Raw genomic sequence first — 144,179 nt, forward strand, 5'->3', positions numbered from 1 at the left:
TAGGTTCTGTTATACTCTTAATGGGTTATTCTAACTCTGGAAACGGGGAAACACCCAACCGAGGCATCGAAATGGCAAAAATTGAGAAAATGAAAGGCCCGGGGAACCCTGCCAAAACCGGCTAGCCGGTTTTTGTGGCACTGCAAACCGGCTAGCCGGTTTGCACCAGTATTCCCCAAACTTTTCATTTGTTGCTCAATCTTCCACCAATTGCCATGAAACCTTCCAGAGCTCCTATACAATGCATAAGCAACAAAATCCAGGCAGTATTTCGTAGAACAAACCATCCAAAATTAATTTGCCATTAATGAACAAAGCTTTGCATTTAAAACTTAAAATTGCATAAAATCATTAACACCAATCAAAACCAGCTGCTATGGGCTAAATTAAACTCAACTTAACCCTAGAATTCGAACCCTAAACATTTTAAAACCTAACAGCCACTTACTCCCAAAATCACAAGTTCAAACTAAGTAAAAAGCTCAAAAATACATAAGCAAGAGTTCTAGGGCTTACCTTAGATGAAACCACTTTGAATCCTAGCTTAAATTCAAAGAAATGGAAGGAAAAATTCTGGTTTGATCCTTGATTTGTCTCAGCCGAATAGAAAGAGAGAGAGAGTTCAAGAGGAAAAGTGTTCTTCTAATTTCTTTTCTTTTCTTTGATTTTCCAAAATGGAAAAAAAGATTGATTAATCCTTGGCTGAAAATAAGGGCCACTTGTCACCTCCCTAGGCAGCCACTACACCAATCTTTTAAAAAGACTTAAATACCCTTAAAGATATAACTTAAGTATTTTTAAAGCTAGGGGTAAAATGGTCAATTTCCATAACCCCGCTCAATCCCGATGATTTATTTTCTCTAAATTATTTCCCACTATGAAATAGAGTTCTAAACTTACCCATGTGATCAATCTAGCCATCCATCGCATTTTCCGTTGTCGCCGAGCAAAAATTACAAAATTAACATATTTCACATATAAACTAAATAATACCCCTAGAGTTTAATAAAATCTCCGGAATTGAGAAATTATAACTCTAATATTTATTTCTAAATATTGGGGTCCACATTTAAAATTAATTCACAAATAATAATAAAATAATAAAATAATAAAAATTAGTGCTAATTGCCTTTACTAATCCACATTACTAGAGCGGTCATTACAATTATCCCCCCGTTAATAGGATTTCGTCCCCGAAATCTAACCTGAATAGCTCTGGATGTTGAGTCCTCATATCTGACTCCAATTCCCAGGTGGCTTCTTCCACCTTACTGTTCCTCCAAAGCACTTTAACTAGGGCAATAGTCTTGTTGCGAAGAACTTTTTCTTTTCTATCCAAAATCTGAACAGGTTGTTCTTCATAGGATAAGTCTGGTTGTAGTTCAAGGGCTTCATAACTCAAGACATGAGTCGGGTCTGACACGTATTTCCTTAACATAGAGATGTGAAATACGTCATGAACAGCTGATAATGCTGGTGGTAAGGCTAGCCGATACGCTACCTGCCCGACCTTCTCGAGTATCTAAAATGGCCCAATGAACTTAGGGCTTAACTTACCCTTCTTCCCGAAGCGCCTAATACCCTTCATGGGTGAAACTCGCAGGAAAACATGTTCCCCTGCCTGAAATGTGACATCTCTGCGCTTCGAATCAGCATAACTTTTCTGCATGCTTTGAGAAGCAAGCATCCGAGCCTTGATCTTATCAATAGCTTCATTGGTCTTTTGTACCAACTCTGGACCTAGGTACTTCCTTTCTCCTGTCTCGTCCCAATGAATAGGAGAACGACATTTTCTACCATATAACATCTCATAGGGAGCCATCCCTATTGTACTTTGGTAGCTGTTGTTGTAGGAGAATTCAATTAAAGGCAAGTACTTACTCCATGAACCCTCAAAGTCCATGACACAGGCTCGCGATGGGTCTTCTAAAATCTGGATAGTTCTTTCCGATCGGCCATCGATCGAGGGTGAAAAGGCTGTACTAAACTTTAACTTGGTACCCATAGCCTTCTGAAGACTCACCCAAAACTTCGATGTGAACTTTGGATCCCTATCTGATACAATAGATTTAGGGGCTCCATGGAGACGAACTATCTCCTTCACATACAATTCAGCATACTGATCCACTGAATAGGTAACTTTCACTGGTAGAAAGTGAGCCGACTTTGTAAATCTATCCACAATGACCCATACAGAATCATACATCCCTGTAGTTCTAGGTAAACCAGTTACAAAGTCCATTGCGATGTCCTCCCACGTCCATTCTGGAAGGAATAAAGGTTGCAATAACCCTGCTTGGGTCTCGATGTTCGGCCTTAATCTGTGGCGGTGTTAAACACTTGGACACATAGTCCACCACATCTCTTTTCATCCCATACCACCAGAAGTAGGGTTTCAAATCCTGATACATCTTGGTGGTTCCCGGATGCAACGAATAAGGCGTGGTGTGAGCTTCATCCAGTATTTCTTTCTTAAGCTCATCCACACTAGGAACACAAACTCGAGCTTTATATAGCAACATTCCACTGCTCGAGACTGAAAAGCCTCTAGGCCGACCAGCCACTACTTCATCTCGAACTTTAACTAGCTCAGGATCTTCTAGTTGTGCCTTTCTGATTCTCTCCAACAGATCAGATTGGAGTGTTAAATTATGTAATTTCCCGACCACGAACTCAATTCCTGCACTAATCATTTCCGAGGCTAGTTGAGGGGCTATCATAACCGTAGTACACACTTGCCCGGGACCCTTTCTGCTTAAAGCATCGGCCACAACATTGGCTTTCCCGGGGTGATACAGTATTTCACAATCGTAGTCCTTAACTAACTCCAACCACCTTCTCTGCCTCAAATTCAAATCTTTCTGGGTGAAAAAGTATTTAAGACTCTTATGATCAGTATAAATCTCACACTTTTCACCGTAAAGATAATGTCGCCAAATCTTTAAAGCAAAAACCACAGCAGCGAGCTCTAAATCATGAGTTGGGTAACGCTGCTCATAATCCTTCGCCTGACGAGAGGCATAGGCTATGACTCCGTCGCCTTGCATCGTAACACATCCCGGACTCGTCTGGAGGCATCACAATAAACCACAAATTTTTCTTGATCTGATGGCAAAGCTAACACCGGAGCTGTTATCAAACGTTGCTTCAGCTCCTGAAAACTTGTTTCACACTTATCTGACCACACAAATCTCTGATTTTTCTTAGTCAATTCGGTTAGGGGCATAGAAAGTTTAGAAAATCCTTCGACGAAACGTCGATAATACCCTGCTAACCCGAGAAAACTTTGAACTTCTGTCACAGACTTGGGCCTCGGCCAATTCTTCACTGATTCCACCTTGTTTGGATCAACCATAATTCCATTCTTCCCAACAATATGTCCCAGAAAGGACACTTCAGACAACCAGAATTCGCACTTTTTAAATTTGGCATACAGCTTGTGATCCCTAAGTCGCTGTAACACCATTCGAAGATGATGCTCGTGCTCCTCTTCTGACTGAGAGTATACAAGAATGTCATCGATAAACACTATAACGCAGTTATCGAGGAAATCCTTGAACACCCTATTCATGAGATCCATAAAGGCCGCAGGAGCATTAGTCAATCCGAATGACATTACCAGAAACTCATAGTGCCCATATCTGGTTCTAAAAGCAGTTTTCGGTATGTCCTCCTCCCGAATTCTGAGTTGATGATAACCCGACCGTAAATCAATCTTCGAAAACACTGTCTTTCCCTGGAGCTGATCGAACAGATCATCGATCCTAGGCAACGGGTACTTGTTCTTAATCGTCAGCTTGTTTAGTTCCCGATAATCAATACACATTCTGAGGGAACCATCTTTCTTTTTTACAAAAAGAACCGGAGCTCCCCAGGGCGACACACTGGGTCGAATAAACCCAATATCGAGCATCCCCTGAAGTTGTAACTTAAGCTCCTTGAGTTCCGCTGGAGCCATCCTATATGGAGCTTTAGAAACAGGTTCGACTCCAGGTGCCAAATCAATTACAAAGTCAATCTCTCGCTGTGGCGGCAATCCCGGCAACTCCTCGGGAAACACATCAAGAAAATCTTTCACTACCCGGACTACCTCGAGCCCAAATGTTTCAGTGTCCGCCGGAGTCAAATACCACCGCTAGAAATCCTACACAACCATTGCATAGTAAATCCCTAGCCCTCGACAAAAATAATCGGGATCCGAGACCCCGAACCGATCCAACATAAACAAATGGATCTTCACCTTCCTTTGAAAAGTCACCATTTTACGCCTACAATCTATACTTGGCCGAATACTTGGATAGAAAATCCATTCCCGTATAATATCAAACTCGCTAATTTCAATTCTATAAGGTCAGTACTCAATTCCCTATCTTCGATCCTAATCGGCATAGACCTAATGCGCCTATTAGAGATAACCAATTCCCCGCTAGGCATTAGGGTTCCAAACCCTCTTTCTAAAATATCACAAGGCCTACCCAAAAGATCAATCACTCTTGTAGCCACATATGAACGTGTAGCTCCCGAGTCAAATAATACTGTAAATAACAAGTTGTTGACGGGAAGCTGACCTGTCACAACGTAAGGACCGGCTGCGGCATCGCCTTGGGTAATGGCAAACACACGAGCAGAACCGGTTTCACCTCGCCTTTCGGCTCCTCTTTCTTTGCACAGGGGCAATCTTTCTTGAAATGCCCCACCATGCCACACAGAAGCATGTCTTCCTACACACTCTCCCGGATGATGTTTCTTGCACCTTGGACACTCAAGATAAGAGTAACCCTGGCGTCCTCCTCTGCCTTGGTTCCCACGGAACCGCTTGCTTTGCCCCGAGCCACCAGAAGCTGGAACAACTTTTCTTTTCTGCTCAGTGGTGGAGTCACCACCATCCCTACCATAAACAGGAGTAGGAACAGTGGGGGTTCCACCAACACTCAGAGTCACCCGGGGCTCCTGAAGAAATTTCACCGCACCCTCGACTCTCAAAGCCTTTTCAACCATTTCCGCATAAGTGGTTGCCTCAGTAGTAGTAATAACCAGATCATGTCTAATTTTTGCACTCAAACCCGCGTATTTCTCTTTCTTACTGAAGTCGGTTGGGACAATTTCCGCTGCAAGCTTGGCCAAACGGTCAAACTTTGTCGTATACTCTGTAACCGACATTCCCTCAGATTGAACTAGTTCAGTGAACTCTTTCCGCTTTGCACTGCGGACTGCTTCATTGTAATACTTGGAGTTAAACAACTCCTTGAATTCTTCCCAGGTCATCAGCGTGACGTCTCGAGTGAGGGTTATTAACTCCCACCACACGAGAGCGTCTTCCTGAAACTGAAAAGTGGCACAAGTTACCCTGTCATTTCCAACCACTCCCATAAAATTGAGGATGCGTTCAATCACTGAAAGCCACTGCTCGGCCTTCATCACATCAGGGCCTCCCAGAAACAGTGGAGGTGCCTGTTTCCGGAATCTTTCACACAACGGCTCCATACGGTTACCAACAACAGGTTGTTCTGCTGGCACCGCAGGAACTGCAACAGCCTGAACCACTTGAGGAGGCACGGCAGGAGGACCCTGCTGCCTCAATCTTTGGATCTCTTCATCTTGCTGGCGGATTCTATCTTGCATCTCCGCAAATCTTTGCTCCCAATCAGGAGGAGCTTGAGGTGGATTTACTGGGCGACCACCCTGAGCTCTGCCATGGCCACGGCCGCGACCACGAGGATTTTGAGGATTCCTCTGACCGCCTTCAGTCTCAACCATGCCACCCTGACTTCTTGTATTTCGCGGGGCGTCCATTTAATAGGACTTAGCCTGCGAATCCATAAGCCAGGCAGGTTAGACAGCGATCAAAATTAACACCGCTCTTAATAACTTAAAGGCAACACACTTTCTTTTCTTTTTAAGGAAATATATTTAATTTAAATCTAATATGCTTCCTAACATGCTTTCACATCACACTTATTTAAAATACTAAACAAGTACGGGCTTACTGAACCGTGAACCGAGCTTTCTTTGATGAAGATTGTACATGTCATAGGAAGCTTCGGTAGACAAACCTGGCGGCTCTGATACCAAAATTGTAACGCCCTAATGCTAAGGCACGCTACAGTGCTTTTTCAATTATTGTGCAATCTTTGCTAATCAAAGAAATTTCTCGAAAAACGTGTCAAGTTAAAACTTTTGCTTTAGATATTAAACTTTGTAATATAATATAATATTTACAAACCCCGGGATCCCGATTTCAAACTTCGTAAAATTTACTTTTTAAACTTTACATTTCAAAATACATAATTCACAGGTCGCACAGCGACTTTCAAAATATAACACCCAGATGTCCCGAGACCGAACACTCCAGGTCGCGCTGCTTGACATGTACAATCTCACTCGAGCTCAGGTTCATTCCTGTTCAGCCTTCGCCTTTCCTTTACCTACACACGAAAGCAGAAACTGTGAGTCAACAGACTCAGTAAGAAATGCATATAACATATCATATAATATCCGACCTAATAGGCGCCCATACACCTATTTACAGAGCTTAACAGATGAGTATGAACGTTCTAACTAGGATACGACCATGTACCATATACCACATGCACTCAGTATACCTTCGTACTAGTGTAGGTAGGGTATGACCGCACCTTGAGTACTATCAAGTGTTGTACCACAAACACCTTGTACCTTCCCGTACAAGTGCTGGTAACACCATATCGTACTTCTAAACATCATACACCTTACCAATGCACTCCGTACCGCAACCGTACAAGTGTTGGTAGTGTATGAATCACAACAAATAAGCATGTATACATATTAACACATACATACATTCAGATAATCACATCATACATTATACACAGTTCTTACCTGTTTCCGAATTCAAGTGTGCTGGCCGACCTGAACGGAATTCTCGTGCTAGATGGATGCCCTAATCACATTTTGAAACCGGGTAAGTCACATGATTTAAACCCTAATCCCGGGAAACCCAAAACAAAAACCCTAGGTTCTGTTATACTCTTAATGGGTTATTCTAACTCTGGAAACGGGGAAACACCCAACCGAGGCATCGAAATGGCAAAAATTGAGAAAATGAAAGGCCCGGGGAACCCTGCCAAAACCGGCTAGCCGGTTTGCACCAGTATTCCCCAAACTTTTCATTTGTTGCTCAATCTTCCACCAATTGCCATGAAACCTTCCAGAGCTCCTATACAATGCATAAGCAACAAAATCCAGGCAGTATTTCGCAGAACAAACCATCCAAAATTAATTTGCCATTAATGAACAAAGCTTTGCATTTAAAACTTAAAATTGCATAAAATCATTAACACCAATCAAAACCAGCTGCTATGGGCTAAATTCAACTCAACCTAACCCTAGAATTCGAACCCTAAACATTTTAAAACCTAACAGCCACTTACTCCCAAAATCACAAGTTCAAACTAAGTAAAAAGCTCAAAAATACATAAGCAAGAGTTCTAGGGCTTACCTTAGATGAAACCACTTTGAATCCTAGCTTAAATTCAAAGAAATGGAAGGAAAAATTCTGGTTTGATCCTTGATTTGTCTCAGCCGAATAGAAAGAGAGAGAGAGTTCAAGAGGAAAAGTGTTCTTCTAATTTCTTTTCTTTTCTTTGATTTTCCAAAATGGAAAAAAAGATTGATTAATCCTTGGCTGAAAATAATGGCCACTTGTCACCTCCCTAGGCAGCCACTACACCAATCTTTTAAAAAGACTTAAATACCCTTAAAGATATAACTTAAGTATTTTTAAAGCTAGGGGTAAAATGGTCAATTTCCATAACCCCGCTCAATCCCGATGATTTATTTTCTCTAAATTATTTCCCACTATGAAATAGAGTTCTAAACTTACCCATGTGATCAATCTAGCCATCCATCGCATTTTCCGTTGTCGCCGAGCAAAAATTACAAAATTAACATATTTCACATATAAACTAAATAATACCCCTAGAGTTTAATAAAATCTCCGAAATTGAGAAATTATAACTGTAATATTTATTTCTAAATATTGGGGTCCACATTTAAAATTAATTCACAAATAATAATAAAATAATAAAATAATAAAAATTAGTGCTAATTGCCTTTACTAATCCACATTACTAGAGCGGTCATTACACATATATATACATATATAAACATATATATTTACATACACATTTATACACAAAAATACACATACATTCACATATACACACATACATATACATATATATTCTAACTATATATATATATATACAAAATTAAATCCAAATCTATATAAATAAAATTAAACCCAAATTTATGCACAAATAAAAGTTAGAGGTCACCTTGGAATTACGTCAAAGGCTCGGGCAAAGATGGCTGGAGGTGTAGTTGGTGGTAAGTCATTGGAATTATGTTAAGTTTCGTTTTAATTTTTTTTTTCAGAAAAAAAATTAGAGGGAGATAGAGAGATTGAGGAAAATGGGTGAGAGAGAGAGAGAGAGGGAGATCATGGTGGTGATGAAGGTGGTGAAAATGGTGGTGGTGGTGACTGATAATGGAGAAAAATGGAGAAGAAGAAGAGAAAGAGAAAAAAAATGGAGAAAGGGGTTCGGTGCTGGGTTTTATTCAGCAAAATTTTTACCCTAAATCAAATAGTGAAACGCATCGTTTCATTATTTGTAAAAAAAAATTCCAGCACACTTAAACTTGCCGGTAGAAGTTTTCACCTAATTTTCTGCGCATATTTTTACTGCGCGAGAATTAAACCGCCAAAATTTTCACTACTTTTACTGACACATTTATTCTTCGGCAAAAGTAAAATTAAACCCCCAATAATTAATTCACTTTTGTCGTTGCACTTAGTTTTATCAGTAAAAGTGGAATTGAACTGCCAAAAGTTTCTGCTTTTTGGTGGTTGATTTACCACCTTTTGCCGGCGAAACTAAGGTACTTCACCAGCAAAAGTATCTTATGCCGGCAAAATAAATTGTCGGCATAAGTATTACTTGATGGAATAAACTAGCCACCTTTTACCGACGAGGTTAATTAACTGCGCCAGTAAAAGTCTTTTTTCTTGTAGTGCGGTCTAAATGGAAATGCCCTATTTTCTGGTGCCTTTCTACTTATTGGTACCTTTGAGCCTCATGTAGCGGAGGTTATAATGACCCTATTTCATGGCGCCCTTTCTCTTTGCCTTCTGTTGGGGTTCAGGAATGTTACAACTTTCTCTGATTGTCTTTGTATGGTTTTTGTTGTCAATGGTCAAGATGTTCGCTATAATGAGTTTGGTATTGTGCTTAGTGATAATTCTAATGTTTGGAAATCTTTTCAAAGTATTTCTCTATCTCATTGTAATAGGTTTAAGAATATCATTGTTTCTCTTACAAAAAGGACATTTGGTTTTAGATAGTTCCTATGTTTGGTGGCCGGGACTTTCTTTGAATTTTGTTGTTTAATCTTCTATACAGGGGCGGACGTACATAGTTGTTTATAGTGGCCATGGCCCCCTTAGCATTTATGTAATTATGTATATGTAATTCTAAGTCTTAAACTTTAGTATATTGTAATTGGCCCCCCTAGTATATATGCAATTATGTATATGTAATTTTAAGTCTTAAATTTTAGTATATTGTAATTGAACTTTTTTAATAATTATTAAATGGTGACCCCTTAAAAAAAGTCAAAGTAAAATTTGAAGAAACTAAATTGTATATTTTGTCTATAGTAGCACTAACAAAATCATATACAATTATTACCTTCCTTTATAAAAAGAATAATAAGTGTCATTTTTCTTTTAAAGTATTTATTTATATTCTTTAATAATATTTATTTGATTGATTTGCTAGTTAGACTATTACCATTTCACAATATTTTTCAAAAAATTGATTTAAAAAAAAGTGAAAAACTTCTTGATTTTACTGTTTTAGCAACTATTTCTGATTATTTATGTCAGTAGTTAGTAAAAATTAAAAAAGTAAAAAAATTTAAATTTGTGTATAAAGTATAGTAACTCTTATTCTACACTTCCAGATTCTATAGTTACTACAGATCAATCTTTTTCCGCTATAAATATAGTGAAGACTACATTTCACAACAAAATAAAAAATATATTTTTAAGTGATTATTTGCTAGTGTATATAGAAAAAAAAAAATTAGCATAAATTCACTTATATATGATTTGCATGATATCTAAGAGAGATGTATTGTATTTCAATTTTAATTATAATATTAATAATATATTTTAAATTATTTTTCACTTAATTTATAATATAGTTTGGAACCCGTTGAATTTCGACTCTCGCTCTGCTCCTGCTTCTATACATCTTTTGTATTTGAGACCTTTTAAACTTTGTGCATGGAATATATCTGTTTTCTTTAATATTTATATATATATGTTCTAGTTTATAAATGTAAAAAAAAAATTAAGATTTCGGAGACCGGACAATAATATGAACTTTCAAAGAGTTTTTCCATGATTCATATGTATTTTTTTTTAAAAAAAATTATTGGAGAGAGAATTCTTTTGACCAAATGAATCTTCTTCAATCTTCTTCTTTAATCATCCATTTTATAAATCTTGTATATGTCACCATGAAGCACGACATATCATGAGATATATATAAAGTATTTTTTATTGGGCACTCATCGTTCATCGTGTTTAACATAATTTTTATAACTGGTTTACTAATATTTTTTAAAATTTATTTTCGTAATTTATATAAAACCCAATATACTTAATTATACAATTGAAATATGATAAAGAGAAGAGTACTAGATACTTGTATATCTTTTAACAATTCTTATATTTATATTTATATATATATAGATACTTCCTTTTCAATAATCACACAACACAACAGGTTCTTATAGTTTGGTTATATTGCATGCACATGGCCATATATGGCCTCCTCTATTAGACAGTAGCAGTAGTCAACAACACTGTATTATTAAATAAGTTGTGAATGTTTAAAATTTAATTATATGATATCTCTAGGACAGTCTTGGCCAGTAAAACGCTCGCTAAAATTAATATAATATATATCTAAGAATAGTCATTTGAAATTTGACTTAGTTAATTTGTTATAATAAATATGTATTGGGACTCTCTCATACTTCTCACGCGCAATGAGATTTTAAAGACTTGACTTTTTTTATTAAAAAAAAAAAAACAAATGGCATTCGATACGTTTTTAAAAGTTATTAATTAACACACACGTACACAACAACGTCTAATTACTCTTCTAACCTCAAACACCAAAAGTTATTAACAACACACACGTACACAACAACGTCTAATTAATATTATTTATATAATACTACAACGAGTACAAAATAAAACCCACATATAACTGAGAATTAAAGTAAAAGTCAAACCCATTCAAAAAAAACAAAAGCAAAATTCAAACAAAGTACTAGTAGTAGTAGCAGTATATAGGACCCAATAAAACGACATTATATATTATATAAAAGAAAACGTTTAACACGCCTCAGTAATAGCAGCAGCAGCAGTAGTAGTATGCTTGAAACGGTCTAAGCCAACTTTGAATCCAAGGGCCTTAACATCTTGCTGAACTTGCTTCTGAAATTCAGTATAAGTAAAAGGCTTATAGTTGATGCTTCGTATAACACTCCCTTCTTTTGGAAAAACGAAGTAACATATAGAAATTCTCTCTTTATATCTGTTCACTTTCACTCTATGCTTCACACTCTTGTACTCATCGTTACTAATCGCCTTTATATATACATATATCAACAAAGCAACAAACACAAAACCATCATCATTATCACGTACGACGTCGTTTAGTTTGAAAACAGAGTAAGAGAGAAGAGAGAAGAATGAATGAATACTCAGCACACCTAAAACTTGGGGCTGGCTGCTCTTTATATAGATTTAGGTGATTACAACAATTAGAATATACAGAGGTATAATGACCTCATTATTTACAACGGTACAAAGGAAACAAATATCCTAACAGAATGATTTGCAATCATTGAAAAGGGGGGACCAATATAACAAATCAATGACACCTGTCTAAACCAGTACACATAATGATAAGCAATGATAAATACTAATTAACACTCCTAATTCATTTCTTAACAGCCCCCCTCAAACTGAGTGGGGTCTCAACCACACCAAGTTTGTCACTTAAGAAATGAAACCGATGGCTGGTTAGACTCTTGGTTAGACAGTCCGCAACTTGATCATGAGAAGGAATGTATCTGATGTCAAGAGTCTTGTTGAGAACTTTGTCCCTCACAAAGTGAACATCAAGTTCTATGTGTTTAGTTCTTGCATGGTAGACAGGGTTTGCAGCCAGAGCACTTGCTCCCATATTATCGCACCATGTGATGGGAGTAGTGTGAAGTGGGAAGTTGATCTCCTTCAATAATGCTTGTATCCAGGAAATTTCAGCAGATACTTGGGCAAGAGCCCTATATTCTGACTCAGTACTTGAGCGAGAGACAACAGCTTGCTTTTTAGATGACCAAGAAACCAAGGTGTCTCCGAGATAAACACAATAACCCGCTACACTTCTTCGATCATCTGGGCAACATGCCCAATCAGCATCAGAAAAACCTGTAATGGTTAATCGTTCGGAGTACTTGATGTGAAGTCCATGATATATAGTCCCTTTCAAGTACCTTAGAACTCTTTTAGCTGCTGTCCAGTGTGTTGTCGTAGGAGCTTGTAGGAATTGACTCAATTTGTTTACAGCGAAAGCAAGATCCGGTCTTGTGTGAGTTAGATACTGTAGGCCTCCTATTATGCTTCTGTATTCCGTGGGATTGCTGAGAAGTTCCCCATCAGTTTTGGATAATGGTGTTCCCACGGTCATAGGTGTTGAGCAAGGTTTCAAATGAGTCATTCCTGTTCTAGCCAGCAGCTCACGGGTGTATTTACTCTGATTCAAATAAAGGCCAGTGTCATCTCGATGCACCTCAATTCCAAGGAAAAATTGCAGAGGTCCGAGATCTTTCAGAGCAAAAATGTCGTTAAGTTTGGTGGTAAACTGTCTCAATTTCTCCCGGTTGTTGCCAGTTACTATAATGTCATCCACGTAGATCAAAAGCATGATAATGGTGCTGGTGGTTTTGTAGAAAAATAAAGAGGAGTCTGCCTTGGAGTTCTTAAAACCCCAGCTGATGAGAGTGGCTTTTAACTTGTCATACCAGGCCCTAGGCGCCTGTTTTAAGCCATATAGAGACTTAGTGAGCTTGCAGACATACTCTGGATACTCCTTGTCTTCAAAACCAAGTGGTTGTTCCATGTAAACCGTCTCTTGAAGTTGTCCATTTAGGAATGCATTGTTTATGTCGAGCTGCCTTATTTCCCACGATTTTGCCACTGCAATTGAAAGAACAATCCGAACTGTGGAAGCCTTGATAACCGGGCTATAAGTTTCACTAAAATCAATCCCAGGCCTTTGATTAAAACCTTTCGCAACAAGGCGAGCCTTGTATCTTTGGTGTGTACCGTCAGCATTTCTTTTCTCCTTGTATACCCACTTATTTCCAATAATATTCATACCAGGTTTCCTAGGCACCAGAACCCACGTTTTACTTCTCTTTAAAGCTGAGTTTTCCTCATTCATGGCTGCTGTCCACCCAGGATGTTGTAAAGCTTCATCAACAGTAACCGGTTCAGCATTATTACAATTCCATGTAGCCTGACCCGTGTACACTTTCGGCTTGAAAATTCCAGCCTTAGCACGTGTAATCATAGGGTGTGTGGATACCACGGGCATTGGCTGAGTTGTGTTTCTCTCTGCATTCGAGAGAGATTCAAAGGCATGGCTGTTTGTTACTGAAGTGGGAGATGGAGATCCTGGTTGAATTATATCAGTGGTCAGATCATTATTTTGCTCATTAGGACTTAGTTGCTTGTGAGAAGATGATGCCTCTTCAAGGGAAAAGTCAGTAGGCTGATTGATGGTACCAGATTGAATAATATTTTGTGTTTCAGGTGATGGAGAGAATGCAGCAGACCATGAGGGAACATGAACATTGACAGTTTGCTCAGGTTGATGAGTGTTTAGGAAACCTGATCTAAAGGGGAAGTCATTTTCATTAAAAATGACATTCCTTGAGATATAAAGTCTTCCAGTTGTGCTAAGGCATTTATAGCCTTTGTGCGACTCACTATAACCCAAATTCACACACCTAACAGAGTGGAATTGAAACTTATGGGACTGGTATGGTCTGATACAAGGGTAACACGCAGCTCCAAACACTTTGAGGAATTTATAGTCTGGCTTTTTGGAGTACACAATCTCGAAAGGACACTTGTTCTCTAATACTGGTGTTGGGAGACGATTTATAAGGTACACGGCTGTTTGGAATGAGTCCCACCAGTATTTTAAAGGCATAAAGGCTTGGGCAAGTAAGGTTAGACCCATTTCAACAATATGTCTATGTTTTCGCTCCGCTCGACCATTTTGAGCGGATGTATGTGGGCAAGAATGTTGGAAGTTTATTCCATTTTCAATGACACAATTGGAGAATGACTGAAATTCTCCTCCCCAATCAGTCTTGAGAGCTTTGATCTTTCTCTCAAATTGATTCTCAACCAGATTTTTAAATTGCATAAATGCTGAAATGGCTTCACCTTTGTGTTTGAGAGGGTATATCCAAGTGAAGCGACTATGGTCATCTACAAAATGTATGTAGAATCTATAGTTGGTGTTTGAGAGGATTGGGGCAGGACCCCAAACATCGGTATGAATCAAGTCTAACATGTTTTTAGCACGCTCAGAATTAGTGGTAAAGGGCAAGGCATGTGACTTGCCAAATTGACAAGCCTCACAAAAGTTTGTATTGCCATTAGTAGTGGATTTTACATTGACAAGACTCAACACTTGACTCAAGACACGATTGGATGGGTGGCCTAATCTCCTATGCCACTTATCCTTGATTGAACTAAAACTTTGCTCAGCAACACGCTGGCTTTTCGACTTAGACACTAAACCAGTAAAAGGAAAACTAGAGTTGACAGATTTGGTGGATTGATCACAATGACCTTCTTTGGATTTTGGAAATTTGTATAGCCCATCTTTAACTTTCCCTTGAAGTAGCACCTTCTTTGTTTCCAAGTCCTTCACAAAACAATTTTGAGAGAAAAATTCAACAGAAACGTTATTATCAGATGTGAGCTTTGAAATGCTAACAAGGTTTTTAGTAATATTAGGAACATGCAAAACATCATTTAGCACAAGATCAGTAGACACCAGATTTCCACAACCAACATGAGCTATTTGGAGTCTATTACCATTACCAACAGTTAAAGATTCCTCACCATTGTACTCAGTCTTTTGTGTCATGTTGTTTGTCTCAGCCGTGACATGGTTGCTCGCCCCGCTATCCGCATACCAAGCCGTATCTTCAACCATTTCTGGTGTGGCAATGAAGGCAGCTGCTCCACCTTGACTTCCCTTATTTCCAGTGTTAGAGTTGTTTGGGTCTGTGCCCATGTATGCCTCATCGTACCGATTGTAGCAGTACGCAGCAGAGTGGCCATAGCGACCACAAACTTGGCATGTGGGTTTCGAATTACTTGTGTGTCTGCCACCACCACGGCCTCGAGAACGCCCAGAACCACTAGAGCTTCTGCCTCCTCTAGGCTGTCCAGAATTACCACCACGATTTCCACTTCCATAGTTATTAGGATTGTGACCTCTTCCACCTGAGAAACCACCAGGTCTTGTTGTAGCGACATTGGCATTAGGGAGAATGGGATTTGTTGGAGAGTTTTTGTTAGTACCAGACAAGGCACTCAGGCGTTCGACTTTACTGTCAAAACTCAAAAGGATGTCTTGTAATTCTTGCCAAGTTGTTGAGGATCTTGCCTCAACTTGAACCACTATGGGTAAGTACTCAATATCAAGGCCAGACAAGCTGTTGGAAACAAGCTGTTTTTCTGGGTAAGGATCACCCGCAAGGGCCAACACATCTGCCCACTGTCTCTTCAGACGAAGGTAGTCAGCCATGGACATAGACCCCTTCCTATATGTTTGAATTTTTGTGCGATACTCGTCCATCTTGACCCGAGAGTGTGCACCAAAGAGGGTCTCCAGTGCCTGCCACAGACTCGATGATGAATCGCACCCCATGACTTCCGTAGCGATGCTTTCCGTCATAGATCCATATAACCATCCAAGCAAGAGTTGATCATGAACTATCCATGCTTCAAACTCAGGATTCACGATAACAGTAGTTTCACCAGCAACTCCATCGACGGGAAGGGACTCAATCGGTTTAATCTTGGTTCCGTTGAGGTAGCCGTCTAAACGATGACCACGAACGATAGCCGAAACCATGGTCTTCCATAGTGTATAATTATTTCTATCCAGCTTTAGGGCAAATGGCTGGGTTAGGGTACTGGCCACATGAGGTCCAGGAATTACAGCAGGGGAGGCTGAGGACTGAGCAATAACGCTGGCTGCACTGCGGCCAGTTGAGTCTCCTTGTCCACCGTGAGTAGGAGTTTGTTCAGCCATGAAGCAAGATCACCACCGGTGTCGTTGCTCTGATACCAAGTTTGAAAACAGAGTAAGAGAGAAGAGAGAAGAATGAATGAATACTCAGCACACCTAAAACTTGGGGCTGGCTGCTCTTTATATAGATTTAGGTGATTACAACAATTAGAATATACAGAGGTATAATGACCTCATTATTTACAACGGTACAAAGGAAACAAATATCCTAACAGAATGATTTGCAATCATTGAAAAGGGGGGACCAATATAACAAATCAATGACACCTGTCTAAACCAGTACACATAATGATAAGCAATGATAAATACTAATTAACACTCCTAATTCATTTCTTAACACGTTTTATTAAAATTAGAATTAATATTAATTAATTAATTAATTAATTATAGTACGTACCTGCATCATGTCTCCAAGGTTGACTATTAGAGTGTTGGAGATAGGTTCGACCGTTAACCAATTGTCGTTTTTGAGGACTTGAAGTCCACCAACTTGGTCTTCACAACTCAGTATGGATAAGACTGAGCTGTCTGTGTGAGAGTCCATGCCCCATGCAGGGTGTTCCTTACTGAACTCGGAGCATATCGGGTACCGGTATGCCCGAATGAATCCGGTTAGTTCGGATAGGTCGGATTCGGATTCAGTTTTATCCAAATTCAGATTCTTTGCCATTCTTTCGAATATGGATCTTGCTAACCTTCCTAGGTGCTTTCCATATTCCTCTATCAAAACTCTTTCATGGAACAAAAAAGAATATATATTAATAATTGATGTGTCACGTGATTTCAATCTTTTTAAAAATAAATTGTAACAGTAAGTTCAATGTATATTAATATTAATAAAATGAGAGATTTCCGTTTTATTTTAATTATTACTATATATAAATATGTCCAAATTATTATTTTGACTGGTCTTAGTGCTTATTTCCAGAAATTGAAAAGAAAAAAGTTATTCATTATATATAAATTTGATTCTTTTGCTTTTAATACTTATCATAATGGTTCAATGTCACTCCAAATATTTTATTTAAAAAGAAACGAAAATATATATTGTTTGTTTCCATATAAAAAATAATGTAACTCCAAATTGTATTTCTGACAATAGAAATGGTTTCTCTCATTTATTACATTATTTTATTTGAATCCGCTTTCCCATACATTGGATAGACTTTGAATTGATGAGAACTATTACCGTCTATCAAAGTTTATTATATTTTTTAAATAAAAAAAAAAAGTTTATTATATTTTAATAATATACATACAAAAAATTATGAGTAAATACTATTTTAAAATTTGTATTTTTTTAAAACAGTATAAATTAACAAGCTGAACTTAATTTTTATTAATTTTTTTTAATATCTATATAGGCAAATTAAAATCAGTTTTTAATATAAATAAATACAAAAATATAACTAATTCATAACACAACAAAATTAATTATTATTATGCTTTACTTTAACAAAAAATTCATCACATGATATTATTTGTACTATGTTAAAAAGATAAAAAGTTAATAGGATTATTTCATAAATACACAAAAATAAAAAAAAATATATATATAAATACAGTTTCACAAAATTTTAAACATTTTTACGATTTTTTTAATTTTATTTACAGAAAATACAGTCTTTTTATGTTGTACGCTTGTTAATTTATTGTTGATTTTTTGTTATCTGTATGTTATTTTTTATTGTTGTTTTGATATTATTTTCATATTACTTTTATATAATTTTTTTGTTATTTTCGTATTGTTTCTATAAAAAATCGTAAAAATGTATAATTTTTTTTTTAAACATAAAAATATATTTTTTTTAAAATAATACTTTATATAATTATCCCAAAATTAATTAATCATTTAATAAAATATAAGACTCAAAATGTAATTTTTACAATACACCAAATATACAAATAATCTCAATACTACTTGAGAAAAAGATCATGTGGTGTACATCTTATTATTACAGAAAAAAAAAAAAATAAGTAAAAAAATTGTAACTAATTATAAATCATTATTCATATGTTATGAAAAAAAAATCTGTAATTAAAAGTAATGATCACAAAAATTAATTTATTTTGTTGTGACTAAATTTATTTTAAATCATAGTACTTATTGTATGTAAAATTAAATTAATAATAACTTAAATCTAAATACTATATTTTAGTTAAATAATATTTTATTGTGACCAAAAGTTTCATTTAATTGCAAAAAATTATAAAATCACATTTAATTACAAAAAATTATGTTATAATTAAAAAACAATTTTGGAACTTATATACAGTCTCTAAAATAGTTGTCAGCTAAGATTCCTCCCATGCAGGGAACCATAGCCGGTAACTTGGGTACACTGTCACCTGTTGCTCCCAAACAAGTCCCATTTTTAAGGCCCGAATTAAAGTCTCATCCTACGGATTCCAACACTAATAAAAAGAGGGACCCTATATGCAAAACAATCCAAACCACTACACCACCACGTGTGTTAATTTTGATATTGGTTTTCAGGATTAATCTTTTTAATATTAATATTAATATTCCCTTTTTTTTCCAAAAAAAAAAAAATATACATTGAATGAAATATTTGTGACATGATATAAATATTCTTATTTTACTACAAGACGTTTTTTTTTTCTTTTATTATATCCAGATATTATTATTTTATGAGATTACAATATTATACCCATTAATTATTAAACAAAAGTGAGATTCACATGCCGACAATTTTTATGTTCCTTCGGCATTGTCGCCAATAATAATTTATATAAGCTTCAGTAAAATAATTATAATAATTAACAATTAAAGACAGTTAAAAAAATAAAAAATTATTTAATTAGTACATAAATAATGGAGATAATTTGATAAGTATAAGGTTAGTTGATAATTACCTGAAAGAATTAAGGGTAGGGTGATGATCTTGAGGTGGAATTTTAGAGAGTTGGGAGAGAGGGATATTGATACCTTCAACCCAACTACTATTTTGATGAGAACCTTTCATGGATAAAGCTACCCCAGATGGGGATAGAACAGGAGTACCCCAGAAATAAGACAAAGGGGTAGTCATTATATCCTGTTTGGTTTCAAAAGGGAGAGAAAATATCTGTTTGGCTTGGTCATGAAGTTGGCTCAAAAGAGTAGGAGGAACCCCATGGTTGACCAAACGAAATAGACCCCAATCTCTACAAATCTCATCAACAACAAAACCACTATCATCATCATCAGTACCATAATAATTAATATCCTTGTCATAGTCAAGGACAGGTACTGAATTATACTCCCAGTCAACTACTTCTGAGTTGAGTTGCTCCGACTCGGCCGAGTCACCATCCTCTGTTTGTTGTTGGCGAAACGGTGGAGGGTATGAAGAAGAGTTACTAACCCTTATGTTATCTTCTTCAGCCATCGAATACAATGGATTAGTGTTTTTATTATTATTATTATTATTTATTTTGTGAACGAGAAAAGAAATAAAAACCAAAATAAAACAAGAACAAAGAACAAGTTCTCAATCGAAATTGAAGACACTGTTTTGTTTATAATGTGTGTGTACATATATAGGGAGTTGGGACCACGTATTTAGTGTAGAATTTTGACACGTGTAAAAAGGTCCCCTACTCACTGTTTTGGCTGGTATTTCCGAGATGACCCTACAAATCTTATTCTATTATCAATCTCATCAAATGAAATGAAAAAGTTAGAACATTTACGCTATGTTTGGTTGAATGGAAAGAAAAATAACGAAGGATAGAAAATAGAGGAAAAAAAATAAGCTTCTCTTAAGCTGTTTGGTAAGAAAGGAGGAAGGAAAAAAAAAGTACAATTACAATTTAATATAAATTATTTAGTAAAGATAAATAAGTAATTTTAATTCATTATAAAAAATCTTACTTTTAGTTGCAATAAAATTTGTGACTAAAAGTAAAAAAAATTGTGACTAATTACAAATTATTATTTCTATGTTGTGACTAAAAGGTCAGTGACAAAAAGTATAATTTGTTGGGACTAAATGTATTTTTAGTCACAATACTTGTTGTGACTAAAACTAAATTAGTGACAACTTGTATCTAAAGACCAGGGCCGGCCCAAGCATTTTGGGGACCTCGTGCAAAATTTTAAAATTGGGCTTTTTTTAGAAAAAAAAAAAACCGTGTACATTAAAACTACAATTTTATTACTAGTTTTTTTTTTTAAGATTTATTCATAAATTTTTAATTATAAATTTTTTATTTATGTGTATATAATAGAAAAAAAAAGAAAAAAATAAGCCTTTTCTTAAAATAAATAAATAAATAAATAAAAAATAAAAAATTAGGCCTTAAAAAGATGGGGGCCTTGTGCAATGGCCCAAGCTGCCCAATGCTTGGGCCGGCCCTGCTAAAGACTATATTTTAGTCACAAGTAACATTTTGTTGTGATTAAAAATCACATTTAGTCACAAAAAAATTATGTTGTGACTAAAAAGTTGTCACTAAAGGTAACAACTTTTTGTAGTGATTTTATAGCATCTCAAATGGTAGTTTTTTTTTTTTTTTTTTAAAGATGCCATATATTTCCATATCATCCAATGATATAATATATATATATTTTTTATATTATTGTTGGCACTCTTATTTAAAAAAAATACTCCAATGGTATAGTATATTTTAAAAATGCTATAATTATGATCACACATTATTATATACATATAAATCTTTTTATTTATTAAACTATTATATATATTTCACCTTTAATTTTTATTTAAAAAAAAAACATAGCATCAATATCATTGTGTGGCATCAATACAAATTTCAAGAATAACATTCTTTTATCACCAATAGTAAATCATCTCTATATTTTGCAACATAAGTTTTACTTTTCTCTCCAAAGTTTTTTTCCCTCACTTTTTTTTTTCCTACCAAACATATAGGGTTACACTATATTTGATAAGAGTGTTCATTCGATCTAATCTGTATTATTTTTGTCATATTGCATCCGATCCGCACTAAGTATAAATTTCGTATTTTAGACCTTATCTAATTCTCATAAGGGATAATTGCGGCAAAAGTCCCCACAAACTTGAGGTTGATGCCGATTAGTCCTCAACCTCAAAAATTGGCGGTGAAAATACCTAAGGTCCCAATTTTTGTTTGTCCATTGGTCCTTTTTCTAACGGATCCGTTAAATCCAAATAAAGTGCCACGTGTCAATTTTTTATTGGTCCAAATAATAATTTTAATTAAAAAAATTTAAAATAAAATAAAAAACTAAAAAATATATTTTAAAATTATAAATTTATTTTATTTTATTATACATATTATCAGGGGATCTATTTTGTGCATCTAACCCTAAATTTAAATCTAAAATGAACATTCAAATTACTATGTTACTTGTATTTCATTTTTTTCATACTACAAAATTTTGTTTTAAGAAGTAATTATGCAGCTTGGACATGAAACTACATACTTCCACCAGGCTTGTTTACAAACAGCCGAGCCTTAGCAGCAGCTACTTCTGCTATACCAGCATGCATCTAAAAATCAAAACAAAATATCATGAACAAAAGCTTTATCATAGCTGTCTTTTTCTCCAATAAATACATTATGGAAAAAATATCCATCACCATGTGAAACTCTCTCTGCCGCTCTCTCTCTGTGCCTTCAAAAAAAGAAACAACCCATCACCATGTTCATCAAAGCTTGAGCAGAGATGCGAAGGAGAGAACTTCGTGAGAGAGAGAGGAAACAACCAGATCTAGGCCCATGAACGTCAAGATCCAGGAGAGAGAAGCGGATCGAGGCTCGAGGTCCTGCCTTCAGGAGGTTTCAAAGTGTGAGGGGGTCGTTCATCGGCTTGGGCGTTCGACGACTCTCTCGACCAGATCTGAGGGAGTTTGACGTCGGAGTAGGCTCGTTTCAAGTGAACAGATACCAGATCTGAGGAGGAGAAGAAAAAAAATAAACTGATTCAGAAGTGATTGAAGAAAAAAAATTATTTTTAAGTTTATTAATTTTTATTCAATCAGTTTAATAACTAGATTGATTTTTTTTATTAATTTTAAGTGCCTCTGCAAAAACAATATGGTAGAAGAAGGAGAAGAGACGGTGAGGGAGAGAGAGAAAGATTTAGAATTTTTTGTTTTTGTTTTATTTAATGAATCAGATTTTTTATTAAAATAATTTTTTATTTTAAATAATTATATGTTTTATAATTTTTAATTATAATTATATGTGTACCAATAAACTCTCAACACGTGGTTTTTTTGTCAGCATTTAACAGTGTTGTTAAATTGGGTATGAACGGACAAACAAAAATAGGGACCTTAGGTATTTTCACCGCCAATTTTTGAGGTTGAGGACTAATCGGCATCAACCTCAAGTTTTTGGGGACTTTTGCCGCAATTATCCCTTCTCATAATAACTTAAATCCAATCCAATTTGAAAAAGTAGAGATCGAATCGGTTACTTTAGAGAAAGTAAAGATCCAATTTAATATTGAGTTATTTAATATATATTAAAAGTATTTTTTTTTTTATATAAAACTAATAAAAAAAGAACAAATGATTGTTGTTTTATGTTTCCAACAATAAATTAAAATAAAAAAAATAATAAATTCAAAAGAAGAAGAAAATAATTGTATGTATAAAGAAATATTTAATTTTATTTTAGATTGTATTTTTCTTATAAATAAGAATAAAATATATTTGATATACTAAGTTTTAAAATATATTTGTATTATATAAATTAGATTTTTAAATTAAATTATTAATTGCATATATAAATATGTGTGGATTAAATTAGATTGGTTACTTTTATATGTTAATCAATATCTAATTTGTACAAGTGCAAATTTTAAATATTTTAACCGATTCAATGTGAATATCCATACTTTGCAGATTGAATTGAATTATTTATTTTATGAAGACTCTTAATATTTAGTAAGAAAGAGAGATAGATTGATAGAGAGGGGTGGAGGGAGAGAGAATAGAATAGAGAGGTAAAATTTATTGTTTAGTAAAAGGGAGAAAGAGAAGGATAGGAGAGTTAGAGGGACTTCAATCTCTAAATCCCAAAATATCTAATCTCTCCATTTTGAAGGATTTTAGATAAAGATAAAATAAGTATACTAAAATTACCCTTTAAAATGAACAAATATTTATGCTAAAAACAATATTATGATAATTTTAATAACTAATTTTATCTCTATTCTATTAATTCAAAAAAAAAAAAAATCTCTCTATTCTTAAATTTTATTCATAATATCAAACAATAGAAAGAGAATTATTATACTTTAATCCTTTCTAAATTCTCCTTCCATTTTACTCTCTTTCTAATTTTTTTTTTCTTTTGCCTCCATCGGTATATGTTTGGTAAGAACGAGGAAAGGAGTTGATCAATTCATTCGTTTGGTAATTACTAATTACTAATGAGATTGAATGAAGAAAAATAAATTGGAGAAAATAGTAAATCTATTGTACCCTTTAAAATATTATTTAAAAATGACTGTCACATATATAATATAATTTTGTAAGTACATACTTATCTATTCTTACATCACTTTATTCTTTCTTCCTACCAACCAATATAACAAAATTTACTCTTAGGGGGTCTTATATTCCTGCTAACTTATGGTTCTTATTGTTGAAGGACCTTCATTAATAAAGACTTTATTTTTCAAAAAAAAAAATATATATATATATATATATATAACAAAATTTCCTACACTTTATCCTTATTTTATATTTTCCATCCTATGTTAATTTTTTATCTATCTTTCTCTACTTTCTATCAATACTATAAATAAATACTACTTTATTATTCATATAATTAATATAAAATCACACATTTTAATTTAATAAATAATAATAAAGATTTTAATTAATAAATAATAATAATACATTATTAATTATTTATATAAAAAAAATTACTATTTACAGTCTTAGCTAATAGCAATTTTTTTAAAAAAATTTCATTTATTATTCTTAAAAAAAACTTATTACAAAAAATACCTTCCTAATTATTTTATACAATTTTATCCTAATAATTCCTCACTTTACTCAAAAAAAACCCTTCCTATTTATTTTATGTCAAAAATTGAAAAACCCTAATCAACTTATCTCTCTCTTCCTTTCCCTTCTCATCAGTCCAAAAGAACAGCACTCCTCCTCCCCCATCTCTCTACCTCCCTCCTACAGAACGCCCAAAGCTGCCCAAAGCCACTGTCCTCCTCCTCCCCCAAAGTCGTCGCTCTCCGATCTACCTACCTCTCATCCTCCGCCCAATGACCTTGAGACAACCAAAGTTCTTCAGGCCTCTCTTGACAATTTTCTTTGCAAAGATGAATTATTTTGGAAGCAAAGATCAAGAACTGATTGGCTTAAAGTTGGGAATAAAAATACTAAATTTTTTCACCACAAGACTTTAGCTAGGAGAAAAAACAATTTCATTAGGTCCATTACCCTTGAGGATGGTACTGTGTTCAGGAGAACTTCAACTATTGTCTCTCATTTTGTTAACTTTTATAACTCTTTATTTGCCTCTCAAGGCAGTGACCATGTGGCTATCTCTAATATCCTTGCTGGAGTCAATGATCGCGCTTCCCTTCTTGAAAGCTTTTTCACTAAGGATGACATTAGAGAGGCTTTATTTCAACTTTATAGTGACAAGGCCGCAGGCCTAGATGGTCTTAATGCCTTCTTCTACCAAAAAAACTAGTCCACGCTTGGGGCTGATTTTTGTGATGATGTCTTGTCCATTCTGAATGATAACCTGAATATCTCTCTTATTAATAATATTGTTATTGTTCTTATCCCCAAGAAAAAGAATACCTCTCGAGTTAGGGACTTTATACCCATCAGTCTTTGCTCCACTATTTACAAAGTGGTTTGCTAAAAGTTTTAGCCAATAGAATAAAACTTGTCCTAAATTCTATTATCTCTAACAACCAAAGCGCTTTCCTTTCTGATAGACTCATCTTTGACAATATTTTTATTGCCAATGAAATTGTCAATGCCATTAACTGTATAAAGAAAGGTAAAGTGGATTGGGCAGCCTTAAAACTTGACATAGAGAAGGCTTTCGATAGAATTGAATGGAGCTTTATCGAAGCCATTCTCAAGAATATTGGCTTCCCCTTGAGATTTGTGTCCATTGTGCTTAATTGTATATCCTATATCTCTTTTAAAATCCTATTGAATGGTTGTCTTTTTGAAATTTTTGAGTTTCAGCCCTACTAAAGGGATTAGGTAAGGGGACCCTGTGTCCCCTTATTTGTTCCTTCTGGTGGCTGAGGGGATTTCTTCTACCATTCGAATTAAAGAGGCCACTAGAGAGTTCTCTGGTCTTGCTATTTGCAGAAATGCCTCAATTATTTCTCATCTAATGTTTGTTGATGTGAGCATCTTGTTTTGTCCAGGTAGTGTGAACTTTAACTCTGCTATCAGTAGTATCTTGAGCACCTATGTTAGTTTGTGAACTTAGCCAAATCCTTGATCTTGTTCTCCCCTAATACTAACCCAGAGGATAAAGAGACTTTTTGTGACCAACTAGGGCTATCTAATGAAGGATTTATTAGCAAATATTTAGGGGTTCCCAATGGACTGGTAGGGTTAATAACTCGGTATTCTATTACCTAGTTGAAAGTCTCTTCTAAGATGAATGTATGGAATGTTAAGTTTTTTTCCAGAGCTAGCAAAGAAACTCTTATCAAAGCTGTGATCCAAGCTGTACCTTCGTATACCATGTCTTGCTTCAAACTGCCCATGAGTATTGTAAGCAACTTCAAAGACTTATTGCAAATTTTTGGTGAGGGTCTTCTAATAACATTAAGAAATTTCATTGGAAAAAGTGGCCTAGCTTATGTGCTTTGAAATTTTATGGGGGATTGAGGTTCAGATCTATAATATACCATAACTAAGCTCTTCTTGCTAACCAAGCATGGAGAGTTTGGACTAATCCTACATCCTTTCTTTATTAGTTGTTAAAAGCTAGGTATTTCAAGTATAATGACTTTCTTAATGCTCTTAAGGGACATTTCCCCTCTATGACTTGGAGAAGTATTCCTTGGGGCAGATAACTTCTTTTGAAAGGTTTGGTTTAGACAGTAGGAAGTGGGAAATCCATCTCCTTAGTTGATACTAGGACTGAATATTTTGAGCGGCTTCGACCCGAATTCGAGCAAGCTGCCCGAACCCGAACCGGTGAACCCGCATTTTTTTTTTAAAAAAATGTTAAGGCAGGTCGGGTTCAACCTGGTACCCTTCGGACGGGTTCGCGGGTTGAGTTTTTAGGGGTACCGGGTTTCGGGTTGAACCCGCCAACCCGCAATTTAAATATATTATATATATTTTTATTTTTTATTACAGTTTATATACATATATATATATATTAAATTATTAATTAAAAAATTTTTTAAAAAAAAACCCTAAAAGATTTTTACATTTCAGCACTCATTGAACACCACAAAAACAAATAGCTATTCTTTCAATATCTTTCACTGAAAAAATGACCTCTCAATTCAATTAATGCATTATTATTATATACAAAATGTAATATAAGAGAAATTAGATGAGAAGCTAAGTAAGCATATGATGAAATCATTCAATTTGTTTGTTCATTCATTCCAATGACTTGAAAAGCCTAAACAATGTTGCTGCTTCTCTAATCCTCGAGAACTCGATACAAAATGCTTGAACTTCGATGAACAGATCCTTAACTGTAACCATACATCATAAACAAACAAAATTATTACCAATCTAATCATTTCCAATAGTATTATTATACCAAAATAAAACTCACCATTGATGATATTATTTCTGATTAGGCTCTGCAAAAAAATGCATACGAGCCTCACAAGTCTGTTTTGCATGTATTTGTCTTGATATCCACAAAAAAGCATATAACATATGATATAATAACAAAACCATGACAACATTACTACATGCATGAGTACCTACAAATATTTTGGATTCTTCCTCACATCTTAGCATTCAAACATTACGAAAACAAACACAAGGGCATGAGTGAAGTACCTTGATGTTCTCACAGACACAGAATGATATACATTTAGTTATGTACATCCAAATAAACTCAGAAGGATGATATACAGTTAGTTATGTACATTAATATCGACTTTGGATTTTATGAACTTTATGGACTATGGATATGGATGTATTTTAAAATATTTTAATTTTCACTTTTATCATGATTCATGAACATGAAGATGAAGTTTGATTTGATGAACAAGTTATTTGTTTGTTGGTTGGATTGATTAATGCTTCTTTTCTTCAATAATAGATTTGATGAACAAATTGTTATATTATATATGTTTAATTTAATAAATAAATAAGATAAAAGAAATAATTATTTGAATAAAAAATTAATTTTTTTTAAAGAGTTGACCGGGTTAACCCGCCAACCCAGTCAACCTGGCCAACCGAAACCCGCCAACCCGTGACCCTCCAACCCACCAACCTGCCAACCCGTGCCCTATTCGGGTCCGGGTTCGATTTTATTTTTTTGAACCCGAAACCCGCGAACCCGAAACTCGGTAAACCCACCCGATGTTCAGCCCTAGTTGATACTGGGTAGATTCTAGGTTTAAACTCTCTTTCTTTACCTTATGATTCTCCTATCATTAATAATGTCTCCTTTTTTATTGATGAGGAAGGAAGTTAGAACCGTAGTAAACTTAATCATTACCTTTCTTCCTATAAAGTAGATGGTGTACTCTCGATTCACATTGATCCTTTGAGGGAGGACTGCCTCATTTGGGGGTATCACCCCTTTGGTAATTTTACTGTCAACTCAATTTATCACCTTGCTAACTGGGTCTCTGTTTTGGGCTCTCCTTCCTCTCCTGTGCATGACTATTTAAAGCCTTAGTCGAAGCCAGTTTGGACCAATAAAATCCCTCCTAAAATAAAGCACTTCATCTGGAAGGCTTTTAATCATGTCATGCCATTTGCTCTCAATTTGTTTAGGAGGGGAGTTCTTGACAATCCTAATTGTTCCTTCTCCAGAAGAAAAGATGAGATTGTGTCTCATGCCCTATTAGGCTATTCCAGAGATAAATCTGTGTGGAAAAAAACTTCCTTTTACTAATTTTACACTACAAATAAACATTGTGACATTAAAGAATATCTTCTCAGGAGCTTTGAGTCTTTTAGTGGGGATGAATTTATTTTGTTCCTTGGCATTAACTGGATGATATGGTCTCAAAGGAATGCCTTCCTTTTAGTAAGAAAACTAACCCTTGTGCAAATGTAGAAGATCTTGTTAAAACTTTTTTGCAGGAATACAAGGATGCTCAATCTGTTCAATTCAATAGCACACTCAAAACAAGGATTGCAACTGTATAAACTAATAGGAATACTTTAGCTAGAAATTCTCCAGCTCCTCCTCAACTTCATCTTGGTGCCTTAAAATTGAATATTGATGTTGCTCTTAATGTTTGCAGCCACTGTACAGGTCTTGGTGCTGGTGTTAAGAATTGGGAAAACCACATTATAGGAGGTTTCTCTGCTCCTAAGGTTGGAAGCTCCTCTCCTCTGTTTGCTGAAGCACTCTCCTTCATGCGCTTCAATGGTGCTCATCTATTAGATTGCCCCTCACTCATATAAAGACAAACTGTCTTCAATTAGTCTTGAAGATCAATCATAAATGGAAGAATCGTTTCGCTGTCTCTCGTTTCATTACAAAGATTATTAACTCTTTATCAACTTTTCTTAATGTATTTCTGTACATGTTTCTAGAAATGACAACTGTCCAATCTATAATCTAGCTAGAGATGCGTTACGACTAGATAAAGAGTTGGTTTGGGGAGCTTAGCTCTCATTCTCTCGTTGTAATTGTAACCTTTATATTTCTCTTTCAATTTCCTCTAGTTGCAATTACATTTAAAAAAACTTATAGAATTAATTAATAAATTTTGGCACAGAAAATTCATCAGGCAAGAATTTTCTCTCGTAAACATTTCAGTCACTATTGCGACGATAAGTCGTCGCTATAGAGGAAGATATTTTAGAGGCATAGGTTTATCGTCGAACTCTACTGTAATGAGCTAGCATCTATTGCAATGACTAATCATCACAATAACAGGGTTTCAAAAATTGGAAAAAAAGAATACTAAGTGCTCGGAATAAATTTCATATCAATAACTTGTATTTGAGATCATCACTTTGTCGTAACAATTGGTGTCTTCGCAATAAATGTCTTTTCTTGTAGTGGCAAATTCCCACTATTACATTGATAAGATCTACAAAATAAAAAGAAAGAAATTAGTAGGGTATATATAGATCTTTCAAGTTCGTACGAACTCTTTTTAAAGGTGATATAATAGAATAAATATGAGTAGCAGTATTTGGAGACTAATACTATATATTTATAGGGACCGGATTTCGTCCCGTTACTGTACGGACACGGATTTCAATCCGTGATGTACTGTAACCGTTTGATGGGTAGTTAATTTGATCCAACGGTTGGGGTTCATGTAGGGGTTCATGTAGGGGTAATTAGGTATGAAAAAATGGCTACCGGTTACTTTTTTTGAAATTTAAATTTATTAAAAATGGAAAAGTGAAAAGTGACATCCATCCATCAATCAAGTCTAATCAACCGTCGTACTCCTCCACTCCTCCACTTCTTCACTTTCATTTTCTTTTATTGTTCTATTTGTCATTCGTTTTTCCATTTTCATCTCTGCTAGGGCAAAGTTCTTCCTCTTCCATTTTCTTTTCATTTTCCATTTTGTTTTTCCATTTTCTATTTTCGTTTGAGGTAGTAAAACCCATATTGTACATTGTGGTGACTGTGGTGTACATTACTCGAAGTGCCATTGTTGGAGTTGTTAGAGGGGGGTGTCGACGGTGAGTTATACATTACTCCGTTCTACTTTACATACATTTTCTTATTGACAGAAAAAAAATATATTTTTGAAGGGAATGTGGTGTTTTTCCATTTTCGTGTACTTAATAGTTTCATTTTGTCTCAGGTGTGGAGGGTGAGGTGGTGAAGGGAGTTTGCATATCTTTGTCGAGGTATTTCTTTGTCTCTCTCTCTCTCTCTTTGTCTCTGGTTCTGTGTTTAAGGGAGTTTGCATTTCTTTCTCTGTCTCCCCCCGTGCATGTGTTGTGGTTCTTAGTGTGGAATGTACTGTGTGTTATGAGTTTTTTGTTTTAGTTATTTATGAATATGTGATTTGGTATTTTGATTAAGTTTGTTGCAATAAAGAGTTGCATTGTTTAAATTGAATTAGTTGCATTGTACTATAATTTAGGGGTTTTGATTTGGGTATTTTGATGTATGTATTTTTGGAATGTGTTAGTTGATTTGGTTGGATTTTAAATATTTGGGGATTGGATAAATGGAGATTTTTTGAGCAATATGACAAAACTCATTTCAATTTAAAAATCTGAACCCAATAAAATAAAAATAGTTGTATTGTTATTATTATTATGGCCTTATGTATAGGTATTAGAGAAAAAGATGTTATCTTTTTCAGTTATGTGTACGGTGAAGACTAAAGATATAAATGTATCATATGTTTTTGAGCAACACCCCAAAAATATAATTCACAAGTTCTATAATATTAGGTTGGATATTGTTTTAGTGATCTTATCATTATGTAACTGATTTTGCTTTCTTTCTTATTTTTGGGATAAAATATGAAACATCAAGTATTTGTAAGTATGGTACCAATTTTAGAGGCACTAAACTTATTGGTAATGAGCATAATGTCATACAATTTAAATATCCTAATAGAAATAGGAGATATTATCAAACCAAACAAGTTGTGTATTGAATTAAAAACTTAACACAGATAAATTAGGAGTACTATTAAAAATTCGGATAAGAATAATTTTAAAAAATATATGTTTTAAATTTTGTATAGATATTTGTACTACAGAAAATAAAATTTTCGTACATTTTTGAGACCTTATGAAATTAAAACCCTTTCGAAATTTTTTCACTCATGCAGATAGAATTCATCTTATAAAATAGTATCAAAAGAAAGCTATTTTGTAAAGTAATATAGAAGTGGACAAGGTTTAGAAGTCCCATTTTGCAACCCGATCAAAGCTTAATGTTCATACTTGAGGAAGTGTAATAAGACATTAGTAAGTACTCTAGTTAGCAAGTAAAACATTAGTTGCATTCTCCTTTGAAGAATTATGGAGTTTTTGACTATGTTAGGTATAGGGAAAAAATGTGGAAGGGATAGAAAATAAGTTTAAAAAATTGTTGTAGATCCTTATTATTTATTCTTCTCAGTGTATATTTTCATGTTCCTTCTGCATCTACACTGAGATGCCTATTTACCCTTGAACCTTTATACTACAATAAAATCTTAATATAATTGTTTCTATATTTTATATTACATATGTTGGCATCATTGTATGTTAAAAGTGAATACTGTATAACTGACTTTGCTGGGATGGTATTGTAATAGTAAATTATCTTAGGAAAATATGATAACTTGGAAGCAAAGGGAGACTATTTTGCAACAAGATGAGTGATTTTTATTGTTATTATTACTTGTTTATTTTATTAATTGTTTGTGAACTGCTGTACTTTGCGGTTTTTTTGTTCCAATCAGTAACTGGAGTTGTTGGTTTGGTACAACCCACTCGATTTTGGGAAATTGACATTGCTTTTAATTGAATTTTAATCTTATTTCAATTTTCCTTTTGGGAAATTAGAATTATAACAAAACTAACAATTTACAGAATCCATTATTTAGGCATATTGGTACATTGTACTTAACAGTTTCCATGTAATACATATTATGAAATTATGTTATATGGGAAGAGATGCTTACCTGTTATTGTACACATATAGAAAATTAAGTGTCGGGATGTCATGAATACACTGAAATGTTAGACAATTGCATGAATTATTCAAAGTCTTTGTCTTCCAATATTTTAGTGTTTTGAATGTTTGTTAATTTAAGTTATTTTGTCTTGTGTAATAGGTTTATAAAATGGTATATAAACGGAAGAGGGGGGCTGCTGCAGACAAAAAGGATGCAGCAGAGATAAAGAAGAAGGATCCGAAGGAAGCTTGGGCGAAGTACTAGTGAGTTATTTGTGGCAGTTATTTTAGTGGTAATATTTTTTGGTTTTGAAAATAATATTTATAATTCCATTCCTTTATTTAATTGATGCAGCCAAGCCAATTTCTATGCTTATGCTGATGCACACAAAGAAAAACTTAAAGCAGATGTGAGTGACTTGGACTGTGTTATGGATCTTTTATTTTTTATCTTTGATTTAGCGTACTTTTGTTAATAATCGAGTCTTAATATTGCAGGTGCTTCGTAGTTTTAAGGAGCAATTCAAGCTTCTTAGCGATGAAGAGATTGACAATTGGGCTTCATACGAAGTCGAGGCTTCCCCCTCCAAGGTTGGTGGTAGAGGGAAAGGGAAGAAGGTGAAGGAGACATTATCTGCTGAGCCAGGGATTGACAACAACGAAGGTGTGGGGGACGTTCAAGTTTCTGGCCGTTGCTCATTCGAGCGTTTGGGGAGAATAGTCCCACTGCTCAACGAGGCTCAAAAAGAAATGGTGAGAAATGCCGGTTTCTCAACATTTTTAAGGGAGGATGCCCCGTACATAGACGCTAAGATAGTTAGTTGGCTGATCGATCACGTGGATCCAACCACTTCTCGGCTGGAGATATTTGGAAGAACGATCCAACTATCCTCCAAGCTGTTTGAGGATGTCATGGGAATCCGGGATGGCGGAGAACCCGTGGCAACCGAAAGTGAGCGTGACCTGGTTGAGTTTGACCTCCTCTTTAAGGTCAAGGACTGTAGGTATTCCCTGACTTTGCTGGAGAATGAGCTCAAGGAAACCAGCGACAGTGACTACCTGTTTCTCATTAAGTTTCTCCTTGTCTGTATTGGAACTGTGTTGCTGCCGAAGAATGGTACCGAGGTCAGCACTAGCTACATGCATTCTTTAGTTGACACAAGGTCAATTAAGAAGAAGAATTGGGCGACTGCCGGATTTCGATATCTAATGAGCTCTCTACACCGGTACAAGACGAAGAACACCAAAAATGTCTCCGGTTGCACGATATTTTTACAGGTAAGTTTTCGAATTATTGTGATGGTAGTAATTTTTTTCTGCTGTGGTAATATATGTATGCACTTTTGTTTGGTGGCAGCTTGTATATTTGACGCACGTAGACTGGACTGCTACTCACGTGGACCGGACTGTGGCTCCAATTGACTTTTGGACCACAAAACACTGCAAGTCAGTGTACAAGTGGATTCGAGACCACGGTGGTCACACAAGTGGAAAGGTACATTTAGTACTTCAATTTTCTGATGCGTTAGAATTTTATTTGAGAGATATGCTAACTAGTTTTTTTGGTGTACTGAGCAGGTGAAATTGACTAACACGTATGTGTTATTGCCAAGTTTTGAATCCGCTGCAGTTGGGCAACCCACAAATGACGCAATATACAAAGCTGTGTGTGAGTTGAAAGATGAGGTCTTCCGGCTTGATTTGAAGGTGAGCAGCGCAAAGAGTCATTGCGAAGGTACTCTCCACTTACCTTGGGAAGGGGACTATGAAAGAAGTGTTGGAGATACCTGAGACGAGCAAAGTTCAGCGCTCGCTTTCGTTCAACGGGGAGACCGAGAAGAAGGATGACGTGGGTGTCGAGGAAAAGGATGGTGAAGGGACGAAGGATCAATTGGAAGAGGATGTTGATGATGTAGAGAGTGTCCCTTCACTTAATCTATCAGAAGAGAAGGTCGTTGTTCCAACTAAGGTGGTTGTTTCTGATGATTCGTTTGAGGTTATGAACTTTTGGGGAGAAGATCTCCCCGCTATTGTAAAAGAGGAAGTTGAGCAGACCGTGAAGGATGATTTTGATGATGCTGCGTTCGAAAGATTCAAAGAATCTGGAGGGAAGGTGATTGGTCCGTTCACTGTGAAGAAGGGTTACTCAAATCAACAGTACGAGTTGTTCCGTTACATTTTCTCTAGCGCCAATGATCCGAGGTAATCTCATGTGTCATGATTACTGTGTACGTAGTTGATATTAGTACATTCGTTTCGTTGTTGATTATTTGTTTTGTATTTCAGTGAAGTGTTAGCCCATTTTGGGAAGGTTGAGGTCGAGCGGAGGTTTTTCAAATGCATGAAACCGGAGACCGATATATCAAACAGTGTACGTAGAAGTTGGCATTTGGGTGCTTTGAAATTTGTAGTTCATTATTTTAGTTAATGCCATTTACAAATCGTATGAATGACAACATAACGGATATTGTTTGTGTAAATGTCAGGTCATTGATTGCTTTGCTCAAATCATGAATTTTCGAGAGAAGAAGCGCAACGGCATTGGAAGAAAGAGAACTTGGTTTATGCCCACCAGAATTTCGGTATGAAATTTGATATTTAAAAGTGGACATGAATCTTTTGTATTTGTGCTGTAAACTTTGTTAAATCTATGTTTTTATTTAAAATGTAATCTATCATGTGTGCTTATTGTGCAGAGCGAGTTACTTGGAAGAACGATGACTGTGGAGAGGATGGCGAAGGAGCAAGAGTGGTCCACTCTTTATTACGATGCAGATTTGAGTTTATGTCACACTGTAATTTGCATTTTCTTGAAACTTTTGTGTTGAATCAAATGTGTGTAGTTTAATTTTCCAATGACGTTGTTTGTTTTACTTTGTCGCAGATGGTGGTACCGCTACTGGATACCGAGAGTGCTCCGCACTGGTTTGCGGCGAATGTGAGCATGGTTAATACAACAGTGGAAATTAGGGACTCGTTGTCTTCTGCAATGCATAAGAGGTCACGTCGGAGCACCTGCGTAGAGATGGTATGCACGTGTGTACACGGTTTGCCGTTTTATTAGTGTAATTGCACTAATCTCAACTGTGATTGTTTTAATTTTTTTGCAGCTCCAGACTTTGGACCAATTGTTTGCCCCTGTCAAGCCAGGAGACCTGAATTTCAGCGAGTTTGTAATTATTTCTTCAAGCAAGGACTACCCACAACAACAAAATGGCCACGATTGTGGAATGTTTGTAATGAAGTACATGGAATCACTATTCGAGGAAAATGAAATATTGGAAGAGGTAATGTAATGTTGATTTCTTTAGTTTAAGTTTTCATCCAGTTAACTAACTGTTTATATTGTGAAAATTGAGTTGTCAATCTATTTTTTGATGGATTTGTTTCTATGGATTTGGTTGTCATGTGTATTACTGAATTGGTTTCCTAATGTACAATGCAGTTTGATCCTATTGAAGCCAGACTGGATTGTGTTGGGAAAATTATCACCCACGAGAGTAACAAGGCTAAACATGCTGTGATGGAGGGAGTTAAGAAGCAATTTGGATTGAGCAAAACCAAAGTTCTTCCATCAACATCTACAACTATACCATTACGTAGTCCATCAAGGTCTCCTCGAGACCCCCGATTCAGCACAGCGAAGGCCAGGTCCGAAAACATGTGGACTGGCAAGAGCAAGTCCCCGAAAACCCGTCATTCTAAAAGGCTGGCCATAAGTAACAAGTAGTATATTACAATGGTTACAAAAGTTACGTTATTTATATATTTACTATGTTCAGTACAATGGTTACAAAAGTTAGGTTTTAGGTCGTAAATTATATTTAGTGAGTCATGTTATATACTTGCATCATACTACTGTTAGGTGATTTGGAATTGCACTAATGTTGGTGATTTTATAATTTACTATAGGGTAAGAGTTGTGGTAGTTTTTAGAATTTGGTGGAACAGATTATTATTACTGTATGGTCATTATTACTATTATTGTGAATATTATTTCGGTTGTTATATTTTGCCATTACTATTAGGTTTTGGATTTTTTTTTACCATAACAATATGTGAAGTACATTATTCTGAAAATGAAATTAACCAATTTTACATTCTTTTTCGCACTATCTGTTTTAGTCCAATGATGTCCATAGCCAAAATAATAAAAATACTTATACTTATGTACTTTCCCATTATTATTGTGAATATTATTACTGTTGTTATATTTTGCCAGTACTGTTAGGTTTTGGATAGTGAAGTACATTATTTTGAAAATAAAATTGACCAATTTTACTCCAATTATGTCCAAAATAATAAAAATACCTACACTTATGTACATTCCCATTACAGAGATGAAGGCATTAATTCTGGCCTTGGACATAAATTTGGATCAAAAAGAGTAAGTACAGTACAATAATGAGAAATAATAACTCTGTCACACAATTTCCTTTGTAACAATTTTACCACTTCTAAATAATGTAATTAAAGGCTATAAAAAAAAAAAACTGTTTTTCAAAAATGCAGTGTATTGAACATCAAGCTTTACAACAATTATTTGGATACCTCCAACATATTAAAAATTATAAACAATGGTACCAATCTATTCAACATTAAACACATAGTTAAAGTACAGTACAGTAATGAGACATAATAACTCTGGCGTTCACACAATTTCACCATTTCTAAATAATGCAATTAAAAGCTATCAAAATAAATAAAGGTTACTGTTTTTCAAAAATGCAATGTATTGAACATCAACGTTTGAAAATGGTAGCAATCTATTAAACATTAAACTCATAGGTAAGTAAATCATGTAATTTAAAACTTTGAAAAAAAAGTTGAAGTATTTTTAAAATGCAATATAGTGAAACACAACAATATTGACTAAGTTATTATGACACTTTTTGGATTATATTGTGAAAATTACCGATATTTATCTTTAAATCCTAGTATTTCACACTAGATTAATTACTGTACTACGCACATATTGACATTCACAATCAATGACCAAATAGTAATTAAGAAATTTTTAATAGAACCAACTTAAATGCCTACCTTTCCTTTGACAACGTACTTAAAAAACATAAAATAAACATCATACCACATACAATATCTCTAACGAAATAAAAGTTGGCAAATGATGAAAAGGCAAATAAATATAATGAAATATAATTTTTTAATAATGTTTTCATGGTGCATCTTCTCTTTCTCCAAACTCCTTACTTGGTTTCGCAAACCGAGAGTAGTGTCTGCAGGTTTTTTAGGATGAGCTTGATCGATCCAACAAAAGTAATCACATCCTCGACTTTCGTTGTTCTCCTGAATTTAAAATAAGTACATCACCATATTTACAAAGCCTAGTTTAAAATATTATTAAGACGTTCGAAGTCTTACATAGTGCAGACATCCAAAGAAGCGACGACCCGGATTTGCTCTACTGCTAGAAGTCCAAACATAAGCTAGATCACCACAGTAGCAATTGGGGTGTCCCCCAAGTGAATTTTTCCATGAAGGGAAATCCCTCTCGAACCCGTAGGGGTCCTCTCCAGAACCAGCCACCATGTTTTTTTTTAACAAACCAAATTAGGGTGTTAGTGAGGCTTGAAAAGGAGTGTTTCCCTCGACCTTATGGTGGAAATAGGCTTGTGAAAATAAATTTAGGGGGGAAACCGAATTTCTTTGAAAACGTTAGAAAGTATATTAAAATTGGGGAGCATATTTCGTGCTGCCTCTCAAATTTTTGCTTCAAAGTCTTTGGTCCACTATACTTATATACAAAAAAGTAGTGTCAATCACAAGCAGTCCAATCAAATTAAAATAATATTTTATGTCAACTCTATGAACAGTTAAAAGTACAACACATAAATATTTCTCCCCACATGAATAAACCACATATACAGCCGGTTTAGTTTGGTTTAATGGAATTGTATGAACTTTCTTATATTTTATGTTATGTCCAAATACACATGTTGGCCAAAATTAATAAACAGACTATGCAATACTTTTTCTGTATTAATTGAGTTTGCAATTTGTATGTTTATTTCTTTTAATCATATGACAACATGTATGTTAATTATTATAAATGTTGACCATACCGGAGTCCATACTCTCCAAACAAACTCACTGAACCCAGTTCGACCTAGTGTTGGGCCCCGTCAACACATTGGAAAGTAAACATGACTATGTGAATAAAGTTTCCTACATTTATCAGACATAGGGTTTTACTGATATGATAATCTACAACAAGAGTTTACTTGCATTTGGAAAAATGCTATGTTCTTTCCAGAGCATTGGTTAAAGTAAAGCTCAGGTTGGATGCATGGAGTATGCATCGGAAGGGACCGATATTGAACTTTGACTTAGATTTATTAAACTTACCGTAATATCTATTCAAGTTAATATCGCCTAGTTGATCGTAGATCAAATGATCTTAATCCTGATATGATTAGGCTCGATCTCGAGAGGCTATTCGTGTTCTTTGATTTGTTAGTTAAGCCTAGTTTTAGGTGAGGGTGATACGTACATTTTGGGAACACGGTAGTGCAATTGAGTGGGAGCGCTATCATAAACATGGAATCTATAGCTTCTATCTGGCGAATAGTAAGCAAAGGATGATCTCCTTCGAGCTTGACCAAACGAACATAAATGGTGGAGTACTCATTTCACACAAGCTGAAATATCATTTATACGGGGTCAAGTGTTTTAAGGAATACATACATTGTAGGGTGTAACGGTAATTTAATCCCTTTACAGTGTAGATCATTCATATAGAGGATCATTGATCAAATTAGGATTATAACAATGGATAACTAATGATGTGTCTATATGGTGGAACATATAGAGCATTCTATATAACTGAGAGTGCAATTCTAAGTTCTATGCGTGGATTCAACAAAGAATTAATAAGTGAGGCCCAAATCCACTAAGCATGGCCAGCCACTTTTATAGGCAACTTAAACTGATATTTTCATTATTTTAATGCCAAATAATTCAAACCAGTCCCTAGTGGAATGCTATAAATAGATAGTGAAGGCTTCAGGAAATTTACACTTACAATTTTCTACTTTTTCATTCAGAAAAAACTGAGCCTTCTCTCTCCCTATCTTTGGCCGAAAACAGTATGTAGTCAAGTTAGCTTTGGGATACCGGAGTCACTACTCTCCCAACGAACTCACCGAATCCAGTTCGACCTTGGGTTGTACTGAGTGACACTCAACCATTCGTACGACTCACACTGTGACTTGCGGTGTTTACGGGCCCGGTCACACACAGTATGTAGTCAAGTTAGCTTTGGGATACCGGAGTCACTACTCTCCAAACGAACTCACCGAATCCAGTTCGACCTAGGGTTGTACGGAGTGACACTCAATCATTCGTACAACTCACACTGTGACTTGCGGTGTTTACGGGCCCGTTGTGACACAGTATGTAGTCAAGTTAGCTTTGGGGTACCGGAGTCACTACTCTCCCAACGAACTCACCGAATCCAGTTCGACCTTGGGTTGTACTGAGTGACACTCAACCATTCGTACGACTCACAATGTCACTTGCGGTGTTTAAGGGCCCGGTCACACACAGTATGTAGTCAAGTTAGCTTTGGGATACCGGAGTCACTACTCTCCTAACGAACTCACCGAATCCAGTTCGACCTAGGGTTGTACGGAGTGACACTCAATCATTCGTACGACTCACACTGTGACTTGCGGTGTTTACGGGCCCGTTGTGACACAGTATGTAGTCAAGTTAGCTTTGGGGTACCGGAGTCACTACTCTCCCAACGAACTCACCGAATCCAGTTCGACCTTGGGTTGTACTGAGTGACACTCAACCATTCGTACGACTCACACTGTGACTTGCGGTGTTTACGGGCCCGGTCACACACAGTATGTAGTCAAGTTAGCTTTGGGATACCGGAGTCACTACTCTCCTAACGAACTCACCGAATCCAGTTCGACCTAGGGTTGTACGGAGTGACACTCAATCATTCGTACGACTCACACTGTGACTTGCGGTGTTTACGGGCCCGTTGTGACACAGTATGTAGTCAAGTTAGCTTTGGGATACCGGAGTCACTACTCTCCTAACGAACTCACCGAATCCAGTTCGACCTAGGGTTGTACGGAGTGACACTCAATCATTCGTACGACTCACACTGTGACTTGCGGTGTTTACGGGCCCGTTGTGACACAGTATGTAGTCAAGTTAGCTTTGGGATACCGGAGTCACTACTCTCCTAACGAACTCACCGAATCCAGTTCGACCTAGGGTTGTACGGAGTGACACTCAATCATTCGTACGACTCACATTGTGACTTGCGGTGTTTACGGGCCCGTTCACACACAGTATGTAGTCAAGTTAGCTTTGGGATACCGGAGTTACTACTCTCCTAACGAACTCACCGAATCCAGTTCGACCTAGGGTTGTACGGAGTGACACTCAATCATTCGTACGACTCACACTGTGACTTGCGGTGTTTACGGGCCCGTTGTGACACAGTATGTAGTCAAGTTAGCTTTGGGGTACCGGACTCACTACTCTCCCAACGAACTCACCGAATCCAGTTCGACCTAGGGTTGTACGGAGTGACACTCAATCATTCGTACGACTCACACTGTGACTTGCGGTGTTTACGGGCCCGGTGACACACAGTATGTAGTCAAGTTAGCTTTGGGATACCGGAGTCACTACTCTCCCAACGAACTCACCGAATCCAGTTCGACCTTGGGTTGTACTGAGTGACACTCAACCATTCGTACGACTCACAATGTCACTTGCGGTGTTTAAGGGCCCGGTCACACACAGTATGTAGTCAAGTTAGCTTTGGGATACCGGAGTCACTACTCTCCTAACGAACTCACCGAATCCAGTTCGACCTAGGGTTGTACGGAGTGACACTCAATCATTCGTACGACTCACACTGTGACTTGCGGTGTTTACGGGCCCGTTGTGACACAGTATGTAGTCAAGTTAGCTTTGGGGTACCGGAGTCACTACTCTCCCAACGAACTCACCGAATCCAGTTCGACCTTGGGTTGTACTGAGTGACACTCAACCATTCGTACGACTCACACTGTGACTTGCGGTGTTTACGGGCCCGGTCACACACAGTATGTAGTCAAGTTAGCTTTGGGATACCGGAGTCACTACTCTCCTAACGAACTCACCGAATCCAGTTCGACCTAGGGTTGTACGGAGTGACACTCAATCATTCGTACGACTCACACTGTGACTTGCGGTGTTTACGGGCCCGTTGTGACACAGTATGTAGTCAAGTTAGCTTTGGGATACCGGAGTCACTACTCTCCTAACGAACTCACCGAATCCAGTTCGACCTAGGGTTGTACGGAGTGACACTCAATCATTCGTACGACTCACACTGTGACTTGCGGTGTTTACGGGCCCGTTGTGACACAGTATGTAGTCAAGTTAGCTTTGGGATACCGGAGTCACTACTCTCCTAACGAACTCACCGAATCCAGTTCGACCTAGGGTTGTACGGAGTGACACTCAATCATTCGTACGACTCACATTGTGACTTGCGCTGTTTACGGGCCCGTTCACACACAGTATGTAGTCAAGTTAGCTTTGGGATACCGGAGTTACTACTCTCCTAACGAACTCATCGAATCTAGTTCGACCTAGGGTTGTACGGAGTGACACTCAATCATTCGTACGACTCACACTGTGACTTGCGGTGTTTACGGGCCCGTTGTGACACAGTATGTAGTCAAGTTAGCTTTGGGGTACCGGAGTCACTACTCTCCCAACGAACTCACCGAATCCAGTTCGACCTTGAGTTGTACTGAGTGACACTCAACCATTTGTACTACTCACACTGTGACTTCCAGTGTTTACGGGCCCGGTCACACACAATATGTAGTCAAGTTGGCTTTGGGATACCGGAGTCACTACTCTCCTAACGAACTCACCGAATCCAGTTCGACCTAGGGTTGTACGGAGTGACACTCAATCATTCGTACGACTCACACTGTGACTTGCGGTGTTTATGGGCCCGTTGTGACACAGTATGTAGTCAAGTTAGCTTTGGGGTACCGGAGTCACTACTCTCCCAACGAACTCACCGAATCCAGTTCGACCTTGGGTTGTACTGAGTGACACTCAACCATTCGTACGACTCACAATGTCACTTGCGGTGTTTACGGGCCCGGTCACACACAGTATGTAGTCAAGTTAGCTTTGGGGTACCGGACTCACTACTCTCCTAACGAACTTACCGAATCATGTTCGACCTAGGGTTGTACGGAGTGACACCGATGCACTATGGCGGAAGTCGCATTATGAATTTAGGTTGTTTGGGCTGAGTATGTACTCAGTTCATCATGAAGCGTACCAGAGTCACTATTCTCCAGACTTTATTACTACAATCACTTTTTGTCTCAAACTACTATTGTATTCATAACAATAAACTGTTTTTTTTTATTAAATATCTATATTTGTATAGTATTCAAAAAATTATTACAATCTTGATTACGACGATTAATACGTTAATGTAATCTTACAAAAATTATTGCAATATTTATTCCAACGAATAATATTTTAATGAAATATTTAAATCGTTTTAAAAAAAAAATATTGAGTTCTCATTATTAGTAAACATCCTAATTTAATTTCTTATTCATTTCGCCACACATTTTTATTTCGACATAATATTAGGATATTTGTTGCTACATGTGAAAATTTTATGTGGCCATTGTTGTTCATAACGTATGGGAACAATGGGAACAATGGGAACAACATTTACCTTATTTAAATAAATAATTTTTCTAACCACAGTCAACCAAACCAGAACAAAATCGATAATTTCGTTGGTTCGAATTACGTCTTCCAAGGAAAAGTTAATAGGGGGTTGGGTTTGTTCAAATTACGTTTTTCAAGGGATTGACTTTATCAAATTTATCTTGGGGTTATACCACCCCTTTTTTAGCCGTACCTAGGGTTATATTAATTATTATTTTGTAATTTTTGACAAGACTACACTCAACAATCACATCCACAAGTACTATATATACCCCTCTACCTCTCCTTACTCCTTCACGTCTCAATTTAGTATTGTTTTCTTTCCTAGAGAACTCACTCCCTATCTGTAGACGTATGTATAGGGATAATATAAAAAAAAAAGTAAATAATGTATTGTTGTTGCACCGAAGTGAAGATGTGTAAACAAAAGGATTGGTATGCACTGCAACCGTGTGTTGTAGGTGCATCAAGGGAATTTCAGCAATTCAATCAATCATCTCATTACAAATTTCGGTAATAACTCAAGTATTTATGTCTATTTATTTTAAAATTATATTATTACGAATTGTTTCTTAAAAATTTTATGTATGTGGTATATGTATATTCAGGAAATGTTGACGAAGGTTTCGGATGGGTGGAGTAGGGTGGACGGAACTACTTCCAATACGGCCACCCAAATATGTCATCCTACCGAACCTAAACCTCCCGAGTCGACAAGGCCACCGAGGAATGAGTGTTATCATATTTGACACAACGGTGCGCCAGACTCTCGAACAAAATGATACGCGGGAGGCAAATGTCAACGTTTTTACATTCTTAGGTCAAATTATTATTTTATTATAAAACCGTACTTGGGTGAGTTTTAAATATATATGTCACATCATATGTACTGTAGGAGTTTTTATTAACAAAAGACAAAAATTAATCCATTTTGTTGGGTTAATCCAAATGCCTTTTTCCAATGCATTCACAAAGTCATCTTCATTGATAGGTTGTACAGTCTAGTCAAATCAGGTTTTAAATGTAAATATTTAATATTAATTTCACCAAGACGGATTCATAACATCTTCATTGTAATGGTAGTTGGTTGTTCACTTTTATTATTTGAAAATTGTAATGTTGAATACTTTATTGTAATCAAGAAGTGAGAAATTGTAATGTGGTTCCTACAAATTAATTAGCATATATAAAAGATTTCTTTATTCTAATAACGTATTTCTACGTATGTCTTTCCAACCCTAAAATCAATTTTCAACAGTCACAGAAATAAATTATATGAAAATATATTTGGAACGTATTTCAATGTACGTCAGAAGCTGGATCTCCCATATCTCAATAAATTCAAGTTTGAAAATAACGTACATCAATATACGTGCAGAGTACCTTACATCGTAAATACAGTACGGTGCAATTATGTTTACTCAATATTTGAATTTAATGAGATAATAAGATTTTTTTTCAAATGTAAACTATAATTTCGAACATATTTATTCGTACAATACTTATTTTAATACAGTTTAAACCATTTCCTATTTAGGACCACATTTTTAAGTTGTTGGGAATTATTTAAAAATTGTCCAAATATTAAAATCTTCTTAACCAAGTATGGACTATTTCCTCTTTAATTTGAAGATACTAACTAAAAAAATCAATTGTTGTCTTATCAATATTTAATTTTCTGTGTACGTCCCACAGTGTACTCACTGACGTTAAATGGAGTATTTCCTATACTTTAAATAATGTACGTCAACGATTTCACAGTGTAACATCAAATCAAACTGACTACATTCTGACATGCAGATCTCATGGGATTCCCTGATTTGAGTTAATTAAGATACTATTTGAAAACACGAAACCTACCAGTAATTACTTAAGGAGATTTAATATTTGTTGGGCTCTAATATACTAATATGACATTTTTCTTATTAAAATTTGGACAAATCAATTAGGTCAGATTTAATAAATTATGATAGTAGTACCAACAACGATTATGATGTCAAATTTTAATAAATTATTCACTACTGAAATGAGTGGATGTCACATCACATTTTTAATTTCACCATTTAAACCATGTACTTATTATTTAAAGATGGTGATGTGACATTTTTATACGGCTGTAATAAATCAATTCACTTCATTCATTATGTCTTCCATGTGTACTAATACTTTAAAGCATTTTATTTTTACTTTAATTCTGGAAATTATTATTTAAATCATAAAACCGTACGTATATTTGTTTTTAATATAAACATGTCACATCACTTAGTACTTTCCCGATATTGCTTAGATTTTGTTTGTGGGATTTGATTCACCTTCTCCTTCTATTAAAATTGGTTAACTAATAAATGGGTAAATATTACCATTGTGAAAATTTATTAACTATTAAATGGTTAAATTCGGAAAAAGAAAACCAATATTATTACATGAACCCAATCACGTCTACATCAACCCACCAACCCACTATATAAGTAAAGGTTAGGTTATCCAAACTAAGCATTTTTTTCAAACCCCGTTATACTGTTACCTACATCAAATGGACCCTTACCAAAACTTCAACCCTTTTGAAACAAGTCCTCAAAAATCCCCACCGCATCATTTTTCTTCCACAAGACCCATAGGTACACCGTCACGGAGTCCAAGACTCCGTTCAGCGTCCATGTCAGGATGTCCTAACTGTGCAAGGCTCGAGTCTGTTCTCCACGAATACGAAAAACTTATAAGGAAGGCTCATTTACGAGCCACGGAGGCCAAGCAAGAGTCATACAAACTGGCGGAACATCTGTACCATTCAGCCCACGCCATGCAAGAAGCCAACACTTCAAGAGAAAAATTAGAGGGTATCGTGGATGACATTCTCGACTACACCGAGGTGTCCATACCCCACTACCCACTTCATGTGAAACAAGAATCACCAAACACTACTCCAAGTGTAACGCCCTAATGCTAAGGCACGCTACAGTGCTTTTTCAATAATTATGCAATCTTTGCTAATCAAAGAAAAATCTGGAAAAACGTGTCAAATTAAAACTTTTGCATTAAATACTAAACTTTGTAATTTAATAAAATATTTACAAGTGCCGGGATCCCGATTTTTAAAACTTTACAAACTTTACTTTTCAAGCATACAATCCAAAATATACAGATTTACAGGTCGCACAGCGACTTTCAAAATACAACTCCCAGATGTCCCGAGACCGAACACTCCAGGTCGCGCTGCTTGACATGTACAATCTCACCCGAGCTCAGGTTCACTCCTGTTCAGCCTTCGCCTTTCCTTTACCTACACATGGAAGCAGAAATTGTGAGTCAACAGACTCAGTAAGAAATGCATATAACATATCATATAATTTCCGACCTGTAAATAGGCGCCCATACACCTATTTACAGAGCTTAACAGATGAGTATGAACGTTCAATACCAGGGTACAACCACTATACCACATACACATCGTACCTCGCTGTACGAGTGTTGGTAGGGTTTATCTCGATCACTGAGTAACACTGAGTGATGTACCACACACCTTAGCATTTTCCTATGCTTGTGTTGGTATCACTGTATCGTACTCAAATCAACAACAATCACTGTACCAATACACTCTATAACTTAATCATACAAGTGTTGGTAGTGTTTAACATAATTCAAGCATGCATATATAAACACATATACACACATTCAGATAATCACATCATACATTATACACAGTTCTTACCTGTTTTCCGAATTCAAGTGTGCTGGCCGACCTGAACGGAATTCACGTGCTAGATGGATGCCCTAATCACAATAACGGTAATACAGATGAGTGACTCGCTAAATCACTTTCCGGGACTTAAAACTTGAAACTAAAAGTTTCCCTATCGATAAACCTCATGGCAATACCCTAAATATCTCAAAATTGGCCAAAACTAGGGTTCTGGAGAATCCCCCAACAGGTCAACCGGTTCCCAACCGGCATCCCGGTTCTGGGTCACCAACCGGTCGACCGGTTGGTACAGACCACCCAGAACCGGAATTCCGGTTCATCTGCTGGGAACCAAAAAAATTATCCCCCTTAATTCAATTCAATCCCAAACTTTACCAAACTCTCCAGTATACCTATACAATGCATACACAATGATTTCCAGGCAGTAATTCACAGAATAAACCATTACAACTCAAGTTGCCATTAATGAGTAAAGCTTTGAACTTTAAACCTAAAATTGCATAAAAATCATCTACACCATTAAAACCAGCAGCTAGAACTTAGAATCAACTCAACTAAACCCTAAAATTCGAACCTTAAACACCTTGAAACCTAACAGCCACTTACTCCCAAAATCACATGCTCAAACTAAGTAAAAAGCTCAAAATTAACATAAGCAAGAGTTCTAGGGCTTACCTTAGATAGAACCACTTTGAATCCTAGCTTAGATTCAAGGAAATGGAAGAAAAAAATTCAGGTTTGATCCTTGGTTTGCCTCAGCCGAATAGAAAGAGAGAGAGAGTTCAAGAGGAAAATGCTTTCTTCTAATTTCTTTTCTTTGATTTTCCAAATTGGGAAAAGGATTAACTAACCCTTGGCTGAAAGTATTCTTGCTAGGTGTCAATCAACCAAAAAGCCACCTATCTCTTATCCCTTTCAAATGACAAAAATGCCCTTAGACTTAAACTAAGGTATTTCTTTGAAACTAGGGGTAAAATGGTCAATTTCCATAACCCCGCTCAATCCCGATAATTTATTTCCTCTAAAATATTCCCCACTATGAAATAGGGTTCTAAACTTACTCATGTGATTATCTAGCCATCCATCGCATTTTCCGTTGTCGCCGAGCAAAAATTACAAAATTAACATATTTCACATATAAGCTAAATAATACCCCTAGAGTTTAATAAAATCTCCGGAATTGAGAAATTATAACTCTAACATTTATTTCTAAATATTGGGGTCCACAAATAAATTAATTCACAAATAATAATAAAATAATAAAAATTAGTGCTAATTGCCTTTTCTAATCCACATTACTAGAGCGGTCATTACACCAAGAGAAAGCCCTTCACGACCAAAGTCCCCGTTCAGAGACAATAGCCCTCCGTCTCAAAGGAAGTTCCCTCAAGTTATAGAACTTGATTGAACATCCGTTCAGTTTCAATCGTGGTATTTTTTATATATATATATACTGTACTTTTGTTACAACTCATCTCATATGGCCGTTGAATCAACTTTTTGTTAGGCCATTTAATGAGATTGAAGCACTTCTATTATATATGTAGTTGTTTGTAACTCTACTATATTATTTTAAGTTTCTTTTGCTTTCTGTTTGCAGTTGTGATTTCACAATGATTCACTTCACTTTTAATTCCACAATTAATTAATGAGGAAAGTGACATTAATACTCCAAAATAAACCAAAGTACATATTTCATAACAAATACTGATCGTACAACATTATAGCTTAAAATATAAAATAACATAACTTGGACACTAACACAGTGCATCATTTACTGTTTTTGGGAGAAGTACCCACTCCTCCTTTGTCCCCAACTTCTATATCATCTCCATTTCGGCCCTCACCTTTCTCAGTCGAATCTTTCACATTGTCCTGTTCGGGTGATTTATTTGCACCAGAACATTCACCCTCATCAAACAGTGAGCAAACAGAATTAAGGATAGCCTCTTCATCATTATCATCATTAGAATCCCACATGCAGGGAAACTCATTAACACAGCAAAGTTCTCTAACTTGCTGCCCAGTGAAGCATTGTCCCGTCTCTCCATGTAGACATAAAGCAGAAAAAGCTTCTATGAAAGATTCATAACGAATTATTTTTATGGACGCATCAGAAGTAGTGTTTTTGCTTACAGCATCTTCGTACGTACTATAGATACCTTCATTTGGTCCATTGAAAATAACCCAGTGTGGACCTGAACTCATACTTGATATATTGTAATGCTAATAACTAAATTACAAGTTCATTTCTCTCTAAACTTGATGCTGGATTGGAAAACGTCTCAAGTGTCTTATATAAGTCGTGGAGAATAACCCTATAGTACGTTTTTTAGTTAGCTGTACTCCATTGGGATGTACTCCATTGGGCACATGTGATGTGTCAAAAGAGGGGTGCTTAAATCTCTCAATTACACAATTAAATACACGTGTAGGCGTACGTAGTATGGTCAAATGTCAACTTATTCATCAATCCCGTTTTTCCAAAAAACCTAATGTCCTACGGTACTGTTCTAACGTACGACGATGGTTTAACTTATAAGAAGATGTAGGTGAAGGGCCCATTAATATCAGCCCAACATAAATAAATGCCCAACATATATAAATCAGTAAAACTACCCATTCTACTAAAAAAAGTCATCACTTTAATACACGTGTACACGCAGGGGGTTTTCATAATAGTACTGCGTTATCTTTGTAAAGTACAGGAATGGTTGAATTCATTAAAAGATGTTGGTATAGGCCCATTAATATAAGCCCAATGGATTTAAATGTGAACAACTAACCATTTATTAAAATTTTCTTCTTTTCTTAACATATTTTTTTACAAAAACAAAAAAAGTACAATGTTTTATTTTGGACGTACGAATATGGTTCAACTCATTGAAAAACTTAGGTGAAGGCCCATTAACATAACCCCAATCTATTTAAATCCCACCACCAAACCTTTCAACTCAATAACATCAACCCTTTAAATTTTTCGTCAAATAACTTTATTTTACAATTACATGTGGAATGAAATTAAAACAATTTGTACTATTATACTGTTCTGACGTACGAGAGGAGTTGAGTTCAGATTGTAATATTGTAGAGGCCCATTAATATCAGCCCAACAGCTTTAAATGTGATCACCAACTCCACACAACCCTATTATCGCAGCCTTTTAAACTCACAAAATCTAATTTCAATCCCCTCAGCACCCTCTACACCTTACTCCTCATCTACAATTCTTACAAATCAATAACAAGCCAACTTGAATGACGAACACACTTATGAATGGGAAACCATCACAGCAGAGCTAAACATCATAAAACCAGTGAATGAGATTGAAATACAGGACGTGCTAGGCAAGAGTCTCGGCAAACTGGAAAAATGGGAAGCATTCTACGAAATGTATGCGAAACGGATGGGTTTCGGCACAAGGAAAGACGATGTACGACGTTCTCATGGGGTCATTGTAATGCGGAGGTGGGTTTGTTGTTCCGAGGGTTCGAAAAAAATCGCATCACCGGACACACCAAGAAAAAAAAGACCTCATGATGTCACTAGAACCGGATGTCAGGCAGCATTGCGTATTTTACTCACACAACCGTGTAACACTTGGAAATGCAAAGAGTTCAGCACAATGCACAATCACGAGCTGGCTTCATCAAGTGAGGTACAATTTTTGAGATCATATAGAGTTGTCTCCAATGGGTTGCTTGCCCAAGTTAGGTCGATGAACTCCGTAGGAATTAAAACTGCCAACATAATGTCTCATGTTACTTTGTAAAGTGGAGGTTACGAGAAAATGCCATGTCAACTTCGAGATGTGTACAACAGGGTTGCTGGTGCGAAGCGAGAAGAGAAGATAGAGACGGACTCAGAAGGGGCTCTGGGATTTCTTGATTGTCTCGCAAAGAAGGATCCTAATTTCTTCGTTGTCTATCAGGTTGACGACGAGAATCGCTTGGCTAACTTATTCTAAGCAGATGGAAACTCACGCGTGGACTATGTAGCTTTTGGGGATGTACTAGGATTTGACACAACCTACATGACAAATGAGTACAATAAGCCCCTCACTGTTCTCATTGGCGTCAACCACCATTTCAACACATGCATCTTCGGATTTGCTCTCCTCCTCCACGAGAAGCTTCCATCATATTCTTGGCTACTTCAAAAATTTCTAGAATGCCATGGAGATAAGAAGCCAAATGTTGTAGTTACTGACCAAGATGCGGCCATGAAACAGGCTATCGTTGAACACATGCCCGATGTTACGCACCGTCTCTGCACTTGGCATCTCAATACAAATGCTTCAAAAAAGGTTAAAGATCCGATCTTCTTAAAAACATTTAAGGATCTCATGTACAACTACTACGAGGAGGAAGAATTTGAAGCAAGATGGTTAGACGTCATCCAAACCCAACAACTAACAGATAATGAATGGTGTCAAACAACATTCGAGTCAAGACAACAATGGGCAGAAACTTATTTAAGGGGTTCATTCGTTGCAGGAATGAGAACCACACAACGTTGCGAATCCATCAACTCCGCTCTAAAAAATTTTTTAGAGAAGAATTATTGCTTGCGTGAATTTGTAACAACCATAGATATGACAGTCTCAAAGCTCAGACACAACGAGACTGCAAATGACTTCAAAAGCAGATGCACTCGACCTCACCCACCTAATCCTACATGCTTGACCACTTACTACAACCAATGTGCTGAATTCTACACAAGAACTATGTACCACAAGGTTGCTGAGCAGCTTGATTTAGAGAATAACTATTTTGTCATAGCTCAAGAGCAAGAAGGAGAGTGGCAGATATTCACCATTGGAAAGTTCCAGCATCCGGACGTCCAATACCGAGTTCATTACTGTGAAGGCCGACGAGCACTACACTGTAGTTGCTTGCTCTATGAAAGTCAAGGGTACCCTTGTAGACATTTATGGGCTACAATGAAAAGATTAAACATGAGAAGAATACCTAATTCTCTTCTCATGAAGCGATGGAGCAAATCCGCAAAGATAAATCTCCACCTACATTTTAACTCGCCAAAGACAACCACAACAACACATTTACGAGATGGCTAGGTTTGGATCTCTCAGTTCACTGACTTATAACTTCACTTTCTATGCAGCAAAATCAGAGGACTCGTACAACCGTGCAAAGGAAGAGCTTGAACGGCTAACTCTAATGTTCAAGGAAGAATTTGACTTGAATTCCAATCCGGAAGGAGAGACGCCACAACCTGGAAGATATCGTAGCAACCCCAACATTATTAAAGACCCCGAAGTTGTGAGAACAAAGGGTACGGGAAATACAAGGGAAGGACCAAACGGGGAGCAGATCCCAAGAAACTCAAGACATTGTCGCATTTGTCGCTCATCAGACCATGATTATCGACGGTGCCCAAATCGTCAACATAACACTGGATCTCAAGGGCAACAACCTCCAAACAATCAACCAGCATCTGACTCATTCAATGACCACTCCAACGCGTATTTCCCGGAACCGCCTTCCTCCACACAAAAGTCTTACTATGGTCATTCTTATAACTAGCTACTTTTAGCCATTGTTGTTTTAACGTTTATGACTCTACTTATTGCTTCAAAAATTCTACATTTATATACTTCTTGTTATGTTTTGTGTGTTTAAGGTAATTCTCTCATCTTCACCAAATCTCAAAATTATTATTGACGAACAACTAAATTATGCCTAGGAAAAAAAACTGAATCTTATAAGGTGAAAAAATATATTTTTCTGGTAATTTTTAATATACGAAATATTTACAATTAAAAAATTACACCAACTAAAAACTCAATGTATAACAACAAACAAATTCATCACTAAAAAAAAAAATTCTAAACAATATACTACGAAACGTAAATGAACGTACTCGGTACGTGAAATTTTGTACTCGGTACGTGATATTATGTACACTAATTTTACTAAACATCACGCAGAAACAAGTAATGTACACGGTACTCTATATAATGTACTTAATTACCATCCCACAAATACATATGATCTTATGAATGAAGGAAAATACCAAAATAGCCTTAATCCGACAACATGGACCCACTGCCTACAGTGTTTTCGTACCATCAACTGCCAGGAACAGTGAAGACTGATGTACCTTTTTGTACTCTAACTAACACAAACAGTACCATTTTCTACTTTTTTCGTACCTAATTATTTTTTAATTAAAAAAATAAACTCCCAACCGGTAACCACACCTACAACAACCGGTTACCACCAAAATTTCAAAAATTAAAAAACATTTAAAAGTACGGTGGGACCCCCCTGCCGTACAACGGATTCCAATCCGTGTTTTGCACATATGGGCACAAAATCGGCTGCCTATATTTATATAGTAACAAATTAAAAGTTGATCATCAATTAAAATATCTAGTCAGTTAATCAAATATTTACTTATATTAAATCAAGTAAAACCAAAAAATATATAATTAATTTGATTATATACTATAAAAAATATTCCAACAAATCAATCTTGAGAAAGGATCATTCCAATCCCACCTTAATTAGAAGATACCATACAATACATCATACATAAATCATAAACCAAATTTGTGTAGATGTACACTATACTTATACTAAATATTTCGACTGTTTTTGAAAAATTCTAAATAATTTAAAATATCGAAAATAAAATTAAAACAATAAGTAGGGATAAAAATTGTACTCATGGGTATGGGTCCTGCAGGTACCCACTCTTAATGGGGAAGGGATTCTCTACCTAAATGCAGAATGGGGTGAGGATGGGGACAACTTTCTATCCTCGAATGTTAAACGAGACAGGGATAGGGATAACACCCCACGCCCTAACAAGGACCCATTTAATTTTTATTTATTAATTTTGTAATATTATTTTAAATTAGACTTATTAGGATTTTTGTCCTCTGGACTTTAACATTTATCAAATCATGACTTTTGAACTTTTAAGGTCGTTAAAATTTTCACTTGTACTATTGAGATTGTTGAATTTAAGAACTTGTTCTAATTTTAGTAAGAAAAATTTAACATGAATGAAAGTTCAAGAGGCTTAATTTGGTACATGTCAAAGTTCGGGGGGCATTGGTAAATATCAAAGTCTAAAGAGCATGATTTAGTACATGGACAATTACAAAATTAATAAAATTGAATGAAACTGGACAAATGTCCATAAATCCAAAATTTCAATAGTTGGGGAGAAATTTTTAATGGCTAAAAAAATTCAGGGACATAATTTAAAACATGCCAAAGTTTAGTGGACAAAAATCCTAATTAGCCTTTAAATTATTACACATTATCTTCATGTACTTTTAGTTTATTGTTAGTAAATTTTTATATATTTATTTTTTATTTATAATTTTTTATTAAAATAAATAAGTTTCTTGTGGGTATTACCCGCCCTAGTAGAGATTCACCGTCCCATCTCTAATAGGAAATACATGAAAATGGAGGTAAAAATAAATATTAAAATAGAGATTCACCGTTCATTGCCGGCTCAATTTTCATTTCTAGTTGCACGCAAGTTTTATTCCGCTATGGTGCAATAGATTATTTTGAATAAATTTATTCATGATTTTCTTAAAAAGCGAACAAAATATCTATTACTAAGGTCATATAAAAAATTAAAATATAATCTAGTATTGGAAATAGAAAATACTATTGCGGTAAAGTAATACCCCTACCTAATACCTAAGATCTCTTACCTACCAAGAAACAATGAAACCAAGGGCCAAATCAACTTAGAGGGCACCAAAATTACAACTGTGGTCTGATTTTGATCTCATATACTTGATTACATTTCATCACAACTTAGACAAAAATGAATCTTTCAGCCAAAACTACAGTACAAACGAAAAAAGATATTTAATCAACTCTAAACATCATGATCTTACCTTTTCAACCTATTCATATATACAAACCTAGGCCCAAAAAAACAGAGACCCACAAGTTTACAAACTGAAAATCCCAAAAGAAACAACCACAACAAAGTCAAAAAAGGTTATTATATAAAATATAGATTGGCATATCAAAAGAGAAAAGAGGAATCTGCCATGGCCATGTGACCATATATAGTCCTTGTCCTAGACAACAATAATTTTATAAGGAAAAAACTACCCTTTAATCTTACTACTTTTCCATTTTTTATTTCAAAAAAGATTATAATATTTTGATACTAAATTCAAGTTAAGAAGATTGTTTTAATTATTTGACAAAATGCAATAACTAAGAAAGATTCAAAAATATATATATAATATATATGTTTTTTTATAACATAGAGTCTATCATATAGTATATTCTATGTAGTCATTAAAAAGTAGAGTTTTATAAAAACGAAATTATAAAAATATGACTTTAGCATGTTATTAGCTATAAAACATTAAGTTTCAAATTTACTACTTATTTAACTTATACAAGGAATTTAAAAATAAGTAATTTGCGGCATAAATACTTAAGTTTAACTCCCGCTGTAAATAAATATCTTAGTTTAATTTTTAGCAGTAATAATACTTAAGTTATATTTTTAGAACTCTGTGAGTACCTAACCGTTAAATATTAAGTCATTATCTACGTGTTATTTTCTTATTGGTATATTTAAATTAATTTTTATAAAAAAATAAAAAATTTAATGACTTTGACTAATCAGAAATTGTCACGTGACAATTTACTTAACATTTAAGAGTCAGATACCTACAAAAGTTCTAGAATTATAATTGAAGTATTATTAGCACCAAAAATTACATTTAAGTATTTATTTGTAACTGGGAGTTAAATTTAGGTATTTATACCGCAAATTATACTTTAAAAATCATACATTTTCTTCTAACTATTATTTGGAAATAACCTTTTTATACATATGTCCCTAAATTTTTTGCAAAAAATTTTAACAAAATATAGTGTGCCTAAAAATGCTATGTTGCAAAAAGTTTTTGAAAAAACATTGTACAAATTTGCATTTTTTTTTCTTACAAAATACTCTTCAATACTCTAGATGGTTGGTTGAAAATTTTCAGATAGCTAGTCGAAATTTTCAAACAGCTTAGACAATCGGTCATTTAGACAGATTATATTTTGCAAACAATTATTAAAAAAAAATAATTTTAAAATAGAAATCATTTGACTAATTGACTACTAAATTTCAGACAGGACCGGCTCTAGGTTAGGCCTACACTTTTTGGGAGTTCAAAATAAAAAAATAAAAAAATTTATTAAGTTTTTATTTAAATAAAATTTAAATGTATTATAAATTTTAAATATTTATATTTTATGATATATTATTCAAAATCATTAAAGGCCGGCCATTTCAGACTGCATACTACAACTCACTTATTTTTTATAAATACAACTTACAAAGGTATTGTATTGTGTGGTATTGAGATAATTTTGAGGAAACTCGTACCATATATTTATTTATTGGGTCAGTAATAAATTGAGAGTTCCCATACTATTATTAATAATGGCACCGCTATAATATAATAATGTCCCAAAAGATAAGTATAATCTATCCCAAGAAAAACTGTAGTAAATAAAATAAGAAAGAATGGTAGGCGAAGCATATTAAAAATAAAATGTTGAGTTATGGGCATAGAGAGAAGAGAAGTTTGGTTATTCTTGGAAACTTGGAACCACGTAGTTTTTCCATTGGTTTGACACGTGTGCAATGAGTCCCCTCCGAGTGAGTAAAAGACAAGGTTTTGTAACTTTTGGTTCCATTTGTTGGAGGGAGGGAGGGACCAACACCAACTTGTTTGTTGTTACTCTTTCTAATGATGCAGCTTTTTGTCTAAATAATAAACAAATGCTAACTAGTCTAATCACCCATGTTACAGTATTGTCCTAAAATATTTAGGGTTGTTTGTATTATACTTGTATTATATAATGTTATATTGAATTGTATTTTATATAATATTTTTATATAAAATTACATGTGGTATTAATTTTTATTTACACCTAAATATATAATATTTTACTATATAATAAAATTTAATATTATATTATATAAAAATATGATATATAATCCAACTCAATATAATATAATATAATACAATACAACCTAATACGACGTTACAAACCAACCTATTGTTATCGTATTATATATAGGGAAATTTGATTTTCTATACTTACATATACTTAATATTTTATCCCTAAACTAATACAGATCACCATTGAAAATATATGACCACTTTATCTAAAATTTAAAAATACCCCTCTCAAATTTCTCATACTTTTTTTAGTGCAAAAACATAAAAAAAAAAAAATAAAATAAATTAGTAGTTCGATAGGGTCCGATGGTCACTTGATGTTACTTTTGTATGTACATAAACATAAAAAAAAAATTGGTAGCAGATCTGGTCCGATGGTCACCTGGTGCTATTTTTTTTATGTATTAAAACATAAAAAAAAAAAAAAATAGTAGCAGATATGGTCCGATGGGTCCTAGTGGTCTAATGGGTGGTCCGATAGGTGGTCCGATGGGTCCGATATGGGATCCGATGTGTGGTCCGATGGGGGGTCCGATTGTGTAAATGGGGTGATATAAATGGGGGGTATTTTAGGGATATCATAAAAGTTATCATATCTTACAAATATTAGTTATTATTTGTTTAAGAAATTTTTTTTACCCAAATGTAAGCATAAAAAATCAAATTTCTCTATATATATATATATAGGGAAATTACTAAGTGTTACATTTAGTACAAATTTTATGAACTACTTGTTATCCTATTTTTACCTATTGTTCAATAATATATATTTTTACAAGAATTTTCAAAAGGTTAAATATCTACTTGTTGCTTAAATTCTTATGCATAGAAATAATGATAAGAACCTCTTGAATATATTTTTATATACTAGGTGAGTTTACACGTGCAATTGCACGTGTTAAACTGTTCATTTGATTTTTTTTTATTTTCATTTTTATTGTATAATTAATTGTGATAAAATATAAAATATGAAATTAAGATTTAATATTTTAAAATGAAGTAGAAAATGTAAATATATATTATATTATACAATAATAATTACAAACTAATTAAAGCTAAGCATTTTAACTACATATAATAGTATCCTATATCAGATGCTTATTATTTAAATATATTTTACATTGTATTTATAATATTTGTACATATATATATATTTATATTATTTTGTAGATACTTCAAGTATCATTAGTAGTATTTGAAATGCTCGACTCAGCATCACTTTCGAGCAGTGAGATAATGTTGTATTTGGTTTGACTTCCGCCACTATATGCATCCGCTCTTGCTTTTAAGTAAATAAAAAATTTACTCGTTGTAAAAAGCCTTGCAACCGATAATATGTTTTGATCTTTTTATTAACAACATCATTGAGAAAGATAGTAATATTAATATATGCTAATGAAGTGAATGAGTTTAAGTAGTAGAATTTACATTTGAGATGTGAATAAGTTCTTGTGCGGTACAATTTACAAACTTTTCTGCATTTTTGCCGAAGAATGTTGCTATTAGTGAGCCTGTGTGGTCTGTTAGTTGAGCTTGAAAGCGCCATCTAGTATATTCAAATACAAATTAATTTATTTTAGCAACAAATTATGATAATAAGATTTGTGCTAAATTGAGTTAATATAAACCTTAGAATTGTCTCAACAGATAATTCGTTGCATCCACAGTTGTCAAGATCTGCTTTTTGACGGCATTTTGTGCAAGCCATGTACCAGAAGAGTTGTCTTAAATTTTTGATAGAGATTGATGCATTGATCCAAAAAGTAGTTTGCTAATAAAGCATAATATAGTTATTGAAATAAAGTATATAATATTATGTAAAGACAAAAATAATTATAAACATTGAGAAAAGAAACTAATTAGTTAATTAAAAATTAAATAAACATATTTTACATACCTCTTGTGGAAGATTTTGAATGCCATTAATAGTAATGATATTATTATATTGAAGAGTTCTTAAAGCAGTTTAGGTTGGGAAGAGTCTTTTCTCACTGATAATGGAGATAGGTATTCTTCATTGTTAATGCTCCTATTAATTTATAGGATAAAAGTATTAGATATATAAGAATTATTTATGGACAGGTGTAATGAGAAATAATTTATAAAAATTAAGTATAAATTAGTTTACCATTGGCGAATCTCATTTATTTGTGGAATGTTCGTAAGGTTGATGGTAAATGAACTTTGTTGCTTGGATGATAAAGATATACCTATTGAATTATTAAAAAAATATATTATAAGATGACTTTTAATAATACTAAATAATTAGTTGAAATAAATCTAACCATTGTGTGAAACAATTTTCAGGTGTGTTCCTATTATAATAGGATTTTGTGGAAGAATTTCACATATTGCTTTTCCAATGGTCTCAATTAGTTCGTCCCACATAGTTAAAATTTTTGGTTGCAAGCTGCACAAATATATTTTGTTAAATATTAACATAACATATGCAGTAATTTTTGAAAATATAAAACATATTAGTTTTAGACCTTTGATCAACAAGGAGGAATTCTTGAATATTTGCAGGTCCAGGCCTTGTGTGGATCAGCACTTAATACAACTGCAACAATATCTGTAATTAACATTGAAAGAAATATCATTAGTAATTTGACAATAATTATGATCATAAAAATTAAAATTATATAAATATTACCAACAGAAGTTTTTGTATCAATGTAGGCATCTAGTTGATCAAGATAATACAAGTTGTAGAGATCTTCAAAGTTCCATTAGTTTTCTTCAGTTATTTCCTCAATTGATGTAGAAGTGTTGATGCTCCATTCAAATTGATTGTCAACAATTCTAAACTCTTCTTGTACTGGCTTTATATAAGCATTGGAAATTAAATAGACTTGTGAAACATTTAAGGTGTATCTCTGAAATGATTGATTGCATTGCCATACAAAGTAGCTTGTATACGATTTTTCAATTTATAATGAATCAAAAATACACAAAGTGATTTAAGAAAATATCTTTTGTAAAGATTTTATAGATAATTAATTAATAATCTTATATTTTGTAGCTGAAACAAAATTTAAATTTAATTTATATAGTTTATATAGATTTATGAGTTGTAATAAATATACCTCAATATCAGTAAGAATTACACGTTGGTACAATACTCCATTGCGAGAGAGACGTGGAATAAGTTTTTCAATAACAGTAACTTTTGTTATCCATCCTCTAGTAGGTGTAATTTCTCGTAGTAATTTATACTCTCTTACGTGTCAATCACTATTAATATAATTATGTAGTAAGTCTCATATAATTTAATATAATAACTTTTAAAGAGAATTAATACTAACTAATATAAAGTGACACGTCTAAAAAGTGCTAAATACTACTAATATATACTCAATAATTATGCTCTATCAGTAATTATTTACAAGATGTTACTTATAAATAATGTTACTACGGATACTTAATTAGTAATGTTTGAGATAATAATAATAAGATTTAATAGTTAGATCATTTTATTGGGTGTTGTCTCTTATAATAATTACATCAACAATGATAAATTATCTAATGATCTCAACTATATTCATTGATAGATCGTTTTATTCATTTGTAGCTTTTATAACATGACTGAAACATATAAACAGAGACATAATGGATAAGAACAATAGAAATCTTTGCATTGACCGACTTTATTTTAATTGGTATCCCTCTTATAATAATGACTAAATTAGAGTATACAGATCTTTATCCCCTTCCAATTCCACTTTACAATTGCATGTCCAGCTCATCTTTTATCTTTTATGTGTCAGGATATAGGCAAGAAATAGACTTGAACTTGTGAGCAATATTGGTAATAGTAGGATTTTAAAATGGATAAATTGGTCATCAACTATCACACCAATTAACCATATTTATAATAGTAAGATAAGATATATATATATATATGAAAGAGATTTCAATAGTTATATTTTTTTTGTAACCATCATGGTTACATTTTTTTAAGCCATTAAATTCCTATTAAATGGTTATGATTAATTTAGAAATTAAATAAAAATAAATAATAAATAACTTGTAACCTGAAAATAACCTAATCATTTATTTCCTTATAAAACTTTAATTAAGATTAATTATATTTTAAAATTAAATTAATTATAATTATTAATTAATTTTTTGCAATTTATTACTATATAAGGATCTTTTAGCAATTTATTTTTTATACTTAAATTATTTAAAATTTTATAGCAAAACTTCTTATAATTTAAAATTATACATATATAATTTCATAATTTAAATTTTATAATACTTGTAATCTTAATTTTAAATTATTACACTTAATTATTTAATTTTTTTATTTAAATATTTAAAAAGTAAAAAATAAAATAAGTTGAAGGATTTTAGAAGAAAAATGGCTACACTTGTTATCGATTGATTAGCTTGAGGCCTCATACTTAGTTCATATAATTGTAACAAAATAATTAAATATTATTTAAAAATAATTAATTATTTGAAAATTTATTATAAGAAGAGAATTTTAATTTGTGTCAAAAGAAGTTTAATTTTTATAAAAAAAATAAATTTTATTGTAAATATTATAATTAAATGGCTTAATTATTAAAATAATTCAAGTAAGGATTTAAATATAAATATTAATTGCTAAAAGAGGTCTTGTTAAATATTTAATTAATTATTTTAAGAAAATAGTTAATTATAATTAATTAATTTTAAAAAAGGAATGTCTACTATTTAATTAATTATTTTAAGAAAATAGTTAATTATAATTAATTAATTTTAAAAAAGAAAGTCTACCTATTAGTAACCTGCTATTACATGTCAAAGAAAAATGTAACCATATGGTTACAATAAAAATGTAACCATTGAATAGTCACCCATATATATATATATATATAAAATATTAAAAAAAGGGAATGTGTATTCCAAGAGAATGTGATGTTTCATTAATTCTCTACCATTAAAAATATTTTGGTTTTATATATTCTCTTGGTAATAAAAAGAAAAAATAGTTCTTATAACAATTTTCACATGATATTGGCACTTCAATTCAATAATCATATTTTATATACTGCACTGGTACTCAGCTTTGGTATTGCATCTCTTATTTTTTTTTTTTTTGAAACAAGTAACATTTAATTTTTGATATTAAAAATATTAAATTTTAAAATAAAATAAATAAATGTATTGCCTCTCGACCCTCCACGTGTCCATATTTATGAGTTAACAGAAGTGGTAGTAATAGTGTAAGAGAATTGTAAGATTGAATATTTTTGCCTCCAAAAATAAAAATAAAGTATTTAAATGTATAAAATCTTAAATATTAAATATTTATGCCGCAATTTACCTTAATTTATAATGTATTATGTATTGGTTTAAAGTTGTTTTTGTTTATTGTGTCTTAATTTGCTAAATTTTTAATGTTTTATTTATTTATTAATTTATTTTTATAAAATCACACTAAACATACTATTTATTTAATTATCAAATCACTATTATAGAGTTAAGACTTGGTAATTACTAAGTGTAATATAAACATCACAAATTAGTGACACAAGAGTAATGTGGGACAAATACTGTAAAGACCGCTTAGTTTAATTTGGAAATTAGCAGTTCATTACGTTTAATTATGAAATTATTTATAGCTATTTAAATAATTATTTATACTGTTATTATTGAATTCAGAGATGCATTTTTATGTCATGTAGTAGTTTTCATAATTTTGCATTCCGGTGCCCGGTATTTTGGAACTCGGTGTTTGGCTCAGTAAAAATCACAACTTAGTATGTTAGTAGTTTGGGGCGGTTTATTGACATTGGGAATGTCGGGAATGGCCGGGAATTTAGAATTTCCCAAAAATACCCCTTTAGTGTTATTTATGTAGTTTTAGTGTGGAGGGGCAAAATGGTCTTTTTTCCCCATTAGTATTTTGTCTTCTAGTGATTTTATTAAATGAAAAATAAATGTTTATTTATGCTTTATTTGGCTGAAATGAATTGATATATGTTAAGTAGCTTTTAATTCATTTTACAAAAAAATCAACACTTAGAAAAAATAGAAAAAAATTTGGAAAAGCTCTCTCTTTCTTTCCTCTCACTTTCGGCCCTCTTGGAGCAGCAAGGAGCTGGCCTTTTTCTTGAAATTTTGCTTGTGATTTCATCTCCCTTTAAGGTTCAATTCAAGCTAGGTTAGCCCTTCTTCTTTTCTTTTTAAAAATTGTTGAATTTTGATGAAAATAGTTTAATGCATGCATGATTTTTGGATGTTTGTTGCTGCTGTGTTTTGTTGATAATTTCAGAGATGTAAGCATGATAATTTGAAGTTATTTAAGCTGTTAATAATGTATGTTATTTGCTTTGTTTCAAGCTTGGAATTTTTAGCTCAAAAATATGATTTTTGAAAGAAATGTCTTGAATCTGTTGCTGTGATGTTGTTGATGTTTGTAGTTGTTTTCAGAGGTTTAATTATGCATGATTAAGTAGATTTGAGCTAGTTTGGATGCATGTTATTTAGGTTTGCTCAAGTTTGAGTTTGGAACTCAAAGCTTGAGCTTTAATGGTGATTTTTGTTTATGTGCTTTCTGGGAGAGTTTAATGCCTTAGAAATGTTATTTGGGTTATATGGAATAGGTCTGGAAGGTTTGAGGTGATTTGGGTTAGATTTGGTCGAGTTATGAATTTTTGATGTTGCTGCCTGCGAGGAACCGGAATTCCGGTTGTACATCCGAAATTCCGAATGGGGTTCTGAAATTTTCCAGAATCGGAATTCCGGTTGGGCAACCGGTCTACCGGTTGGGGAAAATTCAGGAACCCTAGTTTTCCTCGTTTTTATGTTTTGGGGGTATTGCCATGCTTTTTATCGATAGGGAAACTTTTAGTTCCTAGTTTAAGTCCCCGGGAGGTGATTTAGCGTATCACTTATAGTGTTGTGATTTTTATGGTTTAGGAGCCTGTAATCCGCCGCGCAGATAAGTTCCAGTCAGGTTGACCGGCACACCTGAATTCGGAATCCAGGTAAGATTAGTATAACAATATGCATATGTAGATTATATGTTTAGTGTGCATGTAGGAAGCCTGTTAGATTACATTAGTTATTTATGTTGGCTTCGAACCATCCAACCCTGTCACGTCGGTACAGGCTGGAGTATGACCAAGAATGAGTATGACCAAGAATGAGTATGACCGGCTCGACCGATCAGCCGACACTTAGGTTGGTGGTTCCGTACTATTGACGTATCACGTCGGTACGAGCTAGAGTATGACCAAGATCGGAGTATGACCGGCTCGACCGATCAGCCGATACCGTAACACGTCTGACAGCCGAGTATGACCAAGAACGGAGTATGACCGGTTCGACCGATCAGGCTGTTACTTGTCAATAGTACCGTCCCTATGAACGTTCAGAACTCAGTACCGTGTTGGACACGGCAGTTAGGGGGACTCAGTATCGTGTTGGACACGGCAGTTAGGGTTATGATCAGGGGTATGGGCGTCTGATCATGACCGGGTTTTATGTATGAATATTATTATGCTTTTCCTACCGAGTTTGTCGACTCACAGAGCTACGTTTATGTGTAGGTAAAGGCAAGGCTAGAGCTGATGGACCGTGAGCGAGCCGGTGAAGATTGTACATGTCGGGGCGGTTAGGCCTGGAGCGTACGATCCTCGGGACAGCAAGGCTATTTTTGTAACTAGTCGCTAGGCGACAATTATTTTGTATGAACAGAAAATTTTTGTAAATGATTTTGTAATCGGGATCCCGAGTCTTTTGTAATAATATTTTACAAGTTTAATTAAAAAGCAAAATTTTAATTAATCACGTTTTCCATAAACCTCGTTGATTAGCAACGAGCTGCACAGTATGTTTAAAAATCACGTAATACGCCTATGTTAGTTAGGGTGTTACAATTTGGTATCAGAGCCTTGACCCAGCCGGAAGTGTGGTCGACGAGGACGTCGGACCCCGTAAGGGGGGATGATTGTGACAGTCAGTAGTCCCGTGATCCGTAAGGGGAAATACCGGGTAAGCTGTGCAATCCCATACCGCCTGGGGAAGGTCAAGTGGGATGATTCTGAGACTATGTAGGTATGGGACTACACAGTTGAAGAGGGCTTAAATGGATTGATTGGTACTACCTATATCAACAAGGTGCATCTTGTTTTTCGGTAGCCCATCTCGAAAGAACTCCACAGTTAAGCATGCTTGGCCTGGAGCAATTTCAGGATGGGTGACCTCCTGGGAAGTTTTCCCAGGAAGTGTGCGAGTGAGGACAAAGCACGTTGGAAACACTCGTGTTGGTCTGTAGGGTTAGTCATCAATCCAGGAAGCAGCCAGAGTGTCGTACTCGTGTACAAGAGCCATTCATTCCGTGGGTGTAAGGACCCAATGGAGGCTTGAAGCGGGGACGTTACAAATACACACACAAGTTTCTCTTTTTTTTTTCCACATAAAATCACACCAAACATAGTATTTATTCAATTACTAAAATCATATCATGAGATTAAGGATTAGTAGCAAGTAAGTGTAATATAAACACCACAAATTAGTCACACATGAGCATTGTGGGACAAACACGTACACACACAAACGCACAAGTGGGGATGCATATTTTCCCATGGAATGGGGCCCGCGGGGACCCCCTAATGGGACAAAAATTTCCCATCTAAATGGGGAACGGGGTGGGGATGGGGATCAATTTTTGTTCCCGAATATTAAATGGGGTGGGGACGGGGATGAAACTCTCCGCCCCGATGATGACCCGTTTAATATATTTTTCTAGTATGTCAGTATCATTTTTATAAATTTTTAAGTTGTGTTTTGGATGATAATTAATATATTGAATAATAAATAACATGTAATATTTAATTTTCATGCAGTTTAATATTTTTAATATAAATTTTATTTTTATGTTAGGAGATGTGCTCGCCCCATCCTCGATGGAAAATATGCGGGAATGGGGCGGGGATGAAGATTAAAATCCTTAACAGGGATGGAGACAGGGGAGCACTCCCCACTAATTCTCCGTCCCGTGTGCATTCTTACTTTTTTTTTTTTAAAAAAAACCACACACTACAAGAAAATCAACTTTTTCCGGTGCAGTTCATGAACTGCGCTAGCAAAAGTTGACTTTTACCAGTACAAGTTTGATGTTTCACCGACAAAGATTTGTAATTTTTTTCCCCAAATTCAGCTCGAGGAACAGCTTTACTGGCGAGGTCATTCGCTGACAAAAGTGCTAGAAACCAAGCATCGAAAGGTGTGAAACTTTGGCAATTTATTTTACTTTTGTTGGCGAATAAATGCGCCGGCAAAAGTCCTGAAAATTTTTGCGGTTGAATTCCCACATAGTAAAAACATGGTAAAAAAATTAGATAGAAAAAGTTTTGCCAACGCACTTTAGCTCGCCAGCAAAACTTTTTACCATAAATGAAACGATGCATTTCATTTAATTTTTTTAGAAAAAAACCTTTGCTTGCGAGCTTAACTTCGCTGACAAAAGTCTTGCTGAATATAACCACGAAGACACCCCATTTTCCCCATTTTCTTTCTTCTTCTTTCTTCTATCTTCTTCTCCACCCATCTCCGCCCATCTCTACTCATTTTCTCCCATATTTCTTATTCCAAAAATATCTATTCACCAGCACCACTCTCATCTCTCCCTCTCCATTTTTTTCTTAAAAAAAAATTCAGCCCCTCGTCGGAGTGCCGCTGGAATCACCTTCTACACCTAGGTAATTTTAATTGGAAAATTTGACTTAACATGCATATATTAGGTGAAAAATAAAAATTTAAACCAAAGTTAACCCATATTGGTAGAATAGGTATACTTTATGTTTCTCCTCCCAAAATACTCTTCCATACACTCAAACCTATTCCTCCTCTTTCCTTTCTCCTTTTCTCTTGACTAACTTCACAAATCACATTTTCTATCATTCCCCCTAACCAAGTTACATTAAAATATTGCATAAAGTAAGGATTTTAATTACTCCAACCTACTCCAAGCTCACATCTAAGGTGCATTGGTGGTGGGATTTTTTTTAGAGGAAGCAGGAGCACCATTACAGATTTTTCTTGATTATTATTGTTGTTGATTGTTATATTTATTTTATAATATTGTTTTGATGTCCAATACGTTGGTTTTTTCCATTTTATGCTATTTTTTGTGTGAAAATGGTTATTCTTCAAGTTTTCTGCATTTTTTTTTGTTTTTAATTTTTTTCGTTTAATCTAATGGTGCCCAATAGAGATTCGATGGTGGTCCGATGGTTAGTTCAGATTCGAGGTTAGGGATGATATCTATATAGGTCTAATGGTGTGTCTGATATGGGCATGATGGTTTAGATGGTCCGATATATGACCGATGGTCGGTCTGATGTCTAATTAGAATGTGGTTTTAGTGGTCGGTATGGTGTTGTGTCTGATGGGGTCCGATGGTGTGGTCCAATTATTATTTGTTGTAATTGATTAGATGTGGTCTGATATTGGTCCGATATGGGCCCGATGGTGTCCAATGTTTGACTGATTTATGGTTTTTTTTTACGACTTTTTTTTATCACTTTTCTGTTAGACTTTTGTTCTAAATTTTTAATGTGTATGGACGACATTTTCAACTATTTTGGCGTTCGTTATGTAATGGTGTTTAGGAGCTTGAGGGTAGAGATTGGATTTATAATCGAGCTAAAATTTTGACATTCGAGATTGATATGAACGTAACTTTCTCGGGTTTGGTTGATCTTTTGTACGAAGAACTTGATATTGACAAAGTACAGTATGACTTGAAATTGGAAGTGAATTACAAGTACATGAAAGGCTTAATGTATCACCCTGAAGTCATTGTAAATGATAAGCGTCTAAGGTTATTTTTATCTATGCTTGCGAAGAAGCCAGATGAATTTACTCCCTTGTTTTTGACTTTGGTGAAGAAGAATGTCTGTATCGATCCTAGTCCCACACCTAGTACTAATAAGGATACTCGTAGCGAGGTTGGGAGTTTTAGTCTAGAAACAAATCCAGAGGTGGTGGCCGATGTGTTACTTAAATTAAACACTATGATGCTGATGGCTGACATTGTAGCACAAATGCCATTTCATGATGATTTTAGTGATGGTCCAGATTATGAATGGTATGTTGAAGGAAATGATGATGATACAATGTAATGAAAAGTAAATGGGGGACTCAAGAGGCTTTCCGGTCACTGCTTCTATAGAATTCTTGAGGTTCAAAGTCCAACAGTGGTTTGCTACGTGAAAAGAAAAGGCTGACAAGTGGACGAAGACCCTAGCACCAAAAATGGAGGAGGACTTGGCATTGCAGTTTGAGAAATCTAGGTATTTGAACATTGACATATGTGGACCTTACATGTTGAATGTCCACCCTGGAGGATCAGTTGAGACTGGTGCCGTAGTGGACTTGTAGGAACAAACTTGCACTTGCGGCTTGTTCCAAATCATGAAGTTTCCTTGTCCTCATACATGTGCTGCAGCTCAACAATAAAGTATTAACATGTACTCACTATACTCGCCATATTACACCACCGAATATTGGAGAAGCACATATGAATGCACAATTATGCTAATTTGTGACAAGAATGATTGGGAATTGGTTGATGACATATAGAGCATGACAGTTGGAGTGCCTGTTGAGAAGCAACTAGTAGGGTGACCTTATTAGTTTTCATGGTACTAAATCAGATACACAGCGGAAGGGTTTCACATTGATGATTATCATTGTACCATAGCCTAATGGATCTCTATATGTGTGTACATTAAATCAAAGCATAAAATGATAATTTTAGAATATATACCTCTTGAAAACGATCAGGGTATCCTCAAAACTTCCAATATGTTGTATCCTTAATCCAGATGGTGAGGATAATGCAACTGGAGTCACACTAGTGTCTTTAAAATCGATACACCACACACAAAGAATAGTGTGGGCTATTAGGATAAAGTGTATAATATTGTTCTTGTTAAGTTCTCAACACATGAGCAAGAACAACTGAGAGAAAAATAATTTCTTTCTTTTACTCTCTCTATTTCAAAAATAGGTGTCAGATGATTGTGTCTGATTTTTCAAATCAGGCTTCTATTTAGAGTAGTTGAAAACTCTTTAATTAAACTATATTTAATTATTTAAACAAGTAAATATCTATAACCGAATTCAATTATTGATATTTATGAGAGAATCTCTCCACTACTTGAGAGAATATCTCAACAACTTTGAAATATTTTTAACCATTTTTCAAATTCAAATATTTATTTGATTAAATTAATTAATTAATTAACTCAAAAAGACAAACCATATAGGATTAGGTGCCTACCCTTGTCTTGTTTAGGATAAGGATGATATCTTTTGTCCTGACAACTTTTTTTTCAATAAATATTGTCTTGACAAATCTTATCTTAAATTTTTTTGTCGTTTCCCCATTTAATAAATTTGAAAATTGTTTATTTTTTATAAAAATAAATAATTATTATTTTGCCAACTCAAAATAGATTTTCTGAACGATATTATACAACTCTTTATCCCTACCCTTGATAGTGTTTCAAGGTGGCGACTCAGGAACCAATGACCTATAATTTTAAGCTCCAATAAACTACATTTTTTATTGAGTCTCATCAACCAAATAATTTGTTTATTAATTCCATGATTACTCCACCAAAAATATGCAATTGAACTCTTAGTAATTATAGAATTATATTTACTGAGTTTTACTGTACTGTCCATTGATATAATTAATTCTAGTGATTAGTCCTCCATGTGTTGGTTCAAAATTAGTTTTAGTTAAATTATCATTTTACCCTTCTAATTACTTCTTTACCCTTTAGTACCATTAATTCACAAGTGGAAGTATAATTTAGATCCCATCTAAATTTGTGCATAACTTTTCAGTTCTAGAATTAACACTTAATGGTAACCAGCATTCGATCTGTTAGGAAAGTCAGGATTCTATAATTATAGATCATGTTTCCAGCCATCCACATTATTAGCTTCCCAAAACAGAATTTGTAAGGAGTATCTTCTTTGAGAAACTTTAACGAGTGAATCAAAGAAACTAATAACATGAATAGGAGTTCATGATTACTCAGGATTTAGGTCGATCTACTATTAATCATCGTTATGATATGAATTAGGTCTTTATAGTAAACGACATGTTAGATAAAGATAGTTTCATTGATATCGGTCCTTGTCATACATAACCTCTATTATATACAGTACCTTCACTTTGGTGTCATACTACACCCATAATTCGAATTGAGATGATTTGCACCAAAGAACGGGCATCAGTGAATCGTACTAGCAAAGGTGGATTAAGACACTTGTAGATTTTTTACTTTATTTGAAACTTCCTCTGTTTATAATATGTAGAAACATGGTGAGCGACAGAAGCTGGATGATTGTAAACCGACAGTCACTAAAGTTTCGTAGGAGTGTGGACGAGTTTATTGGAGTTGCTAGAATACAAATATATTCTACTGGAGTTACTCGATGTCGTGGGCATCCTGATCATCAAAATTTAAAGGATTTCATTGTTCATAGTGATGATGAAGACACTAGTGATAGTGATGATGAAAATAATGTAACCCTTAATGATGATTATGATGACTTGTAGATTTTAAAATAGTGTAATATTTTAACCCATCATTAATTATATCAAATACATATTCATTTTATTAATAAATTGATTATGATTGTAATTACTTATTTTACTATTAATAAAAATAGCTTGCATGTGTAGAATGTATGGTGTAGGTGCAAGCAACAGTAAGAAAAATAGAGTTAGAGGACAGTACAAGGGGAAAATGTGGAAGAAGAACTGGCTAAGCAGCCTGCAAGGTAGAAATTAAAATTTCAATGGCATCCATAGAATGGGGCCCTCATAGACAGCTATGGGACACAAGTTTAACAACATGGTCAAACTCTTTATTTGTAACATATTCCCATGAATAAGTTCACTTGGGAGAGCGTTGAAAAAGTAGACATTCAGACTATCTGGGACAAACTAGTAGTAACATTCAATTTTTATTGTAATACTTCAAACAAAATTATTATACAAAAAAATATATATGACTTTAATGCTTATCTTTTTTGTAGACCAAATTTGAGTTCCCACTTGAAAATCTTAAATTCGTAGACCACAGTTTGTTAGCAATGTTAAAATGGCTACGTGATTAGAGATCAGACTCGAAAAAGGTATGGAAGAAGAATATTGCTGGACTGGGAGAGGCAGAGGTGAATATGAGACGTCCAAAATGGGCGACACAGGAGATGTGGGAAGAGGTTATCGCCTACTGGAAAGACCCAAAACATCAGGTAGAAATTAAAAAATTTAAAATTGAATTTCCATCAACTAATAATTTTTTGTGGTTTTAGTTGAAAAAAAATTTATTTTGAATTACAGTCAAGAATCGAACAAAATGCAAAAAATCGAAACTAGTTGAAGATTCAAGGTGGATGGAGGTCCTAGACCATTATCGGCCACATCGTCAGCAGGGTATATAATTATAGATCTTATTGCCCAAAAATTAATAAGTTTTGAATAATATATTACTAATTTCTTTTTTTATAAAACAGTAGACTAATCCTGAGACGGGAGAATTTCCTAGTGTCGTGGCTACTTTTGAGAAGTTCTACCAGAAGAACAACAATTGATGTAATGAATTCACACAACAAAGACATGTAAGTAATTTTATATCCTTAGTCATATCGTTCTATATTTAATTTCTATTCAATTTTACCAATTTATTAATATTTTTTGTAGGCCTAAATAATTGAGATATGCAAAACTCAACTAGCGCCAAGAAATGCCCCTCATCAGTACGATGTAGATCTCACCCAGTTTCCTGCAGACCTGACTGTTAAGACATAGGTTCTTGGTGAGTGATCACGCCACCTAAGGCATTGACCCTTTGCCTAGACTTAGTGTATGGGCTAAAAGAACAACTCCCAGGGCAGGTCCCTCCAAGTAACCTACTGTCAGCGTCGAGGAATATGAGGTGTTGAAGCGAAGGGTGAAAGAGCAGGAAGCACGTAATACTTATTAGCAACAAATGATGCAAACTCATAATCAATACCTGAATATGTTTCAAGAACAATTCAGGTATTTGTTTGGTATCGTTCCTAGCTTCAACATGCTCGAGATATCTCCGATTTCATCGATATGTTCTCTTGGCACTGGACCTTCATCAGAAGCCTCCTCTCCCAGTGAAAACGACGATGACAATGATGATGCTATTGATTTATAGTGTGACTTTTATTTTTACTATTTTTTATAAACTATGACAACGACTTTTTGATTAGTTTTATAATGTTTACTTGAATTTAGTATAATTATAATGTGCAGTTGAAATTATATTATTTTATTATTATTTATGAAATTTTAGTTTTAGTTTTAATTTAAATTTAAATTATATTTATATTTTATAATATTAAAGAAATTACTTTTTTTAAAAAAAAAATTGCCGATGCACTTACATGCGATGGCAAAACCTATTAAAAGAAATTTAAAATGCAGAAATATTTTTTTCCGGCGATATTTCACGCGCTAGAAAAACTTTCTTGCAACCTCAAAAATTATTTGGAAATGTTTTTGCCGACGAGGTTACATGCGTCGACAAAACTTTTCCACGATCTAGAAAATTCCCAAGAAACGTTTTGTCGGTGACTTAGCTTGCCAGGAAAACTTTGCCAAAATTATTCAGCCGTCGCATCAATGTCGACGACGACTTTTGCGCCGGTGACTTCACACGCCGGCACAAGTGACGTTTACTGGCGAAATAATGTTATTTGCTAACGTAAACCCCTTTTCGATCGTTTATTTCCATCAACTATTGTCGGTGGAGTACCTCGCTGGTAAAACTTTCTCAGCGTTTCTAGTTAACTTTTGTCGGGGCAAAATCTCGCCGACAAAAACCAATTTTCTTGTAGTGAAAGCTCTCCAACCTGCCCAAAAAAAGGGCAAACCATGTTTAGTTAAATAGACTTTTGCTAATAAGGCCCATGGAAGTCATTGTCTATAAATAGAGCAACACCCTTATTGTAAAAAAATCTCAAATTTCAATTCTTAAGAAAAAGGGCTGTCTGTGAGAAAATTGTTACTGTTATACTCATACAACACCTTCATAATATTGAACCCTAAATTAAAATTTTTTAACATCCAAATCACATAAAAAATTATGGGCTCATCATTATGTATGATTTTTTTTTTTTAATTTAAGTGTGCCATAATCATTGCTATAAAAATATTTTATCTAGCATTTTCATGATTGTGAAACATTTTAGGATATCAGTTACTGCATTTTTGTAACATTAGTAACTTAAAACAGTTACGAAGCTTTTCTAATTACAAGTGTGTAACTTGTTAGGTAAGAATTTCACATCGGCAGCCAAAGATCTGATTTAATTACAACTTTATTTTAGTCCTTTTTAGCCATCTGGTTATACACTTGTATTCTTAGCTTTAGCAAATACTAGGCTGAACTTTGTGACACGATACAATACAACGTCACAATTCAAAAACAATAAAAACAAATTAAATAAATTTGGGTAACACATTTAATTTTTATCTCAAACTCAGGTTGATGGACACATTCAACTTGAAAAATGACACGATTATAATACACATAAGAAAGTATAAGTATTTTTAATTTGTTGTATTATGTGAAGTAAAAGAATAACTTCTAAAAAAAACCCTACAAAACACTTTTCTTTACCAAAAAAAAAATAATAATAATAATAAATTAAAAGGATTTTTTTATTTTTACATTTCAAAATAGTTTTTTTTTTTTTTTTTTTAACATTTTTACGAAATTCTACACAAAAACTCATATAGCAACTAACGGAGTAACCTAAATCGCAACTAAAATTTGTATAACTACCCACCTAGAAACCACTAGAGCAACCCAAACCGTAAATTTGAAAAAAATAATAAAAAAAAAACATATGGGGTAATTTCCTAAATTAAAACTATAAATTTTATGAGTAATAATTGTGTTTATATATATAATTGTATTAATCGTGCTAATTTTGAATTTGTGTCATGACAAGTTTATTAAATGTGTTATCGTGTCATATCATATAATTTATTAGAAAATTGTATCGTGTTCACTAATGTATCGATGCGAAAAGACACAATAACATGAATTGTCAACCCTAGCAAATAACAAAGTATTACATTTAGGACAAATTTTATGAACTACTTGTTATGGTATTTTTACATATTGTTCAATAATATATATTTTTACAAGAATTTTCAGAAAGTTAAATATCTACTTGTTGCTTAAATTATTATGCATAGAAACAATGATAAGAAGCTCTTGAATATAATATAAATATTTAAAAAAAAAAAGAATGTGTACTCCAAGAGAATGTGATGTTTCATTAATTCTCTACTATTGAAAATATTTTGGTTATATATTCTCTTCCTAACAAAAAAACATAACTTCAAAATCTTATTTTTACAAAGAAAAATGATGACATGTCAAGGGTATAAATCTTAATAAATAGAAAGTCCTCACAAGATAAATAAAAATCTGCATCACATATAACAGTAAGATAAAAACGAGAGAGAAGTATGCATAATCGTAACGTGTATTATATATACGCGATGGGCAAGTGTTTTCTCCTTCGCACCACCTATGAAGGTCGCACCTTCACTTTGATTATATAGTCCAAAGACTATAATACGCGGCAACCCATATGAGCCTTCAAATTCTAAGTTGTCAGTATATGAATGGTTGATATGCGACTAAGGAAGTCGCAAATGTTCCATACTTAATTGTAAGCAATCAAACTGTTCTCAATCATTTATTTTTTGAATGTTAGTTATTTAATTTAATACATTTAATGTAAAACGATCACTTAATGATTGATTATGTAACTAATAACATTTGTTTTCTTATAAAGGGATGATCCACTTCATAATAAACCTAAACACAAACTTTCTCCTCAAAAATAGACTAGGCAAACCGAACTCTTGCTAAACTACTATATTTTTATGTATCTTTTACTTATTCTTTGCATGCTCGTTGTTTACATTCTGTTTTATTATATTTTATTTGAGTAACAGCTAATTTAAGTGAATACTCTTTGTTATTATTGTGGGTGTTCTTGTTTCACTTGAATACTCACATGTTTTGGTATTGTCTATTTTCCTTCAAACTAATTACATGCTCATATAATATGATATATGGAAGAAACAGTTTAGGAAATAAAACATAATCTCAAATTTAATATACTTGTGGAGACATACTTTTTATGGGTGGGATTGGATCTCATTGGTAATGGAAGATCAATGAAACAAGTCAAAGAAAATGGTTAAAATCTTAGCAAAACTTGTGATCCAAAGCCCACAACTTCCCTTTGGTCAAACCTTAATTAGATGAAGCACCCATAATTAATCAACTTGCATCACAACTCTATACATCACAGAAAAAGAACTGATATAAATATAGAAGACATGAACCGGTGCTTCCCAATCAGTTTCAGCTCGTATCGAATAGCATTTTACCCTCCATCTCCCAAATTTTGGCTACTTGATCATAGTTTTCGAATGCATCAAAATGTGATGGTATACATTGGTTGGAAATGCCATCAATTCACTTTGGCTCTATTCATGATCATGAACCTTCTTCTACTACTGCCATCAACTTGCTCGCCTAGTTTCTCCAAGTGGGACATCCTTCTTTTCCATGACTCAGCCGGACCTAACTGAATCGGCTTTGGTCCCATGTCAGTTTTGTTACTGTGAGAGGACTCAAGAATTGAAGGATTACCACCATCCTCTGAAACTAGCATAATCTGCTTCAATGTCTCCACCACTTGGCTCATCTTCGGCCGTTCTTTTGCGCTCTTCAATAGACAACTATCAGCTAACTTGGCAATTCTTCTAGCCGCACTTGAAGAATATTGGCTTTCAAGTCTAGGATCCATTATCTGTCCAAATTTTTTGCTTTCTGGAGGAAACTGCTTCACCCATTCCAAAAGTCTCTGTTCTATTCTGGGACGGTTTCTCTCCACTGACCGCCTGCCAGAAAGAATCTCGTACAGCACCACACCGAAACTCCACACATCACTCTTTGCTGTGAGATGGCCTGTTTCAATGTAATCTGGTGCAGCATATCCATATGTTCCCATTACCTGATCAAATATAAAAATCATAACTAATCAGAGTGATTTCTTTGCATTTGTTACATAAGCTCATAAATCAAGGCTGCCTTAAATCACAAAATTTGGAGAAAGTTATAATGTTTTTAGAGCATGATCTTAAAATATGCAATGAATCAAGAACAACTTTAGGAAATAGTACTTACTGCAGTTGAGACATGAGTATGGCCAGCCGTCGGCCCTTCCCGAGCTAGTCCAAAATCAGACAACTTTGCATTGAAATTATCATCCAATAACACATTTGAGGCTTTCAAATCTCGAAATATCACCTTCACCATTACCAAAAAGAAAAAAAAAACTAGTGATTAATGAGCATACACTGAAGCCAGATCATATGAAAAAAGCTTTGCTTACATTGTAAATTTTCTGGTACAAATGAATAATCCAGGAAAAGGCCTTAATTTGAGGGTTGGTAATAACAACAATACCAAAGGTGGTTTTCTAACAAGATCAGAATACTCCATCAAACCAAAAGGGCAGTGATAATCGGTAAGTCATTTTGTATTGGGGGTTTCTTAAGGCATGAACAGATGGGACAACATCTTAGATCTAAAGAATGTATACAAAATTTTCAATAATGGACCTTTATAAATGCCGAAATGTTTTGAAAAACGATATAATAACATTATATTTTAGACCCTCCCACCCCCCAAATGAGCTGCATTCATTCATTGAGAAATGACAGACTTAACACTAACAGATACCAACCTGAACTTCCAATCCTTCATGCAAGTATGCCAATCCTTGAGCCGCTCCAAACACGATATCCAATCGTTTTTTCCACGGAAGAGTTGGATAAGCCTTATTGAAAAGATGATCCTCTAAACTTCTATTTTGCATATATTCATAAACAAGTAGCCTTTGGATCCCTCTTTCTCCATCCACAGCACAATATCCTATAAGTTTGACAAGATTCGGGTGATCTACAACACCCAGAAATTGAACCTCTGCCAGCCATTGCTTATGACCCTATATGAGATTAAAAAAGGAAGTTTAGAGATCAAAATTAGTTAAAAAAAAAAAATGGATCTCAATAGTGGAATATAAAATCAAACTGAACAGATCATAGTCAACCAAGTGAAACTAAACAACGGTATAATTCTAAATTCTAATGAGAAGTCAAGCATTTTAAATTAAATATTCATGAAGAATACTCAACAAACTAGGCCTATAATAATAAAGTAATACATAATACCAAGAATGAACAGATCATAACATTGTCCAAAGAGAAGTTCAAGCATTTTATAACTTAAAAGATCCATGAAGAAAAAAATGGAATATATTCTTTAGAAACTATTATTATACCTGTGAGCCATCTTTGTTGAGCTTCTTTATGGCAACATCGATTTGGTCTCCATTCCCATCAGCAGGCTTGATTGAGCCCTTAAAAACACTCCCAAAACCACCTTCACCTATCTTAAAAAGCCTGCTGAAATCATGTGTAGCAATTCTGAGCTCAGAGAAGGTAAACACTCTCAAGTTATGTGCTTTTTCTTCATATAGTTCCGGTATCCCACGTGGCGAATTGGCAGAGCAAGAAGACTTGATAATCCTACTATCACCTCCTGAATACTCAGATTTGGTCTCCACTTTCAGCTCTGGAGCTGACCTTTGTAGCTTGCTCTTGGCCTTGTCCTTGAGGTAGTAAAAACAATTCATTTCTGGGAGTTTCAAATGCTATATGTGTGTATTATGAGGATCCTTTTACTTTCCATTGATTGAACTACCCTTCAAATAGGCTGCAATGAAACTTTAACAGACAATTATGTAAACCAAAATGTTAGAAGTCCTTAAAAAATTTACAAACCAACCAAAGAACAAAAAAAAGTCAGAGAAAGTAGTTGTTTAAAATGAAGGGCAAAGGGTAAGAGAGAAAAGGTAAAAATAGTTGACCATTCATTAAATAAAGAAAACAAAAAAATTATGAAAGATTTTCTTGGCTAAGACATGAAAGCTAAAAAAAAATGACAAAAACCAGTTGAGACAAAAGAAATGAAACCTGGCCCAGATTGGTAGATCCTTCAAGAAGAATAGATAAACAAAGAAACTTGAAGATCAAGCAAAACCCAGATAAGAAAACACAAAAGACAGAGCAATCAAACTATAAAGAAGTAATTTTTCATTTTTTGTTGTTACCTTTTCTACTATCCTGTAATTGTCAGAGTAGTTGGGAAGAGGGTTTCAAAGGGTGTTTCTATCTGTTTTTGGTTGTTTGAAACAAATGGAATAAATGAAGAGTGGTTAGGCGCGTATTAACTCACTCAAAAAAGCGATTCCGTGTAGTATCAGATTTTGGGTAATTGTAAATTGAGAAATTCAACGAGTGAAGAGAACTGTTCAAATCAATCTTCATCATCCGTTGTTTTTAGTTGACAGAGAGAGAAAGAGACATGAATGTTGTTCCATTCCAGAAGTACTTCTCTCTTTACCTTCTTCTTCCCTCGTATAGACGACATTTTTAAGTAGTTTGTTTCTTGAACAACGACTTGAGTTACAATTTTGTCAAAACTCATATTTATAAAATGTTCTTATGTTATGGGTCCCTTCGCCTGAACGTTGACTGCCTTACTAAATAATCAAATGGAGCATTACAGGTTTCACTTTATTAGCAATATTCCATAAAAATTAAAAACTACTAATAAATATAGGACTCCATCCTTAATAGTATCAATATTATTAGGCATTATTATGCTTTTTAACATTTCTCAATCAAATTTGTTACTAAATTTTATGAATATTCAAAAATTCAAATTTATTAACAAAAATTGATTAAGAGCATTCCTATTTATCATCTTAACATGTTCAACAATATATTGATATTATATACTCTAAATTGATTAGTGATTTATTTTTATTTTATTTATTAAATTAAAATATACCAAATCTAATATTAAAATGCATTAATAAAAATATGTCACTTTTTATGGTAAAATAAGGATGTGCATAAATCAATCCAATCCAATGACAACCGATCGTCAAATATTGGATATCCAATTGTGATCCGATCAGATGTTATTTTTGAATATCCAATTGGATCGGATCAGATATTATTTTTGAATATCCAATTGGATCAGATCGGATGTTGGATGGGGCGTCTAAAAATCCAATTTATACAACATCCAATCGAACTAATTAGTATTTTCATTTAGTTTGGATGAGAAATTAGATTTTATATTATTATACGTAAAATATATACTTATATATTAAAATTTTACTCTTTTTTCTTAGATTGGATGGATCCAATCCAATCCAATACATAGTGGATCTAAAATATTGGATGGATTCAATCTGATCCAAAAAATACTAGGTTTAAAATATTGAATAAACCTAAATTAAACTAATAAATATATATGAAATACATCCAACAGATAGAACTGATTCAATCCAACATCCAATGAATGTTGGATCGATTGGATGATTGAAATTAATTGGATCGGATCGGATCGGATGGTAAAATTTAACATCCAATATATAGTTGGATCGAATCTGGATAGGCCTAAAAATATTGAATGTGGTCCAATAAATACCCCAGAATGTCTCTTTGCAATTGTAAGATTATTAGGGTGCTTGACTCATTAAGGCACCTTTTGTTAATAAATTTTGTTTACGCAATAAATTTGTATAATTTTAAATAAAATAAAATATAAAGTATCATATTTGTATTTTTAATAAAATATAAAATTTTAAATAAATATTTAATTAATATATTATCAACATTGTTATGAAGTACTTTTTTCGAAGAGGTAGAACATTAAAAGGCATTTTTTAATTAACCAAAAAAGTAATATATTACAAAAATAATTTTAGCTGACCAAATAAATAAATATGCAGTCCAATTAAAAAAAAAATCAAAAATACCACTTACACACACCTTCAACCCAGGATCTATGCTTCTTGGGCAACCATCGCGCAACAGCAACCCAACGCAACCGAATAAAAATTCAACCAGAAAGAGAACAACCATTAATTTCGGCGACTTCATCTAAGAAGACGACCAGAATCAATCAAAATAGGGGTTGTTTCGAATTTATAAAAAAAGTGTAGAAAAACTACTACAAAACTAAAATTCAACCGGAAATCCAGTTTAATTTGCATAAACTAATGTCTTGACTTTAATTTTCAGATCTATGAAATGAAGATCTCAAAAAATTAAACTAGAGTTCCCAAACAATCCAACTCAAGTATAATCCAAAAAAAATTACATCAATACTATAGTAAAATATTTATACTGGTGTATTTTTATTGTTTTTTAAATTTCTAATGGTGAATTTGTTCATATTAAATCATGAAGATAAATGTAGATAGAGTTACGTATGTAGAAACACTATTCTGATTTTTAATGTTTCATAACAGTTGCATAAATATTTTGCTAAAAATTATTTTGTCTGATTGAAACCTTCATCTGTTCTAACCTTCGGCCAACCACCCAGCAACCTTCGTCTGATTGAAACCTTCGTCTGATGTAACCTTCGTCCAACCACCCAGCAACTTTCGTCTAATTGAAACCTTCGTCTGATACAACCTTCGGCTAACCACCTAACAACCATCGTCTAATTGTGTAAGTGATAGTGTAAGAGGTATTTTGGTAATTAAAAGCACATAAGAGATATAAATGTTGTCCACACCTTATAAAAGTATTTTTATAAATAAAGTGTCAATTTATATTTTCTATATAATAATTCTAACATTAAATACTCAAAAAGTTATAATATATATTTAATATTCTTAACTATATATGCAATATTTCTTACGTACAATGTTATAAAATACTTGTATTAGATACTCATCCATTCATGGCATTTAATACAATCTACTCTAGGTACTTTTTAGCTTAACATCGAACATGAATTAAAAATGCCTCAAAAAAATCTGTTAAGCTATGTTTGAAAGTTAGATTTTAGTTTAAATGAGCTGGACTCCTTGACCTTCACCTCAGTGCAGATGGCTGCCCCCCTCCTCTTGGTACATTCATGGTGAACATTGATGTGACTCTTTGTTCTGGTGTTGCTGGTTGCGACATTGGTGTGATTTATTGGACAATATTGTTCCACATAGATCAAATGTAAAAGTATTGAGCCATATATAAGAATATCGGCTACTCCACTCATTACCAATTGGTTTTGAGATAGAATCCCATGGTTCTCAACATGGTATCAGAGTCATATCCCTAGCGGGCTTTCGATCCACACCTATCAAAGAGTTAGCCAGCCACAAGCAAGCAAAATGGTACTCCCAGCCGCAAACAAGAATAAGCGAGCAAATCGAACACCCAGCCGCAAAACAAACAAAAATAAGTGAGCAAATGACACTATTTATGATAAGGTGATTCAAGATTGGTGAACAAAAATAGCCACCATCTTGAGGGAGAATATTAGACAATATTGTCCCACATAGATCAAATGTAAAAGTATTGAGCCATATATAAGAACATGGGCTACTCCACTCATTACCAATTGGTTTTAAGATGGAACCCCATGATTCTCAACATTAAAAATTCTAAGAGTAGCTTGATTGTGGCTGACACCAAATATATGCAGAGGTGCTTCTCGATTCCTTTGGTTGAAGTTATATCCATTGGACTACGGTTAGAGGTGGCGAAAAAATGGAACCTGCAGAACGTCCAAGTTGCGTCTGACTGGCCCACTTTGTTCAAAAGGTTGCAGCTGAGTGAGAATGTCCAAGACAATTAGGGGTCTTATTTTAGCTGATCATTGTCTGCATTATTTGAATTTTGGTTGTATAGATTTTGTTTCTCTTCTAGAGGGTGTAATAAGGTAGCTTATTGTCTTGCTATGTGGGCTATGATGAATAAATCTACTGATTGTTGTTAGAAAATTTATATGTATAGATGAAAATATAAATGTGTATATAAAATGAGGAATAAACGAATATATACACGACATAATTTAAGGATCGAAATACCTCTAGTTATTGATTCTTTGAGATTTAAACCCACACAAGCTTTGATCTGCAAAAAAAAAAAAAAAACTGATTAGTGTGGGTAATCGTGCTTCCAAGCGCTCTCTACTCTTTTTAGATAGATTTATTGTGTTTCACAGAATGAGTAGTGAGCTCGGGAACCGAGATCCTATATTTATATAGGTGAGACCTTCCATCAGAGTCTCTGCCACAATTAATTGTCAGAATATTTTGACAATTAATTCTAAAAATTAGATCGGGTAACTGAAATATTTGGTAATTAAATATGACCTTAGAATATTTTAATTAATTAGTAAATAATTAATTATATTTTATAAATCAAATCAAATAAAAAATTTAATTTGTTACCATATAAAAATTATTCTAATATTCTCCACTTGATCAGTATTTAAATTAATTTACCACTTAAAATCCAACGTTCTTCATTACATAATAAACATATGAATCATATAGCGTAGGTCCTCATTATATGTCGAGTATTATCTCTCATGTATTACGATATATTCATTATATAACAATATACTTAATGTGGCAATGTACTTAAGCGAATAAACCCTAAATCTTATGTTTATTATGGTCCTCTTATGATAATTTTTTCAGATGAAATTAAGGTACATAAACATGAGAAAATATCAAAATTAGAGTTTCATTAAATAATTTTAGTGGTACAAACAAAAACTATATATGGGGTAACTGAATACCATATTTACTTTATGATCCTTGAATTTGTGTTGCAGCATGCCTTTAGTCAAGGATATGCAATCACCCAATTCAATTTGCGTGCTTAATGACCACTTATTATGCCTCTTTATGACTAAATACTTAATGTCGATATGCTAGCTCCGACCAGTACTCTTATAGTTTTTAGCCATAAATATTGTAGATGAATTTGTTGCAAATTTTTTTAATGGCCTGAAATATTATTTTGAATTCTAGGCTTACTATGAAACTCTATAACACCATACGAGATGTATCATTAAAACAATAAATAAATTTGACTTCTATAGTAGAAATAACAATTAAGGCTCTTCACAATACAACTTATTGGCAATCTTAAAGACGTAATCAAATATTGGTTTACGTGAATCAATATAACTAATGAAGTACTTTAATCTAATTGGTTAACTATATTTCCAGAATGTCAATTTATTTCAATGAATATAATATTTAATGTATCTCAAAGACACCTCATCACTTTGTATGAAAAATAAAGTGATCTTAACTTTAGTTATTCTGATACTACTTAACGATCCTGAAACAAATGCAATACAAAGTCTTATTCAGACTCTTAGGCATACATTAAGCTTCTAAAATAGAAGCAAATGAATGTTCTTAATTTATTCTCATTCTAAATTATTTTACAGATGCTGATTTTAGTTGAATTTATCACACTTAAAGATAAAAGTAACATGAGATTTATTTAATTAGAGATGATGTGGCTACTCTCTAATTAATTAAAATTATATATGTTATTTATATTCTTGATCTCAAAATAATAATTTGAGATATGCATTATTTCACCTTATATATGAAACTTTTATCATCACTTGCAAGTATCATATTGTTTATATATGAAATAAATATTACTCACACTGACCTTCTGGTATATAATTATTTCCATAATGCTCTTTTCAAACCTAAAGAAAAAGATAACATAATGAAAATACCAAATTGTGAGATGTTTGTTTTAATTTATAGGTAGACTTTTAAAGCTTGCATATCTTCACCACTAGAGGAAAATTTTTAGTTATACATTTTTCTCTAGTTTACTATTTTGAAATTGATGAATAATTTGAAACGAGCACCAAATATCAAAGTTACTATACTAGAATCTTTTATAAAGACAAGTGAGAATGTAAATCTCCTTTGTTATTGATTTTTAGTTCAAAATGAACTTGTTTTATATCTTTATGTCTCCATGTTGCCTAATAAGTATTTATTAGTGAAAGACCTATGCTAAATTAATGTTCTCTACCCTATTAGACAACTTTACTAAAGATAAACTTCATTGCTCTTTAAGAATTTATTTATTCATTCATAGCATATTGTACTACAATTTTAATTCTTTGCATTTCACAGTTTTTATCTGTATCACAAATTAATATTGTAGTTGAACTTTTATTGTACATAATCTATTCATTAGAAACCACTAATCCTTTTGTTCTAATAAATTATCTTAAGGATGAACCAACAAACTCTCTTAAAGAGCGAATAGTTCAACATGTATTTTGTTTAGCAACTGTAAGCAATTACTAAATAACATAACTTATTAGAATTTTATTAATGACTTGTGGATTATTAATGATTAGTCGTGGATTATTAATGATTAGTCATAGATTCTCAATAACTATTAACCTTAAGGGTTGTTGTGAATCATAATTAATCTAATACTTGGGGTGGAAGTTTGATAAAACAAATGATCTTTTTTAGAAACTAGATTCCTACATCGATCGCTCCCACTGATCAAGTCAATTCTTAATTCCACAATTCTAGTATTGTGAGATGGATAATAAAGTATGTTTCCGTTATACCTTATAACATTTCTGATGAAATGATGATTTATGGTATTTGGGCCCAGATCTTTCCTTTGACAATTGTACTCTAACTGTATACGAGTATTTCTAAAATGTGTGCATATCATAAAGTCAGGTTCCAGCCTTATCACAATTCAAAATACGTTTAAGAAACAACTTTGGTTAGAACACGATTCGATATGTACACTCCCATTGAAGAATATCAATCGACAAAGATTTAAAAAAGTTTAGAGTTTGCTATGTAGGCTCCACCCCATGTCCAACAATGCTTAATTTCTTAAATTTGTCAGACACTATTATTTGGGTATACCAGGCATATGTATCAAGCAATGAACCCATACTTTTAAAGAAACTTTGCAAATAGACTGGGAGTTTATCCATACTCACGAATTTTAATGTAGTATTCTCCATTTTATATTTGATCTCGCTATCTTAATATAAAAAATGCATTATTTCTCTACTTAAGATTTAAATGTATTTGAAACATATAATTCTTTACTTTTGTAGAAATATAATTTATGTGAGTAATCATTAAAAATGTGATGCAAAATTTTGTAAAATACGAGTCCATATGTATAAGTGTTAATTGACTTGTATGACTTCTAATATGACAAAATTCTAAAGTGCACCATTTTAGCTTGTTGGTATACTTTTTCTTAATGCAATCCACACAAGCTTTAAATAAAGTTAGTAAAATCAAGTGTAATGAATATCCCCACTATTTACTAATATTTATTCTTTTTATGGAGATATATTCTATAATTTTTGGTGTCATAATTTAGAAATTTTTTTATTAATAACACATTTCTTATTGTAAGATTGAACATGCATATCTTTATGAGTGACATCATTTTATAAATTAATGTAGTAAAGACCTTTAAATATGTGTATAAATTAAATTTCTAAAGAAACTTGGAGCATAAGGGTCTTTGATAATTTTAAAACCAAGTCACCACTATATGCTTCTTCCTTTAAATTGCTAAATGTGAGAACTTATATTGTCTGTGGATAGGATTTTCTCACAGTTACTGACTTCCTTAGGTTTATTTTTAAACCTTGCAAGAAATTATGAATGAGGATTAATCTAAAATAATTCATCATGTGTTAATAATTATATTAACTATATTAGAATGAATTCATATAGAATATATTAAAAATTTATTGGTGATAATGAAGTGTGATTTATTTTTCTTAATTGTACACTAAAAAATTGTACATTCTAAATGAAGTTATCAGAAATTTTTTGAAAATTTCTACTAGTATTGTAGAAATTAGTGATGTAATAAAATTACATAATCATTATTGTATAATTTTGAAGTTTAAATGAATCATGTTATACTAATGTACGAATATGCTTAAATATGAAATCTTATTAAATAAAAATTGTCTGTAGGCTAAATTTTTAATTTAATAAGATTAGATTTAGATATAGGTTATGATAGATTTAAACAATTTATGAAAAAATTTAAAGTTTAATATTTATGAAAAAACTTAAAGTTTAATATTTTATAAATGTTTCAAAATTTTATACTTTATGATAAAACTATTAAATTAAATCTACATAATTTTCTATGGAATAAATTAAGAGAATTTAACATATTGTCCTAATTATTTATATAAACATAATAAAATTTCTATGGGATAAGATTATTATATCCACATAATTAATTATAATTCATGTCTATTATGTGATCTTGATCCACTTAATATATTTAATTTTATATAATTAAAGATATTGTGGCTACTCCGTAATTATTTAAAACTATGGGGTTCATTAAACACCAAAGTATAAACTGAAGATGAAAATTTTGCTAAATTTAAAATTTTCTGTGGGCTAAATTTTAAATTTAATAAAAAATTAGATGAACCTTACGATAGATTTAATTAAACAATTAGTTTAGAAAAAATGAAAGTTTATTATCTATCTTAATTCAATTTGTGATAACACTATTAAATTAAATCTCCATAACTCCCTGTAGGGTGAATTAAGAGAATTTAATTTAACATATTATCCTAATACAAATATAATAAAATTCATATGGGATAAAGTTATTACACATATATAATTAATTACAAGTTATGTTCATTAAGGTGATTAATATATAATTTTATACAATTAAGGATGTTGTGGCTACTCCCTAATTATATAAAATTATATTTTTACTTTAACATTAGGTATTTGGTTTAAGGTTTAGAGTTTAAGATTTTAGGGTTTAAGGTTTATATGGTAAGAAAAAAAAAACAAAAACAAATACTAGAAACATGTATGAGTTTTTAAACACAAAATATAAGAATAAAAAATTTAGAATGAAAAAATAAGAAAAAACAACTAATATAACACATATATAATGCAAAACATATAAGAGAGAGAAACATCAGCTTTAATCATCATTTTCAATTATTAAAAAAAAATGTCACAAACGTGACATTATCTATCACCTCAATAAGTTTTATACATTTTTATTGAACAATAATTCCTCTTAAAAGACGATAACAATAAAATTAACAAAATAATTTTTTTAAACGATCTGCAAATAAGTTGGCTCATTATTTGATAAGAGACTCTTGTTTCTCTACAGGTTGTGTGCTTCAGTTGGAGGATTGTTCATCTGAAATTTGTTTTATTATTTTGCATGAGTTTATTCATTAATAAATTTCCTGATTTATTAAAAAAAAAAACAAAATAATTTTTTTAAAAAAAAAATTAGTACACAGTATTAGAAAATACACTAAAATTATAAATTATTCTGTGGTACATTAAAAACATAATAAAATTGAAAAAATAAAAAATGATTATACAATCTAAATTTCAAATAAAAAATAAATAATAATAATAATAAAGGTTATGAAAACTAGAATGTACTCTCTATTTTTTTTTTTTCCTTCTCTAAATGTATCTATTGTCACCCGTGAGCTTTGTAAAGCTGACATATCTCTTTTTTTTTTTTTTTTGATTCAAGCATTTATATATTACATCATGTTTTACCTAGGACTCGAACCCAGGACCTCCAACACTCACACACCCACCTATGGCCACTTGAGCTAGCCCCAAGTGGTTAAAGCTGACATATCTCGATTATGGTATTAGTAGCATTAGTATTATTTATATTTTATAATTTAAAGTCAAGTCATGTGAAAGTAGGTGCCTAATTTTACTTTATATTTCTTTAAACTGTGCCTATTCAACTGCAAATAGATATTTTTTTTATTAACTAGTTTAAATGTCTAGTAATATAGTTATCTCATCAGAACATTAATAAATGTACCATGTATATGTCAAAGTCCATTTTATTAGAAAAGAATATATAAATATAAAATATATCTACGAAATTGAAAGTATTACAATCTTTTTTGAATAATGAAAGTATTGCAATCTTGGCAAAAATATATATGTATATTTTTTTTTGAAAGAATATATATATAAAAGGTTAAAAATAGCACCTACTTTATTAATTTCTTCTAATATCCTTTTGGATATCATAATTCATAACTCAAAAAAAAAAAAAAATTGTTTTGGTCCAACACTACTTATGGAAATTTCCCAGTCTTTTCTAGCCCCTTCAAAGAATATTCTCTTCATACTTAAATATATGAAATTGTCTATAATTTAATTATATATATATATTTTAAAAAAATGTGTTATAATAACATATATGGATGTTTATTTATTTTTAGGGTTTAACTTGAAACGTCGTATTATGTCGTATTATATTATATTGTATTATACTGAATTGGATTATATATCATATTTTTATATAATACTATATTAAACTTTAATTTATACTAAAATATTATAGATTTAGGTATCTATAAAAGTTAATACTACATATAATTTTATATAAAAATATTGTATAAAATACAATTCAATATAATACTATACAACACAATACGGTGTAATACGTCGTACCAAACGAACTCTTAAAGTATTTATTAAAGTTGTGTGAGACCCCCTTCGAAAAAGAAAAAAAAAAAGCTGTGTGAGACAGATAATCCAAAATTTACCTCATTATTAATATATATGTATTTATTTTATAATTTTCATTTGAAATCAAAGATGTTATTAAATATATATTGTTTAAAATTCATGAATCACAAGTACTTAGGACAGCGAAAAAATAGGTATATATAATTATTTATAACCACGCAATCCTACAGATCATAATCATATATTATATAATAATATAATTAAAATAATTTAGATTAAAATATTGACAAATGAAGATGGATATCACTCTAGTCTATTCTTTATTTCTTTCCTTGTATAAATGCATATAATATTTGAATATAATACACACAATAAAAATATATTGACCATTTTTTTTGCAAGAAGAATAAAAATATATTGATTGATCAAACAAATCTATATATAATGCCTAATGGCAAGGTGACTTAGATAACAATTAAATTATTGCATGTGACATATATTAAAGATAATATTTTACATCTATCTTCAAAATTATGTAAAAAGATTATATTTATATATTTTTTGAAATATTATAAATGAAATTGCTGAATTATTTCTTATATTTTTATATGTGAATTAACAAGTTTTTAAGAAATGCATAATAATATTTTACTTGTTCAATGTCATTTTCTGAAGTGAATACAATAATTTTAAATAATCAATGACATTATTTACTACTTAAATATTTTTAGAAGAAATTAGAGATAACAAGAAGATGAAATACCACACACAATCAAAGTGCATAAAATCTATATATCATTTGTAGAATTGAATAATAATGACCACGTACTTGTAGAATGAACACACTTATAATCAATGTAAAATTATATTTGACTATTGAATAGAATGTGAATTGTACACATATTATAATATATCGTAAATTTATTGTACATTTAAAATATTTAAATATCATTCCTTAAAGAGAATGAATAAACATGAAATTATATTTTAAAAATATAGATTTTACATTTATTAGTAATGTCAGAAGTAAATTAATATATTTATATTTTTTTTATTTTTTGAAATCAATAGTTTCAAATTATTATTGGTACAAGATATGTATAACACTTACTACTTAATTCAGTTTGTATATTTCTAGAAGTAAATATATAATTTACTAATCTTACAGTAAAATTTATTAGTGATCCAATATAATTTAATATAGTTATATTCCTCAAAGTGATAAAGAATTACAGAATGATTATTTAAAAAACTTCCTGAAGAAGTCTTAAATACAATTACTACTTGAAGTAGTTAAATATATTTGTATGTAACTAGATGTATAATTTTTATCAAGTCATGAAAGTTACAAGTAATGACTTATTATATGTACTGATTGTACATTTAAATACATAATATATCAAGTCATGATAATTAGACTGTTGAATAGTCTATTAATAAATTAGACAACTTGTTGGAAAGATAAGAGAAAAAATAAATGCTATACTATGGTTATATCTATTTGATCATTACAACAACATGGAGTTATTTTGTACCTTTAAAATGTACACATCATTGAATTGATGATGAAAAAAAATATAAAGTTTGATAAACATAATAGTGACTCTTGAAGAGAGTATATATTTTAGAAAATAATATAATTATTTTATTCATGTATATAAAAGTGAAACTTGTAATGGTCATTTATGTTGTAGTGATTTTAGAAATTATCCTACAAAAGTTTTATTGAAATACAAATTATCGTGAACCTGAAGTTCATGAATAGAGTTATTTTGACATGATCAATCATACACAATAAATTGTAAAATGATTTGACTAAATTTTATTAAAGAACGAGAAGATTCTTCTCATTGTTAATTTATAATGTTCAAAAGAATAATGTGCATATATTTTGCATATAGAAAAAGTGAAAGTATATTTTAATATTTTCTTTTAAGTTTAAAAGTGATATATCTATAATTTCATCTAGTTTTTCTTTTATATTTATTTATAAGATAAAATTATATTTTTATTGATAATTATTTTGCTAATATAATTCATTAGAATATATATGATTTTATTTATTTATCTGGAAAATAAATATATATTAAATTATTTTTGAAGAAAATATTTTAATCATATATATTTAGAAATGTTGAGTTATTATTAGATTTTTATTGCATAACTTCTTATCGATGTGATAATATGATCATTCGATTTACAAGATTTATAAATTTATGAAGTAGAAATTGCTAGGTTGATTCAAGATATTTTTTTAGGAAAGTTTCTTGTGAGTTATGGTCTTGTTCAGATCATGTATGAGCTGCCTATAATGTGTATATTGACTATAAATACACGTTATAACATCTAGATTTAGGATCTCTTTCAAATCTTTGTATTGCACTCATATTGTGAAGAAAGAAAGTCTTTATTGTGTAGATGAGAGAGTGTTCGTCTCTTCCTTTGTGTTTATGTATTTTGTATTGTCTTGAGTCTATAAGAAGAACAACAGTGCTACCTTTAAGAGAATGTTCTACTAGCTTTCGGGAGATAGCTTTTCAAGTCTTGCCTTAGGAGGAATAAAACACTCTTCAAGTAGATTGAAGGGAGTTCGAACACTTAAGTTTCAGCAGGATTTATTTTATAAGGTGGGATACATCAAGCTTGCGACACATAATAAAAGAGGGTCTATTTATGCATACGTCAATTACTTTTTATTTTTGATATCTATCATCTCTGGGTGTGGCCTCGTGGACTAGTAACAATCTGCAAAGATTGTTAATACCACGTATAAAAACCTTGTGTGTTTTTATTTTTTTTACACTATTTATTTTCTGGTTTTATTCTGTAGTTACAAAGTTGCATTCTGTAACTATTGAAGAACTATTTCAATACTATATTTATTATTCTACGTTTAGTTAATTGATTAATTAAATAATAAATTAGTAATATTAAAATAAAAAATTTCAAGATAGAATCATCTATTACAATAGACAATAACTCAGTAAGAGCATTACTCAAGCTAAAAGAACAATTTGCAAAATAACAAGATACCCTAACAAGACAATGGGTAGCTTTGTTAGCAAAATACTTTACAAAATGTAAATAAGGAATATTTAGATTAGCCAAACGGCTCTTACAATCCTGAACCAGAAATCCAAACTCAGATGGCATAAAAATTTTGCTCTGCACTGCCTGCACAACCATGAGACAATCAGTTTCCACCATAACACGAACAACACTGTTATTCATTAACCAACTCAGAGCCTCCTTAACACTTAACACTTCTGCAATCTCTGGTTTCACACTCCACTCATGACAACAAGAGTAAGCTTCACTTAAGGATCCTGAGCTATCCCGAATCACACATGTGAAACCAAGTTTACCTTCTTTTGAAAATAATACACCATTTACATTAATCATGATCAAGTTCAAAAAAAGCTTTCTCCAATGCTCATGACCACCATTAGAATTAACATGATCTAACAGCAATGAAAACTTACATTTTTTAGCATATTTCTATTGATCAAAAACCACTCCTGTCGAGGTCACAACAGTCGCAGTAGCTGTAACTTTGTCATTCCATATCAAATTTTCTTGTTACATTTCAAATGGCCCAGGACACCATACAAGCCTCTTCAATATGCTCCACACTTAATCTTTTCATCAATTGAAACCACCAATTTGAAAGCTCACCTCAAAACAGCTTCTAATGACCAGTGTAGATCTATTTCAGCATGATCTAGCCAAAGAACAACCCACCAATAGGTGAAAAATTGATTATGGTAGCTACTCACACATAGGACAAGTGGTGAAAATATTAACATGTTTGGATTTTAGCTATACACATGAAGGAAAACAATGAGTAATAGCACACTTTTTGATGGGATTTTTAATTGCCAAAACTTTCTCCACAAATCAGAGTTTACATTCGAAGTCCTTAACCCATTCAACTGCTGCAGAAGCCTCTAAGTACTTTTGACCGTATATAAACCTGAAGTTTCCTCTTTCCAATATCAATCATCACATACAATAGAGTCACTCAATTGAATGGTGATAATCAAGTCTTTTTCTCTAGCAGAAAAGAGATCCGAAATTAACTCCATATCCCAATCTCTTATATCTATTTTAAACAAACTTTTTACAAAATTATTTTGAAGGGATGGGTGAGAAGAAGTGACAAAGGGATGCACTTGATTAGGGAGCCATGGTCAACCAATATATTTACTTGTTCCCCTGTACCAATTGACCGCCTCATACATGCCTCAACTAAGAATTGAGCTTCCCACGAACTCCTCTATATGAAACTTTGATTTGATCCCAAAGAGGTTGTTTGAAAATCTATAAGAATAGTATCTAGCTTTGAATACCTTACCAACGGGAAAGTTCTCATTAGCTAAGGTGGCATTTGGTAATACTTTATTTTTAAATTTTTTTAATCACAAAAATAAAAGAATTTTTTTTAAAAAAATTTATTTCTGAAAAACAGAAATGTGTTCTATAACCACTTTTATTTTTTAATTTTAAAAATAAAAAAAATGTGTTCTGTAAATAAGAATAACAAGTATTTTCATGCTTCTGCTAGGGCTTGTAAATGTCGCAACACAATCCATAAGTTAAAGGATGACCATGGGGTTTTGCTTGATTGGGACTCAGGATTGTCGGACCATATGGTTCGATTCTATACTGAGTTATTTACTGCTTCTGGAGTTCTTAGGCATGATATTACTGATAATATTATCCCCTCTATTTCTCAAGACATGAATTTTGATCTATTGGCTCCTATTTCTACTGAGGAAGTGAGAAATGCTCTTTTCCAGATGCATCCACATAAATCTCCTAGTCCAAATGGTATGACTCTAGGATTTTTCTAAAGATGTTGGTCCATTGTGGGGTCTGATGTCGTGAGCTTAGTAAGGAATTTTTTTAGTTCTACTACTCTTTCAGATGAGCTAAACAACACTAACTTAGTGCTTGTTCCTAAGAAAAAGAACCCTGAATATATGGGTGATCTACGCCCAATAGTCTTATGTAATGTTGCTTATAAGGTTACTTCAAAGGTGATGGCTAATAAGCTAAATGGTTTGTTGGATGGAATTATTTCTGAGTCTCAGCGCTTTTATTCTAGGAAGGCTTATTACAGATAACATTATGGTGTTTTTTGAGATTATGCACTATCTCAAAAGAAAAAATAGAGGAAATTTTAGTCAAATGGCATTGAAGCTTGACATGAGCAAGGCTTACGACCGTGTTGAATGGTCCTTCTTGGAAGCTCTTTTACTTAAAATGGGTTTTGATACTAGATGGGTGAAACTGGTTATGGCCTTAGTGGAGTCCGTTCGGTACTAGATTACTTTAGGTGAGCACTTATTGGGCCCTATAACTCCATCTCGTGGAATTCGTCAAGGCGATCCTTTGTCCCCTTACCTATTTATCCTGTGTGCAGTAGGTCTTTCAACCCTCATTCGAAGATATGGAAATAAAGGTTGGATTAAATGGTGTCAAGTTACTTGTGGTGCTCCTCTAGTATCTCATATGTTCTTTGCGGATGATAGCTATCTGTATTGTCGGGCCCTGGAGGTGGAAGCTGAGAGAATTTTGGCCCTTTTTTGAGTTTCGAGCGGGCCTCTGGTCAAAAAGTTAATCTTCAAAAGTCTTCCATATTTTTTAGCAAAATACTTCTATAGATGTTTGGGGTAGAATTTGCTCTATTTTGGGTATGGTGGAGGCTGGAGACGATGGCTTTTATTTAGGTCTTCCCAATATCATGAAGCACAATAAAAATGTGGTGTTGGGTTTTCTTAAAGAGAAGATGAGGAAAAGAGTCGAGAGTTGGGATGGAAAATTTTTATCTCGAGCGGGGAAAGAAGTTCTTCTTAAATCAGTTGCCCAGTCTCTTCCAAATTATGCTATGAGCATCTTCTTAATCCCAAAGGGTATTTGTGATGAGCTTGAGAAGATGATGTGCAAATTTTGGTGGAAGTCTTCTTCAAAAGGTGGTACTGGCATACATTGGATGAATTGGGATCGTATGTGTGCTCCAAAAGAGTAAGGTGGTATGGGCTTTCGACATTTGCATGATTTTGATATCTCTCTTCTTGGTAAACAAGCATGGAGACTTCACACTCTCAAAGATTCTCTGGTTGGTAAATTGTTCCAAGCTAGGTACTATCCTCAAGGCTCTTTTATTGAATCTGAGTTGGGAAGCAATCCAAGTTATATTTGGAGGAGCATTTTCTAAGCTAAAGATGGCCGGTTGTTAGTGGGATCTGGTGAAAATATTTCTATTACTAGAGACCCTTGGCTCCCTGACATCTGACAATCCTTATATTACATCCTCTCACCCAAGTTTATCTGAGCAAAAGGTGAACTATCTTATGGTTGTGGATGACAAAAATTGGGATCTTGAGGTAATATCTGATTTGTTTAACAATCGTGACAGAGACTTGATCTTAAACATTCCTATCTCCTCTTCAAATTTGTGTGATAACTGGTATTGGGGCAAGGAATCTTTAGGCAGGTACTCAGTTAAATCTTCCTATAATCTAATTCAAGATTTGGAGACCTCTAATGTTTTGCCTAGCAATTCTAGTTTTTGGAGAGAGTTACGAAATTTGAAGATCCCACCAAAGGTAAAGGAAATGCTATGGAGAGCCTTATCTAACTGTCTACCAACTCGTGTTCAACTTATACAGAGACATGTTAAGGTACTTCCTTTTGCCCCAGATGTAATCGAGAGGCTGGATCAATTGTACATTGCAGGTCTGTATTGGGGGGGTGGGAAATTGGAGGTTCTTCCTTTGGTAACTGGTTTCGAAGGAAATTTCATAGATGGAACAAGGAGGATAAACAATTAGGTTCTATGCTTTGTTGGGCAATTTGGCAAGATAGGAACAATAAAATATGGAATGGGGTTAATAAATTTGTTAAAAATGTTGTCTCATTTGCTAAAGGTGATCTTGAACAATGGTTGTTTGCTCAAGAAAATACTTTTTCACCATCCCCATTCTCAGTTTAGTTAGGGGAAGGAGATGAGCAATGGTGTGCTCCAATAGTAGATTTTTATAAGATCAATGTGGATGTGGCAACGTTTGCAGATAAAAATAGACTTGGGTATGGTTGGGTGCTTCGTGATGCAAGAGGTCAAGTCCTTCAAGCTCGAACCAGTTCATGGACCGACTGTGTTGATCCAGGGCTTGCCGAGGCACTAGGAGTGAAGGAGGTTCTCAGTTGGATAAAGAGTTCGAATATCTTGAATGTTGTTGTTGAAACGGACATCATCATCATTGTTCAAGCTATTCGAAGCTCGGTGGTTATGAACTCTCTGTTTGGCAGCTGCATACAAGAATGCAGGAGGCTTTTTTTTTTGTTTGAACAATATTAGTTTATGTTTTGTTAAACGATCTGCTAATTGTGTAGCTCATGGCTTAGCCCGAGTCTCATGGTTATATACTGATTGTAGTTACTCGGATACCTCTATTCCGAGTAATATTTCTGATGTAATTGCTCAAGAATTGATTTAATAAAGTCACATCTTTCATTTAAAAAAAATATTGATTAATTATAGAGGAATTACTCTATATATCATTTTTTAACATTTTTTTATTACGGTTTGGGTTGCCTGGTAATTTTTATGTGAGTTGTTATGTGGTTTTTAGTTGTGATTTAAATTACCCATTGATTGTTACGTGGGTTGCTATATGAATTTCCGTAAAAATATAAAAAAAAAAAAAATATATCCTTTGAAGTGTTAAAATGGAAAAATCCTTTAATTATATTTTAATATATCATTACCATATAAAAACAAGTATGATCAAAATTTTAGTCTAATAATGATATCATATTCTTTCTTTTAATTATCAAAAGAGTATTATTATTAAGCATGAGTGATGTCTAGTACTTTCTATAGGTAGTATCTTACGATTAGTTAGCAATATTTCGTACAAGTAATTTTTTTAAATTATATAGGATTTAATACTTAATTACACCAATAATAATATGACATTTAAAAAAATATTAATACATTTTAACAATCCTCTTATTAAAAATATGAATGTATAAATATAATTAATAAAATATATTTCTTTAAGCGCATTGTAGACGACACATATTCACATGCAAATTGGAGTTGTGTGTGAGTTTAGTGAAATAAAAATTGAAAATCTATCAAGTTGGTTGACTTTGACATAGAAAAGATAGAGCTAGCTGCTAGAAGGTCCCATTAAGAATTTCATTCTACAAATATTATTGAATTATTATTTTCTTAGCTTTATTGGTCACCCGAAAGCATAATTAATAATGACACAATATTGATCAATTGTCAGATCATTTTGACTGTGATTCTTCAGCATATATATATATAGGTAAATAGCGGTATAAGTACCCAAAGTTTTATATTTGTAAGCGGCATAAATCCAATATTTATTTTTAGTGGCATAAGTACCCAATGTTTGTAAAACTGTAATTTTCTTCCAATTTTGTCAGTACAAACTCTGTTTTGAATTTATTAAAAGAAAATTTGAAAGTAACTGATATTATATATTTCTATCTAGACCCGATGATAAAAAATTTAGGCCTTATATGTGCCCTGTTTATTAAGACAATATCAGAGTCGGTACTGACAAAATTAGAGAAAAATTACAGTTTTACAAACATTGAGTACTTATGCTGCTAAAAATAAACATTGAGTTTATACCGCTTACAAACATAAAATTTTGGATACTTATACCACTATTTACCCTATATATATTGACTGTGCTTTTATTCTTCAATTTTGTATAGCTATTTTTGCTATTAGAGAGAATCGTGAATGTTCTACATGATCGATAATAGAAATATCTTAGAAAAATATATTATATTATTTTGTGAAAAAAAAAAAAAAACTCAATTTCTTTCTAACTAACTAATAAAGTCATGTCGTGGAAGCTAGCTTATTGGAAAATTCTGGTTGACGAATCTAGCTTATGGAGACATGTGGTGGAAGCTAAATATTTGAAAAACCAAAATTTTTTGACTTGGAAATCAAAGCTTCGGATTCTATTTGGAAGGCAATCCTTCACGCCAGGTCCTATATCCACAAAGGACTATGCCGTAAAATTGGTTGGAGATCTCTAGGTACCATGGGACATTCTCCAATCGCATCCTCGTCTCGATGCCTTGGAAGGGATCAGTTTGGTTAGCAACTTTATTCACAATAACAGGTGGAGTGAGGACTTAGTCAGGCAATAGTTTCAACATGAAGATGCCAAAAGAATTCTCAATATCACCATGCCTAATCATCCTTCGGAGGATTTTTGGCTTTAGTTTCCGAAACCCAATGGCAAATTCAGTATAAGATTAGCCGATAGAATTATTAAAAACCTGGAAGTTAATGGAAACAACAACGAAAAATGGAGAATTATTTAGGGAGCCAAAATTCATGATAGGTTGAAGATGTTATGGTGGAAAATTCTATCCAACAGTCTTCTCACAAGAGATAAACTTTTCTTGTTTTGTAGTTTACAAGACCCAATGTGTCCGTTCTGTTCTATGGTAGTGGAAAGCTCTTTCCATCATTTTTGGGAATGCCATTTTGCTAGAATTATATGGTTCGGATGTATTTGGTAAACTAGAACTAGTGTTCCTAGTATTTCGAATTGGGAAAATTGGCTATGGTGGTTCAAACGGGAGGAACATAGGCCGAAAGATGCTAATTTTCATACATTCCTAGGGGTGCTGCCATAATTTTCGAAAAGATTTGGTGGGCAAGAAAAAACATTGTCCACAATGGAAATTCTACACCGATTAAGGTTCTAATGCATCAGGTCAATGGCAGACTCATGAAACTACTTGAGGTTCATCCCTCCTCAACTGTTGTGATGACTAATTGGCTCTCTCCACCGGCTGGTTGGATTATGTGCAACACGGATGTAGCCAGGGCCGGCCCAAGCATTTTAGGGGCCTTGTGCGAAATTTTAAAATTAGGCCTTTTAGAAAGAAAAAAAAAACCATGTACATTAAAACTACAATTCTATTAGTACCTTTTTTTTTTTTGTTGAAGATTGCTTCATAAATTTTTAAATTAATTTTTTTTTTATGTATATATAATAGGGAAAAAAAATAGGCATTTTTTTTAAAAAATAAAAATAAAATTGAGCCTTAAAAAAATGAAAGCCTTGGGCAATGGCCCAAGCTGCCCAATACTTGGGCCGGCCCTGGATGTAGCTATAGGAGATCAGCAATCTGTTGGTGCTGCAATTTTCAAGAACGATGATGGGGTCGTCACGAGCATACACACTACTCACTTGTATTATAATGACCCCTTGGCTGGTGAAATTTCAACTCTTTGCTGGGGAGCCGAAACTGCAACCACCCGTGATCTCAAAAACATCATTTTTTAAAAGCGATTCAGCTGGTGCGATGTTTGCGGTTTTAAGTAAAAGTCATGAAATACCAGCCTTGAATCACAATATTCAGGAATTAGTTGCCGAATTCCATGGTTTAGTTAGCAAGCTTAACATCTGGGAGGCTAATTGGATACCAAGAAAGTACAATTGTGTGGCCCATGGTGGCTAAATGGGCGATCCGATCATGCCAATTCGGGAATATCAATTTTTCCAATTTTGACAGCTCCTTACTTGGTTGCAAGGCGGATGGTTGATGCGGCTTTTCCCTTTTCTATTGGTTTTTATGTTTTTTCAGTCACATTGTCTTTGTTTGCTTTCTTTTCTTTGACTGTGTGTGTTATAGTGAGATTTCTCTCACCTAGAAACTCGAGACCAGACTCTTATTTAGAGGACACGTGTACTCAGATTTCCAATGAAAGCTGAGACGTCCGTGAGAGACTCCTCGAAGTTTAAACCTCGCCCAAGATAGAGTCAGCGAGATACTGCGAGTACGACCAAAGTCTGATCGCATAACTATAACTCGTATTATGCGGGATGAGAGAATGGATCTAACTCGCATGTATCAGGATATGTGCGAGTATCCTCTCTATATTCCTGCATAAGCATAGAGTCGACTCTCTATAATGCGAGTTGGTCCCGATGACCCAACAGCCTTGATAAACTGATATAGACTCGCATGTCTAGGTTCTATCAACTCGCCATACGATGTCCAAAGAGGCGACTATATAAGAACGCAGACATCCTAAACTTAATTAAGTGTTGGGCCCGCGAGCTTAACATTAAAATATGAACAGTCAACTCACATGTTAGAAGACGCATACGTTGCTGCATTTAGTGAATAGAAACTGCTATTCATTTATTGATGTTTACGTTAATTAGTTTAGTTATTGTAATTCAATGTGTAAACAGATTGACAATAAATGTAATCTTTGTATAACTAATTGGACACTTGCTTTGTATATAAAGGAGTGATCCACCGTGAAATGAGACCTACGAAACTCTTGCTACAGTGGACTAAGCAGACCGTGATCTGACTGAACTACTATAATCCTCTGTCTTCTTGTTGTTTCCAGTTTCCTGTTAAGCATTCACATTACCAGCTCGAGTACTCGCCATTATAGGTTGAATACTCGCAGTTGTTCTTCAAACAATTTCTTCTTGTCATTAATATTATTACATATATTTGGTGTTGCGAATTTTGCTCGACAACAGTGTGTAGTCATTGCTGCTTAGGTTAGCTTTGTTTCTTTTTCCTAGTTTAATCTATTGTTAGTTCTCCTGATTGCTCAGTTGAGGCATCATTCATCAAAAAAAAAACTAATAAAGTACTCCTATTACCTTCTTTATTTTATTTTTTAAAATATCTTATTAAAATTTTATTTTTTTTTTTATTTTACTTCAATTATTTATATTACATCATATATCAACTTCTTCATATATATTTTATTATTTAAATATTATCTACTCATAATAGTATAACAATAATATATTACTTACAAAGTATTTGAAAACAACATTAAAAACAATAAAATATTAATTAAAAACATATGAAGAAACTACTATTGCATTTTTAGATGTAGAGATGCAATAAAGAATACTGTTCATTCTTTTTTTTGACGTAGTTATTAGAATCACTCATAAATTTATGATGCAGATATTCACAAATTGTGCAGGAACCTCTTCGAACCAAGATAGCTCATTGTCTAACCGAAGAGCATGCTTGTCAAACCATGAACTGCTAAAGTAAGCGAGCAACATGAGACAAACTGCCCCCGAAAATTTAGACAATAAAGCTATAATGTCCTCAAATAGCACACCGAAATGGCTAGAGCTTCAACTTGTAACATTGAAAACTACACGCCAACTCGTTAACATATCAAACTGCTCCACAAAATATCTACAAAACAAAAAGATAAAAAAAAAAAAAAATGGATTAACTCCTGACGATGATATTAAAAACTAATAAAAGAAAATCTCAATAGTAAAAAGATGACAACTCTCAAATAAATTATATTTAAAAACTTATCAGCAAAGTCTCTGTAACAGTAGGCCCTCCACAAAATCGACCTATAAACTAACAATAAAACTCTATTACCACACAATTTAATGAAAAATATGTAATGTGAATAAAGATTGTAAAACAATTTATATAATAATATCAAGACTTGAAATACTTATCTGTCAAATCTCAAAAGTCGTTTGTAGAAGCCACGAATACCAAATATGAAACATTTCTCTTACCCATTGACCATACTACAAATCTACCCTAAACAATTAGAGACAAGCCATAAAGATGACACGAAAGCCATAGAAGGCATCCAAACCATAAAAAAAATGGTGCAAAAATAATACTAATAAAGTACTAATAAAAGTATAAACAAAATAAATATTTGAAGTAAATATAAATAATCTTAAAAATTTGAATTGTAAAAACAATACTAATAATCTCTAAATATAACTATCATTTAAAAACAATAAATTAGAAAATAAGGATATTACACAAACTAACCTAAATAATTTGACTTTTATCACATAAAAGACTAAATAAATACATAATAATATTAATAGTCTTGTAATTAAAACCGCACAACTAATTGTATATATGCTATAAATAAGAAAAATATCTAATATTATATATACTATAATTACAATTAAATATTATATAAATATACTAAATAATAGAACAAGCCTTAAAAGCTCAAAATAACTAATATCATGAAAAAATCTAATGCTAGTAAAATATTAAATCAAAATAAAGATATTATTAAAAGTTATAATCTGTCATTAAAAAAATAAAAAGAAAATTAATATTAAAAAAAGAATCTAAATATTTCAAAATTATGAATAATAAATATAAATAAAAGTAAATATAAAACTACAAATAATAAAAATAGTGAGTATTATAATTTAATGTAATAAAGGATCAATAATAATAAATATATGATAATATAACAATGATAATATTATGGTAAAGTATATAATTATTAATTAAAGAAATTAAAATTAAACTATAACTCTTAAATCTAATAACATTAACTAAACAATGAATATGCATTTTAAAGAATATGACAAAAGTCACTTATAATTTTTTTTACGAGATAAATTGAGGAATACCTCTTTTTTATATCTATTAATCAAAAATACTTTTATATTATATTTTAATAAAATGTACTCATTTTTGTGAATGAGTTATTCAATATACCCTCATTCTCCACTTGAGTCTAGCATATAATTTACATTAACTTAAGAGATATAATAGGCACATTATCTATAAAAGTGGATATATCTTAAAAAATATAGAAATAAAAATAAAAATTAAAACAAATAAAATAAAGTGAGTATACAATGTAATTAGCTATTCTTTTGAAGACAGCTATTTTAAAGATACTAGTATAAGTGCACTTAAAATACCATCAAGCAAAAAAAAAAAAAAACTAATAGAATATCAGTGATACACAATTAATTAAAATTATAAATTTATTTATTATTTGATTTAATATCAAAGTTACTATTTACTTATTAACAAAAATTTTAGGGTAAGGTGGCTCATGCCGTTGCCTAAGGCCCCTCAGCTCAAGAGGCCACCCAATTTCTTTTTGTTTTATGAATTTTGCTTAACATTAAACCTTAAGACCAAAAAAAAAAATTGTTGCTAGAAAAATTGTTTAAAAACTTATTTAAATTTTATTTGATTTCTTAAATAAAAGACTTATTTTTTAAATTTGTCATAGATCCCATAAAAGCTAAAGACAACCCTACTTACTACTCATATTTATTCTTTTAGAAACACCATAAAAAAAAAAAGGGCAGGGCTTAGAAAATCTATACATCACTAATTTGTTTTCTCTTTTATTTTGCAGATTTAAAGATCTATATGTTAGTGAGGATTTGCATGCATCAATGACTAAAAAAAATGATTATTTTGCATCTAATTTATTTTAATCTAACCACTGCCTATTTTTGCGTCGGTCAACGTTATTATTAATGTCGTTGACTAACACTATCGATTATGGTTCAACGTTTGTGTCACTAAAAAATTGACGCACACTACTAGAAAATTAGGATTTCCCGACTGTTTTTAACAAATGGGTATAGTATTAAAGATCGATGCTTATTCAACCGTCGCATAACTTGGTAGAATAGGACTCGGTAGGAAAATGTCGGTAAAAGATTTTTTCAACACTGAAAAACCGTTGGCAATACTAAGCAGAATTATCAACGGCTTTCCACCGTCGGCTATACTATTATTGTCGATAGTTTTTTTTTCGACATTACATTACAGAATAGAGAAAAGATGCAAATTTTTACCATTTTTTCCCTACATTGCTTATACATTTCAGATAAATTAACGATGATTTGTGATTTCAATGACTATGAGATGCAACCTTGAATAATATGGGAATGATTTTCATCCATGTTATCTACCTGCCAATTTAAAAAATAAATTTTAAATTATTTACAGTATATGGAGAATTATCAAGAAATATATATATAAAAAAAGTACACAACAAAATCTTTAGTTGCCTCTCTTTGCTGAGGCACACCAAAAAGAAATATAAAAAAGGTTCAAATGTTAAAATCATGATTATATACACAAAGAACATTTAAAAGATATATATATAAATATAGATATATATGTATATATATAAGGACCTGATAAAAATCATTGTTGAACTCGTCTTCTCGTTGTGGTGGACCATCGTCGACGATGGAAGGGACGTACGAGAAAGAGCAAACGAGATATATATATATATATATATATATATATAGAGAGAGAGAGAGAGAGAGAGAGAGAGAGAGAGAGAGATGAGTGACGGTGGTGGTGGCTCGTCGTTTCTGGATGAGAGAGAGCAAATGAGAGGGAAGGTGGTGGTGGCTCGTGGTCGCGCGGTGGTGGCTCGCTGTTTCTGAACAAGTGAGAGCGGACAAGAAAGATGGTGGTGGTGGCTCGTGGTCACCTGATGTGGATCGCCTTATAAGAGAGCGAGAGAATAAATGAGATCTAATTTTTTGGATTGGGGGTTTTATAAATGTGCATGGGAATCCACAGCAATTTTAAATCATCAAGTATAGTATAGTATAGTAGTACTATACTATACTATACTATACTATACCTATCGGGTATAGTATACCTAGCATTTTAAAATTGTCGATGATTCCTTTTAAAACACCTCATTTCAATTTTGGTCTCATAGTTGTTTTAAACTGTCAGGAGTACTAAATGATTGTTTAAAACTGTCGGAAATACTCAACTATAGCCAATAGTTTTAAACAATCACTTACTTTTATTAATGACGGTCCTCGAAAAAAACTAATTTAAGGACCGATAGGAATACTGTTTTTTGTAGTAGTGGCAATTGGTCTATCAATTGTGTCGGTTTTCCACCAACACATAAGGGCCATTTGAATAAAGTATTTAAAAACACACTTTAAAGAAAACCCTAGCTTGCACCTTTCTTTTCTTTCTCTTTTAGTGTCTCTTCCAGTGTCGCATACCTGGCCAACCCTTCTCTCTCTCTCTCTCTCTCTCTCTCTCTCTCTCTCTCTCTCTCTCTCATCCACGAATTTGGTTTTCATTTTCTCTCGTGTCTCTCTTTTTGTGTAATCAGCATCGCATGTTACCACCATCACGTTGTGTCAGTCTTCCTCCTCATCGCCGCACTCGCCCTCCACTCCTCCTCCTTCGTCAGTCTCTTCAACCTTCCCGTGGGTAATATTATATATTATATAAAAATCAGCTTATTTTATTTTTATTTTCAGGTATTGGCAAGATCTAAGGATTGTCGAGATCTATAACTATCGTCGATGGTGATGGTGGTTGTTGAGATTTATTAATTTTTTGTTATTTCTGGGTTTGTTATCTAAGATTTGGGCTCGGGGTGGTTCATGACCAGATTTGGAATTTTTTTCTTCAATTGCGTGAATAATTGATGAAAAAAGTGTAAAAAAATCAAATTTTACATATTTGCATCTATTTTCCCATTTTTTCGTCGGTAGATATACATCAGTTCTTGCAACTGATGTAGTGTCGGTTGAAAACTGATGCTAGCTTTTTGTTGTAGTGAGTAACTAATTTAATTAGATTTAGTAGCCAATTGCTTTTATTCTTAAACTTTTGAAATGCAAAACTTAGCTAAAATCTCTAGCCAATAAGGTGATGCTCGATGGCCCGAGCAAAAACCCTAAAAATTATTGATAATTATTTTTTATTTTAAAAAAAACTAATTAATATTTAGGGATAATTGTGTAAAATTTTCTATGAATTTTATTTTGAGTAATTTGTGGCATAAATACCTAAGTTTAACTCCCGGTTGCAGATAAATACTTAAGTTTAATTTTTGACAATAATCATGCCTAACTTATATTTCTGAAACTTCCATAGGTACATGGTCGTTAAGTGTCAAGTCAATAGCCACATGGCAATTCCTGATTGATCTAGGTCATTAAATTTTTATTTTTTATTTAAATTTTTTAAATATATACCAATAAAAAAAATAACACGTGAATAATGACTTGACACTTAACAATCAGGTACTTATAGAAATTCTACAAATATAACTTAGGTATTTTACCGTCAAAAAATAAACTTAAGTATTTTTTTGCAAACGAAAATTAAGCTTAAATATGTATGCCGCAAATTATTTATTTTACTTATTACAGTTAACTACCTATGTAGAAAAATTAGTGGCAAAAATACTTTGATTTAGTGATTTGACTAATTAGTAATTTTTTCCCCCAAACTTTGACATATACCAAATAATGCCCCCTAAACTTTTTTGGCCGTTAAAAATTCCCCCTGAACTATTGAAATTGTTAAATTTAAGGACTTTTGTCTAATTTTATTCAATTTTACTGTTTTAAGTACTAAATCATGCTCCTTAGACTTTGATATCTACTAAATCATGCCCCTCAAACTTTTATGTGTATTAAATCATGCCCTCTGAACTTTCATCTATGTTAGAATTATTTTACTAAAATTAGATAAAAGTCCTTAAATTTAACAATCTTAATAGTTCAAGGGGAATTTTTAACGGCAAAAAAAGTTCAGGGGGCATGCTTTAGTACATGTCAAAGTTCGGGGGGAAAAATTGCTAAGTGGCCTTCTATTTATGTAAAAAAAATGATAGCAAAGATACCTAATAAGTACATTTAAACCAAAAAAAGAAAAGGGTAATTTATTTCATTTTTAAAACAAAATTTCTCAAAAATTATTTTGGGAGAAACTAAATGCTATCTTTTCCTAAAAGATTTTTAAATTAAAAATAACTTTTTATTTTTTTATTTAAAAAAAATATATAGAAACTAATTAAACTAAACACTGCATAAAAGTTTCTACAAATCTGAATCTTATGAACTTTAAATATTAAAGACACAAGTTCATATAATAATAAACCATGTTGATATAACACAAAGCCAATATCAATTAATCAATATAATTTGGAAAATAGAACTTTATCAATGATCGTGATCACCATTAATGCATGCATGAGTTTGACTTTATAAATTGATCTTATAATTTGAAGAAAAAGACTTTAATTTATTTACATTTGCCTTCCACTTAGACAAATGCAGTTTTCTCCAACTTGATTTTTCTTTTATTTTTTATTTTTTTTTTATAAATTTTAAAAGGGGTTTAATTTCTTTCTTTTATATCTTAAAAGATGAACCAGATTTAGTTCTTTTCATCAAAAGAATCTAATTAAATTACATGAATATTGAATAAAGAAAACACATTCCTTCTGATTAGCTGAATCTGTTGTCTCTATATTAATTAACATATTATTATTCATTGGAGTAATCAAAACAAAGTACAACACTTTTTAAGGTATCATTTTAAATGTTCTAAGTTTCATTAAACTAAGTACCAATAGAATCATCATTTATTGGAGTGTGCTCACATTTCCTAGTATTGCCCAATTTTCTTGGTATGTTGAACTTTGATTTGGTTTTTGTATCATAGGAAAATGGAATCTGTAGTCCCATGAAGACCATTAAATATAAAATATTCCACCTTATTGTATACTTATTTTTTAATTAATTTTGTTTGCAGATCTCTGCCAATGCTGATATGTATTTTAAGTGTAAATTCCAAGATTGATAGTGTATCTATAAGATTAAGATTGTCTTAATTAAATACAATATTGGTGACTATGCCAATTTTTTTCTTCTTAATTTTATTATATGATTATATCATGCATCTCTTGACTTTAAATAATTAAAAAAAAAAGGTAAGTAAGTAACCATTTATTATTGAACATCAACAACGTCATAATTTACTAACTGTGAAATAAATTTAGGTGGCGTTTGGTTGGAGGTAATAAAATGGAATAAAAATGAAAGGAAACAATCTCTATTCTATTCTTTTGTTTGGTTGCATATTAAAGTGTTAGAATGTCATTCCAATAGAATGGATGAAAATTCAATTTTAAAAGTGAAGGAAAGACCATTCCAATGCAAGATGAGAAAAAAAATTAATAATTTTCTTATCAATTTTTTTATGCATTTTAAATTTTATTCTATTCATATTCTCATTCCCATTCTTATTTCTATGTTTTCATTTCTCCCAATCAAACGTCACCTAAATTATTATTAATGAGCCTCGAATTACAAGACAACTGGGTATTTTTATGGGGACTAGTAACCCATAGAAACAAGTTACTTTAATACAATTAACTACCTAATAAAATAATTTAAATAAATTAATTCATATCCTTATTATATAGAGAAATGCAAAAAGATACTAATGGTGTCTAGTATTTTTTTTATGTGTTAATATCGCTATTGGTTTAATTAAGTATCAGATCCTGTATATTTTAATATAATAATTTTTAGGAAGCATCGCTAGCCAATCACAAGACGACATATCTAAAAGTGATAGACACTACTAGTACCCAATAACAATGTTCTATTATATATCCTCCCTCGTACTCAGTATGTGAGTAGTAATTGAACTCAAGAGTCTTTTTTTGTTTTTTTAAAGGAAATTTTGAAGTGGCATTTGATTAGAAGGAATTAAAATATAAAAATAGGTAGGAGGATGAAAATAAAAAATGAATAGAATAAAATAGAATTAAATTTAAAATGTGTAAAAAAAATTATAAAAAAATTATTAATTTTTTATAATATTGTAATGGTAATTGTTTTTATTTTAAAATAGAATAGTCATTTTACTAAAATAATAAGAAAGTCATTTCATGAAATGACATTTTAATATTTTAAAATATAATTAAATAAAATATAAAATAAAATTTATTTTTTCTCTATTTTATTTTATTTTATTATCACCAACCAAACGACACTTTAATTTTTTCATCTTTACGTACTCGAAGAATCTAGTAGTAGTAATACTAAATGTGGTTAATAAAAAAAAATAGTAATACTAAATGTGCACTTGGTTTTTATCAAGTGTACGTATATATAGTTACATATATGCCCTTGGTTAGCAAATTAACCACTTGGTCTAAGGCCGTTAGATGCTTAACTTGGAGTGTTGCAAATTTCTCGAACAAAGTAGAAGTAGATCAAGTCGAACTCGAAATGCTTATGCTAAATTAAGATAGCATAACAATGCTCTAATACTGTTATATTATTTTTCAAATAATATAATATATATTAAAATGTAATAAATAAATATAATATAATATATAGTTTGATAATTATTTTATTATATAGTTGATTGTGGCCAATAATATAACATAAAAAGAGAGTTAAGATCTATAACAATTTTGTAACTCTTTGATTACAATTTAATAATGTGTAATTAAGTGAATTATTACACAAATCAAGAAAATCAAAATTATGAACATATAGCTATTCGTGATGGTTATTACAATGATTTAAGTCATTAAAATGACTAGAAAAACATTGGGAATTATAAGAGGAGTCGAAAATTCCAAAATAGAGTGTGCTGAAACCATACTAGACGACATGTGTCAGGGCTGACCTTGAATTGAAATGGGTTATAGATAAAAAAAAAAAAATTAGACCTTTACTATAAAGATATTTTTTTTATTTGAGCCCCAAAAATAAGTGGACCCTAGGCACGGACCTAGTCCACCTATGCTTAAGGCCAGTCCTGCGTGCTGTCCAGCACCGAGCGACATGATGCTTGGAAGTACTTTAGTTTCAAGAAAATGATCCAAACGTAATAGGATCATGTGCCCTACCTTGTCTTCATTCTCCAATATTTACAACCCCATTTACACTCATTTAACTGCCATTAACAGCTATGGGATGTTGATAGTTTGAATTTTGAAATTTTGGTTACCTAAACACTAAATAGAAACTTATAGGTTTACTTGTGGACTATTAGTTTCTATTAAGAGAGTAATTTGTTAGAAATACTAGAAATTCATAAAGCTATTACTATTCTTTTTTCTAAGTACTTGTAGTAGGGAAAATATACTTTTGAACAAATGTTTAAAACCTTGTTTAAATTTAGTGATTGCCTTACTATACACTTAAGGTGTATGTAGTGTTGAGATTGCTCTTACATCTCTTTTTTCTTTATTATTATTGTGTTCATCTTTATTTGTATCTTTTAGTTTTGTATTGTACTTCTTCTTCTTTTCATGTAATTTTTATTTTATGCATATCTTTTATTTTGAGTTGTAATCTCTTATTTTATTGTTGTATTATTTTGGCTTAGAGTTATCAATTTGTTTGTTTTATTATTCCATTGAGTATTATTGTGCTACCATGTTAGAGTAGAAAGTAGAATGAAATTGGTTTAAAGTATAATGTAGAACAATAGAAATATTGAATTCCATCTCAAAATGACTCATGTTTTTAATATTTAGAGAGTAGAGTAAATAGTGACATAAGTATCCAATATTAATAAAATTGTAACTTTCATTCAGTCTCGTCAATACAGACTTCGTTTTATATTTATCAAAATAAAATTTAAAAGTAATTGATACTACATGTTTTCGTCCGAAACCAATAATTTAGAATATGAGTCTTACATGTATCCTATTTTAAGATACTAACGAAGTCTGTAGTAACAAAACTGAACAGAAGTTACAGTTTTATTAACATTAGATATTTATACTGCTAAAAATATTATTTAGTTTTTGCCACTTACAAACTAAAATTTAAAATATTTATGCGGATATTTAAAGAATAATGTTCCCACATATTTTTCACATGGAGTACTAATATTTTCCTTTACTATTAATTTCAGCCTAATATTTAGTTCAATTAAGAGAATCTTCATTGGAGTACTAAAATAGTGTAGTGCTATATTTTAGTATTTAAAAAAAAAAATAGCTCTCCAATGGTATGTTAAATCTTGTACAAAATTCAGTTGATGCTAAAAGTTGTACCAAGTTTTGTACAAGATATAACATTGGGCTAAATTTGAAACACAATAAATGTATATTTTTTTAATTACAACTTTGTCATTGATCATTAATGATAAGCTTTAATATATATTTTTTAATTACAATATTATCATTAATTATTTTTTAAAATATTTAATTTATTGATAATCATTAATGATATTTTACTTTTTGTTATGATTTTATTGTTTATTGGAGCACAATAGCAAATATTGTAACAAATATAGCATTTGTTAGATCATCTCTAAGAGAAGATATATAATTTGAGCTAAATTTGACTAAAAAATAAAATAATATTATATTTAGTACAAATTTTACAATAGTCCTCCAATACATTACGAGCAAAAATAATCTTTTTTTGATTGAAAAATGTAAAAACTTAACAAAAATATTAAATTTTTATTGAAAGTATATAAAAATCTTATTAAATAAAAAAAAATGTAAAAGGTTATTAATTATATTAATAAGTGATCAAAAAGTAATTAAAAAAGTATTATTTATTGTGCTATAAATTTTAGCTCATGTTATATTTTGTACCAAATTGGACACAATTTTTAGTATGTGCTATTTGGACTATCTTATACACTACTATTAGAGTTTACTTTTATGAAAATAAGCTAAAATATATATATATATAAAGATATATATATATATATATCATACTTTTTATACTCCATCAGTGATGCTCTTAGTGTTTTGTTCTAAATTAAGCACAATATTTATACATTGCATTAGAAATGGTCTAATAAATTCAAATTGAATCGAATATGCTTGCTAGAGCTTTTTGGGCTCTAATCTTAAAATAGAACACAATTTTTTGAAAGAAGTTGAAGTGAAATAATATTTCTTTGTTTTGGCTTCTGAGTTAAAAGAGAAAGTGTGGAGGGAGTGTATTTATGACGTGTTTACTAAACTGTAACTAGAATCAGAATAATTAATGGGAAAAATAAATTAGTTTAAAAAAAAATAATTGGAAATAATATTTTATTATGCTCTTCACTAAAATGTTTGGAAAGAAAAGTAGAATTATATTATTTTGTTTATATAACTAGAAAATGTAATCGAAATGCTTTAATTTGACAAAATTACCATTATTAAAACATATAATTATTTTCTGTTTATAGATTTTTAAATGACATATTTGTCTTTTTATTTTTAATTAATAAAATTAAAATTAAAATAAATTAAGTTAGAAAAAGGAAATGTATTCCTTATAAAAATGGGGGAGAATATTTCTCTTTGCTTTCTCTTTAATTTGTGTGGGCCCCACTATTTTTTCTCTTTCTAAAATTTAGTAAACAATTGTATGGGAATGAATATCATACCATTAATTCTCATTCCCTTTAAGTAAACATGGGGCATCTCAAATCTACAAAAGGTTTAGCTTTCCTCCTTAAATTCATGTGGGACTTATTAAAAATTAAAACTTTTCCACCTTTAAATTTGAACAAAACAATGAATTGTTTACATATTATCCCACAATCATACTATACTCACCATAGCAAATACTTAGAGCTCGTTTGGTACGTTGTATTAGGTCGTATTGTATTGTATTATATTGAATTAGATTATATATCATATTTTTATATGATACTACATTAAATTTTAATTTATACTAAAATATTATATATTTAGGTGCCCATAAAAGTCAATACCACATATAGTCTTACATAAAAATATTACATAAAATACAATTTAATATAATATTATACAATACAATACGATGTAATACGGCGTACCAAACGAGCTATTGCCCCCTAGTGTACTTTGAATTACATGATAGTTAATGTATTTTTCGTACAAGTTTGTAAAAACTATGATTTTTTCAAAAAAAAAAAAAAAAGTTATTTTATGGGAAAAGATTTTTTTTTTTTTTTGGAATTTTTTCCACAAAATAATTTTTTTTCCCTATATCTATAATCTATAACCTATATAAAAGCCACAATATTTTGGGCTTTTTCTTATTAAATTACATATATACCCTTTTCAAAGATACATATAATAATACAAACAAATTACAAAATATGTTGGTTTTTTTTTTTTTCAATGAATTACAAAATATAGATGCTAGCTTAATTATATCTCAATGTTTTTTTCTATCATATTTAAATATTAATATATAGTATATTTACAAGGTATTATTTAGTATAATTCAAAATTAATGATTGAAATCAAATGGAGATTAAAAACTAAGTAAATTCGAATGAATTTATAATTTTAATATTTGAAAAATATTATTATAACAATATATATAGTAGCCAGAAAAATATACAACATTATAAATTTACTAATATTATATATTTAAATATTTGAAACAAGTTATATTATATTAAATAAATAATCTTACATATCAAATCCTATTACTAAAAAGTTATATACTAATTAATATAAGTGGAGCTATATGTTGGAAATTATTTTACCAGGATCTTAGATCTACTCACAAGTATGTTTATTAACATCCTAAATAAGAACTTTCTAAAACGATAAAATAAACACATATAAAGTTAAGAAAACCTTACATTGATGCAGCGGAATTAATGTCTCCTTCCACTCAGATCTCTAGCCCTTGAATCCTTTCTGTAGCAGAGTATAATCAAGATCTGAGCCCGAATGTCCTTCTTCTTCAAGTTTTGATCCTTCACAGTTTTCCAATCTATGATTGAGTTACTGCTTGCTGTGTGTGGGCACTTACTCTTTCACTAGGGTCACGAAAAAGATGAAGGGAAAAGAGAGAGAGAGAGATTTCGGCCAAGGTAGAGAGTGAGGAAGGCTCAGTTTTCTGAAGAGAGAAATTTCTGTCAGAAAGCTAATGAAAACTTTTGTTGTGAATGAGCCATCACTTTCTATTTATAGGCAACTACTAGGTTTAGGTTTAGAATTATTTGGCATTAAAATAATGAAAATAATAATTTGAAAAATCATCATTAAGTGGCCGGCCATATGGTGTTATTGGGCCTTACTTAATTTTGCAATTTTATCAAATTTTATCTCTATTTTCTCAAAAATGCCAATTTTCCAATTCTAACCTTTTAAATGCCAAAACTAATTATTTAATAACTAAAGTAGATTATTAAATAATATTGTCATTTAATTTAATTATTAATTAGACATATAAAGTCTATTAATAAATAAATAAACCTAGAATCTCTTTTCTTTACAATTTCACCCCTGCTTAGTGAAAATTCATAAAATTAGACATAGTCTAACTTTAGAATTATAATTGATCAATCACGAATCAATTAATGAGTCTTACAAGCAGAATGTTCTCAACTAGAATGGGGACCATGGATCTATATGCTGAGCTTCCAATAAGTGAACCAAATTTACCAAGTAAATTCCTACTTATTAATTCTTCGTTGAATCCACTCTTAGAACTTAGAATTGCACTCTCAGACTTATATAGAGCATATTGTATGTTTCACGATACCAATATACTATCTCATTTAACCATTGTTATAATCTTATTGTGATTTAAAGATCCTCTATATAGATGATTTACATCGAGATGGGATTTCTTTACCGTTCTTACCCCTCAATGTATTTTGCCCCTTAAAACACTTAGCTACCTGTAAATGGTGTTTAGTGATCTAATGATTAGTCAGTTAAACAAGAGCTCATCCATTTATTTCTATTTGCTAAGCTTGAAGGGAATCATCACTTAACTTCTATACACCAGTAGAAGCTATAGATTCCATATTTGTGTTCAGCACTCCCACTCAATCATACTATCATGTTCCCAAAATATACGTATCACCCTGACCCAAAAGTAGGCTTAACTAATAAATCAAAGAACATGAATAGCACTCCTGAGTTGAGCCCAAGCATATCAGGATTTAGATTCTTTTAATCTTAAGATCAACTACTGATATTGACTTGGAAAGATATGTATAACGGTAAGTTTGTAATATCTTAACTTAGTTGCAATATCGGTCCAGTCCAATGTATACTCCATACATTCGAAACTAGTATACTTTACTAATGTCCTGGAAAGAACATAACACTTACTCCAAGTGTAAGTATACATCATCGTTGATTATCACATTAGTGTAAATCCAATAACACTGATGAAACAGGGACCAAAACTTTTGATTCATATGATCACAATCACATTCCACTGTGTTGACGATACTGTAATTGTGAATAAACATATGATCTGGATTTAACTGATTTTGTGTGTATGAATGTAATAAACATATTAAACATATTAAACCATTAGCATGTAGAATTCATGCAAACATCAATCACTTCAAATTTCTTATGTTGATTACTAATCAGATTGTAAAGAGTTTTATTTAGGGCATAAAACCTAACAAACTCCCACTTGCACTAATATAAAACAAACTGTGCAAATAGGTCAATCTGATATCTTGATCTTCAGATCAAGTGTAGTATATTTGAATCCACCCAAACTTCTGGAAACTAGTTCATAAATACTCTTATGAAACCTCCTTTACTATATGCTTTACTCATCAAGGGATACTGAAATCTTTACTGTTTTAAATGTACATCTGAATTAACAGAAGACATATCTCTCATATTTTAAAATATGTAATTGAGATAATACAGTGTAGACTTATCTTCAGTGATATAACTTTCTTGGATTTCGAATACACAAAGTTATAATTCTTCTCTGGTAGAGCTTGAATTATTATACAATAATTCCTCCACCCCCAAAGTAAGCACCATCTCATAGAATTTCGAAATTAGATGGTGAGATACAGGGATAACTGATACACAGTTCCTTAATATCTGACATATAGATCACTTTCATAAATCTTTCTTGAATATCTTCTAATATTCCCTATTTGATTACATCTCAGATAGCTCCCACTCAATAGCAGATGTCTGGTTAAATAATACTTTTAACCTCTGATTGTTTAGAGAGTTACCTAGTTGTGACTTTTGTGTTAGTCTGAAACTTTAAGTTAAGACTAAGTCATCAACATAGCAGACTAGTATTTGAAGTGAAAAATACATGCCAGAGATAAAGTAATCAAAATTAAGATACCATAAAATTTTATGAGGATTAAGAATTCTTGGTTCAAGTCATTCGAATGGACTGAACTAGAGTTCTTTATCTTATTCTCATAATTCTGATAAGCTATAGCTATCCATGTGAATGGTTAGATTTGCTTTTCAGTATTATTCTTAAGTACCTATCACAATTATCAACCTAATGAAGATGGGTATAGAACTTTAAAATTCTGCCACTCAATTAAGGTATTGTGAAACTTTAACAAAGAACTTTCAAAGGTATCAAACTTTTACTTACAACAGTAAAATCGAAATGGAACATACAATCAAGATCAAGAATTTATATTGACAATAGCTGACTCATTATATTACTTCTATGTTTAAACAAGATATGTGTTTCATAGGGAATTGTGGAATAGATTCCACCCCTAAGAATATACATATAGGGTACTATGGATAACCTCCACCCCTAAGTATATAGAGATTATGATCCACCCCTAAAGGTTGTAAAGATCATGATTCTCTTAGTGTGATAGAGTTTATGTGGAGTTGAATACTATCCAGAGTTCATTAGATATAAAAGATCGTTGAACTGCATAGTTTTCTTAACTTTTCTCCACCCCTATCAGATCATAAGATCCTTTTATTAAACAAATTCTTAATAATTGTATGAGAATTAACAATTATTGATAAACATAGAAATAATTTCTAGTGTTTATATAATATAACTCTATGAAGAGTTGTAAATATTATAGAATTTGCATCAATAATAAAAACACTTACACATACAAATATAATGTGGTAATAATTGATGAAGATAAAATAAATGAAGCTCAATCTCATAAATTGCAATAGAGAATTTCGAAAATAAAACTTTATTAATAATAAAAAAAAATATTGCAACAATATGAGAGAAACAGGGATAAATATCCCTAACTAAAATTTGAAATCCAAATTGTCTTTAAACTAAAACAATTAATTCAAAAAAAATTGAAGAGCTTCATCTTCATCTGGACGATTTCACCCTTGGTCCAGCTTGCTGATCCAACTCAATTGAGTTCAAGTAGCTTGGCCTATAAGAAGAAGAAAACAAATAAACAAAGTTAGTCCAGAATCATAAATCCAATTGGATAATAATTCACTAAAACTCTTAAAGTTTATAAAAGGAAATACCTTGTTTCTTTGCAAGAAGTTTAGGACACTGGGGTTTCCAATGACCTTTTTCATTGCAGTGGAAACACTTTCCTTTAAGTGTAGCATCACCAGAAGGAGCAGCCTTTTTCATGGCTTTGGCTCGCTTCTTGGTGTTCTTCCACTTCTTCTTCGATTTGGGCTTTGAAGCAGAGGCAACATTTGCTTCAGGTTTCATCGTCCCATTACCATTACCAGGATTATGAGGTTTACTCCCTTTCTTCTTGGGTCCTCCAATCAAATTTTCATAAGTTTGAAGGTCATTGACTAATTCATGAAAGTCAATTTCCTTCTTATTCATGACATAATTTGATGTATATGGTAGAAATGCTAGAGTCAGGCTATTCAAGATAAGACTAACTTGAGTAGCACTGTCCATTTCAGCACCATGATCCTGGGCTTCTTGGAAATAACTGGACATGAGGAGAACATGATCACGCACGTTTTGATGAGGTTCCATCCGTGCATTAATGTACTTCTTAGTCGCGTCAAAGCGTGACTGAAGCGATGCCTTACCGAATAGCTCATTTAACTTCGTCATAACTTCAGCAGCCTTCTCAGTTTTAGAAAACCGAGTTTTGAGGGTGTCAACCATGCTAGAAAGCATAAAGTATAGAGCTTTGTCATTTGCTTTCTGCCAACGCTCATACTTTTCTTTCACAGCTTTGGATGCATTATCCCCAGGCACTTCAGGTGACGGCTCAGTTAAAACAAACAAGGCACTTTCTCCTATGAGAGCAATATTAATGTTCTCATTCCATTTATTAAAGTTAGATCCATTCAGCTTATTTTCAGTCAACAGTGATAACATGGGATTCATTTTGACAAAACAGGATACTACAAAATAATAGAAATCAACAAATAGAAATTAAATAATTGTTTAACACAAAATCTATTCAGAAATTATAAGCACATAGCAAGTAGGAATGATATGAGAAAATACTTAAAAAATTCAATCCTAAATAATTTCCAAGGTTTTCAACAAACTGATATCAGTGTCCCGTTTAGGCGAGAGTCAAAGCTACCATCCATTGAATAGAGTTGTTGTAACACCCTAACTAACATAGGCGTATTACATGATTTTTAAACATGCTGTGCAGCTCGTTGCTAATCAACGAGGTTTATGAAAAAACGTGATTAATTAAATTTTTTTTCTTTTTAATTAAACTCATAAAATAATATTACAAAAGATTCGGGATCCCGATTATAAAATCATTTACAAAAAGATTTAACTGATTAACTGATACATAAAATAAAGGTCGTCTAACGACCAGTTACAAAAATCAGCCTCGCTGTCCCGATGATCGTACGCTCCAGGCCTAACCGCCCCGACATGTACAATCTTCACAAGCTCGCTCACGGTCCATCAGCTTTAGCCTTGCCTTTACCTACACATAAACGTAGAACTGTGAGTCGACAGACTCAGTAAGAAAAGCATAATAATACTCATACATAATTCTAACTGCCGTGTCCAACACGATGCGAGTCCCGCTCTCGCCGTGTCCAACACGGCATGCGAGCCACTACCGCCATGTCCAACATGGTACCGAGTTCGAACGTTCACGGGGACGAGACTATTGACAAGTACCCTCTGATCGGTCGAACCGGTCATACTCCATTCTTGGTCATACTCCGGCTGTCTGGACGGGATAGGTCAATAGTACGGAACCACCAACCAAATGTCAGCCTGATCGGTCAAACCGGTCATACTCCGGCTGCTGGTCATACTCCAGCCTGTACCGACGTGACAGGGTTGGATGGTTCGAAGCCAACATACATAACTAATGTAATCTAACAGGCTTCCTACATGCACGCTAAACATGTAATCTACGTATGCATACTGTTATACTAATCTTACCTGGATTCCGAATTCAGGTGTGCCGGTCAACCTGACTGGAACTTTAGCTGAGCTTACGACATGTGCTCCTAAACCATAAAAATCACAACACTATAAGTGACACGCTAAATCACTTCCCGGGGACCAAAACTAGGAACTAAAAGTTTCCCTATCGATAAAAAGCATGGCAATACCCCTTAAAACATAAAAACGAGGAAAAACACGGGTTCTGAAAATTCCCCAACCGGTAGACCGATTGCCCAACCGGAATTCCGGTTCTGGGAAATTCAGGACCCCCATCCGGAATTCCAGATGCACAACCGGAATTCCGGTTCCTCGCAGGCAGCAACAATCAAATTTTCATAACTTGCTCAAATCAACCCCAAATTGATTCAAACCTTCCAGACCTATTCCATATATCCCAAATAACATTCCTAAAGCATCAAACCTACCCAGAAACCACAGAAATGAAAAACACCATGGGAGCTCCAAGCTTTGAGTTTAAACTCAAACTTGGCTAAAGCTCACTCACAAGCCTCAAAGCTAGCTTAGAATCACATAATCAAGCATAGAAACACTGCAGAAAACAAAACCTAGTTCATGCAATAACTACAGCCACCAAATTCTCAATTTTTACTTTGAAAACCTTAGCTTCTTAACAAGAAAATTAACCAACTCAAGCAAGAACAACTAGCATGCATTTCAACCTAACTAAACATAATTAATTCAACATTTTAGACATAGAAACAACAACAATAACAAGCAGCAGCAACATCATCAAAATCCTCCATGCATTACTCATCTTTTACATCAAAATTTAAAGAAAACAAAGAGAGAAAGCTAGACAAGAATTACCTCAATTAAGAACACTCTAACTTGCTGAAAATCACTTGAAAATGAAGAGGAGAAACCACTCTTCTTGCTGCCTCAAATGGCCGAAAAAGAGAGGAAAATAGAGAGAGTTTTTTGAGAAATTCTATTTTTTTCTAAGTGTAATTTTTTTTAATGAAAATGAAATACCATCACATAACATATATTAAATCCATTTCAGCCAAATAACAATTAAATAAATATTTAATTTTCAAATAATAAACTCACATAAGACAAAACACTAATGGGACAAAAAGACCATTTTGCCCCTCCACCATAAAACCACATAAATCATACTAAAGGGGTATTTTTGGAAAATTCTAAATTCCCGGCCATTCCCGACATTCCCAATGTCTAATAAACCGTCCCAAACTAATAACATGCTAAGTTGTGATTTCTACTGAGCCAAACGCCGAGTTCCAAAATACCGGGCACCGGAAATGCAAAATATGAAAACTACTGAATAACATAACCATGCATTTCTGAATTCCATAAATAACAGTATAAATTATTTAAATAGCTATAAATAATTTTTCATAAATAATCATAATTAACTAGTAATTTCCAAATTAAACTAAGCGGGCTTTACAGTTGTCAGCTCATCTAAAATGTTAAACATTCTAGCAACCTTTTATTCGATCAAGATCAGAATCCAGCGTTGTCCCGTTTAGGCGAGAGTCAAGGCTATTCTATCTCATGAGCTTCTACCATTGTTTCGCAATTTGCAAGTCAAATATGGTCGCCACTATTAGGGTGATCTATACCATATAAAACACTTACAAACCACTTATCATGCGAGATTAAACGGTGCGAAATTGCTAATGAACGTTCCTCCATTAGGGAGGATTACTCACTAAAACAAACGCGGTGTAAAACCCACAATGGAGATCGAATATCTTAATAATAATAAAGCTCATTGTTTAGAGTGTATTTTCTTTATTATTCTAATAAATAAATCTCATTAAATTCTATTTAAGAATTAAAATTCAAAATAAGAATTTAATATAATATTTATAAAATTATACTTAGATGGTGATTGAAATAAAATTAATTATTTCCATCTTAGTAATAATCTTAAATATAAATATTAAGGAAATTAATTTAAGTTGAAATAAATAAATAATTAGCAACTTAAAAATTTCCTTTGAGAATATATTTATTGGGTTCGAAAATTTAAAGTATATAAAAATACAATTTTCGAAAATAATAAAAATAGAAAAGAAATACTTCAAGCAAAAATATCACCTATCTAGATTTTCTTTTGACTAGTTAATTCAATTTCTAATAATATATATATATATATTTTAAATTCATTTATTTTAAATTAATCAATTAAATGAAAAAATCATTGATTGTAGTTGGCCCAAGAATTAATTAAAATAAATAATTAATTTACAACTCAATCTATTTTTCAAAATAAAAAAATTCGAAAATATTGCATAAATAAAATGCAAATTTCGAAATTGATTAATAAAATAAAGAAAAATATATATATTGAAAATTATTTAAATTTAAGTTGAAAAATTAAATTTCAACCTAAAAATAATTTTCTATTTAATTAAGTGTCATGAAAAATCAGTAAATATTTAAGTATCATGATGAAAATCAACTTAGATATTTAGATTCTTCAAGTTAATTAAATGTATTAAATTCAAGAAATAATAATTAAGTGTAGAGAAGGCTTAATTATTAATTTCTATTTAATACTAGGAAAAATATACTTAATAAAATTGTACCAAAATTAATTATTTAAATAATTAATTTCACAAAGTATAATTTTTCTATTTAAATATTAGAAATAATAAGTAGTCTAGAAATTACTATCTAGAAAATATCTTATTTGACTAAGTATCTTTTCAAAATTTGAAAAATATCTAATTTAAGTTATATAGAAAAAATCTAAAACTTAAATAATTTCAAATCTAGATTTAATTAAATATCACAAATTAAGTTGTAACCACTTAATTTGAAGATATCTTTTTGAAGTTAATATTTGAAAAGATATTAACCAAAAAAAATATCTAAGATATTCCATTTCAAGTTAATATTTGAAAAGATATTAACTTAAAAAATATCTTAAGAATCTTTAATAACTAATGCCTAAGATTCCTCAACTTGATTTAAAATTTAAATCAAATATTCAAATTTAAGTTAGTTAAGAAAAAATCAGTTGATACAACTAATTTATAACTTAAATAGGAATATTTAATTAAATAAGCTCCAGAAAGAATCTTAGTTAGTTAAAATTCTATATTTAATTAAATACAAGAAAAATACAAATAGTTTGTCTAGAAATAATATCTAAAACTAAAAGTGTTTTTCTTAAAATTAACTTTAAAATATTAAAAAGAAAAATAATTTTTCATATATTTTAAAAGTTAATTATGTTGCTAATTCAATTTTATTAGGTCAAACTAATATAATTAACCTAGTACAGTTATTCAAATCAGGCAAATGGGCCTTCACAATTGGGATAGTTAATGTGAGGGGGTGCTGGGTTCAGTATGTCGTACCCACTTCTATGGCTCCCAACTCTCACACAAGGCCCAAAAGAGAGGAATTTAACCTTAAAATGAATAACTGTTATTAATTGAATAGGTCCAATAACTAAATGGACCTAAATAAAATCTATCATGGTGTGACATTTTATTTAGCAACAACCTATATGTATCTATATTAAAACAAAATAAACATATAGGCTCACACAGGCACACTTTGGATGGATCCTATCATGTTGCTAGGTCATACACAGATGAAAGAAGATTGTAAAATTTACCTGTTACAAATTATTAAGTTGACCAAGGGAGCCATCAGATCATTAGATCTGGCAAAAAGTAACCATGACTATTTGCAATCAAGTAATAATAGGTTTTGAAAAACTTACACACAAGTTTAAACCATATACTCCTGCAACAAGGTTAGCTGGATAGTTGAAAGTAGGATTTATTTAATTTTAAATAAATAAATTTCGAAATTAATAATTAAATAAAAAATTTAATTAAAAAAAATATTTTAATTATTTTCGAAAAAAAAAATTTTAAAAAAATTAATTAATTAATTTCGAAAATAAAATAAAAAATAAATTTAAAATTTCGAAATTATTTAAAAAAATATTTAAAATTAAACCTACTATTTTGAAAAATTAGGTTTCAACCAACCTAAATATCATTTCAAAAATTTACTAACTACTTTTAAATATTAAAGGTTATTTTAAAAATAAAAACTAAATAAAAAAATTAGAAAAGATAAAAGAAATATCTTTTCAGATTTTAAATTTAATTTGAATAAATAAAATAACAAAATTTAAAAGTTAGTAAAATATCTTATATCTATTTAAAATTACATGATTATAAATATCTTATTTAAATTTAAATAAGGTCAAAATATCTAAAAAGATTTGATTTTAAAAAAAAAATCTTAAAAGATAAGATATTATTAAAAAATATCTTAAAAGATAAGATATTTTAAAATATCTTAAAAGATATTATAAATATCTTATAAAATCTGACCTTAAATTTAAAAAAAAATATAATCAAATTTAAAATAAGATAGATTTTTAAGCAAGAAGATAGATAGTAATTCTATTCAAATTCAAATTACACTAATATCTTGAATTAAATTAAAAAAAAATATTAAATTAATTCAAAATGATAATTAGAATTGAATTAGGAATAGTAATAGTATATATACAAAACCATACAAAAAATTGGAAGTTAATTACATGAAAAAGCATGAAAAATCGAAGAAAAATGAAAAAATTCGAAATTGTACGGACAGATTTGCGATCGCAGGAAAATATCAGCACAACCCCGATTTTTCCAAATCTTCAAAAAATCATAACTAATTCAAATAAAATCCAAATTAAGTTCTGTAAAAGGCTAACTTGCTTAATTTTTTCCATACTATCCAATAAAAATAATTCCAGAAACGAAATCACAATTATTTTTCACGAAAATTTCACAAACATCAATCAATCATCAAATAACACTCAATACAACATGATACCATCCAAAGAACATACAAACAATCGTTTTAAAGTCCAAATTTCATGTAAGTAAATCAATTACCATGGCTCTGAGGCCAGGTTTTGGAAATTATTTTACCAGGATCTTAGATCTACTCAAAAGTATGTTTATTAACATCCTAAATAAGAACTTTCTAAAACGATAAAATAAACACATATAAAGTTAAGAAAACCTTACATTGATGCAGCGGAATTAATGTCTCCTTCCACTCAGATCTCTAACCCTTGAATCCTTTCTGTAGCAGAGTATAATCAAGATCTGAGCCCGAATGTCCTTCTTCTTCAAGTTTTGATCCTTCACAGTCTTCCAATCTATGATTGAGTTACGCTTCTTTGTGTGTGGGCACTTACTCTTTCACTAGGGTCACGAAAAAGATGAAGGGAAAAGAGAGAGAGAGAGATTTCGGCCAAGGTAGAGAGTGAGGAAGGCTCAGTTTTCTGAAGAGAGAAATTTCTGTCAGAAAGCTAATGAAAACTTTTGTTGTGAATGAGCCATCACTTTCTATTTATAGGCAACTACTAGGTTTAGGTTTAGAATTATTTGGCATTAAAATAATGAAAATAATAATTTGAAAAATCATCATTAAGTGGCCGGCCATATGGTGTTATTGGGCCTTACTTAATTTTGCAATTTTATCAAATTTTATCTGTATTTTCTCAAAAATGCCAATTTTCCAATTCTAACCTTTTAAATGCCAAAACTAATTATTTAATAACTAAAATAGATTATTAAATAATATTGTCATTTAATTTAATTATTAATTAGACATATAAAGTCTATTAATAAATAAATAAACCTAGAATCTCTTTTCTTTACAATTTCACCCCTGCTTAGTGAAAATTCATAAAATTAGACATAGTCTAACTTTAGAATTATAATTGATCAATCACGAATCAATTAATGAGTCTTACAAGCAGAATGTTCTCAACTAGAATGGGGACCATGGATCTATATGCTGAGCTTCCAATAAGTGAACCAAATTTACCAAGTAAATTCCTACTTATTAATTCTTCGTTGAATCCACTCTTAGAACTTAAAATTGCACTCTCAGACTTATATAGAGCATATTGTATGTTTCACGATACCAATATACTATCTCATTTAACCATTGTTATAATCTTATTGTGATTTAAAGATCCTCTATATAGATGATTTACATCGAGATGGGATTTCTTTACCGTTCTCACCCCTCAATGTAAATGCCCCTTAAAACACTTAGCTACCTGTAAATGGTGTTTAGTGATCTAATGATTAGTCAGTTAAACAAGAGCTCATCCATTTACTTCTATTTGCTAAGCTCGAAGGGAATCATCACTTAACTTCTATACACCAGTAGAAGCTATAGATTCCATATTTATGTTCAGCACTCCCACTCAATCATACTATCATGTTCCCAAAATATACGTATCACCCTGACCCAAAAGTAGGCTTAACTAATAAATCAAAGAACATGAATAGCACTCCTGAGTTGAGCCCAAGCATATCAAGATTTAGATTCTTTTAATCTTAAGATCAACTACTGATATTGACTTGGAAAGATATGTATAACGGTAAGTTTGTAATATCTTAACTTAGTTGCAATATCGGTCCAGTCCAATGTATACTCCATACATTCGAAACTAGTATACTTTACTAATGTCCTGGAAAGAACATAACACTTACTCCAAGTGTAAGTACACATCATCGCTGATTATCACATTAGTGTAAATCCAATAACACTGATGAAACAGGGACCAAAACTTTTGATTCATATGATCACAATCACATTCCACTGTGTTGACGATACTGTAATTGTGAATAAACATATGATCTGGATTTAACTGATTTTGTGTGTATGAATGTAATAAACATATTAAACATATTAAACCATTAGCATGTAGAATTCATGCAAACATCAATCACTTCAAATTTCTTATGTTGATTACTAATCAGATTATAAAGAGTTTTATTTAGGGCATAAAACCTAACACTATATGAGATATTATGTCAAAAATCAGCATGATATAATTATATGATTTTTTTAAGGAATAATATAGATTTTTAACTTATGCAAGAAAAATAAATGACTAAGTAATAAACTAAGTTTAAACGAGAATTATGTTTATTGTCCAAAGATCTTCTTTTAAAATTACTAATATATTTAATAGTAAATTTAATTTAGAGAAATGCTAAAGGGCACCAGTGGTGCCTAGCACCTTCCTATGTATCACTATCGCTATTGGTCCAACTAAGTATCGGGTCCCATATAATATAATGTAATAGCTTTTAGGGAGTATCGCTAACCAATCGCAACGCGACATGTCACAAAGGTGCTAGGCACCATTGGTACCTAATAGCAATGCTCTTTAATTTAATATACATATAATTATATAATTTATATATTACTTGTGCTACACGTAAAACTTCACTAGTCTATACATAAAAGTGTCAATAATTTTTAGGCTTTTACATGTTAAATTACTTATTTAACCTTTATTTTATTTTCCTATTAAAATATTTTGTAGTTCAATATAAATCACATTATTTTCATGATGTGATCTTTTTAATTTTAAATCACTTCATATTGATAATTATATAGTATTTAATAAACATGCAACCAATTAATCAATAATTACAATAAAAGTGTCAATAATTTTAGTCTTTCCATATTAATTTACAAAAATATGCTTTGACAATATTAATTATTAACTTATTAGTTTTAATATTTGCATATATATAAATTTAATTTTACTTTAACAACCTTGTGTAATAATTATTTTATGAATAATTTTATATTTTATGCATTAATTATTTCTATAATTCTATATTTTAAATAAAATTTTATTTAGTTTTTTTTGAAAAAGATAACAAAATTCAAGATTTTAGTAATAATAGTATAATAATTTAGGGTTTATACTTTACTTCTTTCATTACTTCTAATTTAGTTTATTGTGTTTATACTAATTTGCTAGTATTTTATATTGATCCAGAGTATTTTTGTCTATTCATATTCACTCTTTCAAGTAGAACATGCTAATGTGTAATGTTTAAGGGCAACGTTTCATTTATTTAGAATAAATAAAGGCATTTTACAATTTTGTATACATTATATTAATTAATTACAAACTATGTGCAAAAAAATATATTATCATTTTCCCATACATTTTTATATAATTAAAAAAAAAATTCAATTTTTTATAATATATATGATAATAATTATTGATTATTATATATATGGTAATATTGGTTATGTTTATTTTTATGTTTACAATTATAATAAACATACCAATAATATAAAATATCTTATATATGTGTTTATTTTATTTTCTATTAATTAAACATACTGATTTAATAAACAAAGTAATAATATTCACATAGGTTTATTATATTACTCTATGTGTGTTATGTTTATTTTTTAGTAATTTTTTAGAAAATAAATAATATATATATAAAAAATTATTTATCTTCATCTTTTTCTTTGTTTATTGTGTCATGTTTATTTTTTCTAATTAAATAATTTTTAGAGTTTATAAAGTTATGTTTGTTTATTTATTTTTTGATATAAGAATTATACTTCAATAGAAAATTCGTTCACTAACTCTTTAGAAAATAATCAACATATAGAACAATAGAAAGAAAATATACTTATTTTAGTATAGGATAAATTAGTTATGTCTATTTTTATGTTTACAATTATAATAAACATACTAATAATATAAATACTTTGTATATATATGTTTATTTTGTTTTCTATTTATTAAACATACTAATTTAATAAACAAATAATAATATTCACATATGTCTATTATATCACTCTATGTGTCATGTTTATTTTTAGTAATTTGAAGTATTGATTTATATTTATATACATTAATGTTTATAATTTTGATATTGTATTTTATTAAAAAAAAATCTTATCAAATAATAATAATTCATACTAAAATAGATAATAAACATTTATATTTTAATAAAAAAAATATTTAACTTGTTTATTTTTATAAAACTGTTTAATTAATTTTACGACATTGTTTATTTTGAGTTTTAATAAACATATTTTATTATTTAATGATTAAAATGTATGGTTTCATGTAATAAGTTTTCAAAATGTATAAGTTTTTAAAATAATTTTTTTTTGCACATTTTTTGTAATTATGTTTTTGTTGTACATTTATGAAAAAAGCCCATAAATAAAAGTACAACAAAAGAGTTTTTCTTAAAGAAAGCTTAGCTAATAATGGTCCATGGTTGAATCTAAAATAAATTCTTTACTTGTATTCATTGTTTGTTACTTTGAAATAGTATTGCTATTAGACATCAGTGTTGTCTAGCACTTATATAAAGTGACGCTTTAAGTATGAATAGCAGTATTCTATAAGAATTATTATATTAAATTGTGTGAAACTCGATACTTAATTTTATCGATAGTTATATGACACTTCAAATGGTGCTAGGCATTAGTATTTACTTATAAATTTCTAACAGATTATGAATTTGCTATTGATTAAACTATTATTTAACTCTTAAAAAAAAATTGAAGACCAAGACACAAAATTAACATGTTGTAAATTTTTAAAAATTTATTTAACTATGGGCTCATGTGTGAAGCACATTAAACCCCAACTAGTTAAAAAAAAAGGGTAAATTGCGGCATAAATACCTAATGTTTCAGATTTTTTACATTTAAATACCTAATGTTTATTTTTGGAGGCAAAAATACATAATGTTACAATTCTCTTACACTTTTACTACCACTTCCGTTAATTCATAAATATAGACACGTGGAGAGTTCAGATACATTACATTTATTTTTTATTTTATTTTTAAAACTTATTATTTTTAATATCAGAATGTTCTCATAACAATTTTCACATGATATTGACACTTCAATTCGATAATCATGTTCTATATACTACACTGATTCACTCAGCTATGGTAATTTAGTATTGCATTTCTCTTATTTATTTTTTTTTTTTAAAAAAAATAAGTAGTATTTAGTTTTTGATTTTAAGAATATTAAATTTTAAAATAAAATAAATAAATGTAATGCATTTTGGCCCTCCACGTGTCCATATTTATGAGTTAATAACGGAAGTGGTAGTAACGGTGTAAGAGAATTATAACATTAGGTATTTTTGCCTCCACAAATAAACATTAAGTATTTAAGTGTATAAAATCTAAAACATTAAGTATTTATGCCGCAATTTACTTAAAAAAAAAAAAAAAAAAAACCTACTTTAACGCAAATTGTATAAAAGCACATAAAACTGACAATTTCCAGATATATATAGGGTTTAGTAACCAATGGTAACAAAGGATAACCAATTGAAACCGATAAACATAATTACCTCTATCTCACAATATTCTATATTCGTTGATCAGGAAAAAAAAGAACAATATTTTATAATTCTTACCCTGTAACTTTAAAAATACATGTATAAGAAATTTAATTAAAAATTATTTCTACATAATATTTAGTAATAATAAAAATGGCCGAGGGAAACAATTATGAAATATATGCTGTTGTTGCTTGTTGGTATAACCAAATTAGTTGAAGATGAATACTAACCTATGAGTCCAGAACTTTAACTTTTGAGGGTTCAGTCTTCAGGCCCATTAATGTTTATGGGCCATATATAGATCCAAACATTATATGATAGGGTCATTTATGGGAAAATGACATGTTTTTATATAGGGGTTGTTTTACAAATACACACAAATAACAAAAATATTGCAAAAATAAAATTTCATGAAATTTTAAATATTTTTTACTATTTTTTTTATTTTATTTACAGAAAATACGATTATATTGTACTCTTGTTAATTTGTTGTTGATTTTTTGTTATCTGTATGTTTTTTTTATTGTTTTGATGTTATTTTGATGTTATTTGTATGTTACTTTTATGTAGTTATCTTGTTGTTTTTGTGTTGTTTCTATGAAAAACCGTAAAAATGTAAAAAAAAAAAAAAATTAAACATAAAAATATAATTTATAATGCTTTATAGTGTAAATAAAATTTCATAATTAATCCAAAAAGTAATTGAAAGTATGGAATAATTTATTATTTGTAAGAAACATTACATGTAAAACGTTATAAAAAAGTATTCAGTTTATTTTTTAAACTTATAAACAAAATTTGCAATTAAAATACATAACCAAAATTCAAATTCTGTGATGTTTTTCTCCCTCCCTCCTTTCATTACTCTTTCCAATACATGATTCCTCTATTTCTTTTAACACACTTATGTGGCGTTGTCTTCTCTTTGATTGCAAATGAATTGTATTAGGTAGGTCCCTCTTTACTCAATTTCCTCTCATCCTGTTTTCCGTTAGCAAGTCCTTTTCTCTAGAATGATGCTCTGAATTGGCTCCGTGTAGAGTCTAGCTTCGTTTTCTAAGCTTAGGGTCTTTGGTTATTTACCCTGACATCTTTTTTTGTGGGCTGCTTAGTGGAGGGTTTTGCAATCTCGCTTTCTTTTTCTCTCGTGGAAAACTCTTCCCTATTGAACGACGTGTTTCCTGTTGTGTAGTATCATTGTTAACCTGATTTCAAAGGATGTTCATGTAGAAACTGTGAATGAGGAGTTGAATAGCACTATGGTGAGGGATAGTGCAATAGAAATGGAGCTGCTGGAGCTTTTTGAAGACATTACCCTGGAAGAGGTAGTGGCCAACAAAGCTTGTGCGGGCAAGGTTGTGGGGTGCAAAGACATGCCGGCGTCCGTGGTTAAGAAAATTCTGACTGGTGTGTGGCGGAGACTAGGGCCGTGGAGGATGAAGAAGTGTGAGGAGGGTGTACTCGGCTTTTTCTTCGATAATGAGGAGGACTGTTCGTTCGTGCTGCAGAAAAGACCATGGCTGGTAAATGGAGTGTTACTTAACATTAAACCCTGGCCTTTGGAGGGAGAAGTCGAGCGGGGGAGTTTTCCGTTGTTCATTTTTGGGTTCAAGATTGGCGAGCTTGCTGAAACGGACGGATGCAGTAAGTCGGAAGTGGTTCGGAGAGGGTTTCTGAGATTATGGATCGATGTTTGGGTAGCTCACCCAATCCCGGCGGGTTTTTTCTTGAAAGTAGATGGGATGCCGGAGTCTTGGGTGCAGTTCAAGTACGAAAAACTCCCCATGCTCTGTTTTAATTGTGGTAGGCTGGCACATTGGGATAAAGTTTGTCATGCTCCGATGACGATGGTAACACCACGAACAGGGGAGGCTGTGCCGTTGTATGGGCTGTGGATTAAAAGTGATACGGGAAATACCAACTGTTTTAATTCAAAGGGTAAGGGAGTTCTCAAAATGGAGTTCGTCCCTGAGGAAACCCCGGAGTGGGATTTGAATGCGAAGAATCGTCGAGGTTTTTGGACTCGAAGGGAGTCGTGGAGGTTGACGGAGAGACCTCTTTCATCGGAGAAGGGGGTGGCTGGAGGAAGAGGCCCGACGACATCCATGCACCAGTCTCTGGCCAGGGGTATCGATGGAAAGGAAGGACGGTCGTACGTTGGTGGTACAAGTAGTGGGAGGGTGGCAATTGATACCAGTACGATGAGTCATGCTACAGCACCACACGTGGCAGATGAAGGGGACCAGGAGGAATTGGCGGCTCCTACTAATTATTTGAATTTACCCAATCCGGACTTTGCCAACAATCATAATAGAGAGGATTTGATCCCTGATTTGGGCCCTACCCTGGCCCAATGCATTGAGGTTCCACATGAATGGTTATGTCTCTCCCAGAAACCTCACTCTTTTCCTGAAGCTACACCTATAACTTGGCCCAATAATGATGTAGAAGCCCAAAAACTTTTCTTGCAGTTATATGAGCCAGATTATTTGAATTTATACAAAGCCCAACAATCTCTTTTATCCATTCCCCCCAATTTTTCTGAGATGATAAACCACCTTTTGGGTAATAGCAGAAAGAGGAAGGCCCATACCTGGCTTCATCCCATCCCAGCCATCTCGGAGTTTAGCCCTCCCTCGACTCCTTCTAATCTGGTCATCTCTAACAATGAAGAAGCTGCACCAAAGGAGACTTTTTGTATCGGAGTGAGTGAAGAAGGGTCTTGCTCTAAATATAATGCTCGAGGAAGGAAAACTAGAGGAAGAAACAAGTCATACTCGGTTCGAAGATCGTCCGGAGTCAAGACTCGGAGTGGAAGGAAAAAGTGCAATGTGGTGGAAGGTCAAGATATGGTTACAACCGGAAATTTGGAGGAAATTTTGAATAATTGTATAGAAGTGGCAATCACCTTCGAACGGAATTTTGGAAGAGGCGAGGAGGCGGCCGAAAGCATGCCCCCACCGTCTCAATGAGGTGTTTATCGTGGAATTGCCGCGGACTTCGTAGACCCGCGGCGGAAAGAACCCTTCGGGGGTTAATCAGGGATAGTAATGCTGACATGGTTTTTCTTTCGGAGACAAAGGTGGATCCTTATTAAATGGTGGAAGTGTTGAATAGGCTTGGCTTGGATAATTCTTGTTGTATCCCAGCAGTCGGGCTAGCTTGTGGTTTTTGTGTGGCTTGGAGAACGGGTGTTGGCTGTGTGATTAATGAAGTTTTTGATACGGGTTTCTGCGTAGGAATTCAACCGCCTGAGAGTTCTACTCCTTGGTCTCTTTTTTTGTGTTTACGGCACACCATACTTACCTTTGAAAGGTGCTTACTAGGCGTGGCTAACTTCAAAAGTTTTGGATTGCAAGTCAAGTTGGGTTGTGATTGGCGATCTTAATGTGATCATGAATGCTTCTGAAAAGGAAGGGGGTAAACGGTTCAATGACAAAGAAGGGGAGCTCCTTCATGACTTTCTTTTTGATACAGGGGGAGTTGATCTGGGTTGTGAGGGTGGTCTTGCGACTTGGTAGAATTCAAGGAACTCTCATGGGCGTATTCGGAAGCGGTTGGACAGGGCAATCGCAGATGCAGATTGGTGTATTGACTTTCCAAAAGCGAAGGTGGTTAAATTCCATATTTTGGGTTCGGACCATGCTCCAATCTGTCTTCATACTACGGGGGTGTAATGACCGCTCTAGTAATTTGGATTAGTAAAGGCAATTAGCACTAATTTTTATTATTTTATTATTATTTGCGAATTAATTTAATTGTGGACCCCAATATTTAGAAATAAATATTAGAGTTATAATTTCTCGATTCCGGAGATTTTATTAAACTCTAGGGGTATTATTTAGCTTATATGTGAAATATGTTATTTTTGTAATTTTTGCTCGGCGACAACGGAAAATGCGATGGATGGCTAGATTGATCACATGGGTAAGTTTAGAACCTTATTTCATAGTGGGAAATATTTTAGAGAAAATAAATTATCGGGATTGAGCGGGGTTATGGAAATTGACCATTTTACCCCTAGCTTTAGAAATACCTAAGTTATACCTAAAAGGGCATTTTTGTCATTTGAAAGAAATAAGAGATAGGTGGCTTTTTGGTTGGTTGACACCTAGCAAAGCTATTTTCAGCAAGGGAAAATGGATTTTCCTTAAGCTTTTTCCCATTTAGAGAAAATAGAAGAAAATAGAAAATCAACATAAACCTTTCCTCTCTCTTTCTTGCTTTCGACTGGGGCAAATCAAAGGCAAAACCAGATTTCTTCCTTTCATTTCCTTGGATTTTCAGCAAGGATTTAAGCTATTGGAAGTGAGGTAAAGCCCTAGACTATTGGTTATTTATTTTTAAGCCTTTAAGTTAGGTTGAAATGGTGTTTTGGTTTGATAGGGGCTGTTAGGTTTGTTTATGCTTAGGGTTCGAATTTTATAGGTTATTTGAGTTAAATTAAGTTCCTAGCAGCTGATATTGTTGATTGGGTTGAGCTTTGTGCAACCTTGAGCTTTGAATTCAAAGCTTTGGTCTTTAATGGCAAGTTGAGTATTGTTGGTTTGTTCTGTGAATTGTTGGTTGGAAATGGTTGTTTATGCATTGTATAGGTGTACTGGAGAGTTTGATAAAGTTTGGTTGAGATTTGAGGTCATGGGGGGAAAATTTTGGGTTCCCAGCACAGAACCAGAATTCCGGTTCTGGGGGACCTGTACCAACCGGTCGACCGGATGGTGACCCAGAACCGGATTTCCGGTTGGGAACCGGTCTGCCTGTTAGGGGAATTTCCAGAACCCTAGTTTTAGCCAATTTTGAGATATTTAGGGTATTGCCATGTGGTTTATCGATAGGGAAACTTTTAGTTTCAAGTTTAAGTCCCGAAAAGTGATTTAGTGAGTCACTCATCTGTGTTGCAATTATTGTGATTAGGGCATCCATCTAGCACGAGATTTCCATTCAGGTCGGCAAGCACACTTGAATTCGGAAAACAGGTAAGAACTGTGTATAATGTGTGATATGAATATTCGAATGTATGTATGTGTTAATATATATACATGCTTATTTGTTGTGATTCATACACTACCAACACTTGTACGGTTGCGGTACAGAGTGCATTGGTAAGGTGTATGATGTTTGGAAGTACATCATGGTGTTACCAGCACTTGTACGGAAAAGTACGAGGTGTCTGTGGTACAACACTTAACGGTACTCAAGGTGCGGTCCATACCCTACCTACACTAGTACGATGGTATACTGAGTGCATGTGGTACATGGTACATGGTCGTATCCTAGTTAGAACGTTCATACTCATCTGTTAAGCTCTGTAAATAGGTGTATGGGCGCCTATTTACAGGTCGGAAATTATATGATGTGTTATATGCATTTCTTACTGAGTCTGTTGACTCACAGTTTCTACTTCCATGTGTAGGTAAAGGAAAGGCTATAACTGAATAGGAGTGAACCCGAGCTCAGATGGGATTGTACATGTCAAGCAGCGGGACCTGGAGTGTTCGGTCTCGGGACATCTGGGAGTTGTATTTTGAAAGTCGCTGTGCGACCTAGAAATTGTGTATTTTGAAATGCATAGTTTGAAAAGTAAATTTTACAAAGTTTGAAAAACGGGATCCCGGAATTTGTAAATACTATATTATATTATAAAGTTTAGTATTTAAAGCAAAAGTTTTAATTTGACACGTTTTTACAGAAATTTCTTTGATTAGCAAAGATTGCACAATAATTGAAAAAGCACTGTAGCGTGCCTTAGCATTAGGGCGTTACAAATTTTGGTATCAGAGCTGCCAGGTTTGTTTACCGAAGCTTGCTATGACATGTACAATCTTCATCAGAGAAAGCTCGGTTCACGGTTCAGTAAGCCTGTACTTGTTTAGTATTTTAAATAATTGTGAATGTGAGAGCATGTTAGGAAGCATATTAGATTTTAATTAATTATTTTAAAGTGCGTTGCCTTAGAATCCATAAGTGCGGTAGAAAGTTTGTAATGGGGTCGTTGCCTGACCGGACTGACTTACTAATTGGCAGGTTTGTCCTATAGTATGGACACCTGGTGCAATATGGGGAGTCGGGATAGTGTGGTCAGGGCTAGTAACGGTTGGAGAGAATGGAGTTTGAGTTCTCCCCGCAACCAAGGTGAAAGCCTTTGGATGGCTTCTGATGGGAGTGATGGTCGTTCGTCACAGGCTCCGTGGGAGTTGGAGCAAAGATTCGCAGAAATGGAAGCTATGATTTAACGACACGATGAGGAGATTCAGAGGTTGAAACAACAAAGGTTTCCTGTACTACCTTTACCTCGTATGCCAGGCATTCTCAATTCGGTATTGCCAGCAGAGCATAGTATGGCTGATAACCAAGTGGGATCATTGCATGAGAAAATTTGGATAAATGAACCTACAGTCCTTCAGGGAGATTCAGATATGAAGAATGCTCTCTGGACTGGAAGCCCTAAAGAATGTATTTTAGGACCTCAAGAGGTAATGCCACGAAATCGGGATACCGCTTGCCATATTTCTAGTTATGGCAGAGGTGGTAGGGGCTCCATGGTTGAGCAGAAGAGTAAACCTACGTCGTCAATGGTGGGTTTAAAACGGAACAAGCGGTTCCGAGGAAATCAAGGCAAGGGTGTACGCAAGGATTATTCTTACCCTGAGTGCCCGCGATGCAAGAAACATCATCTCGGAGAGTGCAACCGAAAAGCATGCTTCCTGTGTGGCATGGTTGGGCACTTTAAGAGAAATTGCCCTCAGGCAAAGAAAGATAAGCAGAAGCTGGAAGTAAAGCCTGTACTTGCTCAGACATTTGTTATCACTCAGGCTGATGTTGCATCCAGTCCATCTATGGTGAAAGGTTAGCTTCTTATCAACAACTCCCATTTTAATGTATTATTTGACTTTGGGACTATATACTCGTATGTGGTATCGAGAGTATTTAATCTTTTGGATAGACTTTATGATTTTCTTGTAAGAGGGTTTGGAACCCTAATGCCTACTGGGGAATTGGTTATCTCTAATAGACGTATTAAGTCTATGCCGGTTAGGATCGAAGATAGGGAGTTGAGCGCTAACCTTATAGAACTGGAATTGATTGAGTTTGATATTATACTGGGAATGGATTATCTGTCCAAGTATTCGGCCAGTATAAATTGTAAGTGGAAATTGGTGATTTTTCAGCCAGAAGGTGAAGATCCATTCGTTTATGTTGGATCAGTTCAGGGGTCTCGAATCCCGATTATTTCGATATCAAGGGCTAGGGATTTACTATGCAGTGGTTGTGTAGGATTTCTAGCGGTGGTTTTTGACTCCAGCAGACCTGAAACATTTAGGCCTGAGGTAGTCAGGGTGGTGAAAGATTTTCTCAACGTGTTTCTCGAGGAGTTGCCGGGATTGTCGCCACAGAGAGAGATTGATTTTGTAATTGATCTGGCACCTGGATTCGAACCTGTTTCTATAGCTCCATATAGGATGGCTCCAGCAGAACTCAAGGAGCTTAAGTTGCAACTTCAGGGAATGTTTGACATTGGGTTTATCCGACCCAGTGTATCGCCCTAGGGAGCTCCGGTTCTATTTGTGAAAAAGAAGGATGGTTCCCTCAGAATGTGTATCGATTATCGGGAACTAAACAAGCTGACGATTAAGAACAAGTACCCGTTGCCCAGAATCGACGATCTGTTCGATCAGCTTCAGGGAAAGACAGTGTTTTCAAAGATTGATTTACGGTCTGGTTATCATCAACTTAGAATTCAAGAGGAGGACATACCGAAGACTGCTTTTAGAACCAGATATGGGCACTATGAGTTTCTGGTAATGTCATTCGGATTGACTAATGCTCCTGCAGCCTTTATGGATCTCATGAATAGGGTATTCAAGGATTTCCTCAATAACTGCGTTATAGTGTTTATCGATGACATTCTTGTATACTCTCAGTCAGAAAAGGAGCACGAGCATCATCTCCGAATGGTATTGCATCGACTTAGGGATCACAAGTTGTATGCCAAGTTCAAAAAGTGCGAGTTCTGGTTATCTGAGGTGTCCTTTCTGGGTCATATTGTTGGAAAGAATGAAATTATGGTTGATCCAAACAAGGTAGAATCAGTGAAGAATTGGCCGAGGCCCAAGTCTGTGACGGAAGTTCGAAGTTTTCTCGAGTTAGCAGGGTATTATCGACGTTTCGTCAAAGGATTTTCTAAACTTTCTATGCCCCTAACCGAATTGACCAAGAAAAATCAGAGATTTAGGTGGTCAGATAAGTGTGAGACAAGCTTTCAGGAGTTGAAACAAACGTTTGATAACAGCTCTGGTGTTAGCTTTGCCATCAAATCAAGAGAAATTTGTGGTTTTCTGTGATGCATCCAGACAGGGTCTGGGATGTGTTCTGATGCAAGCTGACAGAGTCATAGCCTATGCCTCTCGTCAACTGAAAGATTATGAGCAGCGTTATCCAACTCATGATTTAGAGCTCGCGGCTGTGGTTTCTAATTTAAAGATATGGCGACATTATTTTCATGATAAGAAATGCAAGATTTATATTGATTATAGGAGTCTCAAATACTTTTTCACCCTGAAAGATTTGAATATGAGGCAGAGAAGGTGGTTAGAATTGATTAAGTACTACGATGGTGAAATTTTATATCACCCCGGATAAGCCAATGTTGTGGCCGATGCTTTAAGCAGAAAAGGTCCCGGGCAAGTTTGTACTACGGTTATGATAGCTCCTCAACTAGCCTCGGAAATGGTTAGTGCAGGAATTGAGTTCGTGGCCGGGAAATTACATAATTTAACACTTCAATCTGATCTGTTAGAGAGAATCAGAAAGGCACAGCTAGAAGATCCTGAGCTAGATAAGGCTCGAGACGAAGTAATGGCTGGTCGGCCTAGAGGCTTTTCAGCCTCGAATAGTGGAATGTTGTTATACAAAGCTCGAGTTTGTGTTCCTAGTGTTGATGAGCTTAAGAAAGAAATATTGGATGAAGCTTATACCACACCTTATTCGTTGCATCCGGGAACCACCAAAATGTATCAAGATTTGAAACCCTACTTCTGGTGGTATGGGATGAAAAGAGATGCGGTGGACTACGTGTCCAAGTGTTTAACCTGCCAGCAGATTAAAGCTGAACATCAGAGGCCGGCAGGGTTACTGCAACCTTCAGTCCTTCCAGAGTGGAAGTGGGAGGACATTGCAATGGACTTTGTAACTGGTTTACCTAGAAGTACGGAGATGTATGATTCAGTATGGGTTATTGTGGACAGATTCACAAAGTCGGCTCACTTTCTACCAGTGAAAGTTACATATTCAGTGGATCAGTACGCTGAATTGTATGTGAAGGAGATAGTTCGTCTCCATGGAGCTCCTAAATCTATTGTGTCAGATAGGGATCCAAAGTTCACATCGAAGTTTTGGGTGAGTCTTCAGAAGGCTATGGGTACCAAGTTAAAGTTTAGCACAACCTTTCACCCTTAGACTGATGGTCAATCAGAAAGAACTATTCAGATTTTGGAAGACTTACTGCGAGCCTGTGTCATGGACTTTGAGGGTTCATGGAGTAAGTACTTGCCTTTAATTGAATTTTCCTACAACAATAGCTACCAGAGTATAATAGGGATGGCTCCCTATGAGATGTTATATGGTAGAAAATGTCGTTCTCTTATTCATTGGGACGAGACGAGAGAAAGGAAGTATTTGGGTCCAGAGTTAATGCAGAGGACCAATGAAGCTATTGATAAGATCAAGGCTCAGATGCTTGCTTCTCAAAGCAGGCAGAAAAGTTATGCTGATCCGAAGCGCAGAGATATTACATTTCAGGCAGGGGAACATGTTTTCCTGCGGGTTTCACCAATGAAGGGTATTAGACGCTTCGGAAAGAAGGGTAAGTTAAGCCTTAGGTTCATTGGGCCATTTCAGATACTTGAGAAGGTTGGGCAGGTAGCGTATCGGCTAGCCTTACCACCAGCATTATCGGCTGTTCATAACGTATTTCACATTTCCATGTTAAGGAAATACGTGTCAGACCCGACTCATGTCTTGAGTTATGAAGCCCTTGAACTACAGTCAGACTTAACCTATGAAGAACAACCTGTACAGATTTTGGATAGAAAGGAAAAAGTTCTTCGGAACAAGACTATTGCACTAGTTAAGGTGCTCTGGAGGAACAGTAAGGTGGAAGAAGCCACCTGGGAATTGGAGTCAGATATGAGGACTCAACATCCAGAGCTATTCAGGTTAGATTTCGAGGACGAAATCCTATTAACGGGGGGATAATTGTAATGACCGCTCTAGTAATTTGGATTAGTAAAGGAAATTAGCACTAATTTTTATTATTTTATTATTATTTGCGAATTAATTTAATTGTGGACCCCAATATTTAGAAATAAATATTAGAGTTATAACTTCTCGATTCCGTAGATTTTATTAAACTCTAGGGGTATTATTTAGCTTATATGTGAAATATGTTATTTTTGTAATTTTTGCTCGGCGACAACGGAAAATGTGATGGATGGCTAGATTGATCACATGGGTAAGTTTAGAACCTTATTTCATAGTGGGAAATATTTTAGAGAAAATAAATTATCGGGATTGAGCGGGGTTATGGAAATTGACCATTTTACCCCTAGCTTTAGAAATACCTAAGTTATACCTAAAAGGGCATTTTTGTCATTTGAAAGAAATAAGAGATAGGTGGCTTTTTGGTTGGTTGACACCTAGCAAAGCTATTTTCAGCAAGGGAAAATGGATTTTCCTTAAGCTTTTTCCCATTTAGAGAAAATAGAAGAAAATAGAAAATCAACATAAACCTTTCCTCTCTCTTTCTTGCTTTCGACTGGGGCAAATCAAAGGCAAAACCAGATTTCTTCCTTTCATTTCCTTGGATTTTCAGCAAGGATTTAAGCTATTGGAAGTGAGGTAAAGCCCTAGACTATTGGTTATTTATTTTTAAGCCTTTAAGTTAGGTTGAAATGGTGTTTTGGTTTGATAGGGGCTGTTAGGTTTGTTTATGCTTAGGGTTCGAATTTTATAGGTTATTTGAGTTAAATTAAGTTCCTAGCAGCTGATATTGTTGATTGGGTTGAGCTTTGTGCAACCTTGAGCTTTGAATTCAAAGCTTTGGTCTTTAATGGCAAGTTGAGTATTGTTGGTTTGTTCTGTGAATTGTTGGTTGGAAATGGTTGTTTATGCATTGTATAGGTGTACTGGAGAGTTTGATAAAGTTTGGTTGAGATTTGAGGTCATGGGGGAAATTTTTGGGTTCCCAAGACAACCGAATTCCGGTTCGGGGGACTCCGTACCAACCTGGCCGACGGATGGTGACCTGGAACCGGATTTCCGGTTGGGAACCGGTCTGCCTGTTGGGGGAATTTCCAGAACCCTAGTTTTAGCCAATTTTGAGATATTTAGGGTATTGCCATGTGGTTTATCGATAGGGAAACTTTTAGTTTCAAGTTTAAGTCCCGAAAAGTGATTTAGTGAGTCACTCATCTGTGTTGCAATTATTGTGATTAGGGCATCCATCTAGCACGAGATTTCCGTTCAGGTCGGCAAGCACACTTGAATTCGGAAAACAGGTAAGAACTGTGTATAATGTGTGATATGAATATTCGAATGTATGTATGTGTTAATATATATACATGCTTATTTGTTGTGATTCATACACTACCAACACTTGTACGGTTGCGGTACAGAGTGCATTGGTAAGGTGTATGATGTTTGGAAGTACATCATGGTGTTACCAGCACTTGTACGGAAAAGTACGAGGTGTCTGTGGTACAACACTTAACGGTACTCAAGGTGCGGTCGATACCCTACCTACACTAGTACGATGGTATACTGAGTGCATGTGGTACATGGTACATGGTCGTATCCTAGTTAGAACGTTCATACTCATCTGTTAAGCTCTGTAAATAGGTGTATGGGCGCCTATTTACAGGTCAGAAATTATATGATGTGTTATATGCATTTCTTACTGAGTCTGTTGACTCACAGTTTCTACTTCCATGTGTAGGTAAAGGAAAGGCTATAACTGAACAGGAGTGAACCCGAGCTCAGATGGGATTGTACATGTCAAGCAGCGCGACCTGGAGTGTTCGGTCTCGGGACATCTGGGAGTTGTATTTTGAAAGTCGCTGTGCGACCTAGAAATTGTGTATTTTGAAATGGATAGTTTGAAAAGTAAATTTTACAAAGTTTGAAAAACGGGATCCCGGAATTTGTAAATACTATATTATATTACAAAGTTTAGTATTTAAAGCAAAAGTTTTAATTTGACACGTTTTTACAGAAATTTCTTTGATTAGCAAAGATTGCACAATAATTGAAAAAGCACTGTAGCATGCCTTAGCATTAGGGCGTTACAGGGGGAGATGCCAAAACTTCGATATCCATTCTGCTTCTTGGAAGTGTGGACATCTAGCCCGGAGTGTGAGAATGTAATCAATGATGCGTGGAGCAGAGGTGAGTACTTACTGGGTAAACTCACAAGGACCAAATGCGAGTTGAAAAGATGGAACCAAGAGGTTTTTGGATTCTGTGATAGAAGATTGGTGGAATTGAGACGTCAATTGACAGAGATTAAAAATGCTGGTATCTCACATAGCAGTATCCAGAGGGAGGCTGATGTGCAATTGGAAATTGTGGAAATGGAGGGAAGAATGGACCGGATTTGGAGACAGTAATCCCGTGAAAATTGGATTCGTTTTGGTGATGCAAATTCTAAGTTCTTTCATTCTTCAACCATCATCAAGCGTCGTCGGAATTCAATCAACTGTATTGAGGACGCTACTGGGATTTGGTTGAGTGAGAGAGGTGAAATTGGAAACTATTTCAACCAATAGTTCAAAATTTTATTTGAATCATCGGGCTGTAGCATTGATGATAAGTTTTCCTCTCTTTTTGGAGATAGAGTTTCGGAAGCTGAAAACGAAGCTATAGGCAGAATTCCTGAAGTCGAAGAAATTAAGGATGTGGTGTTTAAAATTCATCCGCTCAAGGCGCCTGGTCTGAATGGTTTCCCGGGAATCTTTTATCGTAAATACTGGCATATTGTTGGCCCTCAGCTCTGCGAGATGGTCAAAGGCTTTTTTGAAACTGGGGTCTTGAACAAAAAGATCAACCATTCGTTCATATGTCTCATTCCAAAGACTTCGCAGGCTACCAGGTTCGATCATTTTCGCCCCATTAGTTTGTGCAACTTCAGTTACAAGGTTATTTTTGGTATTTTAACAGACCGTCTGAAGAGAGTGTTAGATCGGTTGATATCGCCTTACCAATCAGCCTTTATGCCGAGGCGTTGGATTGCTGAAGCTTCAATCCTTGCCCAAGAAGTGATGCATTCGATTAGATCGAAGAAAGGGAAGGTTGGGGCGATGGCGATCAAGACAGACATGAGTAAAGCCTACGATCGCTTGGAATGGGATTTCATTCGTCATGTCCTCGAAGCAAATGGGTTTAACGATAAAGTGTGTAATCTGGTAATGCAGTGTATCACTACGGTCAACTTTTCCGTGTTACTTAATGGGGCTCCTCTAGCTCCCTTCAATCCTAAAAGGGGTGTTCGACAAGGCGATCCGCTCTCCCCATTTATTTTCATTTTGTGCACTGAGGTGCTATCCAAACTCATTATCAGAGCCGAGAGCAATGGTCAAATTTTTGGGGTGCGTATTGCTAGATATTCGATCCCAATTTCTCACCTACTGTATGCAGATGACTCTATATTTTTTTGTAATGCCACTGTTGCCAATTCGGATAACTTGATGAAATGTATCAGTATTTATGAGGGCTAATCTGGTCAGATGGTAAACAAACAGAAAAGTGGTTTGGTTTTTTCTCCTAATACTGCTAGATCTTGCCGCGAGGAGATTAAACAAAGATTGGGCATCAATTGTTTGAATTCAAGTGAGAAATATCTGGGAAATCCGTTCTTTTTCTCTGCTAGTAAACGACGTGATAATAGTTTTCTGAAGGAAATTTTTTTGAACAAGTTGGAAGGATGGAAAGCGAGACACTTGGCTCAAGCGGGGAGGTCTGTTTTGGTTAGTTCTGTATTACAATCTATCCCAAATTACTTTATGTCAACCTCTCTTTTGCCAAAAACTTTCTATGGTGAGCTTGACAAGATCCTTGCTAGATTTTGGTGGAAAGGTAACTTTGAGAAGTCAAGATACTGTGCTTTAAAGAACTGGAATGAGCTTTTTCAGCCTAAGAAGTGTGGGGGATTGGGTTTTAGAAGAATGGCGGATGTGAATGTTGCTGTTCTTGCCAAGTTGTTTTGGATGGTTCTAAAAGGGGAGGATAAACTGTGGGTCCGGGTTCTTACTGATAAATATTGCAGGCTGCTATCTCCCTGGTCAGTGGAAAAGAAAGAGGTTGATTCGCGGGGTTGGAAGAGTATACTGGCTGCGCGCCAAATCTGTCTAGAAGGTGTTGGTTTGATTGTTGCGGATGGAAGTAACGAGATTTGGGATAGGCCGTGGGTGCCCCATAGGAGGATGGAGGAGTTGAAATCGGGGTTTAATTTGAGTCGTAACCAAGCCTGCTAGCAAATCAAGGATTTATTTGTTAGAGGAAGGCGTGTTTGGAATGAACATTTGATCAAAGAGTGCTTTAATCCTACTAGTGCTGAAGAGATCCTTCGGATTAAACCCCTTCCTGAAGGGGCTGCTGTTTTGTTTTGGAAAGCCTCGAAGTCGGGCATTTTCTCGGTGAAAAGCGCCTATTGGTTAAGTCAGAGTCATAGGTTCAATGAAACAAGTGATTTGTGGGGAAAATTCTGGAAATCAAAAATTCATCCTCGGCTTCAGCTTTTATGCTGGAAGATTTTCTCGGATTGTATTCCTACATAGGGCAGAATTGGTTTATGTAATGGAGATCAATTGAAGTGTAGGTTTTGTTTGGCCTGTGATGAGACTTCCCTTCATCTTTTTTTCAAGTGTCATGTGGTTCGCGGCATCTGGTTCAGAAGCTTCTGGGGTTTGAGGAGTGATGGTCTGAAGTGGGATTCTCTCAAGGATTGTGGTGAGTGGTGGTGCGGCCTTAAAGATGATAATCTGGCCTTATTCACTGCTTGTGTTTGGGATACGATCTGGAGATGGCGCAATGAAATGGTGCACAATGACAGAAGTGGCAGTTTAGAGGATATATATGCCGATTGTATGCGTAGATATAGTGAGTTCCAATCGACTCACTATTCAAGTTTAGCTGATATTAATCCTGGGTTGGGCGGGGAAAAACCTCACCAACACCTGCCTCTTGATGTATGTTGTATTCGTGTGGATGCTTCAGTTTTCCAGGAGCAAGCGGGCTTTGCTGCAGTGATTTTTTCGGGGAGTAACTTAGAGAATCAAGCCGTCGTAGCTCCTATGGAAAATATGCTCACTGCTGTGAACTTTGGAAAAGTTTATAGTGTGTTGGAAGGAGAGTTGCAGGGTATTATGTTGGCCTTACACTTGGCTTTGGAGGCTGGAATTCAGGAAGTGCGTATAGAGTCGGACTCCATGGCTGCTGTCAATGCTTTCCAGGCGGGTTTTTTGCCTTTTTGTTGGGACACTTATCCTCTGTTTTGTAACTGTCTTCGTTTGTGTAAGAAGTTTGTCATGGTAAATGTGTCTTATATTCCTAGGGAGCTGAATGTTGTTGCTGATAAATTGGCAAAGTGGGCTAGAATTAACTCTGTGAATCGTTCAGGTCGTATTGGGGATGTGGCCCCTTTTGTAATCCCTTGTTTGTTGTAGTTTCGTTTTTTTTGTGTTTCAATAAAATTCCTTTACTTATCAAAAAAAAAAAAAAACACTCAGGTGGCGTTTGGTTGGAGGTAATGAAATAGAATGGAATGGAAAAGAAACAATTTTTATTCAATTCTTTTGTTTGGTTACATTTTAAAGTATTGAAATGGCATTCTCTTTCTACCATTTTGGTAGAATGACTATTCTATTTTAAAAAAGAAGGAAAGACCATTTCAATGTAACAAGAAAAAAATTTAGTGATTTTTTTTCAATTTTTTATGCATTTTTAAATGTTATTTCATTCATTTTCCTTTCCTATTCACATTCTCATTCCTATTTTTATATTTTTATTCCTCCCAACCAAA

General features: G+C 33.0%; 8 protein-coding genes and 3 long non-coding RNA genes across 16 annotated transcripts; 6 read left to right on the top strand and 5 right to left on the bottom strand.

The window, feature by feature from the left end:
• Positions 1-11,251: 11,251 nt before the first annotated feature.
• LOC115710658 (gibberellin 2-beta-dioxygenase 8) lies at positions 11,252-19,983 on the bottom strand. The gene is made up of 3 exons (XM_030639016.2): positions 19,341-19,983; positions 16,861-17,194; positions 11,252-11,704 (listed from the first exon to the last, which is right to left on the bottom strand). Exons 1-3 carry the CDS (start codon positions 19,853-19,855, stop codon positions 11,450-11,452), a joined length of 1,104 nt encoding a protein of 367 aa, XP_030494876.1. The 5' UTR covers positions 19,856-19,983; the 3' UTR covers positions 11,252-11,449.
• Positions 19,984-21,796: 1,813 nt separating this feature from the next.
• Positions 21,797-22,656, bottom strand: LOC133032521 (uncharacterized). The gene is made up of 2 exons (XR_009685149.1): positions 22,052-22,656; positions 21,797-21,961 (listed from the first exon to the last, which is right to left on the bottom strand). It is a non-coding gene; the product is annotated as an uncharacterized LOC133032521 (long non-coding RNA).
• Positions 22,657-31,692: 9,036 nt separating this feature from the next.
• LOC133032484 (uncharacterized) lies at positions 31,693-33,947 on the top strand. The gene is made up of 3 exons (XM_061106450.1): positions 31,693-32,501; positions 32,736-33,515; positions 33,595-33,947. The coding sequence occupies exons 2-3, from the start codon at positions 32,988-32,990 to the stop codon at positions 33,817-33,819; spliced, it is 753 nt and encodes a 250-aa protein (XP_060962433.1). The 5' UTR covers positions 31,693-32,501; positions 32,736-32,987; the 3' UTR covers positions 33,820-33,947.
• A 31-nt stretch (positions 33,948-33,978) lies between these two features.
• Positions 33,979-34,890, top strand: LOC133032485 (uncharacterized). Its single transcript, XM_061106451.1, has 3 exons — positions 33,979-34,439; positions 34,524-34,608; positions 34,724-34,890. Exons 1-3 carry the CDS (start codon positions 34,003-34,005, stop codon positions 34,823-34,825), a joined length of 624 nt encoding a protein of 207 aa, XP_060962434.1. The 5' UTR covers positions 33,979-34,002; the 3' UTR covers positions 34,826-34,890.
• Positions 34,891-35,136: 246 nt separating this feature from the next.
• Positions 35,137-36,245, top strand: LOC133032486 (uncharacterized). The gene is made up of 2 exons (XM_061106452.1): positions 35,137-35,265; positions 35,348-36,245. Exons 1-2 carry the CDS (start codon positions 35,182-35,184, stop codon positions 35,531-35,533), a joined length of 270 nt encoding a protein of 89 aa, XP_060962435.1. The 5' UTR covers positions 35,137-35,181; the 3' UTR covers positions 35,534-36,245.
• Positions 36,246-50,716: 14,471 nt separating this feature from the next.
• LOC133032132 (protein FAR1-RELATED SEQUENCE 5-like) lies at positions 50,717-52,229 on the top strand. The gene is made up of 2 exons (XM_061105981.1): positions 50,717-51,569; positions 51,808-52,229. The coding sequence occupies exons 1-2, from the start codon at positions 50,717-50,719 to the stop codon at positions 52,227-52,229; spliced, it is 1,275 nt and encodes a 424-aa protein (XP_060961964.1).
• A 5,260-nt stretch (positions 52,230-57,489) lies between these two features.
• On the bottom strand, positions 57,490-58,934 carry LOC133032541 (uncharacterized). 2 transcript variants are annotated; one of them, XR_009685164.1, is made up of 4 exons: positions 58,791-58,934; positions 58,560-58,691; positions 58,291-58,433; positions 57,490-58,208 (listed from the first exon to the last, which is right to left on the bottom strand). It is a non-coding gene; the product is annotated as an uncharacterized LOC133032541 (long non-coding RNA). The 2 variants fall into 2 exon arrangements; XR_009685163.1 differs by having other exon boundaries at positions 58,560-58,929.
• A 2-nt stretch (positions 58,935-58,936) lies between these two features.
• On the bottom strand, positions 58,937-59,517 carry LOC133032542 (uncharacterized). Its single transcript, XR_009685165.1, has 3 exons — positions 59,316-59,517; positions 59,152-59,234; positions 58,937-59,072 (listed from the first exon to the last, which is right to left on the bottom strand). It is a non-coding gene; the product is annotated as an uncharacterized LOC133032542 (long non-coding RNA).
• Positions 59,518-74,829: 15,312 nt separating this feature from the next.
• Positions 74,830-78,291, bottom strand: LOC115710648 (probable serine/threonine-protein kinase PBL19). 5 transcript variants are annotated; one of them, XM_030639007.2, is made up of 5 exons: positions 77,930-78,291; positions 77,099-77,543; positions 76,502-76,762; positions 75,940-76,062; positions 74,830-75,766 (listed from the first exon to the last, which is right to left on the bottom strand). In XM_030639007.2, exons 2-5 carry the CDS (start codon positions 77,450-77,452, stop codon positions 75,221-75,223), a joined length of 1,284 nt encoding a protein of 427 aa, XP_030494867.1. In that variant the 5' UTR covers positions 77,453-77,543; positions 77,930-78,291; the 3' UTR covers positions 74,830-75,220. The 5 variants fall into 5 exon arrangements, with proteins under 5 accessions (XP_030494867.1, XP_060963281.1, XP_030494871.1 ...); XM_061107298.1 differs by having other exon boundaries at positions 77,099-77,532; positions 77,930-78,276; XM_030639011.2 differs by having other exon boundaries at positions 77,793-77,942.
• A 15,091-nt stretch (positions 78,292-93,382) lies between these two features.
• LOC133032133 (uncharacterized) lies at positions 93,383-94,223 on the top strand. Its single transcript, XM_061105982.1, has 3 exons — positions 93,383-93,513; positions 93,643-93,751; positions 93,843-94,223. The coding sequence occupies exons 1-3, from the start codon at positions 93,383-93,385 to the stop codon at positions 94,221-94,223; spliced, it is 621 nt and encodes a 206-aa protein (XP_060961965.1).
• A 48,611-nt stretch (positions 94,224-142,834) lies between these two features.
• On the top strand, positions 142,835-143,823 carry LOC115719973 (uncharacterized). Its single transcript, XM_030649142.1, has 2 exons — positions 142,835-142,921; positions 143,023-143,823. The coding sequence occupies exons 1-2, from the start codon at positions 142,835-142,837 to the stop codon at positions 143,821-143,823; spliced, it is 888 nt and encodes a 295-aa protein (XP_030505002.1).
• Positions 143,824-144,179: the final 356 nt, after the last annotated feature.

The sequence above is a fragment of the Cannabis sativa genome, chromosome X (genome assembly GCF_029168945.1).
Source record: "Cannabis sativa cultivar Pink pepper isolate KNU-18-1 chromosome X, ASM2916894v1, whole genome shotgun sequence".
Classification (NCBI taxonomy): Eukaryota; Viridiplantae; Streptophyta; class Magnoliopsida; order Rosales; family Cannabaceae; genus Cannabis; species Cannabis sativa.

What these genes read in the sequence shown, in the direction of transcription:
- LOC133032485 (XM_061106451.1), top strand. Translation starts at nt 34,003, where the DNA reads ATGAAAGAAGTGTTGGAGATACCTGAGACGAGCAAAGTTCAGCGCTCG. An exon ending in TCTAGCGCCAATGATCCGAG is followed by an intron (nt 34,440 to 34,523) that starts GTAATCTCATGT and finishes TTTGTATTTCAG; the next exon opens with TGAAGTGTTAGCCCATTTTG. An exon ending in AGACCGATATATCAAACAGT is followed by an intron (nt 34,609 to 34,723) that starts GTACGTAGAAGT and finishes TGTAAATGTCAG; the next exon opens with GTCATTGATTGCTTTGCTCA.
- LOC133032484 (XM_061106450.1), top strand. Translation starts at nt 32,988, where the DNA reads ATGGTGAGAAATGCCGGTTTCTCAACATTTTTAAGGGAGGATGCCCCG. An exon ending in GTTGCACGATATTTTTACAG is followed by an intron (nt 33,516 to 33,594) that starts GTAAGTTTTCGA and finishes GTTTGGTGGCAG; the next exon opens with CTTGTATATTTGACGCACGT.
- LOC115719973 (XM_030649142.1), top strand. Translation starts at nt 142,835, where the DNA reads ATGAAACAAGTGATTTGTGGGGAAAATTCTGGAAATCAAAAATTCATC. An exon ending in CTGGAAGATTTTCTCGGATT is followed by an intron (nt 142,922 to 143,022) that starts GTATTCCTACAT and finishes CTTTTTTTCAAG; the next exon opens with TGTCATGTGGTTCGCGGCAT.
- LOC115710658 (XM_030639016.2), bottom strand. Translation starts at nt 19,855, where the DNA reads ATGGCTGAAGAAGATAACATAAGGGTTAGTAACTCTTCTTCATACCCT. An exon ending in CCTACCCTTAATTCTTTCAG is followed by an intron (nt 17,195 to 19,340) that starts GTAATTATCAAC and finishes GTTCCATGAAAG; the next exon opens with AGTTTTGATAGAGGAATATG. An exon ending in ACCTTGGAGACATGATGCAG is followed by an intron (nt 11,705 to 16,860) that starts GTACGTACTATA and finishes GTATATATAAAG; the next exon opens with GCGATTAGTAACGATGAGTA.
- LOC133032133 (XM_061105982.1), top strand. Translation starts at nt 93,383, where the DNA reads ATGGCATTGAAGCTTGACATGAGCAAGGCTTACGACCGTGTTGAATGG. An exon ending in GCCTTAGTGGAGTCCGTTCG is followed by an intron (nt 93,514 to 93,642) that starts GTACTAGATTAC and finishes CCTCATTCGAAG; the next exon opens with ATATGGAAATAAAGGTTGGA. An exon ending in TGTATTGTCGGGCCCTGGAG is followed by an intron (nt 93,752 to 93,842) that starts GTGGAAGCTGAG and finishes CATATTTTTTAG; the next exon opens with CAAAATACTTCTATAGATGT.
- LOC133032486 (XM_061106452.1), top strand. Translation starts at nt 35,182, where the DNA reads ATGGTTAATACAACAGTGGAAATTAGGGACTCGTTGTCTTCTGCAATG. An exon ending in GGAGCACCTGCGTAGAGATG is followed by an intron (nt 35,266 to 35,347) that starts GTATGCACGTGT and finishes ATTTTTTTGCAG; the next exon opens with CTCCAGACTTTGGACCAATT.
- LOC115710648 (XM_030639007.2), bottom strand. Translation starts at nt 77,452, where the DNA reads ATGAATTGTTTTTACTACCTCAAGGACAAGGCCAAGAGCAAGCTACAA. An exon ending in TCAACAAAGATGGCTCACAG is followed by an intron (nt 76,763 to 77,098) that starts GTATAATAATAG and finishes AATCTCATATAG; the next exon opens with GGTCATAAGCAATGGCTGGC. An exon ending in ATACTCATGTCTCAACTGCA is followed by an intron (nt 75,767 to 75,939) that starts GTAAGTACTATT and finishes ATATTTGATCAG; the next exon opens with GTAATGGGAACATATGGATA.
- LOC133032132 (XM_061105981.1), top strand. Translation starts at nt 50,717, where the DNA reads ATGACAAATGAGTACAATAAGCCCCTCACTGTTCTCATTGGCGTCAAC. An exon ending in AGGCCGACGAGCACTACACT is followed by an intron (nt 51,570 to 51,807) that starts GTAGTTGCTTGC and finishes CTTTCTATGCAG; the next exon opens with CAAAATCAGAGGACTCGTAC.